Source organism: Nicotiana tabacum, chromosome 9 (assembly GCF_000715075.1).
Source record: "Nicotiana tabacum cultivar K326 chromosome 9, ASM71507v2, whole genome shotgun sequence".
NCBI classification, from domain to species: Eukaryota; Viridiplantae; Streptophyta; class Magnoliopsida; order Solanales; family Solanaceae; genus Nicotiana; species Nicotiana tabacum.
Window position 1 is genome coordinate 28,567,742 of NC_134088.1, and position 126,097 is coordinate 28,693,838.

General features: G+C 38.8%; 1 protein-coding gene and 1 pseudogene across 2 annotated transcripts; one reads left to right on the top strand and one right to left on the bottom strand.

Moving 5' to 3' along the window:
• The first annotated feature begins 10,688 nt into the window (after positions 1-10,688).
• Positions 10,689-89,558, top strand: LOC142163835 (uncharacterized; annotated as a pseudogene).
• On the bottom strand, positions 35,477-38,779 carry LOC107817479 (putative late blight resistance protein homolog R1A-10). 2 transcript variants are annotated; one of them, XM_075221572.1, is made up of 3 exons: positions 38,543-38,779; positions 35,744-38,457; positions 35,477-35,571 (listed from the first exon to the last, which is right to left on the bottom strand). In XM_075221572.1, the coding sequence occupies exons 2-3, from the start codon at positions 38,440-38,442 to the stop codon at positions 35,568-35,570; spliced, it is 2,703 nt and encodes a 900-aa protein (XP_075077673.1). In that variant the 5' UTR covers positions 38,443-38,457; positions 38,543-38,779; the 3' UTR covers positions 35,477-35,567. The 2 variants fall into 2 exon arrangements, with proteins under 2 accessions (XP_075077673.1, XP_075077672.1); XM_075221571.1 differs by having other exon boundaries at positions 35,744-38,779.
• Positions 89,559-126,097: the final 36,539 nt, after the last annotated feature.

A 126,097-nucleotide genomic window follows, 5' to 3' on the forward strand; every position in this document is an offset into this window, starting at 1 on the left:
TATAGCAAAATGAGAGATAATAAAAATGAAGAGTCCACATCGGGTGTCAGTAATACGTCGTTGGCATCTTCGCTTATAACAAGAATTATGTCAAATGCGAAATTTACAGTTGAAATTTTTTACGGGTCAGGACATTTTGGGATGTGGCAAACTGAGGTTCTTGATGTCCTTTTTCAACAAGGGCTAGATATTGCCATAGAAGAAAATAAACCAGACAATATCGGAGAAGGAGATTGGAAGATTATCAACCGTATTGCTTGTGGTACCATTCGATCTTACCTCGCAAGAGAACAGAAGTATCCATACACAAAAGAAACTTCTGCAAGTAAATTGTGGAATGCGTTGGAGGATAAATTCTTGAAGAAAAATAGTCAAAATAAACTTTACATGAAAAAAAAAGACTGTTACGCTTCACATGTGTTCCTGGTACTACAATGAATGATCATATCACCAGCTTTAATAAGTTGGCGACAGATTTGCAGAATATGGACGTGACTTTTAGTGATGGAGATATGGCCTTAATATTATTAAGTTCACTTCCCGATGAGTACGAGCACCTAGAAACTACTCTACTTCATGGGAATGATGAAGTGTCTCTCAAAGAAGTTTATTCTGCCTTGTACTACTATGAACAAAGAAAGAGAGAAAAATAAAAGAGTGGAGAAGGAGAAGCATTGGTCGTGAGAGGTCGTTCTCAAAATCATATGAGAACGAAGAAAGGAAGATCCAAGTCAAGATCCAGACCCATCAAAGATGAATGTGCCTTTTGCGGAGAAAAGGTGCATTGGAAGAAAGACTGTCCAAAGTTGAAAAACAAGGCCAAACCTAACAATGGAAAGGCTGTCATGGATTCAAATGTAGCTGATTGTGACGACTCTGATTTCTCGCTAGTTACAACTGAGCCATTCAAACCATCTGACATATGGCTGATGGATTCAGCTTGTAGCTATCATATGTGTCCCAACAAGGACTGGTTCGTTGATTTTCAAGAAGGAGAATGTGGAGTTATTCACACAGCAAAGACCAATCCTCTTACCGCATATGGTATTGGTTCAATCCGATTAAGGAACCATGCTGGATTGATCAGAACATTAACAGATGTTCGATACGTACCGGAATTGAAGAAAAATCTCATTTCTGTAGGAGCCCTAGAGTCAAAGGGGCTCAAAGTCGTTGCAGAAAATGGGGTAATGAGAATATGCTCTGGTGCACTAGTGGTAATGAAGGGAATCCGGCAAAATAATAACATGTACCACTATCGCGGTAGTACAGTTATTGGGACAACAACAGTGACATCCAGTGATGACAAGGAGGCAGAAGCAACCAAGCTATGGCACATGCGCTTGGGACATGCTGGAGGAAAATCCTTAAAGATTTTATCAGATCAAGGATTGCTAAAAGGAATAAAGACTTGCAATTTGGAGTTTTGTGAGCATTGTGTCAAGGGGAAACAAACAAGGGTTAAATTTGGAACAACAATCCGTAATACTAAAAGTATTTTGGATTATGTTCACTCTGATATTTGGGGTGCTTCCAAAACACCTTCATTAGGTGGGAAACACTATTTTGTAATCTTTATTGATGACTTTTCCCGGAGAGTGTGGGTGTATACTATGAAAACCAAAGATGAGGTGCTGGGAATTTTTCTCAAATGGAAGGCGATGATAGAGACTCAAACAGGCAGAAAGATAAAGTGTCTTCGCACAAATAATGGTGGAGAATACAAAAATAATCTTTACAATAAGATTTGTAAAGATGATGTAATTTTGAGACATTTCACCGTCAGAAATATACCACAACAGAATGAAGTGGCAGAACGCATGAACCGGACTTTGCTGGAGAAGGTTCGGTATATGTTGTCCAATGCTGGCTTGGGCAAAGAATTTTGGGCTGAGACAATAACATATGCATGCCACCTCATTAATCGTCTACCATCTGCCGCTATTGGAGGCAAGACACCATTTGAAAAATGGTATGGAAAACCTGCTGAAGATTATAATTTTTTACATGTGTTTGGCTCAATTGCATATTATCATGTGAAAGAGTCAAAATTGGATCCTGTGAGCACGTAATTTTTACCCGACTAAAATATTCCTATAGAAATTTACAAATAGATTTTTTTTCTTAATTGTTTTTAGTTTTTTTTATAGAATTCGTAGGATTTTTGGTTAATTGTTGCTTGCATTTAGTTGCATATTTAACATTCTAAAATCATAAGAAAAATACCAAAATGTCTAAAGTATTTCGTGCATAACATTTTAGGTCTAGTTGCATTTAGGATTTAATTGCATGAGTTAACTGCATTATTAAACAAAAATCACGAAAAATATGAGTCATTTTTATATTTTTTAGCTTTAAATTGCAAATTAGTAATTCTTCTTTTATTAGTCTAAATTAATTAATTATGGTAAAATAGATAACTAGGTTTATTTCTACAAATTAGATTGATTTAAGACTTAATTTAGGTTTTAATTAATTAAAATTTAAATCAAGAAAAGAAAAGAAAAGAAAGAAATTCTGTTTGATCTCAAACTTGGGCCAAAACAATGTCTGGCCCAAACAATCGCCCCAAGACCACCACCAGCCGCATCTCTCCAACCTTCCCACCTCTGCCATAGCATCAACCCACCAAAGAAGCCATGGATGACGACCTCTCTTCTCCACGTTATCTCATGGTCCCCCTCCTCTTACCACGTCATCTCAAATCCTAACAAACCTCTGACAGAGAATATTCCTCACCCGTTTTTTCCGTATTTTCACTCTCTTTTTTGGACGGATTTAAGATCGATGGGAACCTCAGGATTTAAGGTTGTTGATGCTAGCCTTCCATTTGTCAAAAATCCGCCCATCTAAAGAGATCTATGGGCTTAAATCGTTTCTTGGGAGCAAAGACAGAGGAGCTTGGATTTTGAAGATAAATACTCTCTTCTTTCGGATTTTAGAGGCACATGGTTTTGGAACAGATTTTTTGTGAGAAACAATTCTAGGGTTTGGGGGTTTTTCTAAATTTTGGTCCAATTTTTCTTTTTCTTTTTTTTTCTGTCTTTTTTTAGCAGCCAGCGAAAAACAAAAAAAAATTATTTCAATTATCTTATGTTATTTCGATTTTTATTTCTAAGCATGGAGTGAGTTTGAACTCCGAATTTATGCTGGAGAGTTGATTCCAGTCATCGGTTCAAGCTCTGCTAGTTTGTTTTGCTGCTGCATTTGAGCTCGCTCGTTTCTCTGTTTGTTACGCAGAAGTCTTGCTCGAATTTCAGTTTTGACGTTATCTTCTCATTGTAATTCCGGTCAACACGTTAATCTATTGAAGTTTGCTGTTCATTTAAAAGGTTACACTTTATCTTTATTCTATTTTCAGATTTCCAGATTTCGTGTCATGAATATTTGCATTATCTGCTTGATTTTCGTTATTTCTGCTTTATGGCTTATGTGACTACATTCTGAGTTTCTTCCTGGGAATATTTCTTGCTTCTTTTGTGACTGAGTAGATAAGTTTTGTTTACTCCTCTATGAACATTTTAAAACCTTGAATGAATGAGTTCTGTTTTCAATAATCATGTCATGGATTTTGGCTCTTCTTGCTGATATGTTTATGCTATTTGTTTCTGAGTTAGAAGATCAAAATGGTTGGTTTAAGCTGTGTATTTGTTTATCTTTTTTGCCCCATAGTTTACTGTGAGAACGTTATTTCCATATATTTAATGGATATATTTGATCTTTGGGTCTTTTCGTTATTAGCTTCATATATTGGAATAGTGAGAGAGTGATTAAGGGATTATAATAAAGAATTAATATCCACATCGCTGGCAAATATGGAATGGGAAGAACGTTAGAGTCAGAATAAGTTGTTACTGTAAAATGGCTATCGCTGTATTGTCCAGAAATGACTTCATTCCCTGTATGAAGATTCATCTCTTTTTCTGTTTTGTTTTCTCACTAAAGTTTTGGATCACTTTTGTTTTGATTTTTTTTGCGCTTTGAAAGTTTTGTGAACATATATTTTCTTTCCTCCCACGCCTAAAACATAAGCATTTTAATTTGTCTACAATGGTTTTGAAAGTCAACCTAGACTTTAATTACTGTAATTTGGAAAATTTACAATTTTTCAATACTACCTTTTGACCAACGAGGTCAAGAACAAATTTTGATAGTACCTGATATGAATAAGTTTGGGTTTTTGAGTGATTTACTCTATTTGAATATGTTTCATTTTAGTTCATTGTTTTCAGCCAATCGTATGGTTAAACCCCCGGTTATTTCTCTTAAGTAGCTAATTTTATAGGAAACATCGTTACTTTGTATTAGCATGTACTTTTGTTTGTTATCTTTATATATTAATTCATTTCTCTCTAGATATGGTTTTAATAATGCTTTGGGTTATATTGTTTCCTTTAGTTAAAACATGTTGTAGATCGTGGGCACGGTTCTCGTGACACGATTCACAATGTGTACAAAACCAAATAAGTGCGTGACACCGCTACTTGTTCAAATAATTCCATAAATAATTAAAACGGTTAAAAGGTAAAAATGCACAATAGGCTTTAAATATGTAATAAATCAGATAATTAGACCAATTATTAATAGTTGAGTGTCCGCGCTACAACCGCGGAACTCGAGAGTGCCTCACACCTTCTCTCGGGTTAACAGAATTCCTTACCCAATTTTCTGTGTTCGCAGACCATAAATAATAGTTAATTTCCTCGATTTGGGATTTTAAAATAAACCGGTGACTTGGGACACCATAAATTATTCCAAGTGGCGACTCTGAATGAATAAATAATCCCATTTCGAATATTGTCACTTTAATTGGAAAAAACTCTAATATCCCCCTGCGGAAAAAAGGAGGTGTGACAGCTCTGGCGACTCTGTTGGGGATCGAACCCAGAATCTCTGGTTTAGGGTTCAAAATTCGAGGTTAGATGACTGTTATACTTGGCTTTCACTTATTATCTGATTTTTACGTGTTTGAGCCTAATGTGCTAAATGCCTCTTTTTACCGCTTTGATATTGTTTGGACTGTATATAAACTGTCACGAAACCCTTCTTCTCTCTGAGTCTTCTAAATCTTCTGGGAAGTGCACGCTGGCGTGACTTCTTTTCTGTTAATGTCATATCCTAATTTAGAACGAGGATCGGATCAGTTGCAAAGTCGGATGGCCTTTTGATTACCGGTACGTTGCCCTCCCCCCCGGCTCGAGTTGTCCGCTCGGGTAAGCCAGGTCTAGAACCATACACCCAGGGTTTTAAGCCTAGAATAACATAGCCTCATGCCGGATCCCTAGTAGGTACGTTTATTTGCATCACGTGCATTTGACTTTGGAGACTCAACATAGGGGTTGGGTCTGTCTAGGACAGGTGTCCCCAATTTAAAAGACCATTCTGATGCATTTTTTACATGCTACTTGTGTATTTATCGGTTTCGGCTTGTATGTTAACCGGCTTTTAGAATAAGGAAAGAAAATCAAGCAAAATCAAGAAGTGAGGTAGGATAGAGAAACATCCGAAAAATACCAGTGTTCAAAATATCCTGAAACTCTGCCAAATATTTTAAAAAAAAAAAGAGAAAAGAAAAGGATAGTCTTTGAAAAAATAAGTCCTATTTTTCCACGAGTCAAAACTCACCGAACTACGCGGGTTTGATTCCCACCAGGTGTGGGATACGTAGGCAACCCTCATCGGGTCCAGTCCCACTTTTGCATAAAATAATCAAAATAGGGAAATATTGTCATAAATAAAGTTCGGCGATGCCATTTTTGCCCAAATAGCCAAAAATGTCCCGACGGGACGTCGGAAGGCTGTTTTGCAAAGAATAACCACTCATGTTTTTTAAAAAAAAAAAAGAAGAAAAAAAGAAAAAAAAAAGGAAAATTGGCCACTTAGCAAACACAGCCCTAAAATCTTCTCCTTCGAAGTGTCGAAAGGTCGTATTTGCAAAAAGTAGCCGTGATTTGTTTTCGGTTGTGTTTTGCAAAAAATAATCTTTTCATGGTTAGTTTTGTACAAAATGTTAATCTGGTCACCCTAATTTAAAAATGTGCAGAATGAGCACCGTTCAGAACTTACCTGTGAAGGTTATGGATCAGATTCCACTAGCACTCCACATGTGGTGGGAGGATTTGGGAAAACAAGGACGAGACGTGGTCAACCAATACCTAGGGGCGCTCACTGGACTATTGAAAATTCAACCTAGAAGGGACCTGATAGAGGCATTAGTGGCATTCTGGTACCCCGCTCATAATGTTTTGCACTTCTCAGATTTTGAGCTTACGCCTACTTTGGAAGAAATGGCGGGTTATACTGGGAGCACGGAGGGATTGAGACACAAGTACCCGGTATCTCCAAGGACTGTTACTCCCCACAAGTTTCTGGACTTATTAAAGATAAGCAGACAAATCAAGACTGGAAGTCTAGCAGGGGAAACTTCCACTTTTCATTTTCTATATCAGCGATACGGGCATTTAAGGGTATTCGAAGACCCGAAAAATAGACTCTGCAGTAAAGGAAACCGATCAAAATGGGAGACCCATAGATGTTTTGCCTTCATGGTGGCGTTTTTAGGCCTTTTGGTGTTTCCAAGGGAAGATGGGCATATTGATTTACGGGTAGCCGGGGTTGTCCACGTTCTGACTACTCAGGCCAAGAGTACTCTCGCACCCATGATCGTATCAGATATATTTCGAGCCCTCACATTCTGTAAGGCCGGAGTCAGTTTTTTCGAGGGATGCAACCTACTGTTGCAAATGTGGATGATCGAACACCTTTGTCGTCGTCCCCGATACATGAACTATGGGTCTACGGGGAAAAACTACATTGAAGAGTTTGGTACGCGAGTAACAGGATTCGAAATGCCGAAAGGGGTCAAAGATTGGATTACCCGCCTTCGATCTACGACCGCAGATCAGATAGAGTGGACATTAGGTTGGCTTCCCATTGATGAGATTGTTTATATGCCCGCCACTGGTCCCTACTTCTTGCTAATGGGTCTCCGAAGCATCCAACCCTATGCTCCGTACCGGGTTTTGAGACAACTTGGAAGATGCCAGACAGTTCCTAGAGATGAAGATCTTAGCACTTATGTGGTCGAAATCCGCTCTGATGCCCAATTTCCCGAAGAAGTGGTTCGCCAAATTTGGAGCGAATGCCAGTATTTGGGGGCAAACACCCGAGTATGTGATTTGTCTAGGGGTGAGGTCTTACCTAGTTATGTTGCCTGGTATGGAAAGAGAGTCGCGACGAATGGTGAATCTGAACGGCCAACCAAAAGACCTCATATCCAAGAATTTGTTGACGCATCGCAGGAGCAGTGGGCTTGGTTAGCTAAAGAAAAGGAATACCGGACCACCATAAGCAAATTAGAACAACAAATCGGAAAAATCAAATTTGATAGTAGTTTGCAAGCTGCCGAGGATGAAGGAGAAAAGAAGAGATTGGTTCGGGAAAATGAGGCGCTCCGAGCCCAACTCCGGGACATGAGGATGGCCACTAAAATGCCTGTGAGGAGCAAGAGAGATGAAAAACTCATCGGCAACCTAAGGATGAAGGTGCATGACTATGCGGCTGACTTGACATAGGCCGAAAGAGACTTGTTAAATGCTCAAGCAAAGTTGGCCCAAAGGTGCGGAAGAACAAGCTAGATTAGTCCACCAGTTGAAGCAGAAATATGACAAAGAAGCAGCAATTTTACAGAAAAGGATGGTTGCCCTTGAGAATGAAATGGTCAAGCAAACAAAGGATTTCAAGGCAGAAAGAGAGCATTGCTATGCATTGATTTATCAATTACAAGAAAGCATGCAGCAGTTACAAGACCAAAACAACACAGATGCACAAGTGTTGGAGGCTCGGGCCCAGCAGATTGGACGTTTACTTCAAGAAAAGGGTGTCATCAGAATAAGGATTAAAGAGATAGCTGATTATGTTGTAATGAAATGCCATGAATGTGAAGACATGACCAGGTCTATGTTTTTTGCTTCGGTGATGACATTTGTTCGCCAGGTGATGGTTGACCTAGACCACCTTCAAGAAGATATTGCTCGTAGGCCCGTGCAGAGACCGGCTGATGTCCCGCAAGCCTCCGGAGTACCAGTGGAGGCTCTTATGTATTTTTGATTTCCTTTAGTAGTCTGTGTTTTACTTTCTCTGAGTCTTGTTCGTCTTTTTCAAGGTTGTCTATTACTTTATTTCGAGTCTGTATATTTTCCTTTTGCAGTCATCGCTACTTTAGTCCTTGTAATAGAAAATCAAAAAAGATGTCTTTCATTAATGAAACAAATTATTTCGGATCTATTTCTCTAAACTACGTAATGATCTGATTCATGCGGCGTCATGATACGTAGGCAATCCACATAGGATTCGATCATATTCTTAAAATAAAATAGAGAAGAAGAGAGAGAAAAAGAGAGAAAATGTGGGAAGAAAGAAAAGAGGGGCCAAACTAAAGAAAAGAGGAAAGAATAAGTATTAAAAGAACGAAACATAGCAAAGTAGAGAGGAAAAAATCAGGATTGGAGAATTTGGAAAAGCCGGGATGAAACATATGAGCCGTCGCAAAGCATTTAGAAATGTTTAACTGCTCAGGTGCATTGCATCCCCAATATGCGATTACCTATCTGTAAATTGCTTTAAAACTGACCAAGTTGTTGTGTGTGCATAAAGCTAGGTTCTGTTTTAGGTGGTTAGTTTGTTGGCATCCTGGCAAGTCACCCCTATAACACCAGATCAAAGTGCAAGGCAGTCATGACTAGCAAAGAATTGGATACGGGTGTTACCGACCCGCCAAGGGAGATTGCAGAATCGGAGTCTGAATTGAAAGAGGAGGTCTACAGGTTGAAGCATCAGATGGCAGAAATGTATCAAGCCTGGGTCAGGGGGCATCCTCCACCTTCATTCCCCGCTAACTACCCAGAAAATCCCGCTTTCATCCCACCACTGTCACAAGCCCAAGATCCCATTACCATTGATCTTTCCCCTCAGCACGCACCAGGCTTTACCCCTTATCGCCACTACCCTAGCACCTCGTCCCAAACCTTTTATGCTCCACCAGCCAAAACAACCGCATACCCTGCTCCGACATCCGCTCCTATTTTCGCAGCCCCTCTGCGAAGTACCCTTCACAGATCTTCTAGTGAACCCGCGTTCCAAGCCCCAGATACCCAATATTATGTTCCGGAACCAACGTTCAAAGTCGCGAATCCTTATTCCCATGCCCCTCACTTTGAACCTCTTGTCGAAACTGAGAAACCATCCTGGAATGTGGAGCAGGACGAGATGTTCAGGAAAGTGAAGAGCCTAGAGAAATCTTTGAAGAACATGCAAGGGATAGGAAGCCAAGTAAGTGTGGCTTACAAGGATTTATGCTTATTTCCGGATGTTCAACTGCCCGCTGGGTTCAAGATGCCCAAGTTTGACCCGTACGATGGACATGGAGATCCCTTGGCCCATTTGAGAGGCTTCTGCAGCAATATGAGAGGCGCCGGTGGGAAAGATGAATTATTAATGGCATATTTCAGTCAGAGTCTGAGTGGGGCAGCTTTAGAGTGGTACACCCGCCAAGACACTAGCAGGTGGTACACATGGGATGACTTGGCTCAGGCCTTTGGTTGGCACTTTCAGTACAATATAGACATTGTCCCGGATCGCCAATCTTTGACCAAGGTAGAGAAGAGGCCCAATGAAAGCTTTAGGGAATATGGTTTCAGATGGAAAGAACAAGCTGCACGAGTCTACCCTCCGATGGAAGAAGATGAGATGGTCGAGTACTTTCGTCAAGCCCTAGAGCCCACTTACTTTGGCCATTTGATCTCAGCCATAGGTAAGTCCTTCAACGATGTGGTAAAGATGGGAGGAATGGTGGAAGAGGGACTCAAGCCAAGCAAGATCATGAGCTACTCTACCATAAAAGCAACCACACAAGCAATTCAAAGTGGCACTGGAAGCCTGTTAGGCAAAAAGAAGAAAGAAGATGTCGCTATGTTTGTCTCCGGATCATGGCGTGGCCCAAGGGGTCCGCCTCACCAGTACACCCAAACTCAACCCCGGCCTCAAACCTACACCCAAGCTCCATATAATCCATCCCAGCATTATTTCCCACCACAAGACCCTCAATATTCTGTCGAGCTACCCCAATACCATGTTCACCACGCACAGTCATATGCTCAACCCCCTCCCTACCCACAATGGCATGCTCCAACTCCACAAAATCCTTATACGCCCCCATAACCATACCAAAACCCTACTGGTCCAAGTTTTCGACCAAGGCCAGATTACAGAAAAGAGAGGCAGCAGCGAAAAGAAACCTTCACCCCTCTTGGAGAGTCCTATACCAGTTTGTTTCAGAGGTTGAGGCAGTTGGACGTTTTAAGGCCGATTGAGCCAAAGATACCAAATCCGCCTCCAAGGAACCTTGATTACTCCCTTAGATGTGCATATTGTTCTGATGCCCCGGGGCACGACACGGAGAAGTGCTGGCATTTGAAGAGGGCGATCCAAGAGCTTATTGATACAAATCAAATTGTGGTCCAGAGCCCGGAGGCGCCAAACATCAACCAAAATCCTTTGCCGGCCCATGTAGAGACACATATGATAGAGATAGTTCATAAGGATGGGGAGCCCAAAAACTCTTCCAAGTCTGTCATGATTATCCGGGCTAGCGAAAGTAATCCAGTCGAAGCTCTAGATTCTGTAAAGCAATGTCCTTGACAGTTAAAGGGGTGTCGGTGAAGCCATCTGTATTGGTTGTGAAAGAGCCTCCGGTTGATGTTGAAGCGAGCCAGAAAAAGCAAAAAGTGATCATGCCAGGGGTCCCGGGCAAGCCTGTCATAATCGTGGAAGGGGCTCGTGTTACCCCCGTTATTATTAAGCCAGTGACCCAGTTACCAATGGTTGACACAAAGGCCGTCCCGTGAAATTACAAACAGGTGATAGAAACATACAAAGGGAAAGAAGTAGAGGAAGAAGTCAATGAAACCGGAGGACTGACTCGTTCTGGGAGATGTTTTACCCCAGAAGAAATGAGGAAAACCAAGCTATTCAAGGACGGCCACATCCCAGTAAAAAAGCCGGTCACCGAAGAAGAGGCTGAGGAATTCCTAAAAAAGATGAAAATGCAAGACTATTCCATTGTAGAACAGTTGAGGAAAACACCAGCTCAGATCTCTCTTTTGTCTTTGCTGATACATTCAGATGAACACCGCAAAGCCCTGATGAAGATTTTGAACGAGGCCCATGTTCCTGATAAGATCACGGTGAACCACTTGGAAAAGATTGCTAATAAGATTTTCGAAGCAAACAGGATCACTTTCTCAGATGATGAACTCCCTATAAAGGGTACAGAACACAATCGAGCTCTTTATCTCACAGTGAAGTGCGAGGATTCTGCTGTCTCAAAGGTACTGGTGGATAACGGTTCTAGTACAAATATTTGCCCTCTGTCCACTTTGCGAAAGTTGAAGATTGGCACTGAAAGGATCCACATTAATAATGTATGCGTTCGAGGCTTTGATGGAGGAGGGAAAGATTCTGTCGGTGATATAATGCTTAATTTGTCAATAGGGCCGGTTGAGTTCACTATGGAGTTCCAAGTGCTAGATGTGGCTGTCTCTTATAACTTATTGTTGGGCAGGCCCTGGATCCATGCTGTCAAGGCAATCCCGTCTTCTCTGCATCAAATGGTAAAGTTCGAATGGGACAGGCAGGAAATAGTTGTGCACGGTGATGAGAACTTATCTGCTTACAATGACACAATCGTTCCATTTATTGAAGTTGAAGATGATAAAGGGCCTTGGGTTTACCAAATGTTCGAAACAGTGTCTGTCGAGAAAATTCCCGAAGGAGAATGCACTCCAGGTCCGAAGATACCATCCGCGTCCGTCATGGTAGCAAATGAAATGTTGAAGAATGGTTTTCTGCTAGGCAAAGGTCTGGGTTCATCTCTGCAGGGTATTGTGCATCCGGTATGTCCACGTGAAAGTTTCGGTACATTTGGTTTGGGATTCACACTCACAGGGAAGGACGTGAAAAGGGCTAAAAGTTTGAAAGGAAAGGCATGGTCACTCCCTAAACCTGTTCCACATATCTCCAAGTCTTTCGTCAAGTCAGGTGTCGCCAAACGCCCAATATCAGTGGTCCCAAAACCTGTGGTCGACTTTGATGAAGATCTGATCAAGAGGTTCCAGAGTCTGTTTGACGAGGTTAATATGGTCGAAATTGGGGAAGGTTCCAGTAATGCCGATGTGCAGCTTGTTGGGCCAAATGTGAAGCTTAGCAATTGGAAAGCTACTCCTCTCCCCATCCAGAAGGAGTTTTGGTAGTTTGCTTTGTTTTCGTTTCTGTCATCTGGGTTATTCTAGGGTCGTAATCCAGATTTTTCTTAGTTTTTGCTTGTTTCAATGTACAAACCCTTCTATCCTTTTATTTTCAATGAAATACAATTTCCAGTTTTCCATTAATCCTGATAGCATTTCATTTTTGTTTTTGGCTTTTTCTCTCTGTACAATTCTTTTTATGCTAGTTTCAATGACATGACATGCATGAGGAATTTTCAGCCAAATCTTAAAAGCCAATCTAATTCTGAAATAATGATCCAAGAAGTAGAGGGTGATGATGAAATAGAATACGATGAAGAGGCGGCGTTTGAGGAAGTCAGTAGAGAACTAAAACACTTCGAAGAAAAACCCAAGCCTAATTTGAATGAAACCGAAGCAATCAATTTAGGGGATCAAAATAATGTCAGGGAAACCAAGATAAGTGTGCATCTGGAACCGCAAATCAAGGAAGAAATAATCAAAACACTATTTGCATACAAAGATGTCTTTACATGGTCGTATGGCGACATACCGGGCTTGAGCACTGATTTGGTAGCTCATAAATTGCCAACTGACCCTACATTCCCTCCTGTCAAGCAAAAGTTAAGAAAGTTCAAGACTGATATGAGTGTGAAGATTAAAGAAGAAATCACAAAGCAACTGGAGGCAAAAGTCATTCGGGTCACTCAGTATCCCACTTGGTTAGCTAATGTGGTACCAGTACCAAAGAAGGATGGTAAGACGAGGGTGTGTGTTGATTATCGTGATCTCAACAAGGCAAGTCCAAAGGATAACTTTCCATTGCCAAACATCCACATTCTGATTGATAATTATGCCAAGCATGAGATCGGGTCTTTCATGGATTGTTATGCAGGATATCATCAGATCCTGATGGACGAGGAAGACGCAGAAAAGACAGCATTCATTACGCCATGGGGGACGTATTGCTACCGGGTAATGCCATTCGGTTTAAAGAATGCTGGGGCAACTTACATGAGGGCAATGACTACCATATTCCATGACATGATACACAAGGAAATTGAGGTTTATGTAGATGATGTGATCATCAAGTCAAAGACGCAGTCTGACCATGTTGGGGATTTGAGAAAGTTTTTCCAAAGGCTCCGCAGGTACAACCTCAAGCTCAATCCGGCGAAATGTGCATTTGGTGTCCCGTCGGGAAAACTGTTGGGATTCATAGTCAGTCGACATGGTATCGAGTTGGACCCATCAAAGATTAAGGCCATCCAGGAATTACCACCACCAAAGAATAAAACTGAGGTGATGAGCTTGCTCGGGAGGTTAAACTACATCAGCAGGTTTATTGCTCAACTCACGACAACTTGTGAGCCCATCTTTAAATTGCTAAAGAAGAATGCTGCGGTTAAATGGACCGATGAGTGTCAGGAAGCATTTGATAAGATCAAGAATTACCTGCTAAACCCCCCTGTGTTGGTCCTGCCAGAATCTATTTGACGGTCATGGATAATTCTTTTGGTTGTGTGTTGGGTCAACACGACATCACGGGCAAGAAAGAGCAAGCCATTTATTACCTCAGCAAGAAGTTCACTCATTATGAGGTTAAGTATACTCTTCTTGAAAGGACATGTTGCGCCCTGACTTGGGTGGCGCAAAAGTTGAAGCATTATCTGTCATCCTATTCTACTTACCTCATTTCTCGCATGGATCCTCTAAGGTATATCTTTCAGAAGTTTATGCCCACAGGGAGGTTGGCAAAGTGGCAGATTTTACTCACAGAATTTGACATCATTTATGTGACTCGGACCGCGATGAAAGCCCAAGCCCTAGCCGATCACTTGGCCGAGAATCCGGTGGATGAAGTATATGAGCCACTGAAGACTTATTTTCCTGATGAAGAAGTGATGTATGTTGACGGGGCTGATCATGATGAAAAGCCAGGTTGGAAACTCTTCTTTGATGGAGCTGCTAACATGAAAGGTGTCGGAATAGGGGCTGTACTCATTTCTGAAACAAGGCATCACTACCCCGTAACAGCTCGGCTTTGATTTTATTACACTAACAACATGGCTGAATACGAGGCATGCATTCTGGGTTTGAGGCTAGCTATAGACATGGGAGTTCAAGAAATATTGGTTTTGGGAGACTCTGATTTGTTGGTTCACCAGATTCAGGAAGAATGGGAGACCCGTGATTTGAAGCTCATACCGTATCGACAATGTCTGCATAATCTTTGTCAATGATTCAGGTCGGTAGAATTCAGGCATATTCCCAGGATTCATAATGAGATTGCCGACACCTTGGCTACTCTGGCATCAATGTTACACCATCCGGATGAGATTTATGTCGACCCTCTGCAAATCCAAATCCGTGATCAGCATGCCTATTGCAATGTGGTTGAGGAGGAACGTGATGGTGAGCCTTGGTTCCATGATGTCAAGGAATACATCAAATCAGGGGTATATCCGGCACATGCCACAGGCGATCAAAAGAGAAGACGTCTGGCTAGTGGATTTTTCTTAAGTGGGGGAATATTGTACAAGAGAACTCCAGATCTAGGATTACTAAGGTGTATAGATGCTAAACAAGCCTCGACTATCATGGCCGAAGTGCATTCCGGGGTTTGCGGGCCACATATGAGTGGGTATGTCTTGGCGAAGAAGATTCTTCGAGCAGGTTATTATTGGCTCACCATGGAACGTGATTGCATCAGCTTTGTTCGCAAATGTCATCAATGCCAGGTGCACGGTGATTTGATTCATTCCCCGCCATCTGAGCTGCACACAATGTCGGCACCTTGGCCCTTTGTTTCTTGGGGCATGGATGTCATTGGACCGATTGAGCCGGTAGCGTCAAACGGGCATAGGTTTATTCTTATGGCCATTGATTATTTTACCAAGTGGGTCGAAGCTGTAACTTTCAAGTCCGTGACCAAGAAGGCAGTGGTAGATTTTGTTCATTCAAACATCATTTGCCGGTTCGAAATTCCCAAAGTAATCATCACAGATAATGCTGCTAATCTCAACAGTCATTTGATGAAAGAGGTATGCCAACAGTTCAAGATCATGCATCGAAACTCCACTCCGTATCGTCCTAAGGCAAACGGAGTTGTTGAGGCTGCTAACAAGAACATAGAGAAGATACTTCGTAAGATGGTGCAAGGTTCCAGGCAATGGCATGAAAGGTTACCTTTTGCTTTACTGGATTATCGCACTACTGTTCGCACTTCAATAGGTGCAACTCCCTATTTGCTGGTATATGGAACCGAGGCAGTTATACCTGCGGAAGTTGAGATTCCATCCCTGCGGATCGTTGTTGAAGCTGGAATTGATGATGATGAGTAGGTCAAAACCCGGCTAGAGCAATTGAGTTTGATTGATGAAAAAAGATTGGTGGCAGTATGTCATGGTCAATTGTATCAGAAAAGAATGGCAAGAGCATACAACAAGAAGGTGCGTCCCCAAAAATTTGAGGTGGGTCAGCTGGTATTGAAACGCATCCTTCCACATCAGGCTGAAGCTAAAGGCAAGTTCGCCCCAAACTGGAAGGGGCCGTTCATTGTGACAAAGGTGTTGCCCAATGGTGCTTTGTATTTAACAGACATAGAAGGTAAATGTATGGATATGGCCATCAATTCTGATGCAGTCAAGAGATATTATGTATGATTTCTTTGCTTATCTTCAATCGCATTTTGTGCTGGGCATGTTCAAAGTTGGAATGACGAAGGCATTTTATTCTGCTATCCCAAACACTTTTATCATTTGTTACCCCTTATTTTAGCCTTATTTATTTTCTTTCATACCCCTCTTTTGGAGTCAGAAGCAGAATTAGAAATATCAAAGAAAAGAAAAAGAAGAAGGAAAAGATAGAAGCAAAAGAAAAAGAGAAGGAAAAGAGAAAAGCAAAATAAAGAAAAGAGAAAAGAAAGGAGAAAAAGAAAAATAGAATTAAAAAAAACAACTTTTACTAGTTTGAACTACGTTCGACCTGATTCCTTTTAAGGATATGTAGGCAGCCTTGCACGGTTCGGTCCCATCAAAATAAAAATCCAAAAATTCCCCAGATTCGAAGAAAACTGGGGCAGAAGTTTTAGTTTTGTAAAAAGATCTGATTCCAAAAGTTGTAATTTTGAAACCCTTCATCTTAAATTATTTTGAGCCTGCATGCCACCCTTTCTTTCTAACCCTGTCCAAAACCTACACTACAGTCCAAAGAAAGACTTTCTGATCAACTTTGAGGATGCCAAGCCAAGTGAGATGGAGGTATTATTTGCATCATGGGTAGCACCTTTGTTCATGGGCATGAGGAAAAGTGAATAAATGAGAGAGTCTTATTGGTGAAAACCCTCACGGGCACCATAAGGTGATGGTGAGCATGAGGAAAAATTTAAAATGAGAGAGTCTTATTTGTAAAAACCCTCACAGGCATCGTAAGGCAGTGTTGAGTTGAGAGATGGACAAATGAGAGAGGCTTGTTGGTGAAAACCCTTCGGGGCACTACAAGTCGAAAGAGGTTGGTGACTTTATGGAAAAGTTGGATCGTTGAAAGCCCGGGTTTTTGAAGTATGAAGACATGACATGAACAGAAATATGATTAGTTGTATGGATTAGGCTGATCAATCTGAAATACATGTCATGATCATTAGAGCCAGCTGATTCATTCAGATAAGTCTCTTTTCAATTTTTCTTCAAATAGTTATCTCAGTTTTTCTTTTTTATTCCTAATTCTCGAAGTCACTTCGCTTCGTTTCTTTTGGGTCTATTTTTCTAAGTCTCTGTCAAATTAGTCTTTTGTTAAGCAAGCAAGAAAGGACTTCAAAGCTCATTACCGGCTTTTTTATTTGCACCAAGCGAAATTTGGCCAGGCACATTTCAAGTGACATGGTTTAGAATGAGCAATGCGATGGTAACTGAAGTTCAGGTGGTCAAGTGATTTGTGAATTTGTAGGAAATGCAAAGGTTCCACAGTTGTCAGAATTGAAGTGTTATACGATAAGTTGAGTGTAAGGGATTCAAGTCTTTCAGAGGTTTTGTGTTCGAGGTTCGATTGAAAGGTCAAACAATTCTTCGTAGCCCGAAGAAGCTAATCAGAATGAAGCAAGATAGTGGCAGAAGCATACACCTTCAGCAAGGATGCCACAAACTAACCGCCACTTTTAAAACTGACAAAATTTTCTTTGTTTGAAACAGGAACAAAGCAATGCAAGGAATTTGGGTTTCCAAAAAAAAAAAAAGAAGAAGAAGAAAGGAAAGAAAAAGAAGAGAAGAGCCGACAAAGGTAAGTTTCTCAAATCTTTGTCTTTATCTGTCTTGCTAGTGTGACTAAATATTGCCATTGCTCTTCACATTTTTTCTCCTAGGATAAAAAGTCCTAGTCTGATGGATTTTCTCCTAAGATACCCAAAAAAAAAAAAAGACCTAGTCTGATAAATTTTCTCCTAGGATAATAAGTTTAAAAAACAGGAAGTCTGAAAAAAAAAAGGTCAATTTTTAGTTTTCTTAAGTTATCAATATTGAGTTTTATTGAAATCAGGGGTCCCGCCTAGAGAATAGGGTCAGTTTTTAGTTTAGTCAAGCTTAGTTTATAGTTTTTCGCAAGCTCAATCTCAAATTTAGGAGACACACTTCCTAGTTTGGGTTTTTCAGATTTTTATTTCTTTAGGAGACACACATCCTAGTCGAGTCTTCAATTTTGCTCTCATCATTGCATCCTTCATCAATAGCATAGGTAATTTATAGTTCTGTTAATAACTCACAAATCTTCCTAGTGTAAACTGGGGCAGAAAAAGTTTCTTTTGTTGTTTCCGTTTTGTTGTAGTTGCAGGCGCCCACCTGGAGAACGAGAGAATTCATTTCAGTTTTAAGTCAGCAGACACCCACCTGGAAAATGAAGGAATTTATTTCAGTTTTTAAGTCATCAGGCGCCCACCTGGAGAACGAGGGAATTTATTTCAAGTGTTAAGTCAGTCATCAGGCACCCACCTGAAAAACGAGGGAATTCATTTCTGTTTTAAGTCAGCAGGCGCCCACCTGAAAAATGAGGGAATTTATTTCAGTTTTTAAGTCATCAGGCACCCACCTGGAGAACGAGGGAATTCATTTTAAGTTCAAGTCAGTCATCAGGCACCCACCTGGAAAACGAGGGAATTCATTTCAGTTTTAAGTCAGCAGGCACCCACCTGGAAAATGAGGGAATTTATTTCAGTTTTTAAGTCATCAGGCGCCCACCTGGAGAACGAGGGAATTCATATCAAGTTAAAGTCAGACGCAAGCGCCCACTGGAGAACGAGGGAATTTATTTTAAGATCAAATCATTTGCAGGCGCCCACCTAGAGAACGAGGGAATTAATTTCAAGTTTTAAAGTCATCAGGCGCCCACCTGGAAAATGAGGGAATTCATTTCAGTTTTAAGTCAGCAGGCGCCCACCTAGAAAACGAGGGAATTCATTTCAAGTTTTAAGTCAACATCAGGCGCCCACCTGGAGAATGAGAGAATTCATTTGTGTTTTAAGTCAGCACAGGCGCCCACCTAGAGAATGAGGGAATTTATTTCAAGTTTTTAAGTCAGCAGGCGCCCACCTGGAGAATGAGGGAATTTGTTTCAATTTTTAAGTCATTATCAGGCGCCCACCTGGAGAATGAGGGAATTCATTTCTGTTTTAAGTCAGGCGCCCACCTGGAGAATGGAGGAATTTATTTCAAGTTTTTTAAGTCAGCAGGCGCCCACCTGGAGAATGAGGGAATTTATTTCGAGTTTTAAGTCATCAGGCGCCCACCTGGAGAACGAGGGAAGTCATTTAAGAATTCAATTCAAGTTAGAAGTAGCAGAAGCTCGCTTCAAGAATGCGAGCTAACAGTCTGAGATGACCAAAGGAAGAAGTCTCAATCCAGAATAAAAAGAAAAAAAAGAAGTGAATCCAAAATGCAGAAGTAGATGAAAAGATATGAGCTGCTCAAGACATGATTGAAGTCGCAAGCTTTGCATGTCCCAGCTTGATCCGAAAAGCTGAAGAAGAAATAAATAGCACCTGCAGTTAGCAAGCATCAAGGTTCAAGTCAAAAGTCCGCATGAAGAACCATTCAAGACTCAAGATCAAGCTTCAGAAGACTCATAGATAGGAATCTTGTAACTCGTAGCTGATAGGCTTAGTTAGTTTCTTTTTCATTTTGACTTTGGTGTAATAGGGAGCTCAGCAAGAAAGAGCAGCAGCAGCAGCAATAGTGAAATCACAGCTTCTCGGTAGTTCCAGCTACCAAAACTTCCAGAACTACACTGACCTGATTCTCCATAGCCGAGGATATGTAGGCAACCTCGGAAGTAAGGTTCGGTCAAACGTTTTCAAAACGCTTCCATGGAGTATACAAACGGTCAAAAATCGCTCGTATTTGCTCAATGTATCTTTGCCCGAAAACTCTTCGTGTTTTCAAGCAAAGAGGGGCAGCTGTGAGCACGTGATTTTTGCCCGACTAAAATATTCCTATAGAAATTCACAAATAGATTTTTTTTCTTAATTGTTTTTAGTTTTTATAGAATTCGTAGGATTTTTGGTTAATTGTTGCTTGCATTTAGTTGCATATTTAACATTCTAAAATCATAAGAAAAATACCAAAATGTCTGAAGTATTTCGTGCATAACATTTTAGGTCTAGTTGCATTTAGGATTTAATTGCATGAGTTAACTGCATTATTAAACAAAAATCACGAAAAATATGAGTCGTTTTTATATTTTTTAGCTTTAAATTGAAAATTAGTAATTCTTCTTTTATTAGTCTAAATTAATTAATTATGGTAAAATAGATAACTAGGTTTATTTTTACAAATTAGATTGATTTAAGACTTAATTTAGGTTTTAATTAATTAGAATTTAAATCAAGAAAAGAAAAGAAAAGAAAGAAATTCTGTTTGATCTCAAACTTGGGCCAAAATAATGTCTGGCCCAAACAATCGCCCCAAGACCACCACCAGCCGCATCTCTCCACCCTTCCCACCTCTGCCATGGCATCAACCCACCAAAGAAGCCATGGATGACGACCTCTCTTCTCCACGTCATCTCATGGTCCCCCTCCTCTTACCACGTCATCTCAAACCCTAACAAACCTCTGACAGAGAATATTCCTCACCCGTTTTTTCCGTATTTTCACTCTCTATTTTGGACGGATTTAAGATCGATGGGAACCTCAGGATTTAAGGTTGTTGATGCTAGCCTTCTATTTGTCAAAAATCTGCCCATCTAAAGAGATCTATGGGCTTAAATCGTTTCTTTGGAGCAAAGACAGAGGAGCTTGGATTTTGAAGATAAATACTCTCTTCTTTCGGATTTTAGAGGCACACGGTTTTGGAACAGATTTTTTGTGAGAAACAATTCTAGGGTTTGGGGGGTTTTCTAAATTTTGGTCCAATTTTTCTTTTTCTTTTTTTTTTTCTGTCTTTTTTTAGCAGCCAGCGAAAAACAAAAAAAAATTATTTCAATTATCTTATGTTATTTCGATTTTTATTTCTAAGCATGGAGTGAGTTTGAACTCCGAATTTATGCTGGAGAGTTGATTCCAGTTATCGGTTCAAGCTCTGCTAGTTTGTTTTGCTGCTGCATTTGAGCTCGCTCGTTTCTCTGTTTGTTACGCAGAAGTCTTGCTCGAATTTCAGTTTTGACGTTATCTTCTCATTGTAATTCCGGTCAACACGTTAATCTATTGAAGTTTGCTGTTTATTTAAAAGGTTACACTTTATCTTTATTCTATTTTTAGATTTCCAGATTTCGTGTCATGAATATTTGCATTATCTGCTTGATTTCCGTTATTTCTGCTTTATGGCTTATGTGACTACATTCTGAGTTTCTTCCTGGGAATATTTCTTGCTTCTTTTATGACTGAGTAGATAAGTTTTGTTCACTCCTCTATGAACATTTTAAAACCTTGAATGAATGAGTTCTGTTTTCAATAATCATGCCATGGATTTTGGCTCTTCTTGCTGATATGTTTATGCTATTTGTTTCTGAGTTAGAAGATCAAAATGGTTGGTTTAAGCTGTGTATTTGTTTATCTTTTTTGCCCCATAGTTTACTGTGAGAACGTTATTCCATATATTTAATGGATATATTTGATCTTTGGGTCTTTTCGTTATTAGCTTCATATATTGGAATAGTGAGAGAGTGATTAAGGGATTATAATAAAGAATTAATATTCACAGCGCTGGCAAATATGGAATGGGAAGAACGTTAGAGTCAGAATAAGTTGTTACTGTAAAATGGCTATCGCTGTAATGTCCAGAAATAACTTCATTCCCTGTATGAAGATTCATCTCTTTTTCTGTTTTGTTTTCTCACTAAAGTTTTGGATCACTTTTGTTTTGATTTTTTTTGCGCTTTGAAAGTTTTGTGAACATATATTTTCTTTCCTCCCACGCCTAAAACATAAGCATTTTAATTTGTCTACAATGGTTTTGAAAGTCAACCTAGACTTTAATTACTGTAATTTGGGAAATTCACAATTTTTCAATACTACCTTTTGACCAACGAGGTCAAGAACAAATTTTGATAGTACCTGATATGAATAAGTTTGGGTTTTTGAGTGATTTACTCTATTTGAATATGTTTCATTTTAGTTCATTGTTTTCAGCCAATCATATGGTTAAACCCCCGGTTATTTCTCTTAAGTAGCTAATTTTATAGGAAACATCGTTACTTTGTATTAGCATGTACTTTTGTTTGTTATCTTTATATATTAATTCATTTCTCTCTAGATATGGTTTTAATAATGCTTTGGGTTATATTGTTTCCTTTAGTTAAAACATGTTGTAGATCGTGGGTACGGTTCTCGTGACACGATTCACAATGTGTACAAAACCAAATAAGTGCGTGACACCGCTACTTGTTCAAATAATTCCATAAATAATTAAAAACGGTTAAAAAGTAAAAATACACAATAGGCTTTAAAAATATAATAAATCAGATAATTAGGCCAATTATTAATAGTTGAGCGACCGCGCTACAACCGCGGAACTTAGGAGTGCCTCACACCTTCTCCCGGGTTAACAGAATTCCTTACCCGATTTTCTGTGTTCGCAGACCATAAATAAGAGTCAATTTCCTCGATTTGGGATTTTAAAATAAACCGGTGACTTGGGACACCATAAATTATTCCAAGTGGCGACTCTGAATGAATAAATAATCCCATTTCGAATATTGTCACTTTAATTGGAAAAAACTCCCCTATCCCTTGCGGGAAAAAGGAGGTGTGACAGATCCGAGGGCAAAGAAAGCTATATTTATGAGGATTACTTCTGGAGTCAAAAGATATCGATTATGGTGTCCAGAGACAAGAAAAGTTATATTCAGCAGAGATGTTACCTTTGATGAATCTGCCATAATATATAAGGTGATATTTGAAGATGTCAAACAAACTGATGGTGCTTCAAAGCGGGTGGAGTTTGAGGGAAAATTAATTTTTCCAACACAGGGAGAAAACGAGGAAACAATAGAAGATTTTCCCCTAGAAGAAGAGTCAGTGGAAGGGGAGATTCGAACTCAGGAACCCCAACAACAACTTGAATCAATAGCAACCAGCAAGCCAAAAAGAACAATAAAGAAACCTGTTCGTCTCATAGAGACGGTGGCTTGTGCAGCCTCAATTGTAGCTGATGGTGTTCCTACCACTTATAAAGACGCAGTCCAAAGTTCAGAAGAAGATAAGTGGAGGATTGCCATGAATGAAGAACCCTTCATCAGAATTGCACATGGAAATTGGCCAATCTCCCGAAGGGCAAGAAAGCACTTAGGTGCAAATGGGTATTTGCAAAGAAAGAAGGATTTCCTAACCAAGAAGATGTTCGCTACAAAGCAAGATTGGTGGCCAAAGGGTACGCTCAAAAGGAGGGAATTGATTACAATGAGGTATTTTCTCCAGTCATGAAACACTCCTCCATTAGAGTTTTGTTAGCTTTGGTAGCACAGTTGAATTTGGAACTAGTTCAGTTAGATGTAAAAATTGCATTTTTACATGGAGACTTGGAAGAGAAAATCTATATGACTCATCCAGAAGGATTCAAAGTTGCTGAAAAGGAAAATATGGTGTGCAAACTTGAAAAATCGTTGTACGGATTGAAACAATCTTCTAGACAATGGTACAAAACATTTGATAAGTTTATGTTGCGGCAGAAGTACAAAAGAAGCAAATATGATCATTGTATGTATTTGCGCAAGCTTGAAGATGGATCTTTCATATATCTTCTCCTATACGTTGATGATATGTTGATAGCTTCCAAAAGTCAAGAGGAAATTGAGAAGTTGAAGATTCAACTAAGAAAGGAGTTTGAGATGAAGGATTTAGGTGAGGCGAAGAAAATTCTTGGCATGGAGATAAAAAGAGATAGACATTCAAAGAAACTCTATCTATCTCAGAAAGAATACTTGAAGAAAGTAATAGATCGATTTGGCATGAATGAGAACACGAAGTTGGTTAGCACTCCTCTTGCTCCTCACTTTAAGCTTAGTGCTGCTATGTCGCCGAAGAATGAAGCTGAACAAGAGTATATGTCAAGAGTGCCATATGCGAATGCCGTTGGTAGCTTGATGTATGCAATGGTTTGCACAAGACCTGATATTTCACATGCTATCAGAGTTGTAAGCAGGTATATGCATGATCCAGGAAAAGAGCATTGGCAAGCTGTGAAATGGATTCTACGGTATATTTGTAATACTGTAGATGTTGGATTGATTTTTGAGCAGGAAGATAGTCAGTATCTGGTTGGATATTGTGACTCGGATTATGCGGGTGATTTGGACAAGCGTAGATCAACTACTGGTTATGTTTTCACTATTGCAAATGCACCAGTTAGTTGGAAGTCTACTTTGCAGTCAACGGTTGCTTTGTCTACTACTGAGGCAGAGTACATGGCAATTACGGAGGCTGTAAAGGAGGCAATTTGGCTTCAAGGGTTGCTTAGAGATCTTGGTATTGGTCAAGAAAATATCACACTATTTTGTGATAGTCAGAGTGCTATCCAATTAGCAAAGAACCAAGTTTATCATGCAAGGACGAAGCACATTGATGTTCGATATCACTTTGTACGAGATATTATAGAAGAAGGTGGAGTCATGGTGCAGAAAATTCGGACTACAGACAACCCTGCCGATATGCTAACAAAAGTAGTGACTGCGATCAAGTTTCAATATTGTTTGAACTTGATCAACATTGTTGAACTTTGAAGATTGGAGTTGAAGACACAATCAAAATTTATCAGTAAGAGAAAATTGCAAAAGTGGAATCTTGCCAAGGTGGAGATTTATTGAATTTTGACAAGATTAATGTGAACTAGTGTGAACATTTGAAGCCTCCTTTTAGGAAGAAATTGGTAGATGCATTTTTCATGCATTTACATTGCATGTTCACACTTAATATGATGTCATACATGATATTATTAAGGCCATTTCTCTTCTATAAATAGCAAGGTTTTTGTTCATTTGTAAACATCTCTCACTTGCCTTCTTATCTCCTAAGGCATTTGAATCTTCTTTCTCTCTTGTAGTATTTCACTTGTATTTTGAAGTGAAATAAATTTGAGTTGATTGTGTCCGAGGACTAGGCAAAAATTAAATTTTGCCGAACCTCGTTAATTTCTGGTGTTCATTTTATTATTGTCTCATTTACTATTTATTAGCTACCTTTAGATATAGTAGTTGTGATTTAATCACTCTCTCTATATTCGGCTTCCGCAACAAAAATATCATTTGATAGTAGTTTCATTCACTTAGACGTTTCTCTGAGTTTTTTATCCCCTTTAATTTGATATCTCATAACATTGACCTTCCTTAAACGTTATTCCATTTATCCGAGCATTTAAAATAAAAAGCTTTAAAACTTTAGTTTAATTTTTAGTCTCTAAAAGTTAATATATTTCTGGAGAAGGCATTGTGGTCATATATTTATATGTATCATACTCTTAGGAAGTGAAGTGACGCATCTTTTAGACCAGAAAAACTATGGATCTTTTTTCTATTTTGGTTGCATCTTTCTTATTTTGTTATTAATTACCATATTCCAAAAGTCTAAAAGTGACTAATGAAATATAAGAGAGAGCCAAGATTATTTATAATGTTGCAAAGAGAATAATCATGGTAATATACTAACGTTGTAATAATTGCCTTTGTAATAAAGTCTCTTTTACTACTCTAATATTGGATATATAATGTACATTGCATTTGATAATGTGGTACATCTTTTTCTGAATCAACTCTTGATCTCCCCGACTCTACTTTTAATGTCAGCATTTGGCATGATTTCCCTATTTTTCTGCTTTTAGGTTATGAAACCAAATAGGAATCTTGATCAAGTTGTGGATGAGACTTGCTAGAGTGATCTTGGCTTCTACAAGAACTCTAAGTTCTATGAAGTTACTTCAACCGATCTTATAATTCATCCAATATATTCTTTGGCAAATTCTTTTAGAAGAAGAACGTAGTGACATATTCAAAGGACCTTAGAGCAAGTTATTATATTGTATATGAGCAATTTGAGAATTGGTTCACATCTTCATTTGCTATTGTCTAAAATAGTTTTATAGAATTGGTATTACTATCACGTTATGGGAAGATGGTGGTGGAGTAAACATTATGGAAAGAGACATTTGATGCTAGAGACTGTTTCATATTTTCTTTTTCGTCATTTCTTTCTTTCACTGTAATGTTTTTTTTTTTTTTTTTGCAAATATTTCATGTTGCATTTACTATCAGTTTTGTCCTTTGAGTACAAGAGATGAAGTGTGGATTCTAATTTTAAATTGTAGTCACAAGAATATCTCTTTGGAATTTGTTGCATGAGCTCTATGAGGACCATGATTTAAATAGTGTTTTTCACTTTTAAGCTGCTTATTTGATTATTGATCAGGTTATATCAAGGGATAAATAAATGTTATTTTTATGTAATAGCAAACTTAATTGATTATTATAGTTTGATTATCTTTTACAAAGATTATATGTTTAAATTTATTTTAATTTTTTTATGATTGCACAAAGGGCGAGCAAGTAACACTAAATTAAAAAATCTATCTATCTATCTATCTAGGAATAGGAAAGATGATGTGGCACCTCTCATAGCTCAAGAAAGTCCTCTATCTTTTTTCTCCTTTTTTTGGCTTTTATCTATTATTTGATGTCTAAAAAATCTGTACAATATTAAATATATCATATTTATGTCATCCCTATTAGTGTCATTTATGAAAGGCTTAAATTATATTTGCTTTTTCTTTTTCTTTTTAGAGAGAATGACTAAACAAATTCTACTGTCAATTTGAGGACGAAAACGGTCCATCAATAAATTAAGGGAATTGAACAGGTTCTCCGTTATTAAACATAAAACATTAGTCCTCCATTATATATAGAGACTCATCTTTAGCTTGGTTTTGTATCTGTTAGTGGATTTCATGGCTTTCTGTTTTCAGCTCCATTGTTATTATTAGGTATAAGTGCTTTGCTCCTTTAGAAATATTGATGCTACGCTATTTTCTGTTTTTTATAGTTGCAAGAAATCAATACGTATGTGTTGCCGTCGTTTTCTTCCAGTAACTCACAAATATGTCATTTGAAATGTCCAGTTTTTTGTGCAATTGCAGTGTGGGGTACAGTATTAATCCACAAGAAAAACAAATACTTGAATAAATGATTATTTTCCAGTTATTAATCACTTTTTATTATTTTGTGTTCGCTCCGTTAGAAATAATGATAATCTTTTATTTTTTTTGTACATGCAAGACATCAACACTAGGACATTATATTTGGCACAAAACTAGCCACAAGGGATGAAATTCTAGAGTAAGTTGCAATAGAATTGACAAATTTAATTCATACACTTATAACTATGCCGTTAAATAATCTCATTATCCATGCATTTTGTTGGTGTGCATTTGTTGTCATATTTCCCTTTTTGCGTTTAAATATCGGGCAATATCAATTTTCTATTCAAATATATAAAAAACGAACACCATGGTATTTGAAAATAGAATAGTTCTACTTGGGGGTGGCCATTTGTTTCACGAATAAGTTATAATAGCTCGTTAGTTGTAAGATTAATTGTAATACGGTCAGGAGTGGAATATTTTGTGTTTCACAAATTGATTCTTTCTTCTTTTAATTTTTGGGTCAAGCTCATATTTTTGCAACTTAATTATGGTTATAATTACTGGGATATGACATTGTTGATATTATTTTTTAAACTTAAGTCGATTTACCTTTTACTTTTCTTTCTCGTATGAAAATTAATTTTCTCTTTTCATTTTGACAAGAGAGAACTACTTCAATTTATTCTATTGAGAATAAGGTTGCACCCAACTTTATTTTTAAACACTGTAAGAATGCAAAAACCTACTACTCTACTAAGTTTGCCTCTCTTTTTTTTTATTGAATTTAAACATATCCAAAATAGAATATTATTCTCTATTTCAAAGTAGCTAAATACAACTACGTATAAATACATATTAATTATTTTATTAATAATGAATTTTATTATTTTGACAATATTTAAACAAGAAATGAAGGAGAGATGATGTACGTATACCCAATACGTCTCATACAGTTACTAATAAATGTCATTCTTATCTTATTTATACAACCTTTATTTAGGAAGGGAAGGTTAAATGGCTTTAAGTCATACATTTTTCTCTCTATAACCAGTGGTGCAACATCTTCTCTTCTCGTGTCTTAGTTCATCTACACTTGCTTGAAATTTCTAAATAACCAAATCAGCAAATTCATTAAAATTCTAGAAGTATACATTAGAACATACATTTTTGTATGGTAGAAACCTAAAAAAGATGCGTATAAGCGATACCTTCACAAAGTCGATTAAAGAGGTCGGCTATTTCAACATTATTGTCAAGCCAATGCTCAAAATATCCACTTTAATTAAGCGAGGTAAGTAACATCCTCGGGTAAAATTGATCATCTCGATGAAGTTAAATATTATTTTTGGTTATTAAATTAGTTCATAGAATTAAATTTTGCCTGCATTTAAATTAAAATTTTATCTCAAAAGTAAAATCATAAAATTAGGAAAATTTACTCATTATTCTTACAACCGCCACGAAGTGCAGACAAATTTAATATATATATAAAAAAAAAAAGTGGGCAATAGAAAAGAGAGGTGACACCTCTCTTAAGCCAAGAAACGACAAGCATTCCTATTTATCTTTTTTCTTATTTTGTTTGGCTTTTTCTTCTTTTCATTCTTCTAAATCCCTGTACTAAAAAGGCCACAGCATTTTCATTAAATAAATAAGTTCAACCTGGCCGTTTGTTTCGGTAATAAAGCTTAAATAGCCGTTTGCTTTTTTCCAATGATAACCTACATAGCAATAAAGGCAACAATTTACCCCAAATATCACAGAGGAGAAAATTCAGCTTTTCTTTATTTTTCTCTTCAAATATTCAATCAATAACGCATCCTTCTGAAACGGTAAAATATGAAGAGGTTGATAGTACCTCTTAATTCTCATTAAAGGATCACACTAGCTTCCCTTTAAATTACCCATTCATAACCAAATTCTTTAAGCTCACTTACAAAAATCAAATCATGTAAGCTGCCTTTCCTTCGTTTTTTTCTTTATTTTTGTTTTTCTTTAGTACATTTTTGTTCGTTACTTTTATTTCTAACCTAGCATATTTTGTTTTTCGTAATTTGTTTTGCTCTTTTCTTCCTTTTTATTTTTTCTTAAAGATTCTCACATGTGCTCAAATTCTTTCTTCATTTTTCTTTGTTTTAATATTCATGTTTAGTGACAAAATAACCAGTGTGGCATTTATATGATTGATTCGGTTTGATTTTAACTATTTTCATGCATTACACATAATCAGTGAGATTGTTTGCATTATGTGATCTCTCAATGGTAATTTTGTCATCACTATCATCCCTAAAGCAGTATAATTGTATTTAATTATACTTAAAGTATGTAGTAGTATTCTTCCTTCATCTAAAAAAATAAAAATAAAGATTTGCATTATTCTTCTCAATGAGACACTCTAAAATTTTACCCGTTTCAGAGCTACGGTCCAAGTCCAGTCTTCATTCATTGATAAATAATTTCTGTATTCAGGTTACCTCTATTTTCAAAGGAACTAATCGCTTAGCTCTCCTTTTGATCGTATTTTCTCTTGCAGCACTAGCACTACTATTACTGGACAACTCAAGAGGATACTATTACTCAACATGATATATTCCCATTTTATCGTTTTCCTCATTTTTTTAACCTTTCTCTTTAATTTTTTATTTAATCCTATTGCAAGAATAAGAGTTTAACCTATTGTTATTTTCCTTTTTTTTTTTTTGTAATAAAAAGCAATTTTTATGTGTTGTCTAATAACTACAAATGGAATATCCATATAAAAAATGGAATACCGTTATCAATACCGGGTCTCGAATCAATATCTAGCTCGAGTCAATATCGAGTTCTGAATTTGGAGATCGATCAATATCAAGTCCGATCAAGATCGAGCTCATAGACAAGAGCCGTTACAACTGCACTAAGGGAGAGAATCTCGTCGGGAATTAAGGAAAATCTGATTTATCATGGGTTCCCACTATATTTTAAATTATATCTAAAATAGGATCCCCCACTATAAAAGAGATAGCTATATTTCTGTAAAGGAGATCAAGTTTGGCATACATTGTAACTCAGATATCATACACTCTCATATTGAAAAAATATCATTTTTTAGCTTTATAGATTGATTAATCTTGCTTAATCCATAAATCATCTTCCTTTCAACCAGGTTTGAATCTTTTCTTTATAGTTAATATTCGATATTCTATTTACTCTTACGATTTGTGTCAAGTTATACTACATACTCTTAGAACTACGTACAAATTCAATTCTATCTGTTTTTCGGGTAAACAATACACATATTTGTCATTTAATGATGGTTAAGGAATATGTGTTTGTACTTTAGTTTAAACTACTGAAACTAAATTTATTAATTTGGTATGAACATCAAATGCGATAAGTTTTTACATCCCCACCCACCAGTTAGTGCTCTAATGTGAATTCTTCTGGAATAGAGGCGAGCATGTGCATGAGACCTTGGTGGTGAAGGGACAGGTAAAATAAATATCCAATTAATACCTGACTTCTTCCGTAACAGCTTAATAAGGCGTGCAATCTCATAACATTTTATATGATTGTAGTACAATCCGATTATGCAGTTTTGTAATTATATGACTGAGAATCGTGATGAAGAGGGACAAAATTTAAATAAATAAAAAAAGAGATACTTAAAATATTTGATAGAATGAATAAACAAATAATAAATAAACAAAAGATAAAGAGAAACATTAAACAAAAAAAAATAGAGAAGTGTGTACATGCACGTGATCGTACTAATTAATATTTGTTCCTGGTAATCTCAGTAAGCATGGATGGTGGTCCGGACAAGGGAAGAATTTATTAAATGTATTTTGGTTCGCTTAATTAGAAAAGGTTAACACATGTCACTGACAGTTCCATTAATTTATGACGTACCATGTGAAGGTGAATATCTCGGTATACTACCCATTTACACGGTTATATGGATCTTTCAAAATTTTAGGTTAAATGTACGTATAAAGGTGTGATTTGTTATTTTATTATCATAAATAAGTCTTATTTATCTTTTATTTAAATTTTTTATCAAATATGTTCCTACCGTTATACATTAGGTGCGTATATATACCTTACACGTTAAAAACACCCTCTCAACTTTTAAAAGCCAAGTGGCATCTCCTTATTGGACCAACTGACACGCCCTATTTTTTATTTCAAACCCACCCGATCCAACCTCTTAAGCTACACCCATCGATAAAAAAACCTTTTTTTCTTCTCACTATCTCCTTCTCTCTCTATCTCTAACATAAAGAAACCAAAATCTAGGATTTACCGAGAGAATCTGGCTGGATAACTCCCTCTCAAATGAAAAAGAACTAGGATTCACTTGGAGAAAAACAAACGTCAATTGTAAAGTCTTTCTCACCCACTTGCTTTCTTCTTAACTTCATACATTGGGTTATGAAGGTTTTCCACTATATCAATTTTTGTCATGTAAGAAAGTAGTTCTTCATCAAGGAGGAGGTGCCATTGTGGGAAAATTGCCAACCACTTCACTTCAACGACTCCATATAATCCCGAAAGGAGATTCTTTAAGTGTCCTAAACCTGATGTATGTATTATTTCTTTATTCTATACAAACTTGTTCAAAGACTCAAAACACTAGAAACAACATCAAAATCAAGGATTACACATCAAACCAAAAATCTCGAACTTGTTAAGTTTAAAATTTCAAGTTTCGACCGGAAGTACCAAAACTACCTCTAGCTACCGAGACCCGAACCAAATATATGTACAAGTTCAAAAATATCATACAAACCTATTGAAACCCTAAAAATATCAATTCTAGGTCATTTACCCACATTATTGACTTTGGTCAACTTTTCCAACCTTAAATCTCAACTTATGAACTAAGTGTTTCAAATCACTCGTGAACCTGTCGAAAACCATACCACCCATCTTCATAAGTCATAAATCATCAAATCAAGCTACGAAAAGTCTCAAATAGGGAAAAAGGACTGTAGAACTCAAAACGACAAGTCAAGTCGTTACAGCCTACTCCGACTAATAATTATCTCTATCAGGGTTTTTTGGAGTTGTATTATCAAAAATAAATACCATACAAATAATATTGGCCTGAGTGATGCGTTGTTATTCATTATCTGTAATATTATTTTTGCAATTACACTTATAATAATATTGTGTTTGCTATTTTCATAAGGGGTATCAGCCCGACTGGATTTTTCAATTGAAGTCTTTACGTGTTACGAACAAACGTAAAATGTTGAGACTTTTTCTAGTTTTGGAGGGACGAATCAGTTTGGGACATCCACGAGACTACTACTAAACCCATGTCTATTTTTAGTATTCATAAAGCCATCCACCTTGTTAGGATATTGATGGAGCAGTATAGAAGGAGAAAGAAGGACTTGCATATGGTGTTCATCGACTTAGAAAAGGTGTACGATAAAGTTTTGAGAGAGGTTTTATGGAGATGTTTGGAGGCTAGATGTGTATCTGTTGCCTACGTTAGGTTGATTAAGGACATGTATTATGGAGTAAAGACCCGAGTGAGGACGGTGGTGGAGACTCAGACCATTTTCCGATTATGATGGGGTTGCATCAGGGATTGGCACTCAGCCCTTTTTTGTTTGCTCTGATGATGGACAGACTGACGCGCCACATCCATGGGAAGGTGTTGTGGTGCATGCTATTTGCAGATGATATTGTATTGATTGACGAGATGCGAGACGATGTGAACGCACAATTAGAGGTATGGAGGCAGACCCTGGAATATAACAGTTTTAAGTTGAGCAGGATCAAGACAGAATACTTGGAGTGTAAGTTCAGTGGCGAGACTCAAGGAGGGGAAGGGGAGGTGAGGCTGGACTCGCAGGTCATCCCTGGGAGAGAGAGTTTTAAGTACCTTCAGTATATTATTCAGGGGGATGGGGAGATTGATGAAGATGTCACACATTGTATTGGGGTGGGATGGATGACATAAAGACTCTCTTCCGGTGTTTTGTATGACAAGAAGGTGCCACCGAAACTTAAGGGTAAGCTCTACAAAGTGGTGGTCAGACCAACGATATTGTATGGGGTTGAGTGTTTGCTAGTCAAGATCGCTCATGTCTAGAAGATGAAGGTAGCGGAGATGGGGATGTTGAGATAGATGTGCGGTAACACCAGGTTAGATAGGATTAAAAAAACGTTATTCGTGATAAGGTGGGTGTGGCCCCTATTGAGGACAAGATGAGGGAAGCACGGCTTAAGTGGTTTGGTCATGTGAGGAAGAGGTGCACAGACGTCCAAGTGAGGAGGTGTGAGATGTTGACATTAGAGGGCCTACGAAGAGGTTGAGGTAGGCCAAAGAAGATGTGGGGAGAGGTGATTAGGCAAGACATGGCACAACTTCAGCTGACCGAGGACATGACCCTTGATAGGAAAGTATGGAGGTCGAGGATTAGGGTAGTAGAGTAGGCAGTCTAGAGTGCTCATAATAGTAGTATTGGCACGCAGTCTCACTTTATGTTGGTAGTAGGTTTTTATTCCTTACCGTTGTTTTCTTTCATTATTCCTTACTATCTTATTGTTTTTATTCTGCTTTTATATGGCTTTTTGGTACTGTCCCTTCTTGTCTATATTTTCATTAATGTGGTGCTTATACTTTCTTGAGTCGAGGGTCTATTAGAAATAACCTCTCTATCCTCACAAGGTAGGGATAAGGTTTGCGTACACACTATCCTCCCCGGACCTCACATTGTGGGATAATACTGGGTATGTTATTGTTGTAGTATAAAGCAACTCCACTAAATGTATTTACAAGACATACTTAGGAAAAAGAAACGACATCAACTAATTCAACGGTATGCATCAATTTTAAACTAAATGCAATAATTCCACAAAGCAGGATTTATCCAAGCACAACCTTATATAAACTAAAATTATCATTCCCATGGTGAGAAACATTCCTCTTTCTTTTGGTTGAGCAAAGATGAAGTATTTAGGAAATAGTAATTCAATTGAGTTGGCCATTAGTAGTTAAGCAGAAGTGGCATGTTCCTATACCACTTGAGAATTTTTGCACATATGCTAATAAGTCTAACATTGAGATTTACAAATAAATCCACAGTTGACACTATTTGTCACGACCCAAAATTCATTATATGCGGTGATGGCGCTCAATATCGCCGTTAGGCAAGTCAACGGCGAACGTGAAGGCCAACTTTCCAGCCCCAACAAATCCCCCTTTGCGATCGTGAACCCATCAACGCGATCGCGATGCACAATTTCTCTCAAGCTTTAGATACTCTTCGCGATCGCGTTCCTTTATCTGCGATCGTGATGCTTACCAGGAACACCAGAAACCAACAATGATAAAAACAAGGAGAATTTGTCCGAAACTATCCAAACTCATCCCAAGGCTCAAAATGCAACGTATAACATCAAAATTACTAATCGACGATCAAAATCCTTCTTTTAACTTTTAAACATTCAAACTTCGCTGAACGCGTCTGAATCATACTTCAACATTCTGGAATGACGCCAAATTTTACGCACAAGTCATAAATCACAATACGAACCTATTCCAAGGCTTGGAATCCCAAACGGACATCGATAACAACAAAGTCCACTTCAAATCAAACTTAGGAAATTCTAAAACTTTCAAAATGCCAACTTTTCACTTTAAGTGCCGAAACGTTCCTGGACTATCCGATACTCAACCTGAACATACGCCCAAGTCCAAAACCATCATACGAACCTATTGGAACTTTCAAAATCCCGATTCTGGGGTCGTTTTACTCAAAAGTTAAACATTGGTCAACTCTTCCAACTTAAAGCTTCTGAATTGAGAATTATCCTTCCAAATCAACTCCGAACTTCCCGAAAATCGAAACCGACCACACGTGCAGGTCATAATACATAAAGTGAAGCTACTCAAGATCTCAAACCGCCGAACGACACGCTAGAGCTCAAAACGACCGGTCGGATCGTTAGACTATTTCTTTCTAAATAAAACCACCTTGAGGTGATTACAATATATCAAACTAATAGAGATTATCCTTTTCAAGAATAAACAATAGTACGCCAAATTGACAGGAAAAGTAATTATAAATAAGAAAATAAAGTATTCTTTTCCTTCTATTTCTTAAATTTTCCCGTCCGTAGAAAAAGGAAAAGGAAGGAAATCGCTAGTTCCTCGGTTCATGTGAAAATGTTGAAACCGTTAAAGTAGCTAAGCATATCCCCTAGGCTAACGCTACAAGATGATCACAATTATAGAGATTGTTTTGAAACCTTTTGCCTTGATTTACATGTTATACATATACGTTTCCAGCAAAGCATAGTGAATAAAGTAGACTACTTTGGCATGTAACTCTTCAAGACTGCAGAGCAGATCTAGAGAAGCAGCCAATATATATGAAGTCAAATTGATAAATACTACATAATGAAATACACCATTATCATAACAAACCATCCAGTCATTAATGTTTAGCTTGCAAGAAAATTACAAAAATGAGAACATCAACGACAACTAGCAGCACGCGACCTTTAGTCATTATAAGCAACGGAAAAGAGATTCCCCTAGTTGCTAATGAACAAGTTACAAGTGATCTACTCTTGCTAAGATATATTGCTGCCCATTGCTCGAGAATCATCACACATAGACAACATACTTTTAACTAGCATGACCAGCCTTCTTGAACTTGACATTATACCCCTCCTAACTGCAAGGAGAAGGAACTCATGATAAGCTGTGACTCCAAGACAACATAAGACAATGCAATATATTAAGTGGGTCAGGGATGTCTTTGACTATGTTTTTAAAATAAAAAACAGAGCACATAAAATAAAGACAGAATTTTTTAGATGGATTAGTGAGCAACATTTGAGTCTTACCGACGACTATTGACGAGTACAGTGAGGCAATCATTCCCCATGCTCTTTTGCTCTTTTTGAATTTTTTTCACAGAATTTTCAGCCGAAGTGCTGCAATTATGCAATTCTATTGACTCCAAGGTATAAATTTCCCCAATGTCTTGAGGGATTTTCTTCAGGGATATGCATTCTTTCAGAACTAGGCATTGCAGTTCTGGAAAGTTAACGCTGCCAGCTTTCCACTGCTCCAGATCTGTCTTATGGATTAGGAGGAACTTAAGTTGATTAAAAATCATTTCATCATTTAATCTCCACCGGCCATCAACAAATCCATTGTCTTTAATTTTAAGCACTTGGAGGTTTGGCAACATTACAATATTCGCCATGTCTTCCCATGGTAAATAAGTACTTTCTAAAGTCAACCTTTTCAGAGATGTAGGCAAAGCAAACTTACTTTGCGGTGGTCGCTCGTAATATCCTCGGTAGCAGGTGATCTTCAATGTTTCAAGTTTATTTAAACAAGAAAGGCTATTTAGCTTCTCCGAAGTCATGTTTCCTTTATCACCATAAATTTTCAGCCTCTTTAGATTTGGAATACCAGAAAACAATTTCTCAGTACAGCAAGAAATATTTAGATATGACAGTTGCTCAAGATTTTGTAGCTTGAAACTAGACCCTTCCTTACTTGATGGAACACAAAAATAAGAGATCCTTTTTACCTCAAGATGCCTCAAAATTTTCATCTTCCAGATCTCCACTGGTAAACCAGAATATTGGCCAAAAATCAAGGTCTGCAGATTATAAAGCTCTGAGACTGAACTGTGAATGTACTCGTGACAGTTGAATATGTGAAGGTATCTGAGATGTACTAATTTTTTTATCACAAGGGGAAAATAATGAAATGTACAATCAAGGATTGCCAACACTCTTAGAAGTTTGAATTGCCCCAAAAGAGAATCGTTATTCAATCCATAGAAGAAGTGCAAAGTTCTGGTGCTACTAGATGATGATGACTCACATAAATCATCGTCATCATAAATGCGCGAAGAGTAACTGTAGCGACGAACATGAAACTTGTTCGCTGAAGGATTAGTGGCTACCTGAATTCTAGAGACCTGCAGGAACTTCTCATCATTAGCTACTCTTAGAATCAAGTCCCGCACCAGATCATGGACACCAAATGTTTTACACTCACCATCCCATCTCCTGCTTCTAACCATTAACAGATTCCTGCTAACAAGATCATTCAAACAATCTCTTCCCACTGCTTCCAAGCTTTTGAGCCCCTTATTCACTAGAAAACCCTCAGAAATCCATAAGTTGATCAAATTAGTAATGTTAATCTCCCTATCTTCTGGAAACACTCCAATGTAAAGGAAACACGGTCTAAGATGATAAGGTAAGTAATTGTAACTCATTGCAAGCACTCCTAGACATATATCTGATTCATTAACAAGAATGTTACTTACACTTTTGGAAACATCTTCCCAACTTTTGCGTGTTCTATCAATTTTAGAGAGATGTCCCGCAACCACTAGAAGGGCTAAAGGTAGTCCTTGGCAATTTTGTGCTACTTGCTTCCCGATTTCCTCTAGTTCAGGAGGACAAAACTGTTGATCTACCCCAAACACCTTGTCATGTATTAACTTCCAACTTTCGTCTAAATTCAAGAGGTGCATCTCATAAGGAGTGCAGTTTGGGTCAGCATGCATAGCCACTTCATTAATCCTACTAGTCAAAATAATTCGACTACTATTCTCGTCTTCTGGAAAAGTTCTTGACACTATATCCCAGATGTTGTCACAGCTCCAAATATCATCCATGACAAGGAGATACCTCCGACACTTTAACACTTTGTATATCTTATCCATTAATTGATCACTATTAGTCCCTTGTTTTATCGGGTCAGCTGAAATACGAGAAAGAATATCCAACAATAGATCTCTAATCCGATATTGCTGAGATACTGTCACCCAAACATGGATGTCAAAGCGATGCCTGACTTCAAGATCGTCATATGCTTTTCTAGCTAGTGTTGTTTTGCCTATCCCTCCCATTCCCAGAATTGGGACAATTTCTCGATTAGACGAGGTCCCTATTAATCTTCTCTTGATTTCCATCAAATCGTCCTCAAGACCCACAACAATGTTTTCTGGATTCAGTTTTGCTACACGTCTGGATGATGAATGACCTAGCAAGGAAGCCTCTACTTGCAGTTCGTCATTTGTAGGATCAACATAGCCTTGAACTTCATTTGTACCAAAACTACTTCCCATCACATTCCTCTCCAGAACATCAATCTTTTCTACAAGTGGAGACAAGGTTTTGTGTAATGCCTCTTCTTCCATTGTTTTACGAAGGACTTTACTCTTACCAAACCTACATCCCATGACCCCCCTCTTTAGAGCTTCAATCTTTTCTACAAGTGTTCTCAATGTCTTTGATAATGCCTCTCTTTTCATTGTTTTATATATCTTTAGTTCGATCACATCTTCTACTTCTTCCACTGCTGTTCTAATCTCTCTATCTAATTCTTCAACTTCTCCACAATGTTGCCTTCTCTTGCTAGTGTTCTCAAGAAAGTCTTGGAAATTTTTAAGACTAACACGGAAAGAGTGCAGCATTTTTGTTGTTTCATCATCACTACTTACCCAATGTGGCTTTTGCTGCACGAGTTCCTCCAATGTTTGTGCAAGAGAAATCACAGCAACATAAGCCATATCTATTAATTGATCCTAGATCAAAAGAAAACATCAATTTGGAGAATAAGTAAAGCAAGAGGCAATATAAAGAGTTCTAAGCCCCTCATCAAATGCTCACCTAGATATATTTAGCTGGAAAGAAACAGCTGAATGCTTCTGCAGATTGATTCTAACAAAACCTGCAAAAGTCAAAATCAGCGCTGCAGTGTGTTGCTAAACAGAGAACGTGGGAAACTATAAGATCAGCATATCTCGAAAATAAACAAGAAATAAAACTGAAAGGTGAACTCTATGATTAAGGTAGCTAAACTTGACTTTTTGAAACCTGAGAAAACAAGCTACGTGGGACGTACGGTCTGGAAAGCCACACAGTAGATAACAAATTGAATAGTCTGTTCAAAGTCATTAATAGGCAATATTAGGACAAACTTTCTCGCAGATCTGAGCCTTAGGGGAGTGAAGTCCGGAAAAGGATATCAAATTAGGGTGTGTTTGGTACGAAGGAAAAAATATTTTCCTAGAAAATGAGTGATTTATCACTTATTTTCTCTTGTTTTGTGAGCTAAAAATATTTTTTAGTGTTTGGTCAGAGAGTATAAAATATTTTTAAGAAAATAATTTTTTATGTTACTCTCCTCAACCCAAAATCTCCATGTTTCCTGTACTCGTTTTGTTGGGAAATAAAACTATTTCAGGAAAAGAAAATATTTTTTTTACATCATGAAAATAAAGTACTCGTTTTGTTGGGGATTTTTTTTTTCTATTTCAGAAAAAGAAAATACTTAATTTGTTTAAATGAATGAAAATATTTTTTTTACATCATGAAAGAAAGTGCTCATTTTGTTAAAATGAAAGAAAATATTTTTTCTACATCATAAAAAAAGGTACTCGTTTTGTTGAAATGAAAGAAAATATTTTTAATATATCATGAAAAAAATATACTTATTTTGTTAAAAAAAAGTACTCTATCTACTATGAAAAAAAAATACTCTTAATAATAATTCTATTTAGGGTGGTTGTGGGTGAGGTTGGGTTGGGTGGGGGTGGGATATGATGGGGGTAGGGGTTAGGGTGGGTGGGTAGGGGTGATTCGGGGGTGGGGTGAGTTGGTGAGGGTTGGTGGGGATGGGGAATAGGGTGGAGAATGTTGAAAAAGAATTTTAAAAAATATTAAAAAATGAATTTCCGAGGAGAATGTTTTTTAAAATATTAAACTCAATCAAACATGAAAAAATTAAAAAATACTTTCCTTCGTATCAAACACACCCAAATGACGAAAAATACGAAAATAGTTTAAAGAGCTACAGTGGGACAGAACTTTTTATGCAAGCCAACTATGTATCAGATCAGGAAGTGACATAAGTCAATTAAGTTGCATCATCTAACAAAAAAATAGGATAAGAAATGAAGGGAAAACAATTTACTATCAGTAACGCCCAGTAGAATTTTGTAAAGTTTTAAGACTTTAAAGTGCGTCAATGACAATTAAAACTGATGTTTTGCATGCTAAAAGAGACTATGGACTAGCACCACAACACATAATAGTTGATTTTATACCATAGGGCTAGAAATATGACAAACGTTTTTTTAGGAGGATACCTAAGTTTTGTATAGGATAAAATCGGTTTATATTAAATACTCGAATAATAGCGTGACACGTGGAACCGAAGGCAGACGGAAGATGAAGCAAGTGGAAACCAAGACCGAGGACGACAACTTCAATTGGCACCAGGTAGATTCCGAAGGGAACATAATTGATGGAAGCAAACGAATATTTGTCACCAGATGACATTTGTTGAAGAATATTCCTCAGTATTAAATATACAGTCGTTGCAGAGAATTTTGGTATTCATGACTTGTCGTTACTTATTCATCCATGACCTCCATTATTGTCATTTAAGATGGGCTTGATCCTCGGACCTTGTTCCCTATGTATAGCTATAAATAGTGACTTCAACAACCATTGTAAGACACATGAAATCTCTGGCAAAATTTATGCTACATATTATTCTCAAGCTAAATAATACTTTATTTTCTATCTAATATTGTGCTCAACGCTGTCTTCGGACGCCTTGTGAATCAGGCTATCTATTGTTTATTTCGATTTCAACGCTAAGTCTTGTATTTTCATATAATTTATTTATCAATTTTGGATCAAGTCTGTTCACTTGTCTATAAACTACGTAACAAATTCAACTGTACCGTTTTACGGATAAATAATTTGGCGCCCACCGTGGGGCTTAGACAGCTGCATAATTGAGTTGATCCTTATATATATTATTAACTTGTTTGATTCTTTGTTTTATAGCAAAAATCGAAAAAATGGCAGCTAATGATGTCAACATCACACACAACGTTGAGGCGCAAGAAAATCTGCCTCTATATGAGAATTCGATCAGTAACACCCGCAACGAGGAGGATGTAGCAACTCCGATCCATGGCAGGAGCTATCCCCGACATGTACAAGAGACAACTCCAGATGACGATGAGGATGAGCATGTTGTAGAAACAGTAAGGATCTTGAGGGAGCAGCAAAAGGCCATCATGGACCATCTCTCAAGGCAAGACCAGGCCATGACGAAACTCAAGCAGGCATTATCAGGAGCCTCCACCAATGAAAATGGAAGGGGCCCTATTCCTCCCAGCGCTCCTGCAAATCAAATAGCTCAAAAGGTTGATAACAACACCCCGAGGGGTGAGGTCAGCTTCGATAGAGCTGGGGTGGAGGGGGGGACTGGCAACGGATCCGATAACTACAACGACAATGATCCCTTCAAAATCGAACTCATGAGAGTTATGAGGGAAATGAACGAATAGATGGATTAGAACACGAAAGAGTTTCACGCTCGAATAGACCAAATTCCGGGCACACCACCAGTGTCGAAAGGCACAGACTCGAAGAAGTACACACGATTGCCGTTCAAACTGAGCACATCACCAGAATTGATTCCGAAACGGTTCAAAATGCCGGACATACCAAAGTATGATGGAATTTCGGACTCTCAGGAGCACATCACGACCTATACAACGGTAGTGAAAAGAAACGACTTGGCTCAACATGAGATTGAGTCGGTCCTGCTAAAGAAATTCGGGGAAACCCTCACGAATGGGGCCTTGACATGGTATTCACTCCTGCCCGAACATTCGATTTATTTCTTTGAGATGCTCGCAAATTCTTTCATCAAGGCCCATGCCGGGGCCAGGAAGGTCCAGGCTCGGAAGGCGGACATATTCAGAATTTTGCAAGGAGAGTCCGAGTTACTACGTGAGTTTTGATTAGTTTCCAGAAAGAGAGGATGATGTTATCGGCCGTGTCAGATGAATGGGCAGCTGAGGCATTTACTAAAGGGTTGAATCGGATGCTGAAAGAAAGCTTGCTCGAGTTCCAAGCAACCACATGGGTGATTGTCCATAACCGTTATGAATCAAAGAGAAGGATAGAAGATGATCAGCTCGGGTTGCCAACATCAACTAAGGGTTGGGATCTAGAAAGGAACAGGGATAAATCAAAAGATGATTTTGATGTGGATCGGGGGTCTTCTAAGGGCCAATTCTTGCCTTACGAAAGGGCCGAAGAACGCGGCAACAAAGGGTTCCGGTCAGCGGATAGGTTTATCCCCGATAGAAAAACTGACCGCGGCCGGAACAACAGGTCGTTGCAGGTCAAAGAGGTATCAAATTCCTGGGATTCCACTTATCCTAGGTTGCCAGAGTATAATTTCAGTGTTAGTGTGGTGGAGCTAGTATCGGCGATGAGAAACATCAAGGAAATGCGGTTCCCGATGCCAATGATATCCGATCCCAGCCAAAGGGATCCTAATTTGTGGTGGCGAATATCATGGGACTAATGGCCACCAAACTGGGGACTCTCTACATCTTCGCGAGGAAGTGGCAACACTGTTGAAGAACGACCATCTCAGGGAATTCCTAAGCAACCAGGCTAAGAACAATTACGGCCGCAGTCGAGACAACGTAGAACCATCGAGGATAAGGGAAGACCCTCCTCAGCTAACTATTAACATAATTTTTTGGGGGAACGAGATCAGCGGTGTAACTTTCTCGGCATCCAAGAAGACAAAGGTATCAGTGACTCATAGCAAAAGACTCCGGAAAGTCACCAAAGACGACATCACCTTCACGGAAGAGGATGCCGATGTACTTCTTCTGCCGCACAATGACGCCCTGGTAATTTCTCTTAACGTACTAGATTTCAAAATTAAACGTGTTTTGGTTGTGTCACGACCCAAAAAAACCAACCAACCGTGATGGCACCTAACCCAACATGCTAGGTAAGCCAATTTGAATTTACTGAACTTTATTATATTTCCCAAGGACTGGTAGTACAATGAGCTTCTAATATTTAGAATTTACAAAGATGGTATGAATTAAAATACATCAACAGTTTGAAAAATACATGAACATATTAATAATTCTAAAGCTACCAAGAACAAGAGACAGTTATGACCGGGTCACTCAGTCATCAATCTCTCCAGTCTCTCGGGCTCAAAAATGTCATGAAAATTAGCCTAAAATGATGATATAGTGTGTCAATGAATAGCAACAGAGGCTGAGATATGATATGAAATGAATAAATATGACTGAATATGTAATTGCAAATTAAGCAAATAATTCAACAGCAACACGGCTTCTGTGGGTCCCAATAATACCGGCATATAGCTTCAGCATGAATTTTTTAACAAGAGTCTAAGCTCAATTTCTCTAACATGTGGAGAATACATGGAAATGACAAGGTTATTTGACTACACAGCTCAACGAAATTAATTAAGTAACAATTTCTACGGTGTATGCCCACACGTCTGTCACCTATCATATGCATCACCTCCAAACAAATCACATAACACATATAATCAGGGGTTCATACCCTCTGCACCAAGTTTAGAAGTGTTACTTACCTCGAACAAGCCGAATCCAATGTCGAGCAAGCTAAACAATACTCCGAAAATTCCATTCTACACGTATCGACTTTCGAATGCCTTCCTATCTCCTCAATTCAAAGCCAAATGAACCGAAACTAGTCAAACAACGTGCAAATTAATCAAAATACACTCCAATACTTACAATTTAACAATTTATAAAAATTCTCAACTCCGCTCTAAAAGTCAACCAAAAGTCAATAGTGTGGCCCACATCTCGAAATCCGACAAAAATTATAAAATCTGAACCCCCATTCAACCATGAGTCCAACCATACCAAAATTACTCAAATTCGACCATAACTCAGCCTTCAAGTTTTGAATTAAAGTCTATGAAATTTTCTATCATTTTCAATCCAAAACACTAATTTAACGATAAAAACAATAATGGATTCATGTAATTTAACTAAAACTAAGTTAGAATCGGTTGCCCCAATCATTTTGGTGAAATCGCTTCAAAAATCATCTCAATCTGAGGCCCAAATATCCAAATATGGTAAAAGAACCTTGAAGTATATAGAATCTGCCCATCAATTTTTGCATTTGCGAACAAAAGGGCCGTTTTTGCGGCGTCGCTTTTGCGACAAACCTCAACTTCTGCGAAAAGTACTGAAACTCCGCCCTTTCGCACCTTCGCAATATGACCTGTGTAGATGACTCTGAAATAGAGTTTTGACGGTTCTAATAGCTCTTTATGGTTATTTAGACTTAGGAGCGTGTCCGGATGTTGATTTGGAGGTCCATAGGTCGCTCCGGCGTGGATTGGCGAAAGTTAGAAAGTTGAAGGATTGGAAGATTGAAAAGTTTGATCAGGAGTTAACTTTATTAATATCGGGATCGGATTTTGATTTCAGAAGTTGGAATAGGTCCATCATGTCAATTATGACTTATGTGCAAAATTTGAAGTCAATCGGAGTTGTTTTGGTATGAATCATCATTAGTTTTGAAATTCGGAAGTTCGTAAGTTCATTAGGCTTGAATCGATGCGAGATTCATGGTTTTTGTGTTGTTTGATGTGATTTGATGCTTCATGCGTGTTCGTATGATATTTTAGGACTCGTTGGTATGTTTGGTTGTGGTCCTGTAGGCCTTGGGTGTAATTCAGACCATGTTTGGCATATTTCGGAACCTTGAGGACTGTTGAATCTGCTGCAACTAGTTTCCTTGTACGCGATCGCGAGTTAGGATTCGCGATCATGAAGAACTGTTTGATGAGCTGGTGAAAGTGTTCTATGTGATCGCGAGATGGGTCACGCGATCGCGATGTTTGGAGAGTCAGTGAATCGCGAACGCGTGTCATTAGTCACGTCCGCGAAGAAGGAAGAGGAGGCTGTAGGTCCATGCGTTTTTGTTCATCGCGTTCGCATGAATTGTTTCGCGATTGCGTAGCTTGTAGAGGCAGTGTGTTGCATTCGTGTGTGGAGTTCTGCATTCATGGAGTGTTAACTTGGCAGCCTGTGAATTTGTGCTTCGGGATCGCGAAGCAATTCCCACGATCACGAAGAAGAATAACACATGGGCATAATTTAAAGTTCAAAACATGGGTTTCATCTCATTTTTCATAATTTGGACCTAGAGAGCTCGGTGTGAGGCGATATTTCAAGAGTTTTTCAAGAAAATCGTTGGGGGTAAGTGATTCTAACCCGGATTGGTCTATATTTCATGAATCTATTGCTATTTTCATCATCTAATTACGGATTTGAGTTGGAAATTTGGGAAAAAATTGTGAAAACTTCCTAGACAATATATTAGGGTTTTGAAAGGCGAATTGAGGTCGGATTTGAGTACTTCTTGTATGTTTGGACTCGTTATCGAATAGGTGTTCGGATTTTATAATTTTGGTCAGGTTTCAAGATGCGGGCCCGGGTTGTCTTTTTGAGTTGACTTTTTATTTCTTTGCAAAGATCGTACTTATTATTCTAATTAGTTTCATGTAGTTTATATTTATGGTATAAAGTTATTTTGGCTAGTTTCGAGCCGTTCGGAGTTGGATAATCGATGAAAATGCCTACTAGTGGATTGAGTTAGCGTGTTTTGAGGTAAATATCTTACCTAACTTTGTTTGGGAGAATTACCCCTTAGAATTGGTGTTGTTTTTGTGATAATTGTGATGTGTGGAAGCCGTGTGCACATGGTGACGAGTGTGCACACGGGCTAAATATGGAAATTTACCGGTTTTAGCTATGTAGATTCCTTTCATGCCTTAATCGAGTTACCTTAACATGTTATAGTCATCATTTCTAGTCTATTTTCACATGCTCTACTTGTCTTATCTCTTACTTGTTAATTGCCTTACATGTTTAGTTGAAGTTGTTGTTGTTTTCTCTATTCCTTATTCATTATTTAACCGTGAATTTTTTATTTGAAGTTGTTATTCTTGGAATATCTTGTTGATGAAACCAGTATTTAGTCTGTGATTCATACTGAGGCAAAGTGTTAAAGTCGTAAAATACTATTCTGTTGAGTTATTCACTTCCGGTTGTTATTGTTTAGACTATTGTGTACATTGTAGTTGAGCCATGGGCTCTTTATTGCGAAAACACTATTATTGTTGATTTCTTTGGCAAGTTGAGATATTGGGCACTTGAGGTGCGATTCGCGATACGCTGTGATATTGATACGCATGCGGTGGTATAAGGTTTTGGGGTTGAAACGCATGCGGTGAGATAAGGTGGGCTTGATACGCGTGGCTAGTAGGGGAATTACTAGAAGACATGCGGTGTGATAAGATGGGCTAAGTTAGCGTGTTTTGAGGTAAATATCTTGCCTAACTTTGTATGGGAGAATTACCCCTTAGAATTGGTGTTGTTTTTGTGATAATTGTGATGTGTGGAAGCCGTGTGCACAAGGTGACGAGTGTGCACACGGGCTAAATATGAAAATTTACCGGTTTTAGCTATGTAGATTCCTTTCATGCCTTAATCGAGTTACCTTAACATGTTATAGTCATCATTTCTAGTCTATTTTCACATGCTCTACTTGTCTTATCTCTTACTTGTTAATTGCCTTACATGTTTAGTTGAAGTTGCTGTTGTTTTCTCTATTCCTTATTCATTATTTAACCGTGAATTCTTTATTTGAAGTTGTTATTCTTGGAATATCTTGTTGATGAAGCCAGTATTTAGTCTGTGATTCACACTGAGGCAAAGTGTTAAAGTCGTAAAATACTATTCTGTTGAGTTATTCACTTCCGATTGTTATTGTTTAGACTATTGTGTACATTGTAGTTGAGCCATGGGCTCTTTATTGCGAAAACACTATTATTGTTGATTTCTTTGGCAAGTTGAGATATTGGGCACTTGAGGTGCGATTCGTGATACGCTGTGATATTGATACGCATGCGGTGGTATAAGATTTTGGGGTTGAAACGCATGCGGTGAGATAAGGTGGGCTTGATACGCGTGGCTAGTAGGGGAATTACTAGAAGACATGCGGTGTGATAAGGTGGGCTAAGTTAGCGTGTTTTGAGGTAAATATCTTGCCTAACTTTGTATGGGAGAATTACCCCTTAGAATTGGTGTTGTTTTTGTGATAATTATGATGTGTGGAAGCCGTGTGCACAAGGTAACGAGTGTGCACACGGGCTAAATATGGAAATTTACCGGTTTTAGCTATGTAGATTCCTTTCATGCCTTAATCGAGTTACCTTAACATGTTATAGTCATCATTTCTAGTCTATTTTCACATGCTCTACTTGTCTTATCTCTTACTTGTTAATTGCCTTACATGTTTAGTTGAAGTTGCTGTTGTTTTCTCTATTCCTTATTCATTATTTAAACGTGAATTCTTTATTTGAAGTTGTTATTCTTGGAATATCTTGTTGATGAAACCGGTATTTAGTCTGTGATTCACATTGAGGCAAAGTGTTAAAGTCATAAAATACTATTCTATTGAGTTATTCACTTCCGGTTGTTATTGTTTAGACTATTGTGTACATTGTAGTTGAGCCATGGGCTCTTTATTGCGAAAACACTATTATTGTTTATTTCTTTGGCAAGTTGAGATATTGGGCACTTGAGGTACAATTCGTGATACGCTGTGATATTGATACGCATGCGATGGTATACGAATTTGGGGTTGAAACACATGCGGTGAGATAAGGTGGGCTTGATACGCATGGCTAGTAGGGGAATTACTAGAAGACATGCGATGTGATAAGGTGGGCTAAAGCGCGAGATGCTAATTCGGGAAAATAATTTTCAAAACTAAATGCAAGACTCCCGCGGTGATATAAAGAAAGATTTGAATTATTCTTGTAATTTGAGACTACGAGGCGGTACCTCGGTAGTGACTTTTATTGGTATTGCTCTATTGCTGCACTTGTCTTTGGTTTTTTTGTTTCCTTAGCATATCATTCCTTGTTTTCTCCGTGTTGCATTATTTACTTTAGTTCCGTGTAACTAACGTTTATATGTTATTTGTTGTTTCAATTTCATTGCTTTTGATATTACACTGCCATACACTTTTACAATTTTTCTTATTAATTCCAGTAGGGCCTTGACCCAACCTCGTCATTACTCTACCAAGGTTAGGCTTGGCACTTACTGGGTACAGTTGTAGTGTACTCAGCTACTCTTCTGCAAATCTTTTGTGCAGATCCAGGTACCTCCTACTAGTCCAGGCATCAGTAAGCTGAGTTCGTACTTGGAGACTTCAAGGTACACCTGCCGGCGTCCGTAGGCCTCGGAGTCACCTTCTATCTATTTCTATATTTTCCTTCTTTTATTAGACTCAGTTGTATAGGGATAACTATGATGCCGTTGTAGAGCTTGTGACTCGATATCACCAGGTTTTGGGAAAAATGTAAACACTGAGCAGTGGAGTGTTCTTTATTAAGAATTGTTGAGTATTTGAGAGTTCATTTGCTAATTCAGTTATATTCCGCATGATTGTTAGGCTTACCTAGTCTTAGAGACTAGGTGCCATCACGACATTCTACGGAGGAAAATTGGCATCGTGATAAGTTGGTATCAGAGCTCTAGGTTCATAGGTGTTATGAGTCACAACCAAGTTTAGTAGAGTCTTGCGGATTGGTACGGAGACGTCTGTACTTATCTTCGGGAGGCTATGGAACTGAAGGAAAAGTTTCACTTCTTTGATTCCTTATCGTGAGAATTTGTTGATTTTTAAATTCTAAATCTCTGTCTTTTTATTCTCTCACAGATGGTGAGGACACGCACAACTGGATCTGATGATCATACACCCGCGCCTCCTACTAGAACCATGAGAGGCTGGGGCCGGGGCAGAGGCCGAGGACGGGCACGTGGTTTAGGTAGAGCACCTGCCCAAATTGCTACAGAAGAGCCACCGGTAGATCCAGTTGGAGAGCAGGCCCCTGGGATGCCTGTTACTACCCCTACACTTCAGGAGACTCTCGCCCAGGTTTTGAGCATGTTTGGCACTTTAGTTCAGGCGTGGTTGACTCCACGTACTCCTGCCAAATCTCAAACCGGGGGAGGAGCACAAACTCCCACAGCCCGTACCGCAGAGCAGCGGGTCCAGGTTGACCAGGTCCAGAGGTCATACCAGTGGAGTCAGTTGTCCCAGTTCAGCCCGAGGTTAGGGCAACAGCTTCTGAGGGGGAGCAACTCAGACTCGAGAGGTACAAGAAGTACCACCCTCCTACTTTCAGCGGTTTGGCTTCAGAGGACGCCCAGGGTTTTCTTGAGGAGTGCCACCGTATCCTCCGTACTATAGGTATTATGGAGTTGAGTGTGGTTGCTTTCACTACGTTCCAGCTTAAGGGAACGGCTTATCAATGGTGGCAAGAGTATGAGTTAGGTAGCCCAGACAAAGCAGCTTTACTCATCTGGGCTTAGTTCTCAGAGATGTTCATGAGGAAGTTTGTTCCCTAGAGCCTTCGTGATGCATGGCATGCAGAGTTTGAGCAGTTGCGCCAGGGTACTATGACCGTATCAGAGTATGCTATCAGGTTCAACGAGTTGTCCCGACATGCACCAGCTTTAGTCTCCACAGTCAGAGAGCGAGTCCGTCGATTTATCGAGGGGCTCAACCACAGTATTAGATTCAGCATGGATCGAGAATTGGAGATTGACATCCCATACCAGTAGGTAGTGGAGATCGCTAAAAGATTATAGGGTATATGGCTAGGGGAGAGAGAGGAGAGGGAGGCTAAGAGGCCTCGAGATTCAGGCACATATAGTGGTGCCCATGCCCCAGTTGCAGCCCATCATGGTAGAGTCTATGTGAGTCATCCTATTCATTCAGCACTTCCAGCTTCCAACGGTATTCCGGCTACTCCCAGGCCTCAGGTTGCCCATTATGCACCCCACTATCTAGTGCATCTCCTGCACGGATTACTTTTAGCGGTCAGTCAAGCCGACCAGGCCTGAGCTAGTTCCAGCATCCACGTCCTCTGAGAACTTATTTTGAGTGTGGTGACACTCGTCATATGGTGAGGGATTGCTCCAGACTCAGGAGGGATGCACCTCCACAGACTACTCAGGTCCCACGTATTCCATCGGGTCCTCAAGCTTCTCAAGGCGTGGTTACTGCACCAGTTGCCACTCCACTTGCACAACCAGCTAGAGGTAGAGGTCGCCCTAGAGGGTGAGGCCAAGCCAGATATTATGCTCTTCCGACTAGGAGGGAGGCAGTTTCATCAGACTTAGTCATCACGGGTATTGTTCTAGTTTGTCATAGAGATGCATCGGTCTTATTTGATCCAGGCTCCACTTATTCCTATGTATCATCTTACTTTGCTTCATACTTGGGTATATCCCGTGTTTCTTTGAGTTCTCCTATTTATGTGTCCATGCATGTGGGAGATTACATTAGGGGTGGGCATTCGGTACTTCAATTCGGTATTAAGAACTTCGGTATTTCAGTATTCGGTTTATCAATTGTGTATACCAAATACCGTACCAAAGTAATTTGGTACGGTTCGATATTTCTTATTTTGGTTCGGTACGGTTTCGGTACAGTTTCGGTTTGATACATATTCATGTGTCACGTATTGCTAAGTGCTAAGAGCCTTAGCAAGAAGAAACAAAATTACAGTGCATGACTGCCTTCCTAATTTAGTAAAATCTTTCTTTTCATTTCTAATTAAAAAGAAATGAAATCTAGAGGCATTAGCATTCAATCAGCACCACTAATATATTTCCTTTGGACTGCAAAATGATACTAACTAAATTTAATACTAATATGAAAGGAAAGATTCTAACTAAAAGGAAACTCTTTCAAATTTGAATCAAATCCAGAGGCATCAGCGCCACTAAAACCAAAAATGGACTGCAAAATCATACTGAAAACTCTGAGCAGCAGCTCAGCAGTAGAATTTCTAACCCAGCAGCAGAATTTCAAATTCAAATTTACACTTTACACAGAAGCAACAAAAACACAGATGCATTGGGACAAAATTTGTTTATAGGTTATACAACCTTTTGTACCCAAAAAATAAGTTATTGGTTACAAAATACAAAGTTATAAACTGAAATTTGAAGAATGAAGAAGTTGTGAACTTGGTGAAGATTGAAGAATGAAGGTCAAAATGAGGAAACCAGTAGTCACACTTGAGAGTCGTCGGCGCCGAGGTCGTGAAGTCGTCGTGACGCCGTCTCTATCACAGTCGCAACACTCGCAGTCGTAGTCGTAGCTGATCTGTTCTTCACCTCTTTCTTGAGACTTGAGAGAAACCTAATTTTAATTCCTATTCCTATTGTTAGAAAATAGAAACAAGGAAAAGACTAAGAGAGTAAGAGACTTGGGCTTAGTCTTATTGGGCTAGAAATAAACTTAAAATTTTGGGCTGGGCTAAGGCAGTGTAGGACTAGGATAGGAATTAGGAAGCACATGAAATACTTTAAAAATTCAGTATTTTGGTATACCAAAATATCAAAATCTTAATACTGAGGACTGTACCATTATACCGAAATACCGAATTATACCGAAATACCGAAAAAACCGAAACTTAAATACCGAATTAATTCGGTCCGGTTCGGAATTTAATTTTTTAAATTTTATGCCCACCCCTAGATTACATTATTGTTGACCATATGTATCGTTCATGTTTAGTTGTTCTTGGTGATTTGAGACCAGAGTTGACCTATTGTTGCTCAGTATGGTAGGTTTTGATGTTATCTTTGGTATGGACTGGTTGTCGCCCTATCATACTATTTTTGATTATCACACCAAGACGGTGACATTGGCTATGCCAGGTTTGCCGCGGTTGGAGTGGAGGGGTACTTTGGATTATGTTCCTAGCAGGGTGGTGTCTTTCCTTAAGGCACAACGGATGGTTGGAAAGGGATGTGATGTGCATCTAGCATATGTGAGAGATGTCAGTGTTGATACTCCAAAAGTTGAGTCAGTTCTGGTAGTGAGGGACTATTCAAATATATTTACAGCGGATCTTTCGGGCATACCGCCCGACAGGGATATCGATTTTAATATTGATATATTACCGGGCATTCATCCCATTTCTATTCCACCATATTGTATGGCCCCAGCGGAGATGAAGGAGTTAAAGGAGCAGTTACAAGAGTTTCTTGATAAGGATTTCATTCGGCCCAGTGTATCACCTTGGGGTGCTCCGGTCTTGTTTGTAAATAAGAAGGATGGTTCGATGTGCATGTGTATTGATTATCGACAATTGAACAAGGTTACAGTGAAGAACATGTATCCATTGCCACACATTGATGACCTATTTGGTCAGTTATAGAGTGCTAGAGTGTTCTCAAAGATTGATTTGCGGTCAGGCTATCATCAGTTGAAGATTCGAGAGCCGGATATTTCGAAGACTGCCTTTAAGACTCGGTATGGTCATTACGAGTTCCATGTGATGTCATTTGGGCTGACCAATGCCACAACAATATTCATGCACTTGATGAATAGTGTATTCCAGCCCTATCTTGACTCATTCGTCATTGTGTTTATTGACGACATCTTGGTGTACTACCGGAGCTGGGAGGATCATGAGCAGCACCTAAAAACCGTGCTCCAGACCTTGAGAGAAAAGAAGTTGTATGCAAAAATTTTAAAGTGTGAATTTTGGCTTGATTTGGTGGCATTTTTGGGTCATGTCGTGCCGAGTGAGGGGATTAAGGTAGATCTGAAGAAGATTGAAGCAGTGTAGAGTTGGCCCAGACCGTCTTCACCTATTGAGATCCAGAGTTTTCTTGGTTTGGAAGGGTATTATCGCCGATTCGTAGAGGGCTTCTCATCTATTGCTGCTCCTATGAAAAGATTGACCCAGAAGGCTGTTCTGTTCAAGTGGACCAAGGAGTGTGAGGAGAGCTTTCAAAAGCTCAAGACTGCCTTGACTACAGCCCTATTTTTGGCATTGCCTACGAATTCGGGGCTTACACTATGTATTGTGATGCGTCGCGTATTGGCCTCGGTGCGGTGTTGATGCAAAACGGTAGAGTGATTACCTATGCGTCTAGATAGCTGAAGGTGCATGAGAAAAACTATCATGTCCACGACCTTGCGATTATTCACGCCTTGAAGATTTGACGGCACTATTTGTACGGTGTCCCTTATGAGGTCTATATCGACCATTGGAGTCTATAACATCTGTTCAAATAGAAGGATCTTAACTTGCGTCAGCGGAGATGGTTAGAGTTTCTTAAGGACTATGATATCACCATTCTGTATCATCCCGGGAAGGCCAATGTGGTGGCCGATGCCTTGAGTCGTAAGGCAGAGAGCTTGGACAGTTTAGTATATCTACCGGCAGCAGAGAGGCCGTTAGCATTTAATATTCAGGCCTTGGACAACCAGTTTGTTAGATTGGATGTTTTAGAGCCGAGTTGAGTTTTGGCTTGTGTGGTTTTGGGGTCTTCCCTATATGATCGTATCAGAGAGCGTCAGTATGACGACCCCTATCTAATTGTCCTCAAGGACACGGTTCAGCATGATGATACCAATGTAGATGGTTTGCGTGAGTTATTTCTTCAAGAGGCTCACAGTTTGTGGTATTCCATTCATTTGGGTGCCGCCAAGATGTATCAGGACTTAAGGAAGCACTATTGGTGGAGGAGAATGAAAAAGGACATAGTGGGGTATGTACCTCGATGCCTAAATTGCCAGCAGGTGAATTATGAGCATCAGCGGCCAGGCAAATTGCTTCAGAAGCTAGAGATTCCAGAGTGAAAATGGGAGCGAGTTACTATGGATTTTATTGTTGGGCACCACGGACTCAGAGGAAGTTCGATGCAGCATGGGTGATTGTAGATAGGTTGACCAAGTCATCTTATTTCATTCTAGTTTATTCTTCAGAGCAGCTGGCTCAGGTCTATATTCGCGAGATCGTCAGACTTCATGGCATGCTGGTATCCATCATCTCTGACCGAGGTACGTAATTTACATCACAGTTCTGGAGGGCCTTACAGCATGAGTTAGGCATGCAGGTTGAGTTGAGTATAGCATTTCACCCTCAGATGGACGGACAGTTCGAGTGCACTATTCAGATATTGGAGGATATGCTTCGTGCTTGTGTGATGGAGTTTGGGGTTTCTTAGGATCAGTTCTTGCCTCTTGCAAAGTTTGCCTACAACAATAGCTACCAGTCGAGAATTCAGATGGCTCCGTATGAGGCTTTGTATGGGAGGCAGTGTCGGTCTCCGGTGGGTTGGTTTGAGTCGGGTGAGGCTAGGCTATTGGGTACAGACTTGGTTCAGGATGCTTTGGAAAAGGTTAAATTGATTCAAGATCAGCTTCGCACAGCCCAATCCAGACAGAAGATTTATATAGATCGGAATGTTCGCGATATTGTATTCATGGTTGGGAAGCGGGTCTTGATCCGGGTTTCACCCATGAAGGGTGTTATAAGGTTTACGAAGAAGGGCAAGTTGAGCCCTAGGTATATCACACCTTTTTGAGATTCTTGAGAGGATTGGAGAGATGGCCTACAAGCTTGCACTACCATCTAGTCTAGCTATAGTTCATCCAATGTTCCATGTTTTTATGCTCCGGAAGTATCACGATGATCCGTCTCATGTGTTATACTTTAGCTCAGTCCAGTTGGACAAAGATTTGTCTTATGTTGAGGAGCCGGTGGCCATTTTGGACAGGCAGGTCTGAAAGTTGAGGTCGAAGAACATTGCTTTAGTGAAGGTTTAGTGGAGGGGTCAACCAGTTGAGGAGGCGACTTGGGAGACTGAGCATGATATGCGCAGCCATTATCCTCATCTTTTCACCACTTCAGGTATGTCTCTATACTCGTTCGAGGACAAACGTTTATTTTAAGAGGGGGAGGATGTAACGACCCGACCAGTTGTTTTGAGTATTTTAGCCCTGATCCCCTATTTATGGCCTCCTCTATGTTATATTATGGTTATGTGACTTGCCGTGGTGTTTGGTTTTTTGTTTCGGGTGAGTTTTGGATTGAAATGGGACACATAGTCTCTAAGTTGGAAGTTTAAATTGAAAGAGTTGACCATAATTTGACTTTTGTGTAGAAGACTCCGGAATGGAGTTTTGTCCGGATATTGATTTCGAGGTCCGTATGTCGTTCTGACGTGAATTGGCGAAAGTTAGAAAGTTAAAGGTTTGGAAGATTGGAAAGTTTGACTGGGAGTTGACTTTATTGATATCGGGGTTGGATTTCGATTCTGAAAGTTGGAATAGGTCAGTCATGTCATTTATGACTTGTGTGCAAAATTTGAAGTCAATCGAATTTTCTTTGGTATGAATCAACATTAGTTTTAAAATTCAGAAGTTCATAAGTTTATTAGGCTTGAATCGATTCGCGATTCGTGGTTCTTGTGTTGTTTGATGTGATTTAATGCTTCGAGCGTGTTTGAATAACATTTTAGGACTTGTTGTTATATTTGGTTGACATTTCGAGGGCCTCGGGTATAATTCGAACCATGTTTGGCACATTTAGCAACCTTGAAGACTGTTGAATTTGCTGCTACTGGTTTCCTTGTACGCGATCGCGAGTTGGGATTCGCGATCGTGAAGAGTTGTTTGGTGAGCTGGTAAAAGTATTCTATGCGATCGCAAGAAGGGTCTCGAGATCACGATGTTTGGAGAGTCAGCGAATCACAAACGCATGTCATTGGTTGCGTCCGCGGAGAAGGAAGATGAGGCTGCAGGTCCACGCATTTTTGTTCATCGTGATCGCGTGAATTTTTCCGCTATCGCGTAACTTTTAGAGGCAGTATGTCGCGTTTGCTGAGTGTTAATTTGGCATCCTGTGAATTTGTGCTTCGCGATCTTGAAGCAATTCCCGCGATCACGAAGACGAATAACACTTGGGCAGAATTTAAAGTTCAAAACGTGTGTTTCATCTCATTTTTCATAATTTGGACTTAGAGAGCTCTGTGTGAGGATTGTTTCAAGGAAATTGTTGGGGGTAAGTGATTCTAACCCCGATTGGTGTATATTTCATGAATCTATTGCTATTTTCATCATCTAATTAGGGATTATTTTAACAAATATACCACTAGGCAGGCTGCCTAGTAGCTAATATATATATATATATATATATATATATATATATATATATATATATATATATATATATATATATATATATATAAAAAATCCAAAAAATATGGATAAAAGTCTTACAAGGTGTCCAAACCAATGTAAAAAGTGTAAACTACTACTAGCTAGTGCTATGACACAAAAAACTAAAACTAGTGAGCTAGTTATTACAAAGTAGAAGAATGTATGCTTCCATATCTATGTAGTGCAAGTGGATCCAAAGGCCAAGGGCAATAACAAAGTAGCACCTCTAATGCTCTCACCAGGCGCTAGGTTATGCATTTCATAGGACAAGATTACAATGGACAAAGCTAGTGTAGATTCCAAACAAGCACACCATTGTAATGAAGCTATCCAGATCTGATAAACACATGTGTTGATCTATCTTGAACTCTTCAGTCTTGATCTCCATTTCCAAGCATAGTGATCCTCAGTAATATTAGATAAGAGATTAACTAGACAATACCAACGATATTCCTGTATAGCTTTGGGCCATAGCTGTCTGCTTAGAAGATAAGTGTCATGTATTACCTTCATCTCCGGATTCAGTGTGAAAGCACACTAATACCACTGAAAAATGATCAAACAATACACAACATGAAAGATATAGATGAAACAACAACTGCCCATGTGTGTTAGCTAAGTCAAAGACATTGTGCAGTTCAGGAGCACACTGTGTAGGCTCTTCTACAATATGAATCCAGCATGTATGAGAAACACCATATAAGCTGCTCTATCTAACCGTAGTAAGAGGAAGTGTATCACCTTGTAAGCTTTTGTTGTAACCTATGTAATGCCTTTTTGCCTTACCAATTCTATATGCTGCCAAACCACCCCCAGGCTGAGCATGATGACATGCTAATACTACTGGGAAGTCATCTACCAACACACAGAAGTATACAACAAAGAAAAATGGGGCAAGATCAGGCAGTGCATCAAATGTTGAGATCATCAATTAGGTGCCTTTCTTTTTGCTAACGTAACCCTAAGATTAGGGATTTGATCTTTGTCTAGATTGATTAATCTCCTTCCTGCACTTGGCAATTCAGAGAATGAGTGAAATGAGATTGTACTTGCAAAAGAAAAAATAAGGTTAGCTAAATAATCTGCCACTGCATTTCCCTCCCTTAGTACATGTTGAAAGATCACATTGAATTGATTCTTCATCCCCTTTATCTTCTTCATTTCTGCACCAATGCACCAGGGTGGATCTCAATCCCTTATAATGATCCTCTTCATTACCAAAGAGTCAGTCTCAATGATGAGCGGATGAAGCTGTTGGTCAACACAGTAAGCCAAGCCTTCAACAACTGCTTTTGATTGAGCCACAATATTGGTTGTCTCACCTATTTCTTAGCCTTAGCATACACCAAATCTCCACCACAATCTCGCACACAAAAGCCATAGGAACTAGGTCCAGGATTACCTCTAGAAGAACCATCTGTGTTACACTTAATCCAACCACCATATGGAAACTGCCAGGCTACTCTCTTGGTCACTACATAAGGTTTATAACCTTAAAAAAACTTGATCATATCCGGCCACAATAATGGAACATTTGGTATCCAAGGATACCTCACCTTTGCTAGGTAGTGTAGAGTCTTATTTACCTCATGAATCACCTTATTGCAAGACACTAGACCTCCATTCTTCATTGTATTTCTCCTCTTCCAAAGCTCCTGTGTGATCACAACTGGTACTGCCTGCATCAATGGCTTTAGCTTGGGGTAGCATTGAGTATTCCAGCATGCTCTTATCACCTGATGTACCTATACCATGCTGACGATTATACCTGTTTCTTGAAGAAAAATTTTCCATACCTTAGCTGCAGTATCACTTGTAAGGAATAGATGTTGGAAAGAATCTTCCTTTGGTGGCAAACAATACCAATACTTAGATACTACAATATATCCATTTCTCCTCCATATATCATCACTATGAAACTTGCCCTTCCATAATGTCCTTAGGAAAAATGAGATTTTGAATGGCATGACTTTGATCCACAACTTCTATTCTGCATTTATGGGAGCCCTATACCTTAGAATTTGCCATGCACTACTCACTTTAAATATGCTTGAGGTTGTAGGCATCCACTTGGGAGTGTCCCCGTATTCATCACTGTCGTCAAAGTGTACCTCTTGCCTTATATGATCTACAATATCACCTGGAAAAGATTGCTCAAATATCTGATCATTCAAATTGTCTTCTTCCCTCAACTCAGCCACTTCATGTAGTTCTTCATTGATTGGAAAGTTTGGGGGCACAACATGATATAATGCTCCTATTCCAGTACAATTTCATGCCATACATTGGTAGAACCCCTATTCATCTCCCATAGTATTTCATGTTCCACTTCTTCCCTTGCTTTCAACATCTTTCTCCACATATGTGACCCCTCTCTAAATTGAACTACTGTAGGTAGTTCCTTCTTACAATACTTGTTCCACATAAAGTTTAACCTTAAGAACTTTGTTGTTCTGAACTTCCACCATAGCTTAGCAAATAAAGCCTTGGATACATCAAATAAAGATCTGAACCCTAGACCACCTTCATCTTTTAGTAAGCATAAGTTCAGCCATTTTGTCCAGTGACTGCTCTTTCCTTCCTCTTTCTTACTCCAGAAAAACCTAGCAAAGGTCTTGTGCAAATGTTTCAGCACATTGTCAGGAGGATCCAGTACTGATAGTATATGTGTAGACATGTTTTGAAGTACACTAGTGATAAGTGTTGCCTTGCCACCATAAGATAGTAGCTTTCCTTTCCAGGAATGAAGTTTTGCTTTCACCTTCTTAATGACATCATTATAGTAATCCTTCCTCCTTCTTGTGTAGAAAATAGGGCAGCCTAGGTAAGTAAATGGAAACCCACCCTTATGAAATCCAGTGATTGCACCTACTGAGGAGAAGAGAGATCCTGCCACATTAGCATGCATGTAGTTTGAACTCTTGGCCTTGTTAATCAGCTGACCAGAGGTCTGCTCATATAGTGTTAGAACCTCAATCACTTTCCTTAGTGAATAAGGATTAGCAGAGGCAAATATGATTGTATCATCAGCATAAGCCAAGTGGTTCAAAGGATCAGTCCACTTTGGCATACCATAACCTTTAAAATCTGTCTTTAAATAGCTTGTTCAAAGATCTTGATAGCACCTCAGCTGAGAGAATGAACAATGCTGGAGAAAAGGGATCACCTTGTTTGACTCCTCTTGTAGGCCTAAAGAAGCCTGAAGCTTGGCCATTTACTAGCACAGAATACTGGTTGTTTGAGAGCAGGATCCATATCATGTTTATGAAGTTCTTAGCAAATCCCATATTCCTCAACACATGCAGTAGATACTTCCAAGAAACCCTATCATAAGCCTTTGCCATGTCCAACTTGATCACCACATTAGCATGCTTCCCCATTTACCTTATATCAGTTACAATCTCATGTGTAAGTAAGATATTCTCAAAGATACTTCTCCCTTTAACAAATCCAGATTGATTAGAGGATATCAGTGATGGTAATATCTTCTCCAATCTATCATGCATCACCCTTGAGATTAACTTGTTTATGAAGTTGCTTAAGCTTATAGGCCTTAAATCTGAAAATCCACGAGCTTCTTAGGCAGTAACACAAGATTAGTGTGATTAATTAATTTTGGTAAAGAAGATCCACTATAGAACACCTGTAGCATATTGAAGATATCCTCCCCTACTATATCCTAGCACGCTTGATAGAAAATAGCAGTGAAACCATCTGGTCCACTTGCACTATCACCACTCAAAGAGAAGACAACTCCCTTCACCTCTTCTTTACTTGACATCTTGTATAACTCCGTGTTTTGCTCAAATGTCACCATAGCAAGTACATTGTTCAGAAGATCAAAGCTAGTAGGATCCCCTTCTTGAGTGAACTGTTTTTGAAAGAATTCAACAACTTCATTGGCCATCTTCTCTTGTGTTTCAAACCACACTCCATCTCTATTTTGAATCCTTTTGAGTTGCAATGTTTTCCTCTTACCATTCACATGGTTATGAAAAAATCTTGTGTTTCTTCAATTCAGCTTGTGTCTTTTGAAGCACAATTCTATTATTAATAGTAGGCTCCTCCTCAAACAACTTCTCCTTAATTCTTACAATGTCCTCCCTAATAGCAAGCCTGCTTGAATATATCCCCATATGTTAACTTACTCCATTTGGATAATGCTATCTTTAACCTCTTCAATTTCAGCTTGAACATCAAGAAATGATCTCCAATAAAATCCGCCACCCAATTCTGCCTAACGACCTCCTTAAATATGTCATGCTTTGCCCAGAAATTGAGAAATATGAAAGGCTTCACAAACTGCATTACATCATCTCCACAACTCATCAACAAAGGTGCACGATCTGAGCCTGTTCTTATAAGGTGTTCTACCTCAATATTAGGAAAACAATTCTAGAAAGGTAGATTGACAAGAATCCTGTCCAGCCTTTTGAAAATACATTCAATATTAGGTCTCCCATTCCACTAAGTGAAAGGGCTTCCTTTGTATTCAAGGTCAAATTGTGCACATGAATTCACACAAAAACAAAAAATCTTCATATTCTTGAGGATATACTAATAGACCTCCTATCTTTTCTTCTACACTTAAAACCACATTGATGTCTCCACCAACTACCCAAGGTAACTCCATGTCACTGGCTAAATAATACAAATTGTCCCACAATTCCAGTCTATCCAGAGAAGAACACTTAGCATACATAAATGTCATCATGATGTGCTTACCAATGCCTTGATGATAAACCTTTATAGCCACCTGTTGTTCAGTATCTATCAGCAATTCCCATTCTACAACACTATCCAAGAATAGCCAGATTTTACCATTGATGTTTGCAAAAGCATTATCCATTCCTAGCCTCCTCTTGTACCTATGAATATGCCTGGAATTCTGGAATGGTTCCATAAGTGCAACAATAAAAAAACCATGCTCTCTTTTCATACTAATCACCCTCTGAAAGGCCTGCTAAGTTCTAACAAACCTTATATTCCAAATCAGTGTTTTAATCATCACTTGGTTGTTGAGGCTACCCTTTTAGGTCGAATTCTTTTAGGTTGCAATGGTTCTTTAGTTTGTGTATACTTCTTGCCTTTATTACCACTCTTTGTATAAGCTCTTGGTCACAAATCCCCTTCCCTAGCTACAACTTTAAAGTTTCCAACAGTAGATTCATCATCACCCTCATCCTCCATTTGTTGTTGTTCTACCAATGCATTGTGAATGTCCACATGTAAGACATTGTGTGTAATAACATCATGTAGCACCTCATTGGGAGACTTCAAGGGTACATTGACCTGGATTTGCAGTGGAAGCCCAGTGCTTGAAGCACAAGCCATTGGTACAGTTTCTAATGCACCTGACACCCTAGGTACAATAGCATGCTACGACTGCTCATGCCCCATGCCTGAATCCTTCAAGATCTCAGAACCATTCTCTTGAACAGCTAAAGAATCCTGTATAGCTCTGAATTGAAGCTTATAGATAGAACCCAAGCTAGGGTTCACTGTAGCAAATTTCCCTGGAATTACTGTTCCATTGGGATCACCAACCTTACCACCAGTTATTTGATGATCTGACCCCACTTTATCCTCCAAGACATCCACATTAACATCCCTAACTTGACCATTCCCTGAAAATTCCACCGGAACACCATCAACCCTGGCCAAAACCACCTCAGCACTTCTAAGGTTTACTGTTACATTGGATTGCTTCTAATTAGGGATTTGTTTTAGCAAATAGACCACTAGGCATGCTGCCTAGTAGTTTTTATATTAATAATAAATAGAGAAACCACAAAGTAAGAGTACAAGTAAGGGGTACAAAAGCTGCAGTAGTGTTGCCGCTATGTCTTGGCTATATAATCATCCTTCTGCTCCTCCAATGCCCTATAGAAGCCTTAAAAGGCTTCCGGCGTAGTCTCACGAGGGCGAATGATCTCATATCCATCTGGACATTTTCCAAAGGCGTAGTACCTAAGAAATCACAAACTGCGCTAGACCACCTTACAATTCCGAATGAGGCATTAATAACCTCAACTACTAACAAGAATGTAAAAAATATGAAGTAGAGTGTATTAAGTATTGTATGATCATCATAGAGTTTATAACATACTCTATGATGATATTACATATGATTATGCTAATAAAATGGTAAAATAAAATAATGTAGGAATTAGTGTCTTGCCCTCTATACTCTATCTTTGTGAAATCTTCGTCATGTAGAATGTTGTCTTCTTTATGAGACCTATTCAAGATGTATTCAAAATTCATCATTTTTTCTTTGATCGGTTGGACTTGTTGGATCTTGTCGTTGTGCTTTGGGCTGGAACCTTTTCTTTGCAACCCTCATCGGAGGTTTCCTAATTGTAGGGCCTTGTGTCAACTTTCCATCCCAGCTATGTTGTCTTTCGTGTGATATCCTTGTGCTCTTGGTGGTACCGCTTCTCAGCTGTCTAGGCGAAACATCTCCTTCCCTCGCTATATTTGCAAATGTGTTGTCTAGTAGTTCATCCTCTTCCCCTTTTTCAAAGAAGATTTGTTCCATAATTCTCCAAAAGTTTCAATCGGATTGAATCCGGAAACAAGTGTTCCTTGGTTGTTCCTAAGAGTACCAAGATCTCTCAAACTGTCCATGTCATGTGTAACAAGATAATGGAGCATATTTGTTGGTGTCAAATTGTATGTTGCGGATATTGAAGTGTTAACTCCAGTAGGTACTGCCATGTGGGTCGATGAAATTTGGATCCCCTTCGAATGTACCGAATTATTGGCCTTTTGTTGCTGTCCGGAAGGTACAAATACATCAGCATTTGGACTCAAACCTTTCTTCTTTAGAACCATGTGTGCTGAATTAGAAACCTGCTCGTTTTGTACAGTTGTTGCCTGGTCCTGTGATGGAAGTGTTGCTGTAAATTGAGATGTTGGATCTTCACAATCAGCATAAAAGATATATGTAATATCTTCTTCCTCTTCTTGAACTTGGTCAGCCTAAGCCTTTCGATTCAATATAAATGCACTCGTAGCCCCTTGCTGCTCCTTTGAATTAGTTTACTCATTTGTGGATGTTTGAGAGAGCGATGCCAACCATTTGTTTGCTTGTTTGTTATTGCCCATGGACAATAGTTGCTGTCCAGAATCATCTGCATGTTCACCAAAAGAGTCTATCGATTGGGAGGGTACCTCAAAGACTGTTGTATTCAATGTGACAAGCGGTGCCATGATAATTGTAGTTGTGTTCATCATCATAGCTGCCTGGGAATCCTTTACCATTTGAGCTAGTTCAGGATTGGAAATATGCAGTGTTGGTGTTGCTGCATCAGCTAGTTGAGTTTGCTCACAATTTTGATCATTAACAGTTACGAGCTGAAGTCGAGCACGTTGGTCCTCTGCATTTTTCTGTTACTTTTCACTACCTGTGTAGCCTATATTTCCAATTGCTGGTCTTGTTGCATCCTCTAGTTATTGGTTCGTATCCTCAGGCTCATTCATAGCATGCTCGACATCACACAACAAAGCATCAAAAGAGTTGGAGATCTCAATGACTGTCGATGAGTCAAACGGATTGTGAAGGGCTGGAGTTTGCTTCTTGGTAGGTGATCTATTTACCTCTGTCCATTTCTTACTCTTTGTATATGATTTTGTTTGAGCTGAAGCCAATTGCCTTGGAGTATCATGTACATGCCCAGCATTTTTAGCCGTTGAATTAACAACCATAGTTCGATCCTCATTATTTTGCAAGTAAGTAGTAGGTATGAAAATCCCAGCTGTTGCATGCTCCTTGCCAGATGATCCTTGAAGTTGTTTAGCCTCTATATTGACCCCCTTAGACCCCGTGGAATCTGCATATTGTAATGTCTCAGCACCCAATGTAGTAGTAGGTTTAACAATCCAGTGATAGCTCGAACACCAGGTAGTTCAGCTACATCAGTATCCCCCAGCATTGAAAAAACAGCCTCACTACTCAATGCCTTAGGAATTGTAGATGCTGCATATTCTAATTCCATAACATCTACATGATCAACATTAGTTGTTTCTCTCAAACGAACAACACCTTTAGGCAGCACACTAGAAACTTGAAATTTAACATCTTTTAAAATCTTTCTAGATGAATCAATTTGTGTGTGATTCTTAGCATTGTGTACTTGATCAACTCTAATTATTGCACTGCTATTCACCAGCTGCTGAAGCTGCCTAGTTTCAATAACTGAACCTTTAAGAACTCTAGATGAGCATCGATCACCCACAACCTCGTACAACCTAGGGAATATTGAACTAGTAGCTGGATCCACAATTGCATTCGATGTCATAGCACATTCCAAATTTGAAAATTGTCGATTGTACCCAAAATCATCAACAACCAAACTACTTCAAAACCTTCCTTTAGAGGAGCCTGTTGTTGATCTATAGTAGCCGTGAACTTTAACATCTCAAGTTGTTCATTAGATTGAAATTCATGCCTAATTCTTTTGACTTGTAATCCTTGCGCGACCCAAGCCAAAACTCGACCCACGGGTATCTCGGCCAAATTAAAAGTCTGCTCAATCATTTTTCCAACATTTGCGACAACCAATTTCCCTTTTCTACACCCTTTTACGGTATCCATTTGTTGATTTGTACCAGCTAGCACTTGAAATATCTTCTGCTACCCAATGTTATGATCTTGTCTTGAATTTTCTACAAGTTATTGGCTAGCTCTCTTTGCATTCAGAAACTCACTAGCATCTCCTTTTAATTGTTCCACACTAGCCATCTCGACAACAGGCAGTAGCTCATGCGCTGTCCTATTTTCCCTGTTTGGGCGATCACGTGCCTTAGCGTTAGGCATCATCAAATGACATGAAATCTTCATGTCCTTGATGTTTACAGTAGGTGCGGTACTTAGGGAGATTGCCATATACCACCTCCTGATAATACTCCACGAAATTCTCAGTTCCTTTATCGACAATATGCAACTTAACCTTCTTGGGGTGTTTGTCTAAGAGATCAAGAAGCACCTTATCCCTTGCAGCACTTGGCCTTGTTCGATCCTATGTAGCTTTATCAACAGCAAGCGGTTTCCCACACGCTGAAGTGATTGACAACAACGATTTCTTTGCAAAACATATTGGCGGCAGATCGTGAAACGATATCCACACTACTGCTTTTGAAGTTTCCTCTCAAGGATTGAATCCTAGAGTCCATGGAAATGTTCTAAAAAACTATTCTTCACCTTTGGCCTTTATATATCTAGCAGATCTTGATAAAACCATAACAAAGTCTTCATAGAGATCGAATCTTACCAAGATATGTCGGAATTCGAGTTGTCCAATATTGCATCAACCTTTAACTTCTTGGACTGGGAGAATCCGCCTTAGCTCTTGTAAATCTGGTTTTCCATAAGAAAACTTAATAATCACAGCTTGATGCAAACCTTCTTCCATGGTGAATTGATTAGCATCATCCATAGAAAATTCGACTGTTGATTCTCCATGGACAAACTTCACTGGAATCAACTCGATTTTAGGTGAAATAGTGGTTGTTTTTGTAGATTGAATTCGAGAAGCATATGTTTGATGAATAGAAGGATTAATGTTTGGATTATTTGTGTTTTGATGTTGTTCTCCCACATCCAAAGGATGGGGAGAGATCGTGGCAGCCATGGCTGCACTACTCCATAAAAGACGGCCAAAATATAAGAGAGAAGAGAGAGCATTTTTCTAGAGAGATAATTTTTTTTCTTTTAATTAGGGATTTGAATTGAAAATTTGGGGGAAAAAGTGTGAAAATTTCCTAGACTAGATTTTGGGGTTTTGAAAGGTGAATTGAGGTCAGATTTGAGTAATTCTTATATGGTTGGGCTCAGTATCGAATAGGTGTTCGGATTTTATAATTTTGGTCAGGTTTCGAAACGCGAGCCCAGATTGACTTTTTAAGTTGACTTTTTATTTCTTTGCAAAGATCGTAACTTTATTATTCAAATTAGTTTCCTATAGTTTATATTTATGGTATGAAGTTGTCTTAGCTAGATTCGAACCGTTCAGAGTTGGATAATCGAGGGAAAGACCTATTAGTGGATTGAGTTAGCGTGTTTTGAGGTAAGTGTCTTGCCTAATTTTATGTGGAGGAATTACCCCTTAGGATTGGTATTGTTTTTGTAATAATTGTGATGTGTGGAAGCCGTACGCGCAAGGTGACGAGTGTGCACATAGGCTAAATGTGGAAATTTACCAGTTTTAGCTATGTAGATTGCTTTCATGACTTAATTAAGTTACCTTAACATGTTATAGTCATCATTTTTAGTCTATCTTCACATGCTCTACTTGTCTTATCTCTAACTTGTTAATTGCCCAACATGTTTAGTTGAAGTTGTTGTTTTCTCTATTCCTTATTCATTATTTAACTATGAATTCTTTAATTGAAGTTGTTATTCTTGGAATATCTTGTTGATGAAATCGGTATTGATTCCGTGATTCATATTGAGGCAAAGTGTTAAGTCATGAAATACTATTCTGTTGAGTTATTCACTTTTGGTTGTTATTGTTGAGACTACTATGTACATTGTGATTGAGCCATGTTCTCTTTATTGTGAAAATATTGTTATTGTTGATTTTTTGACAAGTTGAGATATTGGGCACTTGAGGTGCGATTCGTGATATGTTGTGATATTGATACGCATGCGGTGGTATAAGGTTTTTGGGGTTGAAATGCCTGTGGTGAGATAAGGTGGGGTTGATACGCGTGGCTAGTAATGGAACTACTAGAAGTCATGTAGTGTGATAAGATGGGCTAAATCGCGGATGCTATTTCGGGAAAATGATTTTCAAAACTAAATGCAAGGCTCCCGCGGTGATATAAAGTAATATTTAAATTATTCTTGTGATTTGAATCTAGGAGGCGGTACCTTGGTAGTAACTCTTGTTGGTATTTCTCTATTGCTGCACTTGTCTTTGGTTGTTTTGTTTCCTTATCATATCATTCCTTGTTTTCTCTGTGTTGAATTATTTGCTTTAGTTCCGTGTAGCTAACCTTGATATGTTATTTGTTGTTTCAATTCCATTGCTTTCCATACTACACTGCCATACACTTGTACATTTTTCTTATTTATTCCAGTAGGACCTTGACCTGACCTCGTCACTACTCTACCAAAGTTAGGCTTTTCACTTACTGGGTACCGTTGTGATGTACTCATGCTACGCTTCTGCACAACTTTTGTGCAGATCCAGGTACCTCCTACTAGTCCAGGCATCGGTGAGCTGAGTTCATACTTGGAGACTTCAAGCTACACCTGCCGGCATCCGCAGGCCTTGGAGTCACCTTCTATCTATTTCTATATTTTCCTTCTTTTATTAGACTCAGTTGTATAAGGATGACTATGATACCGTTGTAGAGCTTGTGACTTGATATCACCATGTTTTGGGGAAAATTGTAAATGCTGAGCAGTGAAGTGCTCTTTATTATGAATTGCTGAGTATTTGAGAGTTCATTTGCTATTTCAGTTATATTCTGTATGATTGTTAGGCTTACCTAATCTTAGAGACTAGGTATCATCATAACATCTTACAGAGGGATATTGGGGTCGTGACAATTGGGTAGTCATTTAGGAACCATTTGCATATCCAATGACTTCCTATTAGAAATATATCATATTAACACTGATAGCATTACATTCCATAGAAGGGGACACAACCTTGGTTTCTGAATCTAATTAATAAATTCTCTTAACAATTCACAATTATCAAACTCTTTCCAAACTAACGGAGTAGATTATGAAACTCTTTCCAAACTAACGGAGTAGAATTAGTCAAGTGACACACTATTCAAGTAACCTTTTCACGCCTAATCCTTTTGGGGTTCGACCTCAACCTAGTTGGGTAATTATATTTGACATTGACCGCCTTACACCATTTATATAGGTGTAATTTTAGCGTATCAAATTTTGGCTCAGTTGTCAAGGAATACGATTTTGAAATTACTAACTAGTATGTGCTTTACTTTACGTCTTTTTCTATTCCATCACACTTTGCTTATTTTGTTTGGTATCACTAGGAAAGCATGGGCGAGCCGGTGAATGTATTTGCAGATATGGATGAGTATATTGATGATTCAAACGTCATTGTCCCTCCTAGAGTTGACGCGACTACCTTCAAAGTGGAACACAATCTATACCAAATGCTAAAGGCAGAGGGGTTCTTCCGAAATTCCATTGACGAGGATCCAACACAACACCTCAAAAATTTTGTGAGTGTCTGTGCAATGCATAAACAGAATCATGTTGTCACACCCCAACCTTGGGAGGTGCGACCAACACACGATGCCCGAAGGCCCGTGCGAATTGACGTATGCTCTTACATCTCTTATTTCATAAAATCTGGGCCATTGAGGCCTCCAAGTAATACTCACCAGAATAAAAATGTGCAAAACTGACTAGAAAAAGAAACATTGGAATTTTATACATGATCATCACTATCACCAATATAGTCATGCCCAACCATTACATGCAACCGAACTCTAACACTAGCCTGCAAGCCTCAAGAGTGCCAAAAGAACATACACATATACAGCTTGGTCGGGACTAGGCCCCACCATACCCAAAATGATGAGAACACCTGCTTCAATACCTATCGACCTTTAAACAACTAGTCCGGAGACGTGGAGAGCAACAACCAACAGCTAAATCTTGCACCTACTGGGGAGGGGAGTTACAGGTTCTATCTGCACCTGTGTGCATGAACACAGTGCCCAAAAGATAGGGGGTCAGTACGGGAAAATGTACTGAGTATGTAAGGCTAAGAAAGTATGTAAATTAGAGACGTAACATAAGAGATATGATTGTAGGATTTCAACCTGAATACCAATGACAAGTCACTGGGGGCATAAATTGTAGAAGCCATAAGCTTATAACGATGCAAACTTTATGAAGGGTTAAGCCACTCATGAAACTATGCATTAAATACAACATCTCACTGGGGCATCTTATTTTATATCGTACCCGGCCTCCAGAGGACTCGGTAAATTTTATTTCTTTCGTCACATTGTACCCGACATCAAGAGGTCTCGGTTGTACCTGGCCTTAAGAGATCGTTCGTGCCCAGCCACACAATGGCTCAAAATTGTGTTTTACTACATCGTTCCATACCCGTACTCATAGAGAGCTCGGTCGTACCCAGCCATACAAGGGCTCGATAGTGTAAAACATTGTAACTAAAAATAGATACATGTTCATATGTGGTTATTTGCATAATCAACTCCAAGAGATATTAAGTTTAACCTCAAAATGAACCATGCTTCCAGATCACAGGATACTAACTTGGAACAATTTAAGCATTAATAGGAATGCTACAAGCAAGAATGTATAAGGATGGAACAACATTATTTAGAGGGGCATAGAACCACCAAATCATACAGTGCAGGAGTTATTTAGAATGAAGGGAATACTTGCACTAACTCATGCCAAGAGAGAAAGTTTTCCTACATACCTTATTAAAGAACTAACTACGCTCCTATGGTCTGTGCTTCTAATCTTCAGAAACAATACCACCAGATGATAAATGTTACAGCAACGATTCCAAGTTTCTTCAAGCAAAATCCTAATAAAATCGCCTTCTGACTCAATTTGGCCTATTTTGAAATTCAAAGGAGATCTAAGACCGTTTTCGGTGAGTTATAGTGAGAGATATTCCTATAAAAATGAAAGAGAATAAGCCTCACTTCCTTTATATACATATACCAAGCATAGGAAACTCCATCAGCTGCACATGCAAAATGGGTCGCCCTGCCCCGATTGCAACACCCGGCAAGCCAACTGGCATTAGCCTGCTGAAATATGTCATTCCCTTTTGACCCCTCTATCTCCATATGTGTCACAAGATGATTCGCCGCGTCAGAGGTCAAACTTACTAAGATTCATTTTATATGTTTGGTGTAACATCATCCCCCCCTTCGAAATATTCATCCTCAAATGTTGAATCATGGCCCATCATGATAGACTCATTGTTGTCTCCCATAGTGCAAAATAGATGGGGGTACCTTGACTTCATATCTTCTTTAGCTTCCCATGTCACTTCTTCCTTACCTTTGTTCATCCAAAGTACTTTAATCGAAGCCACTTCTTTAGTTCGCAACTAATAGACATGACGATCTAAAATATCCACCGGAACTTCTTCGTAGGGTAGACTATCTGTGACTTGAATATCTTCAACATGGATAATACGGGACAGATCGCTCAAGCACTTTCGAAGCATAAATATATGGAATACCGGATGCACTGCTTCTAGTTCCTGGGGCAGTTCAGGCTTAGATGCCACTTGGTCGACCCTTTGAATAATTCGGTATGGTCCGATGTACCGGGGGCTGAGTTTGACCTGCTTACCGAATCTCATCACGCCTTTCATATACGACACCTTCAAGAACACCCAATCTCCTACAACGAACTCTGAATCTCGCCGTCGATTATCCGAGTAAGATTTATGCCTGCTTTGAGCAATCAATAATCGACTTCGAATTATTTTCACCTTTTCCATAGTCTGTTGCACCAATTCAGGGCCCAATAACTTGGCTTTACCAACTTTGAACCAGTCGATAAGAGATCTACACTTTCGTCCGTATAGGCGTTACCTCGTATAGTGCCATCTAAATGCTAGCATGATAGTTATTGTTGTAAGAAAATTCGATGAGTTGTATGATCCTCCCAATTTCCCTTGAAGTCTAATATACAGGCTCGTAACATGTCCTCGAGTATTTGAATAGTGCGCTCAGCCTAACCGTCTATTTGTGGATGGAAAGTTGTGCTAAGATTGATCCTCATTCCTAACCTTTTTGGAATAATTTCCAAAAGTTAGTTGTAAACTGGGCACCTCTATCTGATATGATGGAAACTGACGCCCCGTGAAGTCGAACTATTTCCTTAATATACAACTTAGCATAATCTTCAGTCGAAAAAGTAGTCTTTACTGGTAGGAAATGAGCCGGCTTGGTAAGTCGATCCACAAGCACCCATATGGAATCAGATATTTGACGTGATCATGGTAATCTGATAATGAAGTCCATGTTGATCACTTCCCATTTCCAGGTCAGAGTTTCCATATATAGTAGCAACCATCCCGATTTCTGATGTTCAACCATGTCTTGCTGGAAATTTGGACAACGAGCGACGTATTCAACAATGTCCTTTTTCATGTCGTTCCACCAGTATAGTTGTCGAAGATCATGGTATATTATGGTTGACCACGGATGAACAGAGTACCAGGACTGATGAATCTCTACCATGATCTTCTCTCTTATTTTTCCGACATCGGGTACACATAACCGGTCTTTATAGCTCAGGACCCCATCCTCAGATAACTCGAACACATATTCCCTTTGAGAGAGAACACTTTCCCTTATTTTCGCCAAGATCGGATCTTCACATTGTCGTGCCTTTACTTCGGCAGTATTTCGAACTATGGCTCCTCTGCCACCGGTGTCAAGCAATTGCACACTTAAATAGCCAACCGGTACAAGTCTTTAGTCATCTCCAACTTATGTTGTTCCACGTGTTGTGGACTGCCAATGGATTTGTGACTTAATGCATCAGCCATAATTTTTGTCTTCCCAAAGTGGTATAGGATATCAACATCAAAGTCCTTTAATGATTCAAACCATCTCCTCCTTAGACTTAATTCTCGTTGCTTGAATATGTACTGCAAGCTCTTGTGATTGGTAATTATGTCGACATGAACTTTATATAGATAGTGACGCCATATCGTTAAGGCAAATATAACGGTGGCTAGCTCCAAGTCATGGGTGGGTTAATACTGTTCATGCTTCCTTAGTTGCCTCGAAGCCCATAAAAGTCACCCCCAGGCCCACGTGCCCAAATTTCGGAAATTTTTGAAGATAATTGTTACCCATGACCTCACGAACTCAAATATATAATTTATTTTCAATTCCATAATCAATTTCGTTGTCAAATCCCATTTTTACCAAACCCTAGGTTTCCAACAAACTCCCACAATTTTCACTAATTTTTACATTAAACTCTACCCATAATCCATATACTAAACTCAAAAATGGGTAGAATTCACTTATCTTGTGATACTTGATGAAAATCTCCTAAAAAGAGCTCCCAAATTCGGCCAACCCAAGTGAAAGTGAGAGAAAATGAGCTAAGTCTCGTATTAAAAATCAAGTCTGGCCAGGGATTTCTTCTTCGCAATCGCGGAAGGTCCCTCGCGATTGCGAAGACCAACTTTCCAGCTGACCAAAAATACCTTTCGGGACCAGCCGGTCGCGTTCGCAATGATCCATCTCCTAGTCGTCCACATTCGTGATCCCCACAGTCGCATTCGCGAAGGCCAAAAGCATTCCAGCCTAACTCAGCTCATCCCTTCCTCGCGTTCGCGAATAGGGATATGTGTACGCAAAAAGGAACTAGGTCCTCCGTCGCCTTCGGGGGACCTCCTCGCGTTCGCGAAGAGAAACATTGCAAGCCCCTCACCAGCCTTTTTCGTGATTGCAGCACTACCTTCATAATCGCGAAACACATAAGCAATTTCAGCCAACTTTAACTTTGCTCCGGGTGGTCTGAAACACACCCGAGCCACCCGGGACGCCGTCCAAATATACCAAAAAGTTCATGAACATACTACGTATCTATTTGAAGACTCGGGACACATAAAATAATACTGGAACTAATAATCGCACTTCAAAGCCAAATTAATCAATTTCTAAGCCTCAAACTCATTTCAACCAACTCCGAACGTGACGAACCATACATAGACAACTCGGAATGACACTGAATTTTATGCACAACTCACAAATCACAAAACGAACCTCTTTCGAGGTTCCAAGTCCCAAAAGTACATCGATAACACCAAATCCCACTTCAAATCAAAACTTAGAAAATTATAAAACCTTCAAAATGCCAACATTTAATAAAAAGTGCTGAAACGCTCCCGGTCGACCCGAAACTCGATCCCAATATACGCCAAGTCCGAAATCATCATACGAATCTATTGTAACCTTCAAATCCTGATTTTGAGGTTGTTTACACAAAATATTGACTCAAGTCAAAGTTGGCCATCTTAAGCCACTACTATGGAACTAAGGGTTCCAAATTCAACCGGAGCCCTTTCAAAACCAAACCAACCATACCCGTAAGTCATAAAACGGTAAAAGTATATAGAAAGTCTTAAATAGGGTGGCGGGGATCAATAAAGCAAAATTACCGGTCGTGTCATTACAATAAATCTCCTTGGGTTTTCTTTATGCCATGGTTCTTTACTATGGAGTATTTTTGTGTTGAACCGGGTGATTTTTCCCTATGATGGATGACGTAAAAACTTTCTTAAAGGAATTAGTCTTGTTTAATTATGTGGAGACTTTTTGATTGTTTGGTACTAATAAAATTAGTCTCTTGTATGTGATTTTGTGAATTGAGAATACCCCTATGAAATTTTATGTTGTAAATTAGAAAAAGCAAATTGCATGGGAAAGAATGATTTTTGTGATAACTTTTTGGATCATTTTATGACTCTTTTCCCACTAGTTGGCATGATATTGCTCTAATTGTTCTTATTAAAAAGTAAAATTGATCCGTCTTGACTAGTTCATGTGCCATGTTTGTTCGTTTTTGTTGCTTACTTTTATCATCTAGAACATGCCCGGTTGGTCTTTCAATTCTAATCTTGATTATGTTTAGTTGGAGGGATAACCTTAGGAATTATTTGTGATCTTTGAAAAAGTCATCTTTAGCCTTTCGAGCCTACCATTGCATAAATATTATCACTAGATAACCCCATTTGAGAATTTAACATGTTCTTTGGCTACTACATTACAAACATTTACCCCTATTATGAAATAATTCTCTCTTTTGAACACCTCCCTCCTTGAATATTAAGAATGAGGCTAAAAGCCTAAGTTGATGTGTTCGTATCAATAGGTAAATGGTGAAGATGCACATTGTGTGTAGAAGCAAATCCCTCGAAGTTGTGTTATGTGAAGACACTCAAACTCCAAAAGAAAAGTGCAAAAAGAAAGATAAATGTGAGTAGTATTGAAGGAGGGTGTAGTTAAAAAAGAGTATTGAAAAACATTAGAGAGGAAGCACAACTAAAGGGTAGTTACGAAATTCAAGGTGGTTCAATACTGGCAACTAGAGGTCAATAAGGGCTATGTTGTTTAAAAAGAAGCAAAGTGCAAAATGAAAGATAAATGTAAGTAGTGTTCAAGGAGGGTGTAGTCACTTGTATCCCAAATGGTTATCCTACCCTTCCCTAAGTCTACATTACAGGCGTAAAAATCCTTATGAGATCTCCAACCGAATGTTCTTAAATTGGCGGCGAATTAAAATAAGAGCAAGCTTATGGCATAATATTTGTTAACATTTGAAATTATTTTTTGAGAGTGAGTGCCTTTGTGCATTTTTTTTCCTTGTATTTTAGTTGTAAATATAGTAATTTTGGGACTTTCTTTCTTGTGCGGGCACATGGATTATGATGGATTGGTGATATTGATAAATTCCAAATTGAGTTAATTGAGCATATATAATAGACTAGTGTTTTTGAGTCACTTCTTGGGGCTTGGTTATTTTCATTTAATTATTTTAAAACTCCATTGCATTCTTGAGATTGAGTGTTTAAATGAGAGAGTTATTTGGTTAAATTTCACATGCTCATAGCCTGATTATAAGTACCAACAAAATGCCATAAGTGTTGTGCTTAATTGGAGCATATGATTTAAAGATGATAGCAATGTTAATTGAGTTTTAAATGGTAGAGCCTCATTGATTTTTTGGTTTTGATTTGCTTGAGGACAAGAAAAGATTTTAAGTTGGGGAAGTTGATAAGTGGTGATTTTACCACTTATTTTAGTCTCTTTTCTTTAGTTTTTGTGTCCTTTAATTATAATCTGAGATTATTTATGGGGTGCATTGCTAGAATTTCAGGTAAAATAAGTCATGAAGAGAATTGAAGTGGAATTAAGCGAAAAAGAGTTGAAGAAGTAAAAATGCGCTAGTGATCTCACATATGCAAAACAACAGTCGCAATTGTAGACACGCATTTGCGGAACTACTAAGGTTCCACTGAAATCGCACCTGCGCTTGGCCATCCGCATCTGCGGAGCCACTTCTACGCTTGAAGACCGCATCTGCATAGTCGTGTATGTGGTGAAACTTCTGCTTCTGCAGAAATAAAAAATCCAACACAATCTCGCATCTGCGAGAAGAATTTCGCATCTGCGAAACCACACATGCATTGATTCTTCCGCAGATGGGGTCAATGGGCTTCAATTTTGGACAGACTTGGGATTTTATATTTTCATGATCTCAAACCCACAAATACACGACCTAGCTCATTTTGGAAGATATTTATGGTAGTCTTTGGGCAAATAATACAAGCTTTGGAGCTAGGGTTTCTTGCATCACACTTGGAGATTGAAGATTTAAAGATTTGAATGAGAAATTTCTTACTCTTTTACTCATTTCTTTAATTCCTTGATTTGTATTGAATATCTAAGTGTGTAGTATTTATTCCAATACATGAAACTTGTTTATGGAAATATTCATTGTGAAAGTTTGGATAAAATCTCTTGTTATGCTTATGTATTGAATGATTTGTATTAATATTGAAGTGAGTTAATTATTTATTTAATTATTTTTGTTCTTTAATGTTTCCAAAGGGATTAACTAACCCTAGGACTCGCCCATTAACTTTGAATTAATCTTGAAAAAGGTAATTTGGGGTTAGCAAAGATTAATTAATAAGAACTTAAGGTGTTAACCCTCATTTTATAGATTCTACTTAGGGATAGGATTGAAGTACTTGTATCCATATTTGGGTGCACTTAATATCTTAATTGTTATAGGGATAATTCAATTATGAAGTCTTATTTGTCTTCAAAAGAAGCTATTATAGAATTATTATATGAGGCTAATTAACATAAACTCACTCATATTTATAAAATCATGAAATACATTGGATCGTTACTTGAGTCTAATTCCCCGCGTATCCATGCTTGTAGCCGTTGATCATTTGACTTGCTTTCTAAGTCAGATTAAAATTTTGCATTAGTTATAATATTTTCTCAAAACATTTATTAGTGTTGGCTTAGTATAATAAGCAATAATTCTCTTACGTGCCTAATCGCCTACATATTGTTCTTTGTGAGGTTCGACCCCGATAGTTGGGTAAATTATATTGCATGAGACCTTGTCTGCTTACTCTTTGAGGAGTGGATTTTGACGTCATCACCTACACTCACCGGTTCCCAAGCAACATGGGTAATCACCTGACTCCGGAGGAATAGATCCATAATTCAAGCGTCAATCATTTTATAAATAATAATTATTAATCCACTGTTGCGACGGGTAACCTGATCCAATTCATAATATTATCAATCCGATAATCAGAACAAATATCCGCTTAAGTGCCCGTAATGTCAAAATCCTAAACTTTCATCAATTACAATTTTCCACTCATGCATATGTGTATGAACGATATAATAAAGGGCACAACACATGATAATAAGTATGCGGATAAAAATCTCAAATGGCTAAGTGATAGCTATGGAAAATTATATATCTTATTTTATCATAAAGGCTCAATAAACTATTTATCATGTTTCTAGCTTAATCATATTATTTTCACGAGCTAATTAGGCCATAGAAACCATAGAAATCATGGAGCAATTAAAGTAATTATACGAGTATTAATTTACAATAAAGCTCGACATGGCAATACAACCCTCATGTCATATCGACAAGTCATAACCCTAGGCATGCTCCTAAATCATGAATAAAGATTATCACATAGTCATATAATAAATTTGAACATGCTAGCAACTTCACATAATTAAATAAAGCATAGTTCAAGCCAACAAATAAAAGATACAGTCCAAAACCTAGCTACGATATACGTTCGTAACCTCGCATATACGTGGCTCCTAAATCATGAATCAAATAGCAATCAAGTCACCTAAGAGGAAAATTCTCTCTTACAAGGATAGACAAGGGACTTACCTCTACCAGTAACCTCCAATCCAGATGACCCAAATCTAGTCAAAAATAACTCAATAACATAAAGCCAGGGGAAACACCCCAAACGATAAACCTTCAATATTTATACAAATACGCAACGTCAACCAAACTATCAACCTGGGCTCGCATCCCGAAACTCGACAAAATCTCACAAATCTCGAATAATCACTCCGGTACGAGTCCAAATATACAAGTTTCATCTAAAACCAACTCCAAATCGGGGTTCAAATCTCCACTTTTCACTATAGAAAACTTTTGCCAAAACCTCCAATTTTTCTTATCTTAGATTAACCAATCAAAAGCCGAAATCAAAAATAGAATCATGAATAATAATTAAATCTGAGTTAAGAATACTTACTCAATCCAAGTGGGTGAAAATCGCCTCAACAATTACCCAAATCCAAGCTCCCAATCTCAAAATATGATAAAATGAGCCAAACCCTTGAACTTAATACTCTGCCCAGTCCTTTCTCGCTTCTACGGGCTCCAGCTCGAATCTGTGAGCTCGCTTTTTCGACCAAATCCTCGCTTCTACGAGCATGACTAAAGAACCTACCAACTGCTTATGTGGCCACAATTCGACTTCTGCGAAACAATAAGTGCACTTGCGCTCGCGCATCTGCTCACAGGGCACCGCATTTGTAGACTTCCCCAACTAGTCAAGAACCTCGCTTTCACGACCCACTGTTTGCATTTGCGGACCTGCACCTGCGGACCCAACTTCACATGTACGAAAACACGAGAAATAGAAATGCCTACATGACACCAAACAATCCTAAATCAATCCGAAACACACCCGAGACCCTTGGGACCCCATCTAATCACACCTACCAGTCCCAAAATATAACACGGACCAACTCGAGGTCTCAAATAACACAAAATAACATCCAAACCACAAATCACCTCAATTCAAGCCTAATGAACTAATAAACTTTCAACTTTTAAAACTCATGCCGAACCACATCAAATCAATGCCTCAAATTTGGCATACGAGTTCCAAATGACATAAGAAAACTATTTCAAATCCCCGAACAACAATCCAAACCCAATAGCCTCAAGGTCAACTCCGTGTCAAACCAATGAACTTTCAAATTCTTCAAATTTCCAACTTTCGCCCATTTGAGCCAAAATAACCTAGGAACCTCCAAATCCAAATTCGGACATACTCCTAAGTCCAAAATTACTATATGAACCTATTGGAACCATCAAAACAACATTCTGAGGTCGTATACAAAAGCCAAACATCAACAAACTATTATAACTTAAGCTTCCAACATTTGAACAAAGTGTTCCAATTCACTCCAAACTTTTTCGAAACCAAATCAACCATCCCCACAAGTCATGAAACAACAAAGAAGCATATGGAAAGAATCAAATACGGTTACGGGACTCAAATACATAAAATGATCGGCCGAGACGTATCATTCTCCCCCTCTTAAACAAATATTCGTCCTCAAATGATATAGAATCAAACTTGGAGTGCCGAAAAGATGTGGATATCTTCTCTAGATATCATGATCGATATACCAAGTGGCCTCCTCAATCGGTCGACTTGACCACTGAACCTTCACGGATGCAGTATTCCTCGACCTCAACTTCCAAACTTGTCTATCCAAAATGGTCATCGGCTCCTCTTCATAAGCCAAATCCTCATCCAAATGCACCGAGCTAAAATTTAACACATGTAACTGATCCTCATGCTACTTCGGAAGCATGAAGACATGAAATACATGATGAACTCCCCACAAGCTGGGTGGCAAAGCAATGTTGTAAGTCGCCTCACCAACCCTCTCTAACACCTAAAATGGACTGATATACCGAGGACTCAGCTTTCCCTTTCTTCTAAATCTCATCACGCCCTTCATAGGAGAAAATCTGAGAAGGACCTTTTCACCCTCTATGAAAACCACATCACGAACCTTCCTATCAGCATAATTCTTTTGCCTAGGTTGGGTTGTGTGAAGCCGCTCCTAAATCAATTTCACCTTCTCCAAAGCATCATGAACTAAATCAGTCTTTCCACAATGACCTAAACAATATCAAACCTCCTTAATGTCTGTAGAAACCCTACAAAAAAATACATAGTGATGTGCTCCCATTTTCACTCCGATATCTCTAACCTCTGAAGTAACCCACCCGGTCTCTGATCCTCATACTTGACTTGTTGATAGTTCAAACACCATGCAACATATCCAACAATGTCTTTCTTCATTCTTCATTCTTCGTCACTAACAATGTTGCTTCAAATCACGGTACATCTTTGCAACACCTGAATGAATGGAATAACACGAACTATGAGCCTCCTTAAGGATCAACTCTCTCAAACCATCCACATTAGGAATACAAATCTGGTCCTGAAGTTACAACACACCATCATCACCAATAGTCACCACCTCACTACATTGTGTCCTTAAGGACAAGAAAATGGGGATCGTCATACTGACGAGCCTTCATGCACTCAAACAATAATGATTGTGAAATAACACAAGCAAGTACTTTGCTTGACTCCGAAATATCCAATCTCACCAACATGTTGGCCAAAACATGAGCATCCATAGCTAAAGGCCTCACCCCAGCTGGAATAAATGCTAAACTCCCCATACTCTCCATCTTTCTACTCAAGGCGTCCGCTACCACATTAGCTTTCCCCGAATGATAAAGAATGGTGAAACCATAATCCTTCAATGGCTCCAACCATCTCCTCAGCCTCAAATTCAAGTCATTCTGCTTAAACAGATGTTGCAGGCTCCTATGATTCGTATACACCTCACAATACATGCCATACATATAGTGCCTCCAAATCTTGAGCGCGTGCATAATAGCTGCTAACTCCAAATCATGCACCAGATAGTTCCTCTAGGGCTTTAATTGGCGCAATGGGTGACAATCACCGATCCATCCTGCATTATCATACACAAAATGTCAACCCTTGAAGCATCAAAATAAATTTTAAATGACCTCGATCTTGAAGGCAAAATCAAAACTTGAGCCATAGTCAAAGTAGTCTTAGGTCTCTGAAAGCTTTCCTCACACTCATACGACCACCTAGCACCTAATTTTTAATTATGCTTGAATATTTTTTCACTCACACTATCACTCTTCCCATGCACTTCCCTCACATAATCCCTCTACCAACACACACGGATACTCAAAAAAAAAGATTCATCTCTACCTCAAACACATACAACAAAAAGTCAAAAAGGGAGGAGAAAAATTAAAAAAGGGAGGAGGTAAGTTAAAAAGGGGAGGGAGGAGGAAAGTCAAATAGAGGAGGAGGAAAATAAAAAGGTGGAAGAGGAAAGTCAAAAAAGAAGGGAGAGAAAACAGGGGGGACGTTCTCTTCGCAAAGGAGGGAGGAGGAATCGGATAAAAATTAGCACCTAAGAGCTAAAGGGGAAGAAAAATAGAAAAGGAGGAGCCGATCTTTCTCTTCTTCCTCACCACACACTCATCTTCTTCCCTTCTCATTTTCCACCATTAACGTCAAAGCCCACAATTAAGCTCGTCATCTTCACACAAAATAAATAGCTTTCTTCTACTCCCCTTAATCACCAGCTACTGGTTTCAGTCACAAAAAATAGTCAAACAACCTCTCAAACCGAGCAAAAATCCAGCAGGGAAAACCCAATTTTTGGTATTTCAAATCTGAGCGAAAAATAGTACAAAAAAAGGGGGTCTCCGGTAGGATCACGTTTGAGTTCCGGCAGGCTGTCTTTGTTTGAGTCCATTCATCATGATTTTAGCTGTTGTAACTTCATTGGAGGAGCTTGCTAATAAAGAAAAATTTGTTGTTGCTAAAGGTTCAATCTCTTATCCCAAGTCTTTATCTCATGTATCTGTTGGTGTTTTGCTTAGATATGGGTTTGAGTTTATTATGGCGAAATTCTTGCCTGAAATACCATGCTGCATAGTTGCTTAAATTAACTATGTATTGCTTGGATGGTGATTCTGTTGGTTTATGCTTTAATCTATTAGTTTAGGTTTGAAGCACTTCCTTAAGAATTCGATGTTTGAGCTCAAATCTGATTGTTTTTTTAACCTTTCCAATAATGACATCTTGTTAGTGTGCTTGTGGATTTCTAATTGTTATTTTACTGATGGCGTATCCATTTTCTTAATTAATAAAGAAAGTTCTGTAATAAATAATCATCAACAACTAAATACTATATTTTTCCACAACTACTTCATAATTCACAACCTCACAATAATCTCAAAGTTTAGGAAGAATAATGAACACCGCTAGTATACTTTTAGGCGCGCTTTTAATCTATTATCGTAATTGTATACACGTTCGCGTGACATAATTATGATTCTCAAAATAAATCAAGGTACACGTTCGCGCGACTTTGGCCAAACAATGTTAAATAATCAAGTGTTGTGAATTGTTTATACGTACGCGTGACATGATTCTTGACATGCCAAATGAGACGAGTACACGTGCGCGTGACTTATTTCAAGATAATTTTTATAAATCTAATCAAGCATTAAAAGCGGACTTAGGTAAAACATGAAAACCAATACAATACAGTTTATCCAAAAATAATTAAAGCCTAATGTAGTCAATAAAGTGACCGTGCTAGAACCACGAGACTCTGGGAATGCCTTATACCTTCTCCCCGGTCAACAGAATTCCTTACCCAGACTTTATTTTTGCAGACTAATAATAATAGAGTTAAATCTTCCTTTGAATAGGGATTCAAATAAAAGGTGACTTGGAATACCCAAAAAATCAATTTCAAGTGGCGACTCTGTAAATAAAATAATCCATACTCAAATTTGTCACTTTAATTGGAAAAACTCTTTAACCCGCAACAATCCATAATACATTATCTTTGTGGGGGGTAAAAAGGGGTATGATAGCTCTGGCGACTCTGCTGGGGAATAACCAAAATTCGAGCTTGCACATGTTGACTTTTTATTTGGTTTTATTAATTTTGTATATATTGTGATTTATTTGTGCCTAATGTGCTACCTGTTTGCTTTTTACCGCTTTGATATTGTTGAACTATACTTATAAACTGTCTTCTCACGCACCCCCTCTGAGTCTTCTTGAAAATAAAAATTGGGCATTTGCTTGACATAGCCTGCTTTCTTTGAGATAGCCGAGGTACTTGTCACCCGGTGAAGGATTTTTAGTCACATATGTTTTAGGCGGGGAGCACCACCAGCTAAGCTGGAAAGCAATGCTACCGGTACACTGACCCTCATTGGCTCGAGTTGTCCACTCGAGTAAGCCAGTCTAGATACCTTCTCCAATATGATTTAAACCTAGAAGAACAAACGTCATGCCGGATATCCCTAGTAGGTTCACTTTATTTGCATCACATGCATTTGACTTATCGAAGCTCGGCACAGGGGTCGGATCTGTATAAGACAGGTGTCCTCTTTGAGACCATCATATTCACTTATGTTCTACTTGTTACATCATTTCGAAGGCTTGCTTGCATTGTTGACCGATTTTAGAAAATTAGTTGATCGGAAATGAAAAGAAAACATTCATAAATATAACAATAAATATAATAAATAAATAAATCATTCTCCTAGTTTTGTACAAATAATCCCTTTTTACTAAGATTTTGTAGTAGTCTCGCGTGAGGTGTAAAGATTAATTTTCATAAAAATCAAAAGAGAAAAATACTCGGTTTCACCGAAATACGCGGGTTTGATTCTCACCGGATGTGAGATACGTAGGCAACCTCCATCGGGTTCAGCCCACATTTAAAAAAATGCTATTTTTGTCACCTTTTACTATTTTGTCCTCGTATTCCGGCCGTTTTGCCAAGACAGTCTTTGAACCTCCCCGGGGAGTACCGAATGGCCTTTTTCGTAAAAATAGCCTTTTAATTTATTTTGTCTACTTTTTATCATTTTGTCCCTATATTTGACCGTTTTTGCCGAGACATCCTTTAAGCCTTCCGTGGAAGTATCAGAGGGTTGTTTTCGTAATAATAGCCATTTTTCCTACTTTTATCATTTCACCTTTTGTGTTGGCTAATTTCAAAAAACAAATCGAGTATTATTACCTTTTTTATATTTTGCATATAGTTTTGGTAAGTCATGACTCCCTTTTGTCTTATTCTTAGGTTCACCATGAATTCTCCACAAAGAAGTAGTCAGAAAAGGGTAAGGGACGAGACACCTCCTATGTTCTTGATCAGAGATAAGACCCCGAGTAGTCTCTGTAATTGGTGGATTGGTTTTTCTACATGGGAACGGAATTAAGTATTTAAGCACCTCAAGTTCCTCCCAAACATCATGGGAATTAAGCCTAACAGAGATTTAATCGAGTTCCTATTGGGTTTTTGGGACCCCGTAAACAATGTCTTCAGGTTCAAAAATTGTGAAATGACGCCTACATTGGAAGAATTAGATGGGTTTATCGGATTGGGGAGAGACCTTCGTGGGGAAAAGCTTGCTTCTCCGAGAAAAGTTGGTGTGAATAACTTTTTGAAAAGGTTATGCCTCCGTCGAATTCCAATAGGTTGCTTGGAGGAAGGTTGGGTTTCTTTGGAATATTTCTATGACATATTTGGGGATGAGAAAGGGTTTGAGAACTTCACGGGCACAGAATTCGTCAACCAATTGAGTTACGATGCTTGGAGGGAGTTGAGAATCTTCGTGTTCATGATATCATTTTTGGGGACCAATTGGCTAAATTACATTGGATGTCACCCGGACAGGGCCGCGAATTGTAATCTTCCAGAGGGGGTGAGGGCCTGGCGAACATTACTTGGTTCATTAAGTTCTGATAGAATCACTTGGAACTATTATTGGTTCCCTTCTGCTACAGTCATGCATATGTCGACATATCGCCCGTTCTTTATACTCATGGGTTTCAGAGGCTTCCAACCCTATGCACCCATATATGTCATGCGCCAGCTAGGGAGAGAGCAAAAAAGGACCCTGATTGAAGAAATGCATCCCTTTGTGTGGGAATTCAAGGGAGACGAACTTCCAAGGGAGACATGCACAAAAGGTTTGGTTCAGTGGTCGATTTTCCGACTTGGACAAGATGGTAGCTGATCGTGAACGTGGGGAGGTAAGCTTCGCATACCTTGAGTGGTTTCACAACCAGGCTATCCCATAGCAAAATCCAGAAAGAGCCATATGGAACGCATTTTATTGGGAGGAAGAGATCAAGGCCAGAGTTAGAGAAACCGGAAGGGAAGTGGCACAAGAGTACCAATCCCGTATTGATATTTTACAATAAGATAAGGGCATTATGGAAAAATCCATAGATATATAACAAGTTGATTTCGAGCGGGAAAAGGATCAGTGGGCACAAGAGAGGCGAGAACTCAAAGCTCAATTTAGACAGAAAAAAGTGATCATTACCGCTCAAGAACATGAAGAAAGAAAAGCCCAGTTTAAGGTGGTCCGGGATCATGAGCGCAGAGGTTTTGCTCCATTAATCCAAGGTCTAAGGGATTAGATAAGGGGGAGTTGAGTCCAACAAGGACCGCCAGATTACGGAGTTTGAAATATAAAGACATCACTACCAAAGTATTATCAATCGGTTGGAGGAAGAGTCACTAGAAATTCAGCGCCAGAGAGATATGTCCTTGGAGTGTGAGCATGATGCGCTGGATCTAGCTGAGACCCGTGGTCAGCAAAATCAAGAGTTGCATTTGGCTTAGGAACACATTAAGGAAAAGATCCTCGAGGTAGCCACATACACCTCCCGAGCATGCAGGAGTTGCCAGGGAATGACGATTGAGCGGTTTGCAGAAGTATCATTGAACGTCGCCCGTCACATATCTGCAGACCTAGAGAGAATATATCGCGATGTTGGGGGTCAGCCGCAGGAATAAGTGGTTTGACTACAGGGATGCCGTTGGATTCTCCCGCAGAGATCAGAGTCTCCTTTTGCTTGGCCGTCCATTTTGATTGTTCATTTATTGTCATTGAGTCTGTAAGAGTCTTTTGGTGTGTTAAATATTGTTGTTTTGTACCGAATCATTGATTTCGAGGCCATTGTGGGGCCAAAAAAATAAAAGTATAAAAAAAGCAAAAATATTAAAAATAATAATAATAATAATAATAATAATAATAATAATAATAAAATAAAAAGTAAAAGAAAAAAAGTTGAACATCAATGAAAAGATTGGGTTTCAGAAAAATTCAAAAATGATTATGTCCCTGAACTACGTAATGATCTGATTCATGCGGCGACCTGATACGTAGGCAACCCACAAAACGTTCGATCAAAATATTTTTTAATGATTCTAAGATGAGGGATCAAAATGAGGCGTGAGTGAAAAGAAAAAAGGGAGAGAAGAAGATAAGAGCGTCAATAAGAAGCAACCTGATAAGCTGGAATGAAACATGAAGCCTCCAAAAGCATGTTAGAAATAGTGACAATTATAGGAGCATGACATATTACGTATGATTCATAGCTATAAAATACTTAACCCTTACACGTTTGTTGTCTCTTATATAGTAAGCTTAAGGTGGTTGGTTTGTGGTGAAACTGGCAACACACCATTACTTCACAAGATCTAAGGGAACAATAGTAATGGCCAATGATGATGAGATCGAGTTGGTCAGTGACGACCCCCAGGGTCATTCAGTTGAACAAGAGTCGGAGGAAATAAGAAAATTGAGACAGCAATTGTCTGATGTATATCAAGCTTGGGTGTCAGGTCAGCCTCCACCCCGGGGTCCCTCAGAGGGAACTTCCACCGTACCCCTGGCTACTCATCCACCGCTCCATGCAACGAGCGACCACATTATACCACCAGGGTATGTGCCAAACTACAGCCTCCACGCTACTCCTGGTACCTCTAATGTGCGACCTCCAGTCGCACCGGTCAGGAATACTCCTCTAGCCGTGTCTGGCGTACCGGTATACACAATTCTACCACCACCTCCTGTGACGAGGCCAATCAACGAGCCACAATCTCATGATTATGATGGCCAATACTACTCTCCAAATATGGCTTTCGGGGTCTCGGCTCCATATAATCAGATTTCTCAATACGAGTCACCAGTGGAAAATGAAAAGTTTGCCAAGACGGTTGAGCCGGATGAGATGGCCAGGAAAATGAAAAGTCTTGAACAGAACATAAAGAACACACAGGGACTAGGTGGTCACAAAGGTGTTTCATTTAGTGATTTATGCATGTTCCCTCACATCCATTTGCCACCAGGGTTCAAGATCCCAAAATTTGAGAAGTATGATGGACACGGCGACCCTATCGCCCACTTGAAAAGGTACTACAACCAGCTGAGGGGTGCAGGTAGAAAAGAAGAATTGTTGATGGCTTATTTTGGGGAAAGTTTTGTGGGGGTAGCCTCTGACTGGTTCATTGACCAAGATATCTCTCACTGGCATGTCTGGGATGACATGGCCCAGACCTTCGTCAAACAATTTCAATACAACATTGATATTGTGATCGATCGCAATTCCCTGTCCAATATGAAGAAAAAGCCGACTGAAAGCTTTAGAAGTATGTAATCAAGTGAAGGGAGCAAACGGCTAGAGTTAAGACACCCATAGATAACCACGAGTTGATCACTGTTTTTCTAGAGGCCCAAGAGTCTGATTATATTCAGAACATGATATCTGCAATGGGTAGACCTTTTGCGGAAGCGATCAAAATAGAAAAGATGGTCGAAAATGGCCTCAAGACTGGCAGAATTGTAAGTCAAGATGCTCTCAAAGCCACCACCCAAGCTATCCAAAATGGGTCGGGAAGTTTGGCAAATAGAAAGAAGAGAGATGAAGGGTCCATGATGACTTCGGGATCAAGGGAAGTTCAAAGAGGGGCATCGCGCCCATATGTGCAAGTTCAACAGGGGTAATCCAGCTACCCTCAACATTACTATCCCCCGCCAACTCCTCAATACTCTGTGGGCCCGCCATAGAAAGACTCATTGCTAAAAAATTGATTGTAGTCACAAATGGAAAGGGCCCTCCTAATGTGACCAATAACCTATTTCCAGTACACAATGATGTTCATTTTGTGGGAATGATTGGCCGAGATCAAGAATACAAGCCGGTTGGTCAAGTAGAAATGACAGTGGGAACGATTCAAGAGGGAGTCAAACTGGAAGTAAGTCCAAGACGAGATGTGCCGTTGATTGTGAAAAGTGCCCAGAGATCAGAGATGGCAAATTTATTTGTTCCAAAAATCTCGAGGTTGGAAGTTCGCTCCAATGTTCCAAGCCCAAAGTTATATGTCCTTGGAGGTCACCCAATCACAAAGAAAAATCAGGGCGGTGCGAAGGGTATAACATAGCCGATCATAATCAAGCCTGCCATACAACCCCGTATGACAAACACAAAAACCATTCCTTGGAACTACAACAAGATTGCACAAAGGCAAGGAAATCATAGAAGAAGTAGGGGAAACCGGAAGTTTAACTCGATCGGGGAGGTGTTACTCTCTAGAAGAGTTGAGGAAGGCCAAGCAAATCAGAGAAGGCCAAATGCCAATAAAGAAACCGGTCACGGAAGAAGAGGCGGAGGTGTTTTTGAAAAAGATGAAAGTTCAGGATAACTCTATCATTGACCAGTTGAGAAAGACTCCTGCACAAATCTCTCTGTTATCTCTACTCATACACTCAAAAGAACATGCCCGTTTACTAATCAAAATCCTGAACGAGGCACACGTCTTAGAGAAGACCGCCGTGAATCAGTTAAAGAAGATGGCCAACAGGTTTTTTGAGGTGAACAGAATCTCCTTTACATATGATGAACTTCCCGAGGAGGGAGCCGGACACAATAAGGCTTTGCACCTGATTGTCAAATGTGAGAGGCATTATGTAAAACAAGTCATGGTTGATGGAGGCTCGAGTGTAGATGTATGCCCTCTCTCAACTTTGCAAAGCATGAAGATCAATACAGACAGAATCCGACCCAGCAATGTTCGCATCCGGGCTTTTGATGGATCAACTAGAGATACCATTGGGGAGATCAACCTTACCATGATGATTGGGCCGGTTGATTTTGAAATTGTCTTCCAAGTAGTAGACGGAAACTTGTTATAACTTTCTTCTTGGAAGGCCATGGATCCATACGGCCTGAGCTGTGCCATCCACCTTGCATCAGATGCTCCAATTCGAATACAACAGGCAAGAAATTATTGTTCACAGGGAAGACGAGTCATCCATTTATAAAGACCCGTTAATCCCGTGTATTGAGGCCAAGGAAGGATGTGAGTCTATTATCTATCAAGCTTTTGAAGTGGTTGATATGGACCATGTTGAGGAAGGAAAGCCCATTCTGCATCCTCGTCTCTCCGCCGCATCTGTAATGGTGGTTGCACCTTATGATGAGACAAGGTTATGAGCTAGGAAAAGGCTTGGGGGCATCATTGCAAGGAATTTCGGAACCCATTTCTCCGTTCAGTATCAAGGGTACTTTTGGTTTAGGTTTCAGGCCAACACAATCAGACGAAGACAAAGCCAAGCACCGCCAAAAGCATGGGTGGGTCTTGCAGCAACCTATCCCTCACATTTTCTACACTTTTGTCAAGCACGACTCAAAGAGGGTCAAAATTCCTCGGCGCAGACAAACATTGATGAAATTTGCCATGGCCTTAGCCAGATATTTTCTGAAGTGAATATGATCCAGGTTGGTAAAGGCACTAGTCGTGCCGATATGCAACTAATTAGCCCAAACACCATGCTCAACAATTAGGAAGCAACTCCTCTCCCCACAAGGAAGGAGCTTTGGTAGTTTGCTTTTGTAGCTTCTTTTTTATACTTTGGGTTACTTTCAGGGTTGTAATCCAAACATCTCAGTATGATTGTCTTGTTGTTTACCCTTCTATCCTTTCAAATTCAATGAAATATAGTTCAGTTTCGTATTAAGTTTTGTATCTTTTTCTTTACCTAATTCCTGTCATTTTGTTTCCATTTCAGTTTTGTTAATGTCAGCTTTAATAACATGATATGCATGCAGAATTCATGCCCAGATCTTAAAAAGTTTTCTAATTTCGAAATAATGCATCAAGAGATTGAGTATGATAAAAAAGAGGTTGTTGAGGAAATAAAAAGAGAGTTGGAACAATTTGAAAACAAGTCTAAGCCCAACCTCAATGAAACTAAGCCAATTAATATCGGAAGTCAAGAAGAAGTTAGAGAAACAAAGATAAGCATTAACGCTGAACAAAAAATCAGAGATGCTTTAATTCAACTTTTATTTGAATACAGAGATGTGTTTGCTTGGTCTTATGATGATATGTCGGGTTTAAGTGCTGATCTATTGGTTCATAAGCTTCCTACGTATCCTGATTTTCCACCAGTCCAACAAAAATAACGAAAATTTAAAATGGACATGAGTGACAAAATTAAAGTGGAAATAATGAAGAAACTAAGCGCAATATGGTCAGAGCTGTCCGATACACCACCTGGGTGGCAAATGTTGTGCCTGTGCAAAAGAAGGATGGAAAAACTAGAGTCTGTGTTGACTACAAAGACCTGAACAAAGCAAGTCCGAAGGATAATTTTCCTTTCCCAAACATCCACATTCTTGTAGATAATTGCGCAAAGCATGAGATACAGTCATTCATGGATTGCTATGCTGGGTACCACCAGATTCTAATGGATGAGGATGAAGCAGAAAAGACCATTTTCACCACTCCATGGGGTACTTATTATTGCAGGGTCATGCTATTTGGTTTGAAGAATGCAGGGGAAACTTACATGAGGGACATAACTACCATTTTCCACGACATGATGCACAAAGAGATTGAAGTATATATCGATGATGTCATCATTAAATAAAAGACACAGGCTGATCACGTGCGCGATTTGAAAAAGTTCTTTGAATGGCTTCGAAGATATGACCTTAAGCTTAATCCAGCCAAGTGTGCATTTGGGGTTCCATTTGGGAAACTCCTCGGTTTTATAGTCAGACGGAGAGGCATCGAATTGGATCCATCTAAGATAAAGTCCATTCGAGATCTGCCACCCTCGAAGAACAAAAAGGAAGTCATGAGTTTGCTCGGGAGGAAGAACTATATCAGTAGGTTCATTGCTCAGCTCACAACCACGTGCGAGCCCATATTTAAGTTACTGAAAAAGGATGATGCTATCGAGTGGACGGGCGATTGCCAAAATGCTTTTGATAGGATCAAAGATTATTTGTCAAAACCCCTTGTACTGGTCCCACCTGAACCTGGTAAGCCTTTGTTTTTATATCTATCGGTGATGGATAATTCCTTTGGATGCGTTCTGGGGCAACATGATGCAACGGGCAAAAAGAAACAGGCAATCTATTATTTAACCAAGAAGTTCACAAATTATGAGGTTAAGTACACCCTTTTAGAAAGGATATGTTGTGCCTTGACTTGGGTCGCTCAGAAGTTGAGACATTATCTTTTGGCCTATGCTACTTACCTCATATCCAGAATGGATCCTCTAAAGTACATCTTTCAAAAGCCAATGCCTACTGGCAGGCTCGCAAAATGGCAGATCCTTCTCATATAGCTCGACATCGTCTATGTCACTCGCACCGCGATGAAAGCACAGGCTTTGGCCGATCATTTGGCAGAGAATCTAGTTGTGATGAGTACAAGCCACTTACCACATACTTCCCAGATGAAGAGGTCAACTCAATAGAGAAAGTAGTTCCAGATGACAACCCTATATGGAAAATGTATTTTGATGGAGCTGTAAATATCAAAGGAGTTGGGATCGAGGCAATCATCATCTCACCTATTGGACAGTATTACCCTACAATGGCCCGACTTCAGTTCTTCTGTACTAATAATATGGCAGAATACGAAGCCTGTATCATGGGTCTGAAAATGGCCCTCGATCTGGATGTGCATGAACTATTGGTTATGGGAGATTCCGACTTGCTTATCCGGCAAGCCCAAGGTGAATGGGAGACTCAAGACATCAAGCTTATTTCATACAGACAATGTGCAAGACTTGAGCAAAAGATTCAAATCCATCTAGTTCAGGTACATTCCCAGGTTTCACAACGAGCTAGCCGATGCTTTGGCTACTTTAGCCTCGATGCTCCCTTATCCGGCCAACACTCATATCGATCCACTAGAAATCCAAGTTCGGAATCAACACGGTTACTGTATTGAGATAAAACCAGATGGTGAACCATGGTATCATGACATAAAATGATTCCTGAAAATAAGAGAATACCCAGAGCATGCTAAGGGAGATCAAAAAAGAACTATAAGGCGGCTCGGCGGCGGTTTCTTCCTGAATGGGAAAATTTTGTACAAAAGGACCCCAGATTTGAACTTGTTCAGATGCGTAAATGCCACAGAAGTTGAGCGGATCATGAGTGAAGTGCATTCGGGGGTATGCCGACCTCATATGAATGGATATGTTTTGGCAAAGAAGATTCTGCAGGCAGGGTATTATTCGCTTACAATGGAGCGAGATTGCTTCAGTTTTTTTCGCAAGTGTAACCAATGCCAGATTCATGGTGACCTGATTCACTCGCCTCCTTCGAAGTTGCATCCCATGTCCTCTCCTTGGCCTTTCGTTGCTTGGGGAATGGATGTTATTGGTCCAATCGAGCCAAAGGCTTCAAATGGGCATAGTTTCATTTTGGTTGCAATTGATTACTTCACCAAGTGGGTGGAGGTCGTCACTTTTAAAGCAGTCACCAAGAAAGCAATGGTAGACTTTGTTCATTCCAACATCATCTGTCGCTTTGGTATTCCAAAGACCATTATCACTAACAATGCAGCCAATCTAAATAGTCATTTGATGAAGGAGGTATGCGAGCAATTTAAAATTGTGCATCGCCATTCTACCCCTTACCGGCCAAAAGCCAATGGAGTCGTTGAAGCGGCAAATAAGAACATCAAGAAGATTCTTAGAAAGATGATCCAAAGTTCCAGACAATGGCATGAAAAGTTGCCTTTTGCTCTTTTGGGATACCGCACGACTGCTCGCACATCTCTTGGTGCAACTCCTTATCTGCTGGTATACAGAACAAAAGCTGTAATACCGGCCGAAGTCGAAATTCCCTCTCTCCGGATCGTTGTGGAATCGAAGATTGAAGATATAAAATGGGTAAAGACCCGTTTGGAACAACTAATGCTGATTGATGAAAAACGGCTAGCAACAGTATGTTTCGACCAATTATACCAGCAAAGAATGGCACGCGCTTACAATAAGAAAGTGCGTCCATGGCACTTTGAGGTAGGCCAACTCGTTTGAAACGCATTCTTCCACACCAAGTAGAAGCTAAAGGAAAATTCGCCCTGATCTGGCAAGGACCCTACATCATCAAGAAAGTGTTGCCAAAAGGGGCCTTGCGCTTGGTAGATGAATAAGGACGGGTACCAGACATGATGATTAACGCAGATGCAGTCAAAAGATATTATGTTTGATATATACCCACTGCAGAACATTCACGCATTATTTTCTCAAATCGAGATGACGAAGGCTATTATTGGTCTCTACCCCAAATAGGTGTCACCCTTTTGTTAACCCTTTTGAGCCGTATTTATGTCACGCCGCAAAACCGAGGAGCGCAACTGGCGCTCAACTGACTAAATCTGACTGAGCAAGCCTGTTAGATTTCATTCTACCCAAACTCATCCACGAATAGAGATAATACATATTATCATTAATTAAACAAAAATGTGTTCATGTCTACAATACCAATTCATTTCCAATAGTTTTATCATTTTTTTAAAGTCTCAAATGGACAAGTAATACAACCACAACATAACATAGTTTGTCTTTTCCTAGCACCAATACTCAACCCACACTATGTCTACGGAGCCTCTATAGATAAAGAAGAGAATGATAATACCGGCAAGAAGGCTCTGGCTATACCTCAAACTGAATACACAAAGTACAAAAGATACATGACCCCGGAATAAAGTGGGGCTCACCAAGTCAGCTGGGAAGAAGGTGTACTGCTATCACTGATCAATATCTCCTGCTGTGGAACCACCTACATCCATTTAAAGATGCAGCGCCTCCGGCAAAGGGACGTTAGTACCGTCGAATAGCACTAGTATGTATAAATAAATAGTCTCTCAATAGAATGACAATTAATACAAACAAGATTATCATAATATCAATGAAAACCTTTATTAACATCAAACCTCGATTTAGGATCAAGACAATGTTCAAATTAATTCCCATATCTCACATTGGGAGATTTTTAGTATTGATATACCATTGTCCACAATACCATTATTCACAAAACCAGTACCACCGTACTCTTAGCACGGGTCCGATCACGACTCGATCGTCTAGGCCATCTCATTAGAGACATCAACCACAATTTCTCTTGATATCAATACCACTGTCTTTAGCACGGAGTCAGATCATGACCCGATAGGCTAGGCCATCTCATTAGGGACATCAACCACAATTACCATTTCAATTACAATTTCCAACACAATCACCACTATGTGTGCGACATGGTGTCCGATCACGACCCGATCGGCTAGGCCATCTTATTTGAGACATCAACCTTTTTTATATCAATCATAGCATTTCATTATACTTTCACATCTTTTCATTTCATTGGCACTAATGGCCATAATTATAAGATCATTCTTGGCAAGTTGGCCATATTCAGTATTTCATGCTCACATTATCAATTTCAAATATCATCCTCATCATCAACAACAAACACAATTCAAATCAGAGTGTGTAGTACACATGTGAGCAATTTAGAGTCTAATTCACATAGAGATATTTCACAAAATTTGGCATAATAGCCTTCATTTGAACTTGACTTAAAGTCGAAACATTATTAATGCACAGCCCATATTTTAACACATCCTCAATTATTAACATAACATGGATAGAGCATTTGTGATGCTTGTTGAACATATATCGTTCAACCCAATCTTACTCGGAATAGCCAATTTCATAATGAATCACTCGAAACTTGCATAATTTACATGGATATCGTGGGATTCAATTATAAGAGGAGAGTTTAGCCAACATACCTCACTTGAGCTTCCTTACACTCTAAATGTTCCGGAATTCTTAGCAACTTCAATCTATTTTAGAAATATAATAAATTAAACCAAAATTAGGAAGATAATCATGGTTCTAGCTCATTTGAGCATTTTATCAAACACTAGATGTGCATTAAGGTTTCAAGGACCTTTCATGGAGGATTCCATCATCCCACAACCCAACCTTTACCATTTTTAGCTCAACAATCTTTCTACACCCTTAGATAACATATACATGTAAAATAACCAACCCTCTTGTCCAGAAATTACCTTGCTTATTATCCATTTCTACACAAAATTCGAAATTGAGGGTTAGGGTGTAGAATCTTACCTCTAGGATGAACACCTAATGAGTTTCCCTTCTCAATCTTCCAAAACTTGGACAAGAATTGAAGAACAATTATTAGAGAACACCTTCTCACTCTAGGGCACCCTCTCTCACTCTAAAATGTCATATAATGGCTCAAAAATGATCCAAAGAGTGTATTTAACAAAATAGGATCGGGTTTTAAAAACCCAAAAATGAAGCTCTGGAACAAGTTCTGCGGTCGCATATGCGACCGCATATTGGTCGCATATTGGTGTCCACAGTTGGCCAAAATTTGTCTGTGTATGCGGTCACTATGTGGTCCGCACAACTGTTATGTGATCGAATAATGCACCGCAAAATAGTTATGCGGTCGCATAATCAACCGCATAATTTCCCCGGACTGGCCCTTCTCCTGCTCACTTCTGCGGCTATTATGCGGCCCGCAGAGTGATTCTTCGGTCGCATAATGGACCGCAGAATTACATTTTTTTGCCAAAACTTTTCCTTTTCATTCTCGTGCATTGTTCAACCCAAAAAGTCTGAGCCCTATAATCCTCAAACACGTAAGCCTAGTTCGGCACCATAAAATATTATTTTCTTTGCAAAATTTACCAGGCCTTACACTTAAGTACTTTGAAATTTTTCGGGGTGTTACAATTTATCTTCTTCATTTTCCCTCTTTTGGAACCCGTGTACTTGAAAAAGAAAAACAAATCATAAAACAAACCTTCTGAGTTCATTGAACTACGTTCGACATGATTCCAAAAGGATACGTAGGCATCCTTACCCTGGGTTCGGTCCCATCACAACGAAAATCCATATTCCCAATACTCCAAAACTGGGGCAGAAGTTTGTTTTATTTTACGATTTTTCCTATAAAAATGCCTACAAAAGTTGTAATTCAGTTCAAGGTTCTTTTTGCCTTTTCCCCATTAGGAACTTCTGATCGGTCTTTGAGAATGTTTGAAGTCCCCATGCCAAGAGTGTTAGGCAACCTTCCACATGTAGTATCTTAGTCAAAAGAAAAGAAAAAAGAAATGAGAGAGTCTTATCGCTGGAAACTCGTATAGGCACTGTAAGGTGACAGTAAGAAGAGAAATGAGAGAGTCTTATTGGTGAAAAACCATATTGGCACCATAAGGCGGCGATGAAATGAGAAATGAGAGAGGTTAGTTAGCGAAAACCTGCAAAGGGCGCTACTAGCCGAATGAGGGTTTTTGATGCCCCGACATGAGCACAACCAAGACAGGTTCAAGATGAACATTTGCGATAGATTTTGAGAATTATACAGCTCAGATGGATCAGGCGTCCAGTCCAAAATGCATTTCTTGATTTATTGAAATAGGCATATGCCTCCAGATAAGTCTCTATATTCCTCTCCTCGAAAGGGACACCTTTTGTTTAGACACAATTCCTTTTTTTTACTTTCAATTGCTCTTCTGGTTTTTTCATAATTTTTCTTTGATTCCCTTTCGGTCTAATCTTGAATCAAAATCAAAGCAAAGAAATGGCTGCAAAACTGGCTACAGTTTCCCCGTAATACCGAGCACAATTTGAATCATATACGGCATTGACGAAGGCAGGAATCCATATGTGATCTCTTTTGATAAGGCGGACAAAGTGTCTAAAAGAAACTGAAAAGGTCGCCTAAGCAAGACTTGCTTCATGGGAAAAGTTGATAAGCACTACAAACACAAATTGGTTCTGGGTGCAAGACAACTAAGTTTGATTTTAAAGGAAAATTGCCTTGCCTTAGGGACAAGGATTAGCGGTACCATGGACATCTGAGTATGAAACAGCCAGGGGTAACGTCAGAAAGAAAATGTCTCCAAAAAGCGATACAGAGTATTCGAGCACCTCGGTACCACGCTGATAAAATCAGTTCTTCGACAGCGGAGTGGCCGTGAATTCAAACTACTCAGGGCATCAAGGCCATAAACCGACCACCACTTTAAAAACTCACAAATGTTTCTTTGTTTGAAGCAGGATTAAAGCAGTACAGAATGGTGATTCTCAAAGGACGAATGTCACCAAATGTAAGCTCCTTAAAATCTCCATTTTCCTTTTTATTTGCAGCATGCATCACTACTGTTCATACCTCCCATTTTCGTAGCTTAACCCAGGTAGAACCTTTTCGTCTAGGGAGGTCCAACTCATGTTTTCGGGTAGAGGTACTTTTTGCTCAGGCTTGTTTTATGTTAGCTTAACTCAGGTAGAACCCTTTTGCCTAGAGGGATTCAGCACTTTATCCGTAATACAGGGTACTAACCCCTGGTTATATTCCTTCTTAGTAATACAGGGTGCCAACCCCTGGTTGCACTCATTTCGATAATACAGGGTACCAACCCCTGGTTATATTCCTCTTTGGTAATACAACGTACCAACCCCTGGTTACATTCCTTATAGTAATATAAGTTACCAACCCCTGGTTATATTCCTTCTCAGTAATACAGGGTGTCACCCCTTGTTACATTCCTTTCAGTAATACAGGGTGCCAACCCTGGTTACACTTCTTTTTTGTAATACAGGGTACCAACCCCTGGTTACATTCCTTTAGGTAATACAGGGTACCAATCCCTGGTTACATTCCTTCTCAGTAATACAGGGTGCCAACCCCTGGTTACACTTTTTTCAGTAATATAGGGTGCCAACCCCTGGTTACACTACTTTCAGTAATACAGGATGCCAACCCCTGGTTACACTCTTTTCTGTAATACAGGGTACCAACACCTGGTTACACTCATTTCGGTAATACAGGGTACCAACCCCTGGATACATTCCTCTTTAGTAATACAGGGTACCAACCCCTGGTTACATTCTTCTTTAGTAATACAAAATACCAACTCTTGGTTACATTCCTTTTAGTAATACAGGGTACCAACCCCTGGTTACACTCCTTTCAGTAATATAGGGTGCCAACCCCTAGTTACACTTCCTTCTTAGTAATACAAGGTGCCAAACCCTGGTTACACTCCTTTCGGTAATACAGGGTACCAACCCCTGGTTACATTCCTCTTTAGTAATACAGGGTACCAACCCCTGGTTACATTCCTTCTCAGTAATACAGGGTACCAAACTCTGGTTAAATTACTTTCAGTAATACAGGGTACCAACCCCTGGTTACATTCATTCCTAGTGATACAGGGCGCCAACCCCTGGTCACATTTCCTTTTAGTAATACAGGGTACCAACCCCTGGTTACATTCCTTCCTAGTGATACAGGGCGCCAACCCCTGGTTACATACATTTCTCAGTGATACAGTGTGCCAGTGCCAACCCCTGGTTACGTTCCTTTCCAGTAATACAGGGTGCCAATCCCTGGTTACGTTCTCTATTAGTAATATAGGGTACCATCATATAAATTCTATTTTCTTTAGTAACATAAGGTACTACCCCTCGTGGTTTCATATCCTCACATAGTTAGTTTATAAAGGGCAGAAAACTTTTGTTCATTTTGTTCGTCTTTGATGGCTTCGCAGGCCCCACCGCATAGCAGAAGTGACGATTAAAGCTTGCAGTTTCAGCTTTCTCATCAGAAGATAGAAGTCTTTCGGTCACAAGATAGTTGGAGTTAGCTTGGATAATGTGTCAGTAGCCCAGCTTCTCAAGTGTCATTCTCTCAAATTCGGATCAGGAAAGCAAGCTGTCACTACCCCAAATTCCCTCCAAAGGAGGTCGTGATGGCACCTAGTCTCTAAGACTAGGTAAGCCTATCAATGCGGAATAATCATAAATATCTGAAAATAATTAAACTACAATTCAAATGATTACAACTCCCAAAACCTGGTAGAAATAAGTGACAAGCTTCTAAGAATTTATTCTCTATATCTCTATACATCATAGTCTAAATCAAATAAGGAAGACAACATAGTAAGATAGAAGGGGACTCCGGAGTCTGCGGACGCTGGCAGATATACCTCAAAGTCTCCTCGTACAGCTAGTTTAATGATGAGTGGTCTGATAAGATGTACCTGGATCTGCACAAAAAGATGTGCAGAAGCGTAGTATGAGTATACCAAAGCGGTACCCAATAAGTGCCAAGCCTAACCTCAGTAGAGTAGTGACGAGGTCAGGTCAGGCCCTACTGGAGAATAGATAATGACATGGAAAAATATTTAAACAATTTAATAAGAAAAAATGACTATGGAAATGAATCAAATAGTATATCACATTTAATGACACCAAATAATTGCAAATAATATCTCGTGGAATCAAAACAGAATTTCTTTCAACTTTATGAAAATCACAACAATTAATCGAAGGCAACTATGGCCATAAATCAATATCAACAAGGGCACTACCGAGGTACCGCCTCGTAGTCCCAAATTATAAATAATTTCACAATATCTCATTTTCTTATATCACCGCGGGAGCCTTCACGATTTATTTAAAGAAAATATTTTTCCGAAATAGCATCCCGCGTTTTAGCCACCCTTATCACACCGCATGACTTCTACTAGTCACTCCTACTAGCCACGCGTATCAAGCCACCCTTATCTCACCGCATGTGTTTCAATACCCAGACCTTATACCACCGCATGCATATTAATATCACAATATATCACAATTTGCAACTCAAGTGCCCAATATTTCATTTTTTCCAAAAATAAATCGACAACAATATTTTTCGATAATAAAGAGCTCACGGCTCAAGCCAAAATAATCCAACAATAATATTTTTTCACAATAAAGAGCTCACGGCTCCATTACAATGAGTGCCAAAAATCTTACGAAAATATTCAGGAAAATAATATTTCAAAACCTTTAATACGTTGCTTCAATATCAAATTTAGAAATGTCAAATACTTCATATTAATAATATTTAATTTAAATAAAATCAACGTTCAAATAATGCACAGTATAAAAGAAACCAAGTTTCAATTAAACAGGTAAAATAATTGGCAGAAAAATGTTAAACAAGTTTAAAGTATATATTTCAGATAAATGATGAAGAATATAACAAGATAAAATAATTTAATAAATGCGCAACAATGATCTACACAACTTAAAAATATAATCTTTCATATTTAGTCCGTGTACACACTCGTCACCTCGTATACACAACTTTCAACACATTTCAATAATCACAGTCATATTAATTCTAGGGAAAATTTTTCCCACACAAGGTTAACCAAGTATTATATTTTTTTCTCAATTTTTCGACTCCGATCGACTCGTATCTAGTCATAAGTAATTCGATACAGTCAACAAAAATTATAGGAATTAATTTCATAAGAAAATACTACATTTTTCAATAAAATTCCAAATTAGCTCAAAAATCGTCAGTGGGGCCCATGTCTCGGAATCCTACGAAACTCATAAAATCCGATAACCCATTCAATTACGAGTCCAACCATACCAGTTTCACTCAAATCCGACTCTGAATCGATACCGAAATCTCAAAAATTCGTTTCTATGAGATTTTCTAAAATTTTCCAAATTTCAATCGCAAAACACTAATTAAATGGTGAAAACAATGACATATTTGTGTATATAGACCAAATCCGAGTTGGAATCACTTACCCCAAATGTCTTTCCTTGAAATTTTGTCAAAAGTCGCTTCTGTTCAAGCTGAAGTTTGTCAAAAATGGCAAATGGGTTGAATGCCTCTGTTTTTATAACTTACAGATTTGTCCAGTTCGATCTCGGGAGCTCGATTTTGTCATGGAGCTCGATTTGTCAGGGAGCTCGATTTGTTAGGGAGCTCGATTTGTCAGGGACCTCAATTTGTCAGGGACCTCAATTTTGTCAGAGACCTCGATTTTGTCAGGGACCTCGATTTTGTCAGGAACCTCTATTTGTCAGGGATCTCGATTGTCAAGGACCTCAATTTTGTCAGGGACCTCGATTGTCAGGGACCTCGATTTTGTCAGGGACCTCGATTTTGGCAGGCAGCTCGATTTTGACAGCATTTCTAGCAGAAAAATTACAGCAGCTTTTGCAGCAGCTAAGTCCCACTTTTGATCCGTTAACCATCCGAAACTCACCCGAGGCCCTCGCGACCTCAACCCAATACACCAACAAGTCCTAAAACATCATACGAACATATTTGAAACCTCAAATAAAATCAAACAATGCTAAAATCACGAATCATGCTCCAATTCAAGCTTAATGAAACTTAGAATTTTCAAGTTTTACATTCGATGTCGAAACCTATCAAATCAAGTCCGATTGACCTGAAATTTTGCACCCAAGTCATAAATGACATAACGGAGCTGTGAAAATTTTTAGAACTGGATTCCGACCCCGATATCAAAAAGTCAGCTCCCCGGTCAAACATTCAAACTTTAAATTTCTATTTTAGTCGTTTCAAGCCTAATTTCATTACGGACTTCCAAATAAAATTCCGATTATGCTCCTAATTCCAAAATCACCATACGGAGCTGTTGGAATCATCAAAATTCTATTCTGGGGTCGTTTGCACAAAATTCGACATCCGCTCACTATTTGAACTTAAACTTTTAATTTTTCATCAAAATCCCATATCTCGGGCTAGGGACCTCGGAATTCGATTCCGGGCATACGCCCAAGTCCCAATTCACGATACGAACCTACCGAATTGTGAAAACACTGATCTAAATCCATTTGCTCAAAATGTTGACAAAGTCAACTCAGTTGAGTTTTAAACCTCTAATTCATATTTTTATCCATTTTTCACCTGAAAACTTTCCGAAAAATTTTACGGATTGCGCACGCAAGTCGAGGAATGATAAATAGTGCTTTTCAAGGTCTTAGAACACAAAATTAACTATTAAATTTAAATATGACATTTTGGGTCATCACATTCTCCACCTCTAAAACAAACATTCGTCCTCGAACGGAGTTAGAAAAAGTACCTGAGTTGGTGAATAAGTGTGGATAACGGCTGCGTATATCAAGCTCGGTCTCCCAAGTCGCCTCCTCGACCAGATGACCCCTCCACTGAACCTTCATGGAAGCAATGTTCCTTGACCTCAGCTTTCGAACTTGCGTATCTAAAAATAGCCATTGGTTCCTCAACATAAGATAGATCCTTGTCCAACTGAACCGAACTGAAGTCTAACACATGAGACGGATCGCCGTGATATTTCCGAAGCATGGAGACTTGGAATACCGGATGAACTGCATAGAGACTAGGTGGTAGTGCAAGTCTGTAAGCCACATCTCCAACTCATTCAAGAATCTGAAAAGGCCCAATATACCTAGGGCTCAACTTGCCCCTCTTCCCGAATCTCATCACACCCTTCATAGGCGAAACCCGGAGCAATATCCGCTCACCAGCCATGAATGCAACATCACGAACCATCCGATTCGCATAACTCTTATGTTTAGATTGGTCTGTACGAAGTCAATCCTGAATCAACTTAACCTTTTCCAAGGCTTCCTAAACCAAGTTTGTACCCAATAGCCTAGCTTTGCCCGGTTCGAACCAACCCACTAGGGACCGGCACCGCCTACCATACAAGGCCTCATACGGAGCCATCTGAATGCTTGACTGGCAACTGTTGTTGCAAGCAAACTCCACGAGTGGTAAGAACTGATCCCAAGCACCCCCAAAATCTATCACACACACACGAAGCATATCCTCCAATATCTGAATAGTGCGTTCGGATTGTCCGTCCGTCTGAGGGTAAAATGTTGTACTCAACTCCACACGAGTACCCAACTCTCGATGTACAGCCCTCCAAAACCGTGAGGTAAACTGTGTATCCCGGTCAGAGATGATAGATATCGGTACACCGTGAAGTCTGACAATCTCGTGAATATATACATGAGCCAGCTGCTCTGAAGAGTAAGTAGTAATCACAGGAATAAAATGAGCTGACTTGGTCAATCTATCCACAATCACCCAAACTGCATCAAACTTCCTCCGAGTCCGTGGGAGCCCAACAATGAAATCCATAGTGATCCGCTCCCATTTCCATTCTGGAATTTCCAACTTCTGAAGCAATCCACCTGGTCGTTGATACTCATATTTCACCTAGTGACAATTTAGGCACCGAGCTACATATTCCACTATGTCTTTCTTCATCTGCCTCCACCAATAGTGTTGTCTCAAGTCTTGATACATCTTTGCAGCACCCGGATGAATGGAGTATCACGAACTGTGAGCCTCCTGAAATATCAAGTCGCGCAAACCATCTACATTTGGCACACATAGCCTGCCCTGCATCCGTAATACATCTTCATCTCCAATAGTGAATTCCTTGGCATCACCATGTTGAACTGTGTCCTTAAGGACAAGCAGATGAGGGTCATCATACTGACATTCCCTGATACAGTCATAAAGAGAAGACTGTGAAACCACACAAGCCAAAACTCGGCTCGGCTCGGAAATATCCAAACATCCAATCTGACAAACTGATTGGCCAAGGCCTGAACATCCAAGGCCAAAGGCCTCTCTGCTACTGGTAAATATGCTAAGCTGGCCACACTCTCCGCCTTACGACTCAAGGCATTGGCCACTACATTGGCCTTCCCAAGATTATAGAGAATAGTGATATCATAATCCTTAAGCAACTCCCATACTCTCCGCTGCCGCAAGTTAAGATCCTTCTGTTTAAACAGATGTTGTAGACTTCGATGATCGGTGTAGACCTCGCAATGGACACCGTTCAAATAATGCCGCCAAATCTTTAAGGCATGAACAATAGCTGCTAAATCAAGGTTGTGTATATGATAATTCTTCTCATGCACCTTTAACTATCTGGACGCGTAGGCAATCACCCTACCGTCTTGCATCAATACTGCGCCGAGGTCAATACGCGACGCATCACAATACACAATATAAGACCCTGAACCTGTAGGTAATACCAACATTGGGGTTGTAGTTAAAGCTGTCTTGAGCTTTTGGATGCTCTCCTCACATTCCTTGGTCAATCTGGTCTTAATAGTTGTTCATAATCAATTACAAAATTGTCAATTAACTTCATGTTAACAAAAATCTCATTTCAAACATTCACAATACTGATAACGAGACACGAGGCATGAAGACCTCAAAATTATTTACCCGAATTAATGAGTCACATTTAACGTCACCTGGGCGGGAACCTATCTCGTAGGTTAAAACTCAATAATTACAATAGAAATTTGGCAAGTATGCACAGAGGATTTCATATAAGTATTTTAAAATAAGCCTAACAGGCATGACTCCCTATTAGTACTATAGTACAAATTTGATCTCACAAGGGAGAACTTAAACACAAGATTTTTCCTCACAAGGATCTCGTCCTTATATAACTTCCACCGCAGCTCGTAGCCCGGTTTAAACATATCAATTTATTTAAAAAATGCGAAGATCTCGCCCTCAATTCTGAATCACAAGTAATATGCACATCGTGCCAATCAAAACTTTCAATTTGCACCTTCTAAATAATTTCCGTTAAACAAAATCACAACACATAATGAACCTCACACCAGTAGGGCATATAATTCACAATTTACAATTAATTATTCAGAATTTACATCAAAACTTACCGAAATGAGTAACATAAAGCCACATTTATCCTCACAGCTCTTATTAGTGACCAACATGGAATGATAAGCGTAGTTATCTCCATAGAATCTCCCAAAAGGAGTAAACACATAAGTAGATTATAGAATTACGAAGCTCACTCATAAGTGGAGCACCATAGAAGGACTCGTTTCGATACTGAGAACCGAATCAAGTTAAGGAAATTATTCCTTTATATTATATCAAGGTCGTAACTGTAACGACACCAACTGATGTAGCGACCTCCGCCATACCATAAAAATATATCAACGGCTGGGTCTCCACCTCTAGGACGCCTTCTACCCGCCTGTCCTCCACCCCTAACTAGTCGTGTGGGTGGTGTAGTAACTTCAATGGGGCACGTAGCTTGAGTGCTTTAATGAAATATGTCTCTCCCAAGTTTGGGACAATTGTCTCATGATGTGCCTAGTATCATTGTATTCATAACAACCCCTTTGCAAGTTTGGCTGCTCATATTGAGTCTGTGCCAGATAACTGGAATAACCATTATAGGAACTCATGTCGGTGGTGCATTAAAAGAACTTACTGGAGCACCCCGAGTAATCTGATGTGCGGACTGGACTGGCCGACTGGCCGAGCCCCTGCCATAATGATTTATACTTGCGGAGTAGAATCCACTGAATCCCCCAGAACCTCGAGACGTCTTGGTCTCATTAGTTTCCTTTTTCCTCACCCCGAACACATTCTAATATCTTGGTAATTTGTACAACTAGTAGCAATGAAGTATCAGCTTGTAGCTCCCGAGTCGTACAAAATTTTATGATCATAATTGAGTTCTTTAATGAGTCTGTGGACTCGCCCCATAGCTGTAGGAAGCATAATAGGAGTATGACGGGCTAACTTATTGAACTTGATGGCATATTCTGACACCGTCAATGGTGACCTGGCGCAACCGTTCAAACCCTATGCGCCACGCATTACGGAGAGTCCGGGAAACAAACTCTTTCAAAAGCATTTCTGGGAACTGAGCCAAGTGGGCGATGTTGCATTGGCTGGTCTGCCCTCTTTATAGGCTTGCCACGAACACCGGTGGAGAATTATCTCTCCAAAGGCAAATTTCTTCTTTTGTTATGCTGACTCAACACTGTTGAGCTGACCCATTTCTTAACATACTCTTCGATTATTCTTTGGGGTAACCCTTACCCCTATTTATACACAACGATCACAAAAGTAGAGCTCCATATAAACAAATCTTGGCACGAACCACATAGTCCAGAATCTCATCAACAACTGTACTTCCTCCAAAGCGCCCCAAAATTCGCAATTGTGACGTCCATGCTAAGTAGACCTTATGTAAATTTAGAATCATTTCTATAACGCCTTTGGTACTGAAGTATAGGATTATTAAGGAGGCGTGCATACCGCAAGTCCTAACTTTATCTTCTATAAAATCTCAGGCCTTAAACATGTGTAAATTTTAGGGAACCTTTCAATACCACATATATACATTTCAGGCCAAAACTGATATAACACATGACCCCGCAATCCACCCATTGGTAGTGGACTCCTCCCACTCGGCGCGAAGTCATAGGTCACAATGTTCGATGATCCACAATAATAACCTTCACAGCTTGTATATATCAACCAGACGCCAATGTCTGTTGCACCCCCGCATGATTCACTAGGTGATCTCTCAATACGCCCGCATCTTCAGTCAGAACCACACATTGAGGCAATGTTTGAGCATCTCTGGCTCCCTCCTAGTCCATCTACGGGATTACGAACCGTTGACGCACAACTGATACCGAGTGCGCAATGTCATACACGAGTGGATACAAAGGAATATAAGATATACGTTTCAAGCTAAATCAATGCCGCACAATAAGGAATCAAAGAAGTGAATATTTCCTAACAGTTTCATAGCCTCTCGAAGATAAGTACAGACGTATCCATACCGATCCGCAAGACTCTACTAAACCTGCTTGTGACTCATAACACCTATGAACCTAACGCTCTGATACCAACTTGTCACGACCCCAAATTCCCTCCGTAGGAGGTCGTGATGGCACCTAGTCTCTAAGACTAGGTAAGCCTATTAATGCGGAATAATCATAAATATCTGAAAAATAAATAAACTACAATTAAAATGATTACAACTCCCAAAACCCGGTAGAAATAAGTCACAAGCTTCTAAGAATTTATTCTCTATGTCTCTATACATCAGAGTCTAAATCAAATAAGGAAGACAACATAGTAAGATAGAAGGGGGCTCCGGAGTCTGCGGACACTGGCAGATATACCTCGAAGTCTCCTCGTACAGCTAGTTTAATGATGCCTGGTCTGATAAGATGTACCTGGATCTGCACAAAAAGATGTGCAGAAGCGTAGTGTGAGTACACCAAAGTGGTAACCAGTAAGTGCCAAGCCTAATCTCAGTAAAGTAGTGACGAGGTCAGGTCAAGCCCTACTGGAGAATAGATAATGACATGGAAAAATGTTTAAATAATTTAATAAGAAAAAATGACTATGGAAATGAATCAAATAGTATGTCACATTTAATGACACCAAATAATTGCAAATAATATCTCGTGGAATCAAAACATAATTTCTTTCAACTTTATGAAAATCACAACAATTAATCGAAGGCAACTATGGCCATAAATCAATATCAACAAGGGCACTACCGAGGTACCGCCTCGTAGTCCCAAATTATAAATAATTTCACAATATCTCATTTTCTTATATCACCGCGGGAGCCTTCACGATTTATTTAAAGAAAATATTTTTCCCGAAATAGCATCCCGCGTTTTAGCCACCCTTATCACACCGCATGACTTCTAGTAGTCATCCCTACTAGCCACGCGTATCAAAGCCACCCTTATCTCACCGCATGCGTTTCAATACCAGACCTTATACCACCGCATGCGTATTAATATCACAATATATCACAATTTGCAACTCAAGTGCCCAATATTTCAATTTTTCCAAAAATAAATCGACAACAATATTTTTCGATAATAAAGAGCTCACGGCTCATGCCAAAATAATCCAACAATAATATTTTTCCACAATAAAGAGCTCACAGCTCCATCACAATGAGTGCCAAAAATCTTACGAAAATATTCAGGAAAATAATATTTCAAAACCTTTAATACGTTGCTTCAATATCAAATTTAGAAATGTCAAATACTTCATATTAATAATATTTAATTTAAAGAAAATCAACCTTCAAATAATGCACAGTATAAAAGAAACCAAGTTTCAATTAAACAGGTAAAACAATTAGCAGAAAAATGTTAAACCAGTTTAAAGTATATATCTCAGATAAATGATGAACAATATAACAAGATAAAATAATTTAATAAATGCGCAACAATGATCTACACAACTTAAAAATATAATCTTTTACATTTAGTACGTGTACACACTCGTCACCTCATGTACATAACTTTCAACACATTTCAATAATCACAGTCATATTAATTCTAGGGAAAATTTTTCCCACACAAGGTTAGACAAGTCACTTACCTCGACTTGCTCAAATTTAACCAAGTATTATGCTTTTTTCTCGATTTTTCGACTCCGATCGACTCGTATCTAGTCATAAGTAATTCGATACAGTCAACAAAAATTATAGGAATCAATTTCATAAGAAAATACTATATTTTTAATAAAATCCCAAATTAGCTCAAAAATCGCCAATGGGGCCCATGCCTCAGAATCCTACGAAACTCACAAAATCCGATAACCCATTCAATTACGAGTTCAACCATACCAGTTTCACTCAAATTCGACTCTAAATCGATACCGAAATCTCAAAAATTCGTTTCCATGAGATTTTCTAAAATTTTCCAAATTTCAATCTCAAAACACTAATTAAATGGTGAAAATAATGATATATTTGTGTATATAGACCAAATTCGAGTTGGAATCACTTACCCCAAATGTCTTTCCTTGAAAATCTGTCAAAAGTCGCCTCTGTTCAAGCTGAAGTTTGTCAAAAATGGCAAATGGGTTGAATGCCTCTATTTTTATAACTTACAGATCTGTCCAGTTCGATCTTGGGAGCTCGATCTGTCCAGTTCGATCTTGGGAGCTCGATATGTCCAGTTCGATCTCGGGAGCTCGATCTCGGTAGCTCGATTTTGTCAGAGAGCTCGATTTGTCAGGGACCTCGATTGTCAGGGACCTCGATTTTTGTCAGGGACCTCGATTTTGGCTGGCAGGCCGATTTTGACAGCATTTCCAGCAGAAAAATTGGAGCAGCTAAGTCCCACTTTTAATCCGTTAACCATCCGAAACTCACCCTAGGCCCTCGGTACCTCAACCCAATACACCAACTAGTCATAAAACATCATACGAACTTATTTGAAACCTCAAATCACATCAAACAACGCTAAAATCACGAATCATGCTCCAATTCAAGCTTAATGAAACTTAGAATTTCCAAGTTCTACATTCGATGTCGAAACCTATCAAATCAAGTCCGATTGACCTCAAATTTTGCACCCAAGTCATAAATGAAATAACGGAGCTGTAAAAATTTTCAGAACTAGATTCCGACCCTGATATCAAAAAGTCAACTCCCCGGTCAAACTTTCAAACTTTAAATTCCTATTTTAGTCGTTTCAAGCCTAATTTCATTACGGACTTCCAAATAAAATTCCGATTACGCTCCTAATTCCAAAATCACCATACGGAGCTGTTGGAATCATCAAAATTCTATTCCGGGGTCGTTTGCACAAAATTCGACATTCGGTCACTATTTGAACTTAAACTTTTAATTTTTTATTAAAATTCCATATCTCGGGCTAGGGAACTCGGAATTTGATTCCGGGGCATACTCCCAAATCCCAATTCACGATACGGACCTACCGGAACTGTGAAAATACTCATTCGACTCCGTTTGCTCAATATGTTGACCAACGTCAACTCAGTTGAGTTTTAAACCTCTAATTCATATTTTAATCCATTTTTCACCTGAAAACTTTCTGAAAAATTTTACGGACTGCGCACGCAAGTTGAGGAATGATAAATAGTGCTTTTTGAGGTCTTAAGACACAAAATTAATTATTAAATTTAAATATGACATTTTGGATCATCACACAAGCAATCGAGAATAAGCCATAATTTGTTTTCTTCAAAGTGCATCAAGATCCAGTCTAAGGCCAACACAAGCGAGCAGGTCAAGAATCAAGATTTGACTCCACAAGACACATAGATAGGAATTGTGTAACTCTTATCTTGCAGGCATATGTAGTTCTCTTTTTTTTTATTTTTTTCCTTCCTTTTATGTAAGCAGCAGTAACAGTAACAGCAATAATAGCAAGCAGCAGCAGTCTTAACTCCAATGTCCGGTAGTCCCAGCTACCAAATTTTTCCCAGAACTACACTAACACGATTCCTTTATAGCCAGGGATATGTAGGCATCCTCGGAAGCAAGGTTCGATCATATTTTTCAAAAATGCTTTCATCGGAGTGATACACGAGCAAAATTAGCTATGGCATTCACTTTCTTTGCACGAAAACTCTTCGTATTCTCGAGCAAAGAGGGGAAGTTGTAAATATCTAATTTTTGCTCTTTTCATTTTTCCTACATTACATTATTTTTAGGTTTATTATATGTGTTTATAGAATTTAGCATTTGATTATTAATTAATTTATTAAGGGGTTTAAAGGTTTGGATTAATGCGATTTTCAGTTGAGTTATGCACAAATCAGGCCCAATTTTTAGCCCAATTCGGCCGATCCAGTCTAATTGTTGGCTTGCCAAGACCCGGATCAAAACGACATAGTTTCATAATAAAACTATGTCATTTTGTTTAATGAATCAAAGATCCAATCTCATCCATCCATGACCCTCTTGATCCAATGGCCACCATTCAATCTCCCTTCTAATATTTAATATCCCCATTTTCAAATTTTGGCCCTCATTTTTGCCCTACCTTCTTCTCTCCTCTTTATCTCTTCACTCTCTCTCACCTTCTCTCTGCGCCGCCACCCTTCTCCGCTGCCGGAAATCGCCCACCAGCGGCGGCCCGCCTCCAATCCGCCCTAAAATCGAACCATACAATCACCTCAACCCCTTCTTTCCAAATCTCCAACCCAAATCCCTCAAAACCCGCTCAAAGTCCACGATTTTTAGATCTAGGAAACCCTATCCGCCGCCTATTTTTCCAAAATCAAAAAAAAATTGGCCACGACCACCCTACAACACATACATGAATGGATAGAGCTCCGCGAGACCTATCTTTTCCTACCCATTTCACCTCCAAAAACCACACCACCGCCGGCCAGCCACCCCCCGCTGCCGCGACCACCCCAAGGTCACCACTGCCTCATTTTTTCTTTAACCCACTCGACCCAAAGACTCAAGTTTTCTTCTAGTATGATGCCAAAACTTACTTGTTTTGGGCGTTTGCTAAAAGGGAACTTGTGTTTCGGGGTCGGACACTCACCTCTTGGCATCTTCGGCATCTTCTCATGGCTCGAATAGTTTCAAGCACGCTCGTTAAGTATAATCGTCATCTCTTTACTTAATTTCTAATTTTGTTTTAGTAGTAATAGGTTAGTTCTTGATTTTAATTTTAATTCCTGATTTTAATTTTTTTGTTTTGGGTTTGTTGTTAATTAGAGTTTCAAGTTAGATTTATTTAATTAGTTATCTCTATTTAGTTTAGTTGTTTATTATACTATTATTAATTAAACATAATCTTTAGTATATTAGTTTAATCGTTTGCTTAGTTAATCGATTGTTTAGTTGTTGAACATCGTTGTCCGATTCTTAACGATGCTCGTTCTGTTTTGAGCATTAGTTTGTGAATCCAGTTGTTTGTTCTATATTTAGTTTGCACAAATCAATTTGTTTTAATCTAGTTAGTTTGAGTTTTAGTTCCATTTGAAGTCTTGTTTCTGTTTTGTCAATTATTAGTCGTTTGAGTTTAATTTGGTTCAAAATCAAGTTGTTTGGTGCTGATGGTTAAAATATGAAGTTTAGGTTATTTTATCATAAAATAGTGTACTAGTAGCCTATATTTTACTAATAGGGTGGCTAAAATGATTTTATTTTTCTCATGCTTCTGATACAACAGATTTTCAGGATGTCCTTTCACCTTTTGGACAGATTTTGAATAGTGTTTAGCACACAAAGTCAGTCTTTTGGATAAACTTTTGGTGAACTAAAATCTTTTCAAAAAATCTGACTTTATTTGCCTATTTAAAGAGCTGCTCTTCTCCTATAAAGTGGACTCTCTTACACTTAGAATACACATCCTTACTCACTGAAAAAGGATCACACACTCTATGACAATTGGATAACATCTTTAGAGTTATTTGAATACACAAAAACTTAAGAGAAAAATCAGCAGCTAAAAATATCTAATAATAAGCTGAAATTGTGAGCTTTGTAAAGGTTTCTTAGGGTGAAAACTCTTTCAAAAAAGATAAGTCTTTTAGAGCTTGTTCTGGGCTTCTACTCTAAAATTTTCGGGTTGTTCAAACGTTCATCTTACTATTGTTTCCTTGCTGTTCTGCTGGTGTTTCTTCTCGCTTTTCACTGTTGTATCGTATTTTTGCTCTTCAGGTAACTTTTGAACCTTTGTAATGCAGATTTTCATATCAATAAACTAAGATTTGAACCTATTTTGACTGTTGGAATAGAGCTGAACTCATTTGGCTATTTGTTTAAGTATTTTAACGTAGTATGCATAACGTAACCATGTGAATATATAATTGCTCCTTACATGTTAGCTGAAGTATCACTTTGTAGTCTTATTTAGTTATTGGAAAGATAAGCTACCATAGACTAACCACTATGGATTGGATGTGAATATTTTTCTCTTGTTTCTTTTAAATTTTGGAGATCCAATATACTGGTAGGTTGTTTGAGTCTTTACTATCATTATATCCCTTTTGCGTTGATAAAGTCCCATTTGAATTATGAAGCTATTTTATTAAAGGAGACAACCCATTTGTCTATTTCTTTCTATTGTGCCAGTTTAAGCAAAAGTGAGCGTTAAAAAGTTTCCATCAGTCCACTTTATAATTGTTAAGTAAATAAAAAATAAAAAATGAGGTTGTTATTAATTTAGATTGTTTGTTAGTATTTGAATGACAGAAGATATCTATTTTATCCAAGTGAATGCCTTGGATTTAATTTTTACATATGGACTGTGACCAAATTTAGTTAAAGAAAATTAAGAGGTCATTGATCACTGCTGAGTGTAGGGAATAGTGTGCATAAATGAAATCTCTATATATATATTTATTTATATATATAATTGAGAGAATAGACAAGGTGACTTGGCACCTCTCTTTGGCCAAGGATCCTATTTATCTTTTTTTCCTTCTTTTTTTTGACTTTTCCCCTTCATTCTTTTCATTTAAATTGTTTTATAATTGAAAATTGAAAAGACACGGTTCCAAATCTCAAATTCAGTGTTCAACTTCGCATTAAACGACACAATTAATAAGAGTTAAACAGCCGTTATTTTGGTAAAGAATTAAAGAATCGTTGCTTTAGAGCAAAGGGTAAAGAATCGTATAGTATAACCAATAATCTCTCTGAATTTTAACTATTAAAACGGCTGCGACAATAAAGCATTTGGCCACATGCAGTCTTCCTCTTCATACCCCATTCTCTTCATAATTAATTGCTTTATGTATGTTGTTGATAACTACTAATGGATAGTGCAAAATATGAACTGGATGTACATGGGTGTGTCTAATTGGGAGAAAAAAGAACATTACTCTCTACAAGGGAGAGGCAGATATAAAAATCGAAATACCCACAATATCATCTTCTAAAAGAAGGAGCATTTAACCGTGTCATCCCCGAATTAAGGTTTCTTTCTTCAGTTGGTAAATATGGTGGGTTCTAATTGTTCAAGGATATTGCTTTGAATTAAAGTCTCACGTCTCACACTAGGTAAAGTTGAATCCTTCTTTAGATTCTTTAAAGAAAAATTACCAACGTTTGCACAGGGTTTGTTATTTTCTTCTTTATTTCAAAGCACTATAATCAGTCCTTAAATGATCTTGAGAATTGCAAATATCAAAACTGAACTCATTTTAGATGGTGAAAGAATACCATCGAAGCTACGAATAAAGAGAGCTAGGCCCAAAAAAAAAAAAAAAAAAAAATTCAAGACACTTTCAAAATAGAATATATATATATATATATATATATATATATATATATATATATATATATATATATATATATATATATATATATATATAAGGGATACTTGGCACGTCAATTGGTGAAGGATCCTATTTAACTATTTTTTCAACAAAAAAACAAATTCTCAATTCTTTTTTGTCAGTTGTGTTTCTTGCTTTCATAAAAAACTGTAACATTTCAATAAAGGAATAATGCATCGGTTGCCTTCCTTTTGTAATGAAGTGTAGCGGTTCAACAATGACGAGTAGCAGCGCAACAGTTGCAATTATGGAATAGTGCTATTTATTTAAGTTGACTAATTTTCCTAAATCATTACTAATGGACAAGAATCTATTCTTTTGTGCTTGGAATAGGATCTACAAGAGCTCCAGTCAAAGAATATCAATATATAGTAAGACTTAGGTAACAGACAAACTCGACTTCTTAGTAGGAATGTTTGTCAAAAGAAATTTCTCTTGCATTTATCATTTTTTCTATTGTTTTTACCAGTGTCATATAAGTGCATGCATTAGGGATTGATGGTATTTCAATCTGCAGTAAAGGATCCGCCAAAATTTCATCCAATTCTTTGGCTACTCTTATACTACAACAAGATTTTCGCCAAGCTTCTTCACTTCTAAGAGACAAAAATAAAGCTTGAAAGAGTAAATTATTTAAATATTTGTCAAAGCTTACACAAATAACTAAATATTTTGTTCGTTATCTTTCGTGTTTTTGGTCTTCTTGCGGATATTGCTTATGGGATTCGCCTAACAAGTATTATACATCTGACATAACATATGCCACATATGCAGTTTCCAACGTTAGGATTCTTTAGGTTTAGCATTGTTTTCAAAATTTTGGAAGCCCCTTTTAATAACATTAACATGAAGTAATGATGTAATTAATAGTTTTATAATTCTTAATTTTGAGATTTGAGAGGAATAATTTGTATCTCATCAATATGTTCTTTTATATATTCATAATTGACAGGATCGGAGCTTTGCTTTCCAGGTTATTGCTGCTACTTGACTCATGCTTTAAGGGATATTTGGTTCTCCTATTTTTGTCACATTTTTCACTTATGTTAAAGGACTTAAAATATGAGTACTCCTTTATTGCGTGTGGTACAAAATGACTTCATGTCTTTTCTTCTTTTTAGGGGAATTCTTTTTCTCTTTGTAATTTGTTTTGTTTTGGTTTAAAGGAACATGAGTGGTCAAGCAATTATATACCATAATTTTAAACACAAAAAAAAAAGAACAAAATTGACAGTATCACGCTTGGAGAACATGGAAAAAATCATTAAACTGATAAAAGAGTACTATTTTCCGGATAATCCATTGAATATAATGCTATTGATATTATTTATTTTAAATAAAAGGTACGAGAATATCAAAGATATACGAATGATATGTTAATCAATCTTAAGATGACTTTGAAATTTTTGCTGCTTGGCTATCTTAAGTTAAGACCATGAGTTTACAAATTATATTTTCCTCTTTTGGGCTACTTTTTTGATATAGTAAAGATTGATTTTTATTATTATAAAGATTCTAACAAAAATTATTCATGCATATTTTGATTTTCTTTGCTAGCGGATAATTTAACTAGTTAGATTTAATAAAGGGGGCACGTTAGACCTTCAGTATACATGGGGTTGGTCTTGAATCATAATATATTGGGTTGAGTTTAATAAAATGCATATTGGCCCAATGCCAATAAATAAGCTGGTGGCCCATATTTTCTTTTAACAAATCGTTGGCCCATTCTTCTATTTAGTTGAGAGTTACTTCTCTTTTAATAGGAAGGTGACCAATTTCCTCAAAAATGAATAAAGCTGGTCCAAACTCGTGTGCCGTGTTTTCTCCAAATAATAAATTTAAATCAGTTTTTTATTTATTTATTATTTAACTAATTAGAATAATTTAATCACCTCCTAATTAATTAATTTAAACGCTAGGCAACTAGTAGGCGCGCTTTGACTTCACGGAATAGTTTTTGTAGCGTGATATTCAACATTCAATAAATTAGTAAAATAATATCATACCATACCCCATTAGTTTTAGTTAATCCTTTGCTAAAATCGCGGATTCGCTTGCGTAGCGCGATAAGTGACTTTTAATAATTTTAAAAAAAATAATAATTTTCTCAAATGTAATAATTTCTCAAAAGTACTACAAATAATTGATTGTCATGATTTCGGATTCGCTTGCGAGGCATAATTATGATAAGTTAATTAATTTTGTTATTCGATCACGCATTCGCTTGCGTAGTGTGGTTATGACAACGTAATATTATCCAAATTATTTTGTTTAATAATTCTAATAATCAAGAGATAAAAGCGGATAGGTAAAACATGAAAGTTATATAAATCACAGTTTTTTCAAAATTAATTCAAGCCAAGTTTAAATTAATAAAGCGACCGTGCTAGAACCACGGAACTCGGGGAATGCCTTACACCTTCTCCCCGGTCAACAGAATTCCTTACCTAAACTTTATTTTCGCGGACCAATAAAAATAGAGTCAAACCTTCCTTTGACTAGGGATTCAAATAAAAGATGACTTGGAACACCGAAAAAATAAATTCCAAGTGGCGACTCTGTACATAAAATAATCCCTACTCAAATTTATCACTTTAATTGGAAAAACTCTTTAACCCGCAATCCACAATACACATATCTTTTTGGGGGGTTGAAAATGGGTGTGACACTTCGGAAGCATGAAGATATGAAATACATGATGAACTCCCCACAAGCTGGGTGGCAAAGCAAGTATGTAAGTCGCCTCACCAACCCTCTCTAACACCTAAAATGGAATGATATACCGAGGACCCAGCTTGACCTTTATCTCAAACCTCATCACGCCCTTCATAGGAGAAAACCTGAGAAAAACCTTTTCACGCTCTATGAAAACTACATCACGAACCTTCCTATCAGCATAATTCTTTTGCCTAGGCTGGGCTGTGTGAAGCCGCTCCTAAATCAATTTCACCTTCTCCAAAGCATCATGAACCAAATCAGTCTTTCCACAATGACCCAAACAGTATCAAACCTCCTTAATGTCCGTGGAAACCTTACTACAAAATCCATAGTGATGTGCTCCCATTTTTACTCTAATATCTCTAACCTCTGAAGCAACCCACCCGGTCTATGATTCTCACACTTGACCTGTTGATAGTTCAAACACCATGAAACATATCCAACAATGTCTTTCTTCATCCTCCATCACTAATAATGTTGCTTCAAATCACGGTACATCTTTGCAGCATCCGGATGAATGGAATAACGCGAACTATGAGCCTCCTTAAGGATCAACTCTCTCAACCCATCCACATTAGGAATACAAATCCGACCCTGAAGCTGCAACACACCATCATCACCAATAGTCACCACCTCACTAAACTGTGTCCTTAAGGATAAGAAAATGGGGATCGTCATACTGACGAGCCTTAATGCGCTCAAACAATAATGATTGTGAAACAACACAAGCAAGTACTTTGCTCGACTCCGAAATATCCAATCTCACCAACATGTTGGCCAACACATGAACATCCATAGCTAAGGCCTCTCCCCAGCTGGAATAAATGCTAAACTCCCCATACTCTCCATCTCTTCTACTCAAGGCGTCCGCTACCACATTAGCTTTCCCCGAATGATAAAGAATGGTGAAACCATAATCCTTCAATGGCTCCAACCATCTCTGCAGCCTCAAATTCAAGTCATTCTGCTTAAACAGATGTTGCAGGCTCCTATGATTTGTATACACCTCACAATACATGCCATACATATAGTGCCTCCAAATCTTGAGCGCGTGCACAATAGCTGCTAACTCCAAATCATGCACCAGATAGTTCCTCTGGGGCTTCAACTGGCGCAACGGGTAGGCAATCACCTATCCATCCCGTATTACCACACACAAAATATCAACCCCTGAAGCATCACAATAAATTATAAATGACCTCGATCTTGAAGGCAAAATCAAAACTTGAGCCATAGTCAAAGCAGTCTTAAGCCTCTGAAAGCTTTCCTCACACTCATCCGACCACCTGAATGGAGTGCTCTTCTGCGTCAATTTATTCAATGGGTCTGCAGTAGATAAAAATCTCTCTACTAAGCGACGGTAGTAACCATCCATACCTAAGAAACTCCTGATCTTTGTAGCGGTACAAGGTATGGGCCAACTCTGAACTGCCTCAATCTTTTTCGGGTCCACCTTGATCCCATCACTAGATACCACATGGCCCAAAAATGCCACCAAGTCTAACCAAAACTCGCACTTCGAGAACTTAGCATATAGCTTCTTCTTCCTCAAAATCTAAAGAACAATCCTTAAATGATACGCATGCTCCTCAGCACTATGGGAATACATCAATATAACATCAATGAATACGATTACGAATGAATCCAAATAAGGCTGAAATACATTGTTCATCAAATGTATGAAGGCGGCTAGGGCATTAGTTAACCCAAACGACATCACCAAGAACGCATAGTGCCCATAACGAGTTTGGAAAGCACTTTTAGGGATGTCTAAAGCCCTAATCTTCAACTGGTGATACCCAGATCTCAAGTCAATCTTCGAGAACACCTAAGCACCCTGAAGCTGATCAAACAAATTGTCAATGCATGACAATGTATACTTTTTCTTAATAGTAGCCTTGTTCAATTGTCGATAGGCAATACTCATCCTCATAGACACATCCTTCTTCTTTACAAACAACACAGGTGCACCCCACAGTGATACACTAGGCCTGATGAATCCTTTATCCAGCAACTCCTGCAATTGTTCCTTCAATTCCTTCAACTCCGCCAAAGCCATGCGATTCGGAGAAATAGAGATAGGTTGTGTGGCTAATACCAAATAAATACCAAAATCAATATCCCTATGGGGTGGAATACCCGGTAGGCCTGTAGGAAACACATCTAGAAACTCACTCACTACTAGAACTACTAGGAGTATGGCCAAGAGAACCACTCCACTCCAGCCTCGGAAACCCCAGCATAGGCAACATTACGGTCTTAGCGCGACAATAAAGGATATCATAGTACAGAGATAACCAATGCATATCTAAAATCACATCAAAGTCTACCATACAAAGTAATAGAAGATCAACACTAGTCTCATACCCACCAATAGTGACTACACAAGATCGATACACATGATCCACCACAATAGAATCGCTAATGAGTGTAGACATATGCACATGAGTATTGAGAGAACCACGAGACATATCAAAAGAAGGATCAAAGCATGATGACACATAAGAATACGTGGATCCCGGATCAAACAACACGGAAGCAACTCTCTAACAAACCAAAACCATACATGTGATCACTGCATCGGAGGCCACCGCCTCGGGTCTACCTAGAAAAGCATAGCAATAGGGCTAGCCACTATTAGCATGACTAGCACCAACTTGACCCCCCTTTACGGTGTCCTCTCATTACGTGACCTCCCCTCTAGTTGTCCGAGTAGGGGGTGATGCAACTAGCATCGAAATTACGGCCTGAGAACCCATATGATATGTGCCTCTAATAAGCCTGGGGAAATACTTCCTCACATGCCCGAGCTCTCCACACTCATAGCAGCCCCAAGCTGAATAAGGCTACTGAAATTGATATTGTCCCTGAGGACCCCGAATACCTACTAGAGGAACCTTGTATCAGTGGAGCACGACATGAGCTTTCCGGAAGAGTACTGAAGGATGACGTAATTGGAGAATGAAAAGATGACTAAGACACCACACTGCGGGCCCCCTGATACACATACTGAATTGACCTGTTAAGAGGGCCCCTTGATCTTCCATCTACCTCCAGATGAGGTACCCCTAAAACAACCACAACCATGAGGCCTCTTGTCCCTTATCATGACCTCTCTACCCTGGCTGTGAACATGGTCGATCCTCCAAGCGATTTATGCTGCCTGCTGAAAAGAAGTCCTCATCTTTGACTCTCGAGCCATAGTAACCCTGAGTCCATAAGATAGGCCCTCAACAAAACTCCTCGCCTTCTCTGGCTCGGTGGGGATCAGGAAAGTTGCATGATGAGACAACTCAGTAAATCTCGACTCATACTCAATCATTGACATATGACCCGGCTGAAGGTGCTCAAACTAGCCTGCACAACTCATATGTCTGCCACTATCTCCTAGTCACTCCCCTGAACTGGAAAGTAGTGAAGTCCACATCGTTGTACTCTACCAAGCCCAAATTTCATAACATCCTCTGAAGCATTGCCCTCAAAGTGTGGAGGAAACAACTTTTGGAACCTCTCTAAATTCTTCTACTTATTAACAAACATGGCAGTTATGGTCTCAGATCTAGCTATTACAATAGGCTGATGAAGTACGAGCCACAAAAGGTTTGATCTCCCCTCTTGCCTGAGAAGTGGCTAGAGCCATTGGGACCACTCTGGCCTGGGTCAAAGCATCGATGAAACGTACTATCTTGGCAAAAGTCTCCTGGAACACGGGTGCAACAATGAAACCCTCTAGTTGTTGAGTGTGCACTGGAGCCTCAATATGCTTATATATGATCTGGTCCTCCACTAGTGGATTTGTTTCCACTGTTCTGGCCTGGCCACAGGCCCCGGTGGATGTCCCATCCCTAGTTGTAGTAGTACGGCCTCTAATAGAGCCCTGGCCCTACACCGTCTGTGCCTCTCCTAGTCGCAATTGGTGGTATTGCTCCTGCATCCCCCGCTGCTCTAGACGCGCAAGTCCTCGCCATTTATCAGAGAATATAATAGAATAGAAGGATTAAGATTCAAGTCAATAATTAACGCACGATGAGGAATCAAGAAAAAGAAGTTTCCTAAAGCCCTATAGCCTCTCGAAGATATATACAAAAGTCTCTAGACCGATCTACGAGACTCTATTAGGCCTGCTTTTGATTTGTGAGACCCTTAGAACCTAGTGCTCTGATACCAGCTGTCACGACCCGAAATCTCACCAAAGGCCGTGATGGCGTCTAACCCGCTTGCTAGTCAAGCCAACACAATAATATTCATAAACCTAAAGCAGATTAGTCAACTTCTAATAAAATACTCAATAAGATAAGGAGAACAGGATAATCTCAAGTCTAATAAATATAGATAACCATCCAAGGCTACATTTGCCAATATCGCCCCAAAATCGGATATCACAATAATCACAAGCATCTAACGAGAGTATGAAAATCATCTTAATACACTGTCTATCTGAGTAAAGTAGATAGATATACGAGGAAAGCATGGAGCGGGACTCTATGTGCGGCGGATCGATCAAGTAGAGCAGCTCACCACGAAGTCTCCTTAGATCAACCTACTGTCCCAGATGAAAATTACTCGTACAGCCTCAGAACCTGTACAAAATGTGCAAAAATATAGTATGAGTACAAATAATGGTACCAGTATGTATAAAGTCTAGCCTCGAAGAAGTAGTGGCGAGGGGTCGACTCTGACACTCACTAGCAGTCAATAACAGGTGATAATAATCCAATAGAAATCGAGACATGATATTGTCAACAAGTATAGAAGCGCAAAATACAACTCATACGGAATTTAGGCATGCCTTTCAAATAACCAGAATCAAATAAAATAACATTAATCTCAATTTTCGTGTAAAACTAATACCAGTCTGCAATACTTACTTCAATTCATAACATGAATCTAAACAAATATAAATATACATGCTCGGGATCCTTTTCTCAATAACTCATAGCACAATCCATATGCTTGACACATGCCTTATGTCCTACAAGCACCAAAAGAATCATGGGTGCCTACGCTCACAGGGCCCAAGGTAACATGGGTAATCACCTAACTCTGAAGGGATGGATCCATAATCCAAGCATAGATCATTTTATAAATAATGATCATTAATCAACTGTTGTGGTGTGTAACCCAATCCAATTCATAATATCATCAATGCAATAATCAGTACCAATATCCGCTCAAGTGCCCGTTGTGTCAAAATTCTCAACTTTTCTCAATAATCATTTTCACTCATCCATATGTGTAAGAATGATATAATAAAGGGCACATCACATGATAATAAGTATGTGGATAAGAAGCTCAAATGGCTGAGTGATAGCTATGGCAAATCATATATCTCATTCTATCATAATTGCTCAATAATCTATTTAGTATGTTTTTAGCTTAATCATATTATTTTGATGAGCTAATTTGGCCATAGAAACCATAGAAATCATGAAGCAATTAAAGCAAATGACTATGAATTTATAATAAAGTGCGACATGGCAATATAACCCTCATGTCAAATCAGCAAGTCAAGAACCTACGCATTCTCCTAAACGAATAAAGATTATTATGTAGTCATAGAATTAATTTGAACCTGGTAAAAACTTCACATAATTAAATAAAGCAATATTCAAGCCAACAAATACCAGATACGGTCCAAACCCTAACTATGCATATACGCTCGTCGCCTCGCATATACGTGGCTCCTAAATCATGATTCAAATAGAAATCAAGTCATCTGTGGGAAAAACTTCCTCTTACAAGGATAGACAAGAGACTTACCTCCGCTCGGCAACCTCAAATTAAGCAAAAACCGCCTAACTGTCTAAATTCAACTCCAAATGACCCAAATCTAGTCAAAAATAACTAAATAACATCAAATAAATCCAGAAGAAACAACCACAAATAATAAAGTTTTGATCTTTATAAAAATATGCAAAGTCAACCAAAAATTTAATCTAGGCCCGTACCCTGAAACCCGACAAAACTCATAAATCCTGAATTCCCACTCTAATACGAGTCTAAATATATAAGTTTCATCCAAAATCACTCCAAATCAGGGTTCAGATCTCTATTTTTCACTTTAAAAAAGTTTTGCCAAAATTCCCAATTTTTCCCATCTTAGATTCACCAATCAAAAGCCAAAATCAAAGATAGAATCATCACTATTAATCAAATCTGAATCAAGAACACTTACCTAATCCAAGTAAAAATCACCTAAAAGATCGCCTAAATCCGAGCTCCCAATCTCAAAATATGATAAAATGAACCAAACCCTAAAACTTAATACTCTGCCCAGTCCTTTCTCACTTTTACGGACTACAGCTCACATCTATGAGCTCAATTTTGCGACCAAAGGCTCTCTTCTGCGAGCATGACTAAAGAGCCGACTAACCGCTTCTGCAGCCACAATTCTGCTTCTGCGGATTCGCTTCTGTAGATCCGTTTCTGCTAAAAAATAAGCGCACTTGCACTCGCCCATCTACGCACAAGACACTGCATCTACGGACTTCCCCAACTAGCTAAGAACCTTGCTTCTGTGACCCACTGTCCACATCTGTGGACCCAACTTCGCAGGTGCGAAAGCACCAGAAACATACATGCCTAGATGACACCAAACAATCTGAAATCAATTCAAAACATACATGAGGCCTCTAGGACCCCGTCCATTTACACCTACCAGTCCTAAAATATAACACGGACATACTCAAGGTCTCAATTCATACAAAATAATATCCAAACCATAAGTAGCACCTCAATTCAAGCCTAATGAACTAATACAATTTTCAGACTTTTAAAACTCATGTCGAGCCCCGTCTAACTAATTCGAAATCATCTCAAATTTTGTACTCAATTTCTAAATGACATAACAAACCTATTATAAATCCCGAAATAATAATCCAAATCGGATAGCCTCAAGGTCAACTCCCGATCAAACCAATGAACCTTCCTATCCTTTAAATTTTCAATTTTCGCCATTTAGAGCCAAAACAACCTAGAAGCCTCCAAATCCAAATCCAGACATACGCTTAAGTCCAAAATCACAATACGAACCTATTGGAACCCTCAAAATACCATTCCGACATTGTTTACATAAAAGTCAAACCTCGATCAACTCTTGTAATTTAATCTTTCAACCTTGGAATTAAGAGCTCCAATTCACTCCAAAACTTCCCCTAAACTAAACCAAACCAAACCAACCATCTCCGCAAGTCACGAAATAACAAAGAAGCATATGGAAAGCATCAAATAGGGAAACAGACTCAAATTCGCAAAATCAGTCGGGTCGTTACATTTCTATACACATTGACCCCGCATGTGCGTCTAGTACCCAAAGTGTAGTCACTGATACAGAGAAAAACTAATTCTTCTAATGAAAGCACTAGACATGTCTCAGACCAAATAATCCTAATGCTTATTATGTTCTTCAAGGACCCTATGACTTCTTTCTTCTCTTCTGTTGTGACCATTATAAGTGGGGGTTCTTTTTGCCACAAACTAAAAGAAAGTGTACCACATAAATTATAAATTATATCGAGGGAGGAGATTACTACATACTAAAAAAATAAACTATTGCGGCATACTTCCTACTGCTACGTACTTCCGATTATAAGATGTAGGAAATTTTCTAGTGTAAGATGTCCTATTGTAACAGTTAAATTTAATGTGAGAATTTTAGGTGTTTGGTTAGTTTTAACGCTTTCCACTAAAATTGCACACTTTTTGTGAATATAAAGGACCATTTGTGTTTAGCAGTATATATGCAGGATCAAATAAGCCGAGTTTTTGGCAAAAATCATCCTTGAACTATAGCCCAAACCTATATTACATCCTTGTGATACTTTAGTGAACAAAAAATATCCTTGTACTATTTAAGCTATTGCAAGAATCATCCTTCCTCACAAAAACTAATGGCCAAGATAAAGAGCATACCAAGCACATGGGTTTCCTCCTAAAGTTTCCAAGAGTGCCCCTCCTGCCCAGTCATCTTTCACCTTCATAAAAAGTAGTCTGGTTGCCTAAGAGTATCATTTTATTTCTTCTAACAAGTGCACTAAAACCACTAATTTTTTTTTTTTTTGTTAAGATGAAGCAGTGAGACGTTGCAATCCCCTGAGCAAAAAGAAAAGTAAGAGCTATTGTTTCATGCTTCACGAGGAAATGGAAATGAATTCTTTGTCAATAATTGATGCAGGAGCAAACAACGATGATTCTCGTGATGATGATTTTGAATATTCTTATTATACCTTGGACGAATATGATATATTATTCTCCAAAAATATTGATCCTTCAGCTGAATCTTTTGGGATCAGTATACATGGAAAAAGAAGAAAAATGATGAAAAGCAAGATTATGTAAGTGAAGGGATGCAGAATGAGGAGGGTGACTCAGATTGAATAGTGACTGCAATTCTGAAAATGAAAATTGTGACTTCCCCAAGCACAACCCAAAAACCGATGCACTGAATCCCAAATTAGAGTTGGGAATGATATTTGGTAACAGAAAAAAGTTTAAGGAAGCTGTGATTGCAAATCAAGCCAAAATAGGAAAGTCAATCGAGTGGATTAAAGATGACAGAGAAAGAGCTAGGGTCAAATGTAGAAAGTCTGGATGTGAGTGGAAGATATTGGGCTCACCAATGCAAAGGGACATAATATCTTTCCAAATAAAGACGTTTGAGTCTGAACATACTTGTTTTGAGAGGAATTATAACAATAGAAGTATCAATGCTAGCTGGATTGCAAGGAGGTATATTGATAGAATTAGGTCAAACAAGACTTGAAAAGTATCAGAATTCAGAGATACAGTGAGTAGGGAATTACAACTCCATGTGAGTATGCATCAAGCATGAAGGGCAAAGGAAAAGGCTATTGCAATGATTGATGGACATATAAATGATCAATTTAGTATATTATGAGATTATTGCAATGAAATTGTTAGAAGCAATCCCGAGACTTTTGTTTTCATGAAACTAACTCCTAATGAAACTTCTAATAAGCCGATGAGATTTCAAAAAATTTATGTTTGCTTTGCAGCTTGTAAAGCTGGTTTCAAGGTTGGTTATAGGAAAACAGTTGGGGTCGATGTGTGCTAGCTTAAGGGCACTATGTATGGGACACAATTACTGTCAACACTTACTTTAGACGGAAATAACAATATCCTTCCAATAGCTTACGCAATTGTCGAGAAGAAAAATAAAGAAACATGGCAATGGTTCTTAACCTATTTGATGAATGGTCTTGAGATTGAAGAGCAATACTTGTGGACTTTTATGTCAGATAAGCAAAAATGACTCCTTAAAGCTTTTGAAACAGTTTTGCCTGACGTTTCTTATAAATTTTGTGTGCGAATTTGCATACCAATTTCAAGAGAGCTGGGTATAGTGGCATGACTTTAAAAAATGTTCTTTGGAAGGCATCTTCAGCAACAACTATTGACAGGTTTGATGCTTGTATGGCTGATTTATTTGAATTAGATGAAAATGCATGTGAATGGCTTTCTACTAAATTGCCTAGTGAATGGTCAAGATCACATTTCTCTTTGCTTCCTAAGTGCTATATTCTTTTGAACAACTTATGTGAGGTATTTAATAAGTTTATTCTTGATGCGAGAGACAATCCAATTTTGAAACTTTTAGAGACCATTAGGTACTTGCTCATGACTAGAATTAATTCAAATAGAGAGAAACCTGAAAAATGAAAATTGGGTGATATTTGTCCTACTATTAAGAAGATGTTGGCCAAAACTATGAAGGATGCTGTTTGTTATATTCCTAATAAGTCGAACACATGGAATTGTGAAGTCATTGGACCTATCGAATGTGATACTTGGGCTGTTGACTTATATAACCAAACATGCAGCTGTAGGAAATGAGAACTTTTAGGAATAGCATGCTATATCGGCCATTTGGTTGAAAAGGATGAGGTTCTAGACTATGTTGATGAATGCTACATGATCGAGACATATAGAAAAATGTATGAACCTTCCATATTGCCTATGAATGGCCCTGATTTATGGACTAAATCACCAAATCCTCTACCATTGCCGCCTTCTTACTTGAAGAAGAAGAAAGGAAGGAAACAAAAATTAAGAAGGAAAGAAGATGATGAGCTAGGAGCTAGCAGGACGAAGTTAAAAAAGAGACCAAAATTAGTTGATTGTAAGAAATGTGGCACACTTGGCCACAACAGTAGAACTTGCACTTCAACCTTAGATGCTATTGAAATTCATCCATTAGACTGCCCTTGCAGTTTGGACTCCATTATGGCCGAGGGAGCGTCAAGTTTTTAAAATGTTGAAAAGCTACCGGTAAAAAAATTTATTTCAGTTTTTTTAATTTATTACAGTTTACAAATAAAGAGAGTCATATTTAGTGTTTTAATTTGTTCTTTCAAGTTAGAAGAGGCACATCGATGGTCACTCAACAAAGTTGCAGCTTTTCATCATCTCAACAAAACTACAATTCTTGAAGAATTTTGCCTTCTCATTATATTGAAGAAATATTGATACTTTCTTGTCTTTAATTCGTTTTCTGTTGTTTGGAATTTTTATATTTCTTATTAATTAGCCACTAGTTTCTGCGTTGGTGTTATGTTGCTGGTTTTTATCTTTAATTAATCAATGGTATTACAGTATATGGATACTGATTTTTGCTGAAAGTTTTTGTTATTTTTTTTGCTCTTGTTTGTTGTTTTCCCCTGCTCATTATTGC

Bases quoted from the DNA above. Each gene is read 5' to 3' on its own strand.
- LOC107817479 (XM_075221572.1), bottom strand. From the start codon at position 38,442: ATGGCTTATGTTGCTGTGATTTCTCTTGCACAAACATTGGAGGAACTC.